Consider the following 131,439-nt stretch of genomic DNA (forward strand, 5'->3'; position numbering starts at 1 on the left):
TCTAATTGCCTATTAATTATGGTCCGCATGTCCAGTGAACCTCATAAATACAAATTCCTCTTCTCCTCATAAAAACTTATACACATAGGTTTCTTTGTGTCCAGTAGCAGGCTGCTGGATACAGGCCTCATCTCATTTATCTCAATCGATTAATAAAATTAGGAAAGTTTCAATATGTTCTTGTTGTAAATAACTAATGCTAGAGTCAGAACTAAACGTTCAAATCAAGACATAGCCCTCTGTAATTGAAGTAATGTTACAGTTGTCTTCCAAGCGCTCTTGTTAATAGTTTTGACTGGTATGTAATTTTCTTTACAACCTATACATTTGTAACTCCAAAATGCCAGTTCGTGATAACCATTCAATGCAAAACAGGGGATCCGTTGTAGCGCTAAATTGTAATAGACCACCGAGGGGTATTTGTGCAACATATGAGTGGATAATCCCTGCGTAGGCACTGCAACTGGTAGCGTTTATAGTAATTTTCGGTTAAAATTGGTAAATGACTCTGGTTCGTGGTGTACGAACATCGGCGAACATTTAAGTACATCCTAAACAGCTGGTGGGTAAAGAGACGTGTGCGGGGCTCACGTTTGAGTGATGGCATAACAAAAAATATCGGCACAAAGCAACCCTGCACCTATAAATGGAATATTTGGATCCCACGGTTACAGTAGCTAGCTGAGTTCAACGCAAGACGGATTAGGAGCTCACAAAGGTAAAATAATTGTTAATTGTGAACGGCGAATTAAGAACCGAGTCACTCGCAAGTTTAACGTCACGCGTACGAATATTTTAGGTACCTTTTAGTCGGTTAAATATTTAATATAGTCACCAAAATAATAAGAATAAAAAAAACCGCACAAGTGCGAGTCGGACTCGCCCACCGAGGGTTCCGTACTTTTTAGTATTTGTTGTTATAGCGGCAACAGAAATACATCATCCGTAAAAATTTCAACTGTCTAGCTATCACGGTTAGTGAGATACAGCCTGGTGACGGACGGACGGACGGACGGACAGCGGAGTCTTAGTAATAGGGTCCAGTTTTACCCTTTGGGTACGGAACGGAAGTGGTCAAATTCTTTTCATTATGAAGTTAATGAAACAATGCAAACAGGAAATAGATAGTGTTCGACATACATACCTACTCATACTTCGCACGTAGCTAACTCATCACGATGGCGCCGCGGCGCGTGAATGAAACAATTGAATCAGTTACAAGATAACACAAAACAGGCATTTATTGTGAATAAATTAACCAATCAATCCTTCAATAACAAAAATACCACAAGTCAAAATGTTCATTTTTAAAATATTAAAAAGTACCTATAATGTCCATATTATTTTCATAATGCGGCAATCTATTTAATAAGGGTTCGTTTTGTACCTTTTTGGTACGGAACCCTAAAAAAGTATTATACCGGGTGTCTCCTGTAACACGAGCAAATAATTAAATCATAAGTTGTACTCCCCAAACGATAAAACGCTAGTTATTAAACTTTTAAAAATTATATTATGAAGTCTACTTTCTTCTTTTTATACACATTATAGTTCGTTTTTTTAGCATTAGAAAGAACTCCACAGAAGCAAGCGTGCAGTTTTTATCAGGCTCTTTAATTGTTAATCATTATTGAATTATCTAATGTAACATGGTCAATACATATAATTTACTTCAAATTATTACCGCTAAAAGTGCTGGATTTGGAACCACACGCTTACTTCTGCGAAGTTCTTTCTAATGCTAAAAAATACGGACTATAATAGTTATTTGTTTTACAAGGGGGCATATAATGATGTTGAAGAAAGCCTAATGTACCTACACTCAATACATTTTTCTTCCTTCCAGATGATACGCTTTCTTTCTTGCATCCTCCTCTGCTGTTCGTTAGCAAGCGGGCAGACACTTTCCTCCCCTCTACCTCTCGGAGCCACCCCCGTGCCCTACGTGCCTCCAGGTCTAACCCCAATACCACCGGTGGCCCCAACTATCTTCCCCTTCGGCCCTACTCCACGAGTTCCAAGACCCTTGGTCCCTGGAGTCGCTGGATACAACAACCCGTATTACAACCCAGCTGCGGGGCCAGCTGTGCCTATTCTGACATATAGCAACGATCATGGCGCTGATGGCAGCTATTCTTACAGGTGACCTTTTACACGATAAAAAACTAAAACAATGCATAGCAATGTTAAAAAAAATCCAACGGGAAAATTCCTCAGTGTTAGATGAATCCTCATATAGCTATAGTAGTCGCATTACTAAGTGGCGACTGACGTTATAATGCCATCCCTTTCAATAGCGCTAGGTCTGATCTTCAGTCGGCAATTGGTATTATGGTTAGTATTAAGTAGATCGTCACACAATTGAGTGGTCATGGCGTATTATGTACCGAAATTGTACTTTTTATTTTTACTTGACTCACAATGATTGCTTCAAATCACAACAAGTGTAAAAATAGTGGGAATCCGTTTAAATATTCGCCATTCGGTATCGTGTTCTGGTAGGAAAAAGTAAAAACAAAACTCATCCAAGTCGGCCAAACCTCTATGCAAAAGCCAAAATTTTTATGCGTCAAACAAATTTTCTTCTACTTTTTCCCAATCAGATAACGATACCGAATATGCCCTTAAACGGATCCCCATTGTTTTTGTTACATTTTGTATTGTATATGTATATTTGTAAAAATTTCTTGATATAATTATTGTTGGTTTGTCTAGTTTTTCCACAGCTGATGGAAAGCAAGTTCAAGAAACAGGGTACCTGAAAGACGCTTACATCGACAACGCAGGGGAACCCCAGGGAACGCAGGTCGGTTGAAACAATTCACATTACGAAACAGCCCTTATACTGCAAGGTACCATTGAAATACGTAAAATATTAACAAATTAAGGGAAAACTAACAAACAATAAAACAAAAAAAAAAGAATGAATGATTTGCTTTATTGTATATATTATGATATCAAAAAAATTTAATCACAAATAAATATAAGTCTCTTTTCATTTACACATATACTATTTAAAGTAATCAATATAAATATGACTAGGTACCTAACATAACAATAACAGTTTGCCAATTTTTCAATAGAATAATTAACAATATTAATCAATTTTAATGCATCGATTAAGAATGCATCCGCCTTCAGATCATTTCGCATTAAGAACCAAGTGAAACCTTTTAAATTCATAATTTTTCAACTTTATTGAAAAATGCTACTCTGTCAGAGTCAATTTACGACCGAAGACTCGATTCAACTATTTTTAATATCAGATCGCGTTATGGCAGCTATCTATCTTTTTTATATTTATGGTAAATCTTACATATCATCCTAGCTCCAAATTAAGTAAAGTTTATGCTATGGGTACTAGGTGACGATATAAATACTAAAATGGATAAATACATACTTTTTTTTTAAATCTAATTTTTATAGAGGCTTTGGACACTCTGGGTAAAAAAAATACATACTTGAAAACGTTCAAAGCTTAGGAAAACATCATCGGAATGACTGGCGTGACGAGCATTCGCGTTTGCGTTATGTCTATTTTTGTATGGGATTTAGCAACAGCGCGTCAATTAGGACGTTTTGGAAACCCTAGGGGTACAGTTTAGTAAGTAGACTAGTGGTTACCGACTATATTCTTTCTTTCTCAGTCGTGCACTCTTGTCAGAGTGGTCGTGGCTGTTTGGATGACGCACATTTTACCAAGATACGACTATATAGGAGGCCGTTAAACCGACTATTGTCAAACATTGCTTTTCGTACTTATACTGCCGTATTCGAACTTCAAGATATTCACAAGAGACGACACGTACTAGATCCATTCTAGATACGTTATAGTTTAGATATCAACTAGTTCTCTTTTGCAGCGCAATTCGGGCAACCAATGTCACTTTTACGTTAGATAGAGTAAGATATCTATTAGATGTGAATTGGATCTCTAAGTCATATTCTGTGGAAATGGTTCAAGAATATCTCCAGAATCGCGCAAATGTCGTATTTGACAGGTTAGATCTTAAACATATCGTAGTCGTATCTTAGTGATGTCTAAAAAATATGTAATAGATGTCTATTTCAAAATCCAAATCGGGCTCATGGAAAGATCAAGTTGATAGGTAGCCAATTTATTGTTATCATTAACATATCATAATATTCATAATATTAGCGATGTCATGAGCTCTCAATATAAAATGTAGTATAGTAACTGGCTACCCAAGGGCTCGTTTTGTAATATACTCGTCAATTAACAGGTAGTGCAAGGCAGCTACGCCTACGTCGCGCCGGACGGCACGCCGATTCAAGTTAGCTACATCGCCGATGAAAATGGTAAATATGCATTCATTCCACATTAATCTCTTTGCGAATATGCGAGGAAATAATGAGCTTATAATATGTTAATATATCAGTGATACTGAAGGCAAGGGTGGTATGTTGTCTGAAGCTTATTACAACTAACTTTAGACACTGAAATTGAAATAAAAGTCAGTGAGACATTTTATGTTTCGATGGCTTTAAGACATTACGGTATTACATTAAATAACTTTTGTACTATTTATAAAAAAAAATGTGTTTTTTTGTATTGATTAGGTTTTTTGCATGAATGATTTTACCCATAGATATACCTGATATAGGCTTAAACGCTAGCATATATGTAGATGTACTTACATATTATAAAATGTAACTGAAATAAAACTAAAAACACCAAACTTTAGGCGACAGAACGTCGTCGTACGGTAGCAACTATTACATATGTTAAAAATAAGTAAGTAATTTGATACTACGAAAAAGGCATTATAAATATTGTATTCTACAGGATTCAGACCTTCAGGAGTTCACATCCCCGCCGATGGAAAAGGCGTATTACCTGCACCCGTGCTAGACAAGGACGGCAAACCAATCATCGCCATCGACCGAGCTTTCAACAATCCCTATAGCCCGTTCAACCGCTTTGACGGCCGCTACAGCGGCTATAATGGGTACAACGGGTACAGCAGATTGAACAGACCCTATGACCCGAGGTACCCGTATGATGCCCGGTACCCCCAGGACCCTCGTAAACCCTACGATTCCAGATCCCCTTATGATCCCAGGTACCCTTACGATCCGGCTACCTACAATCCTTACAATCCCTATCGTCCTTCCTGGTTGAATAACGTAAACAGCAACAATCAGAATAAGAAGGAAGAACCAAAAAAGGACGCATAAAACGATTATATTAATACATGATCTACTAGTTATATTGCGCTAGTTTGAATATAATGAAATTAAAGTACTGTACAAAAGCGGTATTGTTTTTTTTTACGAAATAATATTTGGTTTAAACGCAAGTCTTCCCTACAAGTATTCGTCGTCTTAGATATGAGGTTGATAAATGTTGACAGGAAAGGGTTAAACACCGGCTGCACTTCCTCCCATTGAAAGTGCACCTCACCAACATCAGGGGGTTGCACTCAAATATCGATCCGGTCCACCACCATCTTGAAACCGAAAAACCGCACCTATTCTTTTTGACGGAGACGCAAATCAAAACCCCAGCGGACGCGTCGTACCTCAACTACCCAGGCTACTCACTGGAACATAAGTTCAGAGCACGTGCTGGGGTCTGTGTGTACGTCCGCGATGACATTTGCTGCAAGCGTCTCTGTTGCTTTGAGGCTGCCGGGTTTTCCAATTTGTGGATTATGGTTGACTCAGGCTCAGAGAAAACTCTATATGCCTGTGTCTACCGATCGCACAGCGGAAACCAGGAGACAACTAGGCTCTTTGACCACCTTACTGAGATGGCAGATAAAGCCCAACAGCGGTACCCTGCGGCTCAACTCGTATTCCTTGGGGACTTTAACGCCCACCACGAGGAGTGGCTGTTCCCGTTCAAGAATACCTGCCACGCTGGGAGGGAAGCGCGCAAATTTGTTGTATCCCTAAACCTTACCCAGCTGGTAAATGTTGCGACGCGGATACCGGATGTTACTGACCATACACCCAATTGCCTTGACCTTCTGCTGACAACTGATCCAGACAGGCACTCGGTTTCGGTCTCAGCTCCGCTAGGATCGTCCGATCACTGTCTAGTGAAATCCGTGTCGATCCACTCTCCTCCTGATCTCTGCCCTAGGGGCACGAGGAGAGTATGGCGATACGAGTCAGCGGACTGGGATGAGATGCGGCATTTCTTTGCGTCTTTCCCCTGGCAGCAGGTCTGTTTTTCTTCGGGTGACCCCTCGTGTTCTGCTGAGGCTGTTGCGGATGTGATTCGGCAGGGAATGGAATATTTCATTCCGTTCTCCGACCTATCGCTCGATCACAAGACCCGAGCATGGTACAATTCGGACTGTGCTAGAGCCGAGGCCCTTAAGCAGTCTGCATACCAGGCTTGGGTATTAGCCCGCGATACCAAAGCTGGAGCACAGAGGGTTCGCGCGAGGAAAAAAGCCTTTAACTCAGCTGCCAAGTCCTGCAAACGGGTGCTTCAAAAGGCTCGATTCGACCACGTCAGTCGAATAGGGGCCAAACTCGCCTCCTACCCTCCTGGTAGCAAGCGGTTCTGGTCCCTGTCGAAAGCGGTCGAATCCAACTTCTGCCGACCCACATTGCCACCTCTGCAGAAACCTGATGGGACACTGGCCCACTCCGCGACAGAGAAAGCTAACTTGTTTGCTTCTCTGTTTGCGAGCAATTCACGTCTAGATGCAGGCTCAAAACTTCCACCTACGCTACCTCAATGCAGTTCCTCTATGCAGAGAATTGCTATACATCAAAAAGAGGTACGCCGAGCTCTGCAGAATCTTGACGTGAATAAGGCCAATGGACCAGACGGTATACCTGCACGTGTACTAAAGCAGTGTGCGCCTGAGTTGTCTCCTGTACTGACACGCCTGTACCGCCTCTCTCTCCAAACAAGAACGGTGCCGAAATCCTGGAAGCTTGCAAACGTGCAGCCAGTACCCAAGAAGGGTAGTCGTGCTGATCCCTGCAATTACCGACCAATCGCCATTACCTCCATACTCTGTAAAGTCATGGAAAGGGTACTTAACGGCAAGCTGCTGGCATACCTCGAAGCAAATGATCTGCTCAGTGACCGTCAATATGGCTTTCGCCGAGGTCGGTCTACTGGGGATCTTTTAGCGTATGTCACGCACTGCTGCGGCGAGGCCATCGAGAGGAACGGTGAAGCGCTTGCTGTTTCACTGGACATCTCGAAGGCCTTTGACAGGGTTTGGCACGCAAGTCTCCTTAGCAAGCTTCCTGCATACGGCATCCCTGCTGACATTTGTAGCTGGCTATCTGATTTCTTGAGTGAACGGTCGATCAGAGTAGTTATTGATGGCTGCTCTTCGGACCTCATGGCCATTGACGCCGGTGTTCCTCAGGGGTCTGTTCTCTCCGCAACCCTTTTCCTGCTCCACATTAACGACATGCTGCAACCCAGCATTGTAGGTTATGCAGATGACAGTACGGTTGTTGAGAGATATTTGGCTAGTGCAGGGGACAGCAGGGAGGATATACGTTCACAGAGAGAGGCCATGGTTGAGCGAATGAACTTGACCCTTAGTCTCGTTTCCCAGTGGGGTGATGACAATCTGGTCACGTTCAATGCCTCCAAAACGCAGACGTGTCTATTTTCCGCAAAACGGAGTCCATTCGACCTGACTCCTTCTTTCCGGGGTGCATCTGTCTGTACCTATTGCCGACAGCCTGGAACTCCTCGGCATGGAGCTGAGTTCAGTCCTCAGCTTCGGCAGCTTCATTGAGTCTAAAGCTCAAACTGCGGTCAGAAAGCTGGGCGTCCTAAATAAGGTGATGCGATACTTCACACCTGGACAGCTTCCAACACTTTACAAAGCTCAAGTCCGGTCGTGTATGGAGTATTGCAGCCACCTGTGGGATGGCTCAGCTAAATACCAACTCGCCGCTTTGGACTCAGTGGAGCGCAGAGCCAGGAGGATGATTGGCGACAAGAAGCTAACGGCTAAGCTTCAGTCTTTGGCCCATCGGCGGAAAGTCGCCAGCCTGTCGGTATTCTACAGGCTGCACTTCGGGGAGTGTGCCCAAGAGCTACACGAGCTTATACCACCGTCCCCATTCTACCATCGGACTTTTAGACGCACGGCCGGTTTCCATCCTTACATGGTAGATATTCCACCAATTCGCACGAAACGCTTTGCTTCTACTTTCCTTATGCGCACTGCCAAGGAATGGAATTCCCTGCCGGCGTCTATATTTCCGTGTTCTTATAACCCGGCAACCTTCAAATCAAGAGTGAACAGGCACCTTCTGGGCGAGCTCGCTCCATCGTAGGCCACGTCTACGCCTCGGCTAGTCTGTGGCCATGAGTAAGCCCATTCATAATAAAAAAAAAAAATCTTATTAGCCAGGCTGGCCAAATTTGGTAGTAAAAGTAGAGTACAAAACCGGCCAAGTGCGAGTAGGACTCGGGTTTCTAGGGTTCCGTACATAAGTATGACTCACGCTTTACTGCACATTTCTAATAGGTTTTCCTGTCATCTATAGGTAAAGAACTATTTTTAGAATTTTTCTCAAAATTTTAGTAGTTTCGGAGATAAATTTTTTGGCTATTTTCTTAAATAACTTCGACCCTATGTATTTAAAAATTACAAAAAAATATGTCCAACTTTGTGTCACTATTTTACATATGTGAACTAAATTTGAACTTAATTGGTCCAGTAATTTCCGAGAAAATAGGCTGTGACAGACGGACAGACAGACAGACGCACGAGTGATCCTATAAGGGTTCCGTTTTTTCCTTTTGAGGTACGGAACCCTAAAAACAATACCTACTTACCTACACATCGTTTTTTGTAGTGAAAATATTATCGTAACGTAAGTACCTAAGTAAAAATTGCATGATTATCTTTAAATCTGCTTCCGTGTAAGCAACCCTAGGTCAAACTACATAAAGTTAATCCAATTTATTTTAGCTCCTGAACATAATTTAAAAATGTTTGACAGCAGGTCGCGAAGAGAGGCTGCGCTTGCGCAAGCACCCGTAGGGTCCACATTAATCAATATGGCGCCGGTAAATTACCGAAACGCTTAAACGTCGACGACATGTTCCTCGGAATAAGATTAAAGGAGATTTAATACGAGTTTAATTGAGTTAGCAAAAAACAGTAAATCGTTCCCATATGAGAATAATTGCTGATGATGCTCACTTTGGGCTGGAACTTTTCTTTTAAACTACAATAAAATATAACTACTTATATAGTTAAAGGTTACCTACTGTAAAAGATCTGTAGTGTTATAATATTTTAAACTTTCGCGTTTTGAATTATAGACGGGTCTAACGCGAATTATATTCAATTACCTTTATTTACCGACGTTTCGACACAGGAAACGTCGGTAAATAAAGGTAATTGAATATAATTCGCGTTAGACCCGTCTATAATGTGAGTTAATCTGTAGTGTTTTTAAGAGTTAAAGATATATTATGGTCGAGTTCACTTCTAGCTAGACTTCAGTCTTAAAGCTATTCGAAGTAAAATTTAAGTAGGGTGGCATAAGTAATATGTTCACACAGAATTTTTACATTTTCACAATTTTTTTAAAATTTTGTATCTAAGCTAAAGACGGACGTTTTGAAAAATAATTGTTTTTTAGTTAAATGATTTAGTTTTAGTTTTTAATGCCATTTTGTAAAAGAAGTTTGAGTAAGAAAACATATCCAATGTAATAATATTATTCAACGTACATATTGTGGGCCCTCTGCTGTAGAAAGTGTTCTATAGCAGAGGGTGTTTAGTGAAAAATAGTCAAAAGCTTATAGGTAATTCAATACGAGTACATATAGGTGTTCGTAAAAATATTAAGTAGGCAGGCATGAGGAAAGATAGGATTTACATTCTGTCAAACAATTCATATATTTTGACAAGAAATGATGTACTTCGTGAGCCATTATTCAGAGTCACACTGATAAAAAACCGCTATAGTATATACACCAGCATAAATTCGCCAGTCTTCCATAAAAAACCTCTTGAACTTTAACTTTGTATGAACAATTGCATATTGCAATATGAATGCCATACAGTGAATCCATCAGATCATAAAATTTCATGCACGTACTAATTTGCAGCGCGTTACTGCACAACTGGTCCTGACAGCAATTAAAGTCAATAAGAAAATAATGTTATTTTATATGGAGCCTTGGTGGTGCAATTTCAATAAATGACAAGAAAGATGCTCAGCGCAAGTTGGCGTTACACGCCGAGGGTTCTGTGTGAGTGTAATAATCGAATTTGGAGTTTATAATAACTGTATTATACCAATTTTAGTTAAATTCTTTCAGACAATTGTCAATATCTTCGCAATAGCTGTAATTGCGTTAACTAAAGCCACTAACTTTTGAACTCCCGACCGCAAAGGAAGGTCTTTGCATGAGCATCGTCCGTTAAAGCAAACCGCGTCCTCAGTTTCAGTCCAGGGTGATAGGAATCGATCGATCGGATCGATTTAGCTGCGAGCCCACGCTGGATCAGGTCAAGTATTTGGGACACGATCCAGCGTGGGCTCGTAGCTAAATCGACTATCAGTCTGGCTCTAAGCCATTTCTCCAAGGCGTAGTTTTCGTTTTTGGCTACGGAACCCTAACCGTTAAAGTGCGGGCATGTCACTCGACACATTCGCAATCAAAGCGACTGGTTTGCATCCAGCGATGCTCCATGCTAAGGTTAACTTTGTCCGCGTCTAAAAACGGCGAACGCTCATCATGATATCAACGCGCATGAGCCTTTTCAAGTAAGCTGGCGGAACTACGACGATTTCTTACATAATGTTAAGCATGACACGCGTTTACTTGAAAACGTTTATTTTTCATATTTCTTACTTTATGTTGTGTCTGGATAATAAATGTTTCGCTTCTTCGTATTGGAGTTTGCGCGTCTTTGTACGTCTTTTGTGTACGCATAGTAAGAAGGAAAATGGGTACACTTTGCAAATAATTTATAGACCTACAAGACAGGATGCATAAATAAACACATTTTTTGAAATGATTCCTTGATCTATCAGAATTCTTCTTGTAAGTAATACAGACAGGCACCTAGCCTTTGAAGTGTGAACTATAATTTTATAAGTCTAAAGGTGGATTTTAACGCTGTTTGCAAGCGCCGGTAATATAATTCTAACAAGTTACTTATCTAATCAAAATGACCTATTTTTAGGGTTCCATACCCAAAGGGTAAAAACGGGACCCTATTACTAAGACTCCGCTGCCCGTCTCTCTGTATGTCTATATGTCTGTCACCAGGCTGTATCTCATGAACCGTGATAGCTAGGCAGTTGAAATTTTCCCATGATGTAATTTTGCTGCTGCTATAACAACAAATACAAAATCAGAATAAAATATATATTCCTATACAACAAACGTGATTTTTTTTGCCGTTTTTTGCGTATACGTCCTCAGCAACGAATGTGTTTAATCCCCACAAATACGATCTAAAATTCTATACTTTGAATGACAAAATTACTGTATTAATTAATTTATTTTAGGTACTCGATCTACTAATTTAAGTACTTTATGCTAACTATGAAATAGTTAATAGAATCAGGCGTTACTTTGTTTTGCGGAAATCCATAATAATTAAAACCAAAATATTACTTTTTATTTGCGGATTAGCAAAGTAATATTTTGGTTTTAACTATCAAATAGTATAGCATTTTTAAAGCAACCAAAAACAAAATATTTGAATCATTTATGGCTTCAATTTTCTTTAATAACATGAATTACATTACAACAGTCACAAACACCTAGATAACGTCTTACAGTCGCCATCAGATATATCGGAGCGGCCAAGGTGCTCACAAATATCTGAGCACGCCTTTATTGTCAAGGCGTTAGAGTGCGTGTTCAGATAATGTGAACACCTTGGCCGCTCCGATATATCTGATGGTGACTGCACAATGACTGTTCCTCTGTCGGCAAGTCCTTGAGTGCACCATAAAATATACTAAATTACATGTCGCATCCGCCACGATAAGTAGTTGCAACCAATTTTTACGTATAAATACAGGGGGTGCGTTCTGAGTGCATCATTCCAAGCTTTGTCATCAGACTTGCAACCTGCAGCCAACATACATACAACATGATGCGCTTTGTGAGTATTGCTCTCAACTATTTTTTAAAGTTTTAGTGGTTATGAGCTGAGGTTAACCTATTTAAAGCGTAAGATTTATTTCCTATAACTATTTAAAATTTAGGTACCTAATGAGAAAGGTACTAATTACCTAGGTTAGGTACAAACAGCAAAACTCCTAACTGTACATCGGTGGACCTTATTACAAAAGACATAAGGACCACTGATGTACAGTTAACAGTGTGGTCGATGGTAGGAAGCTAGGTACTACTCTTAAGTCTCTTAGTTTGTAAAATGAGTCTCACAAATATTTGAAACAATAAGTACGAGGTTACATTTCGTATTATTTAATGTTACTTTTTATTGTCTGGATCAAATGAACGCGAAGTGTCTTAGATACCTGTTCTTTTTATATCTACGAATCACGAAAGTTTTACTTTTCAATCAAAAAGTTTATACTTTAGAATAAAATAAAATACGCTGTGGCAGTAAAAGCTCAATTAACCAACAAGAGTATAATATATTAGAGTGTATAGCATTATACTTCCACTAAAAGTTTAATTTCACATTACCGCTATCACCTGGATTCGGTGATTTCATAGCACGGTAAGACTAAACAATTCAAGTTTTTCAAAAATAGACGACATTACTTACACAACGAGGGCGAAAATATTTATAAATCACTAAATGAGAATGAGGATGAGTATGACTTTAGTTTTAATGTGAATATCGACTTCAAAACTCACTTCAGTCTTACCATGCTACATAAGTGCACGATAGCATTTGTTCTCAAAATACGCCATTTTTTGCGTAGTATCAGGTTAGGTTGGACATATTAAGCCAATGAAGCCCCAGAAGCTTTGCAATGATTCAATTGTACAATGACAGTTGTGAGTATGACTACTCGACGGAATAGACCCCTAGTTTATTCACTGGATGGAACTTACGCAAACTAAGACGATTCGTGATAATATCAATTCGTACATATAACTATCAGAACATAATATACTATCACCATCTATCTATTTTGCAATATTTTAATACGTTTATCGCTTTAGGTACCATTATCGTAAACCGTTATTAGCGTTATTGTTTCACGGCTACTTCTGTTAACATATAGACTTTTTAATGTTAAATTCGTGAGTTAATCCGTCCGCACACTTGCGCAAGCCGCGGAGTAAGATCTCTTATTTATGGAAATTCCATAACGACTCGGAGTAATTTTTCGAGCCATATTATGCCTCTTTTGGAACTTTTGGTTATTAGTGAAAAAGTGAGTAATATACATTATTACCCTCAAGATAACTTGTTGACTTAATTTAGTGCGCGTTAAATTGCAAAGCCGGCAGTAATGATATGTTTATTTCTTGAGAAATTTCAATTTATAATATGATAATTGATAAAACATTTGATGCAGACACAGCACACTTTTGTTAATATATTTAATTTTGTTAATAAAATTTAATATGGTAATGTCGGGATGGTGAGGTCCTCGGGGGTAACATATCACAACTTAGCAATATGTTTGGCTGATGTTGCTGGTTTTCATTTGACCGAACGCATTTTTTTCAGAAGCCGTTACATTTCCATTGGGTTAGGTTAGGTTAGGTTAGATAAGTAGGTAACCCTTTTAAAAATTCAACGGTTTTGATAAATTTGATAAATTTTACGCATTCGATCAATTGAAATTTCGGCAAATGAAACCTCTTGAGATAGGTACCTAACCGTAGAGGGGACGGTGATTAACTACCTAAGGTGGTGGTACTAGTTCTCGACATGCTAATACCCAATAGATGACACTCTGCTACCACCTCTATTGACAATGACTTAAGTTTCAAGATGACATGTACTGGGACCGCGTCGAGCACCAGTAATACCACCACCTCATTTGCACCAACCAATGTAACTATGAGTTGCGAGAGATATCCTTATATCACATCTAATTCTACTTCTGAGGACTGTATGTATTCAATTCTTATTTCTAGGTGATCCTCGTCTTGGCTGTGGCCGCAGCCAGCGCTGACGTCAGCAGTTTCCAGACCTACCAAGATCCTCAATACACGACGCCCATCCCTATCATCAGACAGGAACAGGTCATCAACCCCGACGGCTCGTACAAATGGAGGTGAGAGCAAAATACGGATATTGAAAGATCATTAAGCGTAATTACAGAGGAAATATTTGTAGACCTTCGTTGTTCAATTTGACAAAAGCCTCCAAGCCTTCGGTGTAACAAATAGATGAGCACTTTTGGGACTCTTTTTCTACAATGGCAATGCGACGATATTTATTGCAGTGACCATACGGTCACTACGGATACTATTAGAGGTATACGGCAGATTACGTATGTAGTCAGATTTACCTTTGCATCGGTAGTTCAAATAATCAGGCGAGCCGTATGCTTATTTGCAGTGGTACCTATTGAAAAAAATCTTATAATTTAATCATTTTCATTTTCATAGCAGCGAAAGAGTGATTGTTAACAATTTGAAACAGTAATCTGATTATTAATATTCGATGAGTCGGATCGACTCCATCTTGGATAATCTGAAATACGATTAGGCTATTAACATAATCATCGAAAAACAAGGGGCGCATTCACATTCAGAAATATAAAATAGCAGAAGAATTTGTTTATTTAAATCGTCGTTTTTTATACTATTATTTATTATTCTGTCGCTATTATATTATTTAAACCGGTGAACCCACTGCACACATCAAGCCTATGGTCACAAACGTGATCAAATGCGGCCTTTAAAGCTTTTATATTAATGCCTCAAGTATGTCCTTGTTTTTATTTAATCATTCGCCTTGTGTTAACAAACATTTTGTCAATACAAAAAATTACGACAGAATAATAATATAAAAAAGTTTTGACGTCATGCTATATTTTGCTAATTGAATTATTTCAATGACGTTGGAACGCATTTTAATCTCGCAAAATTAACTATGTAAATGTTTAAATAAAAGGCCTAGTAAATTGCTCACATTAGCTTATTTCATTTCGTGAAAATAGTCCCGCTTTGCTGGTTCATTGCCTATTGTTACTCTTTTAATTATCATTTAGTTACGAGACCGGCAACGCAATCGCGGCTGAAGAGCAGGGCTATGTGAAGAACCTGGGCGTACCAGACCAGGAGGCCCAGACAGCGCAAGGACAATACCAGTACACCGCTCCTGATGGCCAGGTAAGTTAAGACAAGGATCTTATACTCCCAAGATTTGTGAAATCCTAATATATAGAAGAAGAAGAGAAATGAGCCACGGTTTGCTTCGGTATGTCTTGGATAATCGAATCAATGCGTTTGTTATTTTTTGAGCTATGCATTTGTGTCTCGTAGTGCGGGACAAAGTTGAAGGCGGATTACGAGGCAGATCACCGATGAGAAGGATGCATTAAACGAATAAAAACTTGCATATTGTATTAATTAGCTAGCTAGCTAGTGTGCGTAGCAGGTGGAAATGTATTTTAATTAAAATTGAATTGATTGTTGTACAATGCCAGCCTACTCGTGTTACCAGGGGGTAACACGAGTAGGCTCTCATTGTACAACAATCGAATTATGTAAATCCTCTCATCTTGATAATATAACAATGGCACAATAGCAAGTCAGCGTCATTCAAAATCAAACTTTCGAGACCACACTATCAATTCAAATAGATGTCATCTTTTTGATTTCTAAAAGTAGGTGGTTCTTAAGTCGTAGGCTTTCAAAATAGCAAACTGGATTTGAACAAAGGATGCTCGCGTAACAATAGCTACTTAGATTTAATTGTCAGGTGCTGCTTAACCGGTTTTATCTAGTGCTGAGATTTTTGACGAGATTTGATTTAACCTGTGACTGTTTAGCCTATTTAGCCAGCGGCCAAAATGCAGGCCATTAAAAATGTAGGAGCGTTACCGCTCCAAGTATTGAATAATGCGAAAATCAGTATAAGGGAGACAAGTGTTATTTTTTCCTTATCAGATATGAGAAATGTGCTTAATTTTATCTACTTACGGAAAAAAATATACTTAGTGGAATTGACACGCTGGGCCGCTAAATGATTCAGTTTAATAAACAATATTGTTAAATTAGAAAACTACATAGTTACAGATCAAATTTCGGTTTTTAGGTTATCCAGGTAACCTACATCGCGGACGAAAATGGCTTCCAACCCCAAGGGGCGCATCTCCCGACCCCTCCCCCGATCCCAGCTGACATCCAGAAGGCTCTGGATTACCTCGCCACGCTGCCGCCTCCGACCCCTGACAACAGGAACTACAGAACTCAATAGGACGTGTGTAATAAACGAATAAGGTGATGATACTAGTGTTCGACATGCTAATGCCCAATAGATGACACCCTGCTGTCATCTCTATTGACAATGACTGTTTCAAGATGATATGTACTGGGACCGCGTCGAGCACCAGTACCGCCACCTTAGTTATCTACAGCCGAGCGATTAAAAATAGCTCTTGCATTCATCAAGATGACAATCATGAATCGACAAACTTCTGACGAAACGTATTAACTAATGTATCGATATGAACATAATGTTATTGGTCTTTGCTACGCCTCGGCCTGGACAGTATTGCAATTTTCCTCTACATCAAGTCTATTTGTGACATTTTATATGAAAAGGGACCTTATTGTCGATGGCGCTTAAGACATTATTAACTATGCTCCGATATAAATACAAAGCCGCGCGACGCTGTGCGGCGTAAGCGCCATCGAAAATAAGGTCCCTTTTCATAGATAATGCCCCATTTTATCATCTACTTCTTTCTCCAAGTACCGTATTCCTATTTTCTTTCTTTCGCTGTGAGCAATTTTTGGGATCCTCTTTCGTAAGTCCGTTTTCGCACTTACTTCAGGATATTTGCTATCGTTTCTATAGGTACTCAAAGGCAACGAAGAAGTGTCACTTTGTATGAAAATTTTGATGAAAAATGCATGTAAAAAGTAAAAAAGTTCGCTTTTTTGATAATTTGACAAGTACATAGACACTAAAAAATTATAGCGACTGAAATTGTAATGTTTTCAATAATATACAATTGTACATAAGCACCTTAAGGCCCAGTTGCACCAATCACATTTAACAGACCGATTAGCATCAAACAACAGTAAAGTATGAAAAATTTCCCATGCAATAAAACGCGAACGCTTTAACGGTGACAGACGGTTTTGGTGCAACCGGCCCTTACATCAGCAGACAGAATGTATAAGAACTGTAAATGTATCTTATAGTGCGTATATTATCGCAGACAGAATGTATAAGAACTGTAAATGTATCGTATAGTGCGTATATTATCGCAGATAGAATGTATAAGAACTGTAAATGTATCTTGTAGTGCGTATATTATCGCAATTACTTGCTTACAGTAAGTCGTCATTGTAGCGTTCTTTTCTTCTCTTTCTACCTCCAATATGAAAATTGCATACCTATTCAAATTTTTAAGATCTTATCCAAGTTCGTTTCCATTCTGAGGCAAATAATATGTAACAAAGTAACTTAAAAGGCTTAGATAATTGTGCTAGTTGTTATAATTATAAATAATTATTATTGTTTTCAAAACAAAAATGTATAAAATAAATAAAAGTGAGTAGTTTTAAGCATTTTATGTTGTTTGTATATTTGTATTTATTAATAACTTAAAATAAAAAGTGTTTCATGTTATGGAATTATTTTATTTAAAAAATATTAATTAGTTAAATATTTATTGTTAGATACCGATTACTTGCTATCGCTAACTAGTTATATCGCTAGTCGAATAAGGAGTAAACTTAAACAAACACTGACGTTGTAGGTAACGTAGGTAAGGTACTATACATATGTAATATATATGAAAATATTATATTTTTAGCATGGTCTTTCGCACACTTTAAGTATAACATATTTTTCCCCAAACACTTGTGTTACCCCGTTCATTTAAATAATGACGACTCAGCTGAAACGTCGGAATTAAAGGTAAAAACAATGAAATTAGGTACATCGCGGTAGACCCGTTTGTGTAGTTAAATATCTGCATCTCTATTCTTGCATATTCGAGTGACAGAGACAAATAGCCAATCGAACGAAGTAGTTCGCGGTAGGCCCTTAGATGAGCGCCATTCGGTTCTCGAACAATCGGATTGGCGTCTGGGTTGCCCAAGAACCGGTCGAATCACTTTCCCCACACGTGTCAAGGTCGCGCGCCATAAACTTCACTCCTAACGACCTCTTGACCCGGTCGGTTGGCAACCAGCGGTCGTGTGCCAAAACGGTGTAAGGCCAATTTTATCTAATATTACATATTTGGGTTTTAAGTTTAAATAATATTGTGGCTCGGGAACACTAATTAGGACAACATTTCCATCTTTGTGTTTCTCTAGAAAGATCCTGGACCGGTACGATATTCAAAAAAAGAGCGTACTCCCACCTTATAGGCCAGCAACGCATTTGCTACCCCTCTGGTGTTGGTGCTACGTCTGATAGTTTGCCTCCTAAATCATAAAAATGGATATGTTATTAAGTATAATATATTAATTATAATATCATTCTTATCTCGGTGTAACTTTCTTGCATAAATAAGTTGGTATGTACCAATAAAATTGAAAGGAAAATGATGTCATAAACTTGAATGAAAAGCTTTTATTATCGCGATTATTCATGGTTTACGGATAACTACTGGAAATCATACGAAGAGCTAACGTAGGTACGCATGACTTGTATGTACTAAAAATATTTATCTTTTAATTACATAGGGTTCTACAGGTTTTCTTAATGAATATTTTTTTTAAAGGAAAGTAGGTATAATTTTTGCAACAAACATACTTACGTTGTTTTTCTTCGTATCGTAATTGTGTAGATTGGAATGTCTAGGTAGGTATGTGTTTTATACAACAAAGTAAAGTCAACCGCTGCACGCTGAGATTACTTATATATATACAGATATATGAATTGTAAATATATAGGTATACAGACTAATAAGAGCAGAAAAATATTTCTTAACATAAATTGCTGTTTCATAATCTTCCAATACCGAATATACACTCAAATTCACCGTGTATAATTCATAATAATCTCTAAAAGTTCAACCTTAATAATCTTGTAATAAAATTAAACTATTTAAGAGTAGGAAGGTATGTTAAATTCGTAATTTAAATTATCTGAAAAAATATACTAAGTGTAGATAGGTACCTTTATATTACGGCCTTTCCGATAATGAGAAGCACACGGCTGACACCACAAAGTGACCTTCACGGGTGTCACATGCTTGTTGCCGATCATATAATTGTCTATGATTATGTACATAAGGCATCCTTCTCCGTTCTTAATTCCATTTATATTCCTTTTAGCCAAATTAATTTTTTGCTTAAAAATTTAAAAGAAGGCATCGAATAAGTTCGAAAATTTTAATTATATTCAAAATGCCAGTATTAATTTCCACTTACACCTTTAATAAAATGCTTGACATATTTATGTTCTGAAAACGACATTATCGAGTAAAGATTCAATCTTAATTGAATAACCTGTAAGGTTGATGTCAGCGTCGCTTAATGATTATATTTAATTTACATGTAAATTAGGTTCGCGCCTGTATTTTTAATAAGTTTTTATTTTAAAGTGAATAAATTGTATGAAGTTTAATAATAATAAGGAAGTTACCATTATTTACATTTTACAGTTCACATGTTTCAGTTCCATACAACTGATTTATTTTATTTTTTGCAAGCGATCATTGGCTACGCTGTCCACTTGCTAACACCTGGGTCATAATCATAACGACCTAAAACGGTTGCTGTACCAGGCGCGGCTCACTCCGCGATTTCGTCGCTTTGCTACGGGTAGCTAAAAGTTCATCCGTTCGACACCAATTTTGGGGTTTGCCATAAGCCGCGCGTGGCGCTGTCGCCACCTAGCGGCCATATCTGTGCTGATCGCTGATCGTGACAGACGCGTTTTTTAGAGAGTGAGTCTTCTGTACCTAGTACTATTATTTATTCTGTGGCTGTACCAAGGACGCAGCCATAATGGCGTACCTGAATCCTGCAATTTGGCCTTCGCACTAGCAAAGGAAATGCCTCAAACTCGGGTGCTTCGAGTCTTCAGCCCTAAGTAAAACTAGGCCGTTGGTTTTCCCCATAGACTAGGAATCCTCTAGACCGAGTTTAGAGCAATTATTTCATGCAACCGATGATGCCAAAAATGCCGGGGTGCGCGGGACATGGTGAGCGAAGTCCCGTGCCGTGATTGGTCCGTTCAAAGACACGGACGTCACACAAAGACACTTTCGACTCGAACATGGAGTAAAATTATCTTATGCGTGGCAGAGGGGGTAGCGCGACTATGCTAAGTCTGGAGGATGTTTTGTCTGTGATTTTCCCATACGATGTGCAAGTTGCGGATAATTTCCAAAATGTTGGAAAACAATAAAGAAATAATACTTTCATTTGGTAAGTGGAATTTCGATCCCCATTTAAAATATGAGAAGTTTCCAATTGTTTTTCATGTAGCAATTTCACAAGTTTGGAAACTTTCCAACGGCACATCAGAACCACAGTTCATGTCGTAATGGGGATAATTACATGTATCATAAATGTGTAATTAAACATATATTTCTTACATTTGGTAATATCGCGAACGAAACTCATTGCAGTATTAAAATGGCGCGTGACTTCACCGAATTATCATAACCATACATCAGTCACTTGGCCACTCCCAACAAATAGAATTAATTCATCTAACGAAATTCGTTTGCAGATATTACGGTGAGTCAAAGAAATTAGGGTTCCGTCATTAGTTTAATAATATTCTTTTAAATGGTTTATCTTTTTTTAAAATAACGGTATATGTCAAAACAAGTTTTTAATTTTTCTTGATCGATATAGGTACCTAACTGGACTTATGGTAAGTATGAATATTAATAGGAATATCATAATTTTAAGTATTTGGGTCCAAAAAAATACAATGATATTATTATAGCTTCTGCCTGCGATGTTGTTTGCGTGGAATGATGATGATAGATAAAACTAACCTAGAGCCCCGATTCGGGTTATGAAAAGACATCTATTAGATATCTTTTAGACATCACCAAGATACGATAACGATGTGTTTAAGATCTAACCTGTTAAATTTGACATTTGCGCGATTCTGGACATACTCTTGAACCATTTCCACAGGATATGACTTAGAGATCTAATTCACATCGAATAGATATCTTACTCTATGTAACGTAAAAGTGACATTGGTTGCCCGAATTACGCTGCAAAAGAGAACTAGTTGATATCTAAACTATAACGTATCTAGAATATATCTAGTACGTGCCGTCTCTTGTGAATATCTTGAAGTTCGAATACGGCAGTAGATCCTTTCTCGGGTCCCAAACTATCTTCATACAAAATTTTGTTCAAATCGGTTCAGCGGTTTAAGCGTGAAGAGTTAACATACAGACACACTTACGCATTTATAATATTAGTATGGATATGGATTTAAGTAGGTACATAGTAGTTAGTAGCGACGGTATATAAAATAGAAACAAATTCGTTCAGATAAATATTGAAATGATAAATTAACAACACGGAACCCAGACAAAACAGACTTCTCGACTGAAGTGTTTTATACTTATGTAATACGGCCCCGACACTATCATGGATACTGACATTACTTTGACGGAATGACGTTTTTAGTGATAGTGTAGGGAGTGTCATGAAGGAATGACGGCAAGTAATGAAGTTTATTTTAATAATTTCCGTCAGTATTGGAGTTATGTCAAAGTAATGATACTAGAAATGACATTATACTGACAGTGAATTGATTAGAATTATGAAATCAGAAATGACAGAAAGAATGATGGACGATAATGAAGTTATTAAACATTTTTAATATTTTTGAAGAAATGTCAAAATAATGACATTATACTGATAGTGAGTGGAGCGCATCACTCTAATCCCTCATTCCGTCATTTAAAGTACTTTAGAAGAAGGTTTTATACTAACAAGAGTCATTACTGGCATTTAAATCAATAAGTGAAGTATACCTACTCTATTATCATTGCTCTAAAGTTTATTTTCACTTGACTTTTAAGAAAAAAGGAAAACATGCAGAATACGATGCACAAAGAAAATCTCTGTCCCTTTCTAAAAGTTTCCATACATGAAATAAAAATTAAAAACCTTTTATTTTATGTTGTTTACAACAATTTCATTATATTTTTACCGGGAAACGCGAAAATCTAAATTTAGTTATCTGCCTCTTTATCGTTCGAATATGCAAAAGTGAGGATGAAGATGATGAAAAGTGATAGAGAGGTTAGATAACGAAACTTCGTGTTTCGCGGTAGACCCCCAGATTGTGATGGATTGTGGTAGTGGCGCCCCCTACGCAGAGTTTCGAGTAATATTCCCTATTCCGGGAAATAGAATAATATTACGCAATACTCTGCGTAGGGGGCGCCTCTAGCACATACTGAGGGCTTACCGCGTAATTTCGTTTTCTGCCTCTTTATCACTCTTGCGTATTCGAGCGTTAGAGACTGATAACGAAATTTCGATTTTCGCATTTCGAAGTAGACCCTCTGAATTTGCTAGTGGACCCTACGCCGACTTTAGCGTAATATTCCCTTTTGCGTTTTATTTCGTGCATAGAGTTCAATATATTTTTTTAAATATGGTCAACATCCCTATTTTGTATATTCTGTATATGGCCTTATATAATAACATGTTGTAAGTATGCATCTATCCTATAAGTAAACTCTCTGGTTTATGGCATTATTTATAAACGCGTTACTGACCTGAATTAGCTATGAATAGTTTTGATCTTCTCGTTTTGGTCTTTATCTCTCATTTTGACTTATGTATTTGTAAGAAAGGGATAAAACATATTTTATTTATTTATTTATTTAATCTTTATTGCACATAAGGAAATACTGCACTGTACAAAAGGCGAACTTAATGCCATAAGGCATTCTCTACCAGTCAACCTTTAGGCAAAGCAGATAAGTTGTAGGCGGTGCAAAAAGTAGGTAGTAGATGATACAATTAGGTACCTGTACGAACACAATACAATCATAATAAATACACTAATATAAACATACATAAATATAAATAATATTGATACAAATACATATACCTACTTACATATACATATACATACATACATACATATGAAATCAGATGAACTTACAAAACAGAAACATTCAAGATTTTCCAGTACTGCCAGCAAAGTGCTCACTTAAGGATATTAACTAAATCAGGCCTGTAAAGCTTAAAAAGTTTTATGACTAATTGAGAATGAATAGTTAGTGTTTATGGTTGAATGTTCCATATAAGACTATCCCGTTCGAACTTGCTTTATGACGGACTCTTTTTTTATACCTCCTTACTTCGAACCTCCACAGATATTGTTTTTACTAAACGTCAGGTCAACCGCAGAAACCCCGACTAGTTTTAATCAGCAAAATCCTAACCACTTTTTTAATAATTAATATAATTATGTACAAGTATTAGTATTTCGGATACCCCTGTGTCTTAAAGTGGACTATAATGGTTTGTACAAAATAAAACGAAAGAACATGTACATTAAATTACAATGAAACTACACAATAAATTGAATATAAACCAATCCAGTACTTACGGTGCACGGAAATCTCAACGCTACGACTACACATATTTCGTCGGCTAGAAGACTGGCGTCAACTAACAAACAAGTTGTTGTGTTGCTGTTTGCGAGCGAGAAAATTCGAATATTGGCGAGAACTTTTAAATTTTAGCAGTGTTTTAAGCTGTTATTTTATATTTTAGCGCTTTGATTCACTTTACCGGATCCGAGACCGAATTCGCTGAATTTTGCCGGATCCGGTATTTTGAAAAATGTGCCGGATCCGGCCGGATTACCGGATCCGCCGGACCGGATTGTAATCCCTACATATCAGGTACCTTTTTTCTTAACCAAATTATACATTCTTACATAACAGAAGAATCCAGTAGGTACAGTCAGCGTCGTATAGTAGGTAGCATCCAAAGTATTCAAATAGTTCGGTACACCATATAATAGCATACCTATTATATGGTGTACCGAACTATTTGAATACTTTGGATGCTACCTACTATATGGCGTACCGAACTATTTGAATAGGTACTTTGGATCCTACCTACTATATGATGCTGATTGTACTTTAAGAATAGTTTGATTCCCGGTTCGTGGTAACAATAAAAAAAATATTTGGATACATTTTTAACTACCAATCTTTCACACAGTCATGGCGCACGCACGCACGAAAAGGTTGAAACAAATAAATATTCTTATTAATTAACTATTTCTTTTTCTAAATTTTTCTGGCTCATCGGGCATAGAGTTGCCACAGTACATAGTATAATTACGACAGGTTAGAAATATTTGTATCGATGATTGAATAATGTCATGGTTTTGTGTTCTTAAAAACGTACACTACAACATAACTAAGAACGGTTAGGAAAATAATAACTTAAAATTCCCCGTGAAAGGTAATGATGAAAATACTGATAGAAATACTGATAAGTGTGTGGGGAGATTTAGGAATGTCATGACCTGACTGGACCAAACGCTGGAGCGTCATGAAATTTCATGTCATTGCTAATGATAGTGTCGGGGCCGTATAAGACATAGGTATATAAAGTCCTTTTGTTATCTAAACGTATTCAAAATGATTAAGCAATACCTACAATTCAATTTAAGATGATGTTTGATTTCATGCAAGATGTCACAGCATTTGTTCATGTGACATTTTATGATGATCATATGATCAATCATTTCAATTGTCTGCGATTATGCAAAAATAAATTAGGGGCTACCATAGTCTAATAACTAATAAAACATGGTCATCTCTTCCCAGAGTGACACAGACCTACGTCACAATAACATGGCCGCTATATATAGCGCTATCGTATATTATCGTATAGCGCTGTCGCATGATGACATAGGCTTGTGTCAGTCACGTGACCACGAAAAGACGGGAAGAGAGTACCAGGCGGAGTATATTGTTACACCATGGGGCTACTAAGCCAGGAGGTCAATTCCAACGTACACTTCGATGTAATTTCGCTCATACTTGTTCGTACGCACGAATGATAACAAAATGACATCAAAATGTAAGTACGAATTGACATCGGGGATGCCAATTCGAAGTAGGTGTGATATGTTGCAATTAAAATAGACAACACAAGGAAAAAACACGAATATTCCAAGAAATCACATAATCCACCCAGAGGCTGCAAAGATTCTAGTAGATATAAAATACAGATGTATAACTCAAATAAGTATAGATACCTACACATGTAACGTACAGATTGGCCGTAGAACAAGATATTTTTTACCGTGCTAGTTGTAATATTAAAATTTGTAATGTTAATCAATTCATGATATTTTTTCATAGAAATGGGCGTCTCATTCTATTCTATTTGACCTATTTGGTTCGTGCAAGATTTGTAAGTACAAAAAGACGGGCATCTCTATAAACTAAGTTAAATGCAAAAAATTATACACTTATATTGATTAATAAAAGTATTTCAAAATACTGTCCGAATCTCTGACTGAATATAAGGAAACTTACAAACCTATTTTAGTAAAAAGGTTACTAGATTTAGATAAAAATCTTTTCCTTTATAACCGCATAAAATTAACGTTTTTTTCAGAAATGCACCGTTTTGCCCATATTGGGGTTATCTTCGCGGAATGCTGACCTTAAGACATCGTGCGTCATATCATCTTGAGTTACCGAGACATCGGTTACAGAAATCTACGCATCACATCTTCAATCTTATAGTTTTACAAATAAAGTTCAATATTGTCTGCTGCCTATGATTGGCAGACACAAGAAGTGCTGATTGCTGACGCGTCGGAATTGAATGAACGCTCATGTAATACATTAACAAAATGATATTGCCATGAATTTACAGTGCGAACTTAACCTACTTAACCGATGCAATGTATGATAAGATACTGGCTATAAATTTAATAGTTATGAAATTTGATTGTTGAATTTTACTCAACAACTCTTATATCTTCGTTCAAGTGTAAGTAATAAGTATTTGAATTTTATAGTTGTAAGGGAAACTATTGTTATAAATGGAAGGAAAAAATCAGAAATAAAAAAATAAAAAGAACATTGTCATTGACACTCATTAGTCTTATTACTTATTGAACTTGTGGACCATAGTTGCAGTAGCTATTGGATTGTGCTCTTAAGAATTTTAATTTGTTGTAAAAAGAAATTTGGCAATAGATACTTGTTAGCCTTCATAGTGCTTTTCTCAATGTCTATAACTGCAAAGTAATCAAGTTACGCAGGATGACCGCGAAACACGCATCTAATTGAGAAATTGAGCACTTAACATTGGCAGGGTTAGAATATTTTTTTATCTCTCTTTAGACATGTACCTACTGAAAGTGACGTCTATTGATAAACTGACTTAAATTTAGACAATATGGTGATACTTAAAATGAAATAGATCAAATAGATCAGAAATACTGAAACAGCAATATAGACATTTACAATTTGGATTAGTTAACGTTTAATGAAACTTGGCCTAGTGTGAATCCATAATAAATGTTTCAATGATATATCCCTAAAAGGGGGACCTTTAGGAGACAAATAAACGCCTTAACACCTCTCTAGTGAATGCAATCGTAAATACCGGCGTGGGCTAAGGCCAAACCTGACCAAATTCGAAATTCCGCTAGATCTGTTGACAGCCATTACGTCGCCCGCTAAGCACATACAAGGCACGCGTTAATGCACCTAATGTTTACTTATTTCGTACAGTGCTAACTAATTGTGCAACTAGAAATGCAAGGAGGTGGTCGCTGACACTTACTATAAATAGCCAAATTGTCAGGATGTATCGGTACCAGTTGAGACACACTCGTCTTCTCCCCAACTACTCTATTGACAAGATGAACTCTATCGTAAGTGTCAAGTGATTCGCATGGATTTTTTGTGCTAGTGATATAATGCAGTAAACAATACGCGTTCAGTTCCGTGATTGCTGATAAAAATGCAAAAAAAGTTTTAAGTGCTAGTGATTTCCGTCGACTTAAACCTTGTGTTTTTCCAGATTTTGGTGTCTATGCTGGTCGCGGTGGCGTTCGCGGCGCCCCAGGGCCCGACGGAGCCCGTCCCGATAGTGCGCCAGGACAGCGAGGTGAACGGAGACGGCTCATACTCGTACTCTTTCGAGACCGGCAACGGAATCAGCGCTGACCAGAAAGGCGACTTGAAGAAGGTCGGTGATGTCGAGGCTCTGGAGGTGCATGGCCAGTTCCAATATCCTGGGGACAACGGAAACATTCAGCTGACTTACACCGCTGACGAGAACGGCTACCAGCCCCAGGGAGCCCACCTCCCCACCGCCCCCCCAGTACCAGAGGCCATCCAGCGCGCCCTGGCCTACATCGCCACCGCCCCCCCACAGCCTGAAAACCAACAATAACTTCAGGCCTGAACATAATACTCATAATTATTAGTGATTTCTCATTTTGTACTTTTATACAGACCATAAATATACCAAATACTTGGAATTTTTAATAGTTGTTTGTTTTGATCCTTGAAATTTTATTTTTTATTATGAAGTAAATAATAGCTAATTTTAAAAGTTAGTAACACTATATACTATCCTCAATATAGGATTTTAAACTAACACAGTCATTTATACTAATATAATCAATAACTATAATTAATAATGGGTTATTTACCCTGTAGGCTTAGCACAGGAGCTCTGCTTCTAACTCTATTAATTAGAGCGGAACGGGTAGTCTATCTGGCGGGCGAGATTCTGTCGCGGCACTCTTGTGGGAAGCCTACTGTCATTGACAATCATAACTAACTGATATTCATTGATAAGCACTCCTGTGCTAAGCCTATTGATTGATAATCTTACCCATTGAACAGCTTACCTAGCAGAGCTGTATTATACCGGGTGTGGCCTGTAATTCGAGCAAAAAATTTAACTGTAGCTTGTACTCCCCATTTGTTCAGCGACTTTTAAAAATAACTTGTGGTTTGATTTTTAATACACTTTAAAGTTTATTCCAAGACGCAATGTATTGCGAATTTTGTTATGTTTCAGGCGTGACAAGCAACGTCAATCAAAATGATATGGCGTGGCGATGGCGTCCATTGAAGATAATATTTATTTTGTATGAAAAATAGGGAGTCTAAATAGGTACTTCATAATTTTTAAAAGTTGTTGAACAAAAGTGTCACCGTTTGAGGAGTACAATCTATGTTTTAATTATTTGCTCGTGTTACAGGCCACACCCGGTATAGCTACTTAAGCATATTTATTATTTTACTTACCTTACTACAGTGAAACTTGCTTAATTGGCACCTGGATAAATGGAAAACCTCAATAATTGCAACCAAAAGTCCGGTCCCGGTCCCTTGAGACCAAAAGGCCTCTATAATTGAAATTTTGGAACCTCTATAATTGCAATTTAGATTTTAGTGCTTTTTCTTAATTTTGCCTCTGTAATTGACCACATCGCAACTTAAGACCTCTATAATTGACACTGTGCTAAAAGAATCCGTTATTTTTGCTCTTGTTTTTACCTCTATTATTGAAACGAGTCTTACTTATTACCTCTGTAATTGAAATAATGTAGTTGTAGACTACAGTATTTTAATAGCCATGATCATTTTATTTAAATCTCCATCCAGAATTCAATTTATTTATTGGGTATATCACAGCCTGTAGTAGGTGAAATAGTTTTGATCAATAAAAAACAAAGTATGCTTTTACATTCTAATAAAACTTTCTTCTACAGTTCAAGGGAATTTTTTAAACCCAAATGATAAGAAAATAAAGTGGTAATTAACCAGAAACCCAGAACATAAGCGTGTAAATCTACTTTAAATGGTTATTTGCACCTCCATAAAAGAAATTTGACAGAACGCAACCTCTATTAATGAAAACCTCGTTAATTGACACGACCTGCTTAAATGAAAAACCTGGTTAATTGACAAAAACTGGCCGGTCCCTTGAGATTGCAATTATCCAGGTTCCACTGTATTTTACTTATTAATTTTGGAAAAAACTACCGCTTCGGTTAATATCGCTCTAACCAACTGAGCTACCAATGATTGCCAGACCAGTTTAAATTCGCTCGCTTGCTTCGGTGGTTAGCTAGATCGGTCCTGTGTTCAAAAACGCTGCGAGTTTTGTTATCTTGTCTAGGCCCCCTGTTCTGAAGGTGTGCCTCTTGCATGTCTTTGTAAAGGTTACATTCGGTTTCAGATTGCACCAGCATGACTGACTGCATGAAATATCAAAATTACGGGTTATACGCAGATGGGCTAGAATGCAAAATGACTAGTGTGTTGTTTGTCCTAAATCGCAATTAGTCTACATCGTAAACGGCCTAGAACGCAAAATACCCACTTTTTATGTCACCACATTTTACATAGGGAGGTTAGGTTCGTTAGGTATCTTCAAATGGCCGAAGGCCAAACAGCAAAGAATAGGAGCCCCGCGGAAGCCGGGCGCCGTCGACATCGCTATAAAGTTAAGATAAAACGGAAAAAATAATTCGGGCATTTTGCGTTCTAGACTAATTGCGATTGGCAAAACAACACACTAGTTATTTTGAGTTCTAGACCATCTGCGGATAACCCAAACCAAGGCGCTTATAAGCAATGTTTAAGTATACATGCTATGTTACACTTACACTATAAAAGTTACATGTCAACGGTACAAAAACAGAAACAAATTCAATTATCAATTAAGTATCAAAATGATATGTCAATAAAGCAATTAAATATTAATTAATCAATTAAATTCAAAAAATTCATACATGCCTTTAATAACTTGGTAAGACGCATGATACAAAATGACAATGTTTTGTATGGATTGACATGGCTATTTGTACGTTACGTACAAATCATGTAGAAATGGCAAAACATTTAAAAACAAAAACCAAAACATTTAGCAAAACATTTTTCATACCTATATTATTCTTATAAGAATAAGAATATACCTATATTATTCTTATAAGAATAAGAATAATATAGGTATGAAAAATGTTATGTTCTTAAAAATGTTTTATTCTTATTTGACGTCCCCTTCAGACTGTTTTGTACAGAAAATGACGTCTCCAGTTACTAAATGCTCATAGTCTAATAAAACCTGGCCTTCTCTCCCCAGAGTGACACAAGCCTACGTCACAATAACATTGCCACTTTATATAGCGCTATCGCATATTATCATACAGCGCTGTCGCATGATGACGTAGGCTTGTGTCAGTCACGTGACCACGAAAAGACGGGAAGAGAGTGCCAGGCGGAGATTATTATTATACCATGCTAAATGCTCTAAGGGTGTCATCATCATCATCATCATCTCAGCCATAAGACGTCCACTGCTGAACATAGGCCTCCCCCTTTGGGGGGTGAATGCCATAATCGCCACGCTTGGCAGGCGGGTTGGCGATCGCAGTCGAGTACACCGAATTTGAGGGACGCTGCTGCCCGTCCACCGGTGGTCTTGGACGTAGTTTTAAGGACATACCCGGGTCCCTAAGGGTGTGACTAGAATCAATCTCCGATCAGTTTAATGGCTCCTCTACACGATGGGCCAACGCCAGCCACTCCAAGCGACGCAGCCATGCGATAGAATGAGATAGCAATATCACTTGCTCCCTCTAACGCATAAATGCGTCCCTTGGAGTGGCCGGCGTTGGCCCATCGTGTACAGGAGCCATAAGGAACTTTCTAAAGGTAGGACTCGTCATGCTTATACTTCATCCTATATTCGGTTATATCATGTGATCCTTGTCCAACCGGTTTGTAATATTAACTATTGTATTTCACTATTTTAGGCAACGTTTTTATGGAAAACGGTGCATAAATTAATACATTTTAATAATCTAACTAACATAACATCGCGTTGACATACATTTAAATAGACGTTATGGAAATTAACGTCGTAAAAGTATTAAAGGTAGAGTTAGACCGTAAAAAGCCTGCAGCGATTTTGATAGTAAACGCAGCGCAAGTGTCATTTTAAACGTCAAACTTGTATGAAATTATGACGTATAAATAACACTTACACTGCGTGGGCTATCAAATCCGCTGCAGACTTTTGTTGGTGCGACTATAAGACCTATTGAAGTCAGAATAAAGTAAGCGGACATATTCTTTATGGTACGGTTTAATCCCTACTTAATCTATATTATTCATACCTACTAATATTATAAATGCGATAGTCATGAAGAATGAAGTTTACCTGTTTTATAGTCAAACAAGCGTATTTATATAAGTGTCTAGTAGACTTAAATTTTGTTCGAAATGGCATACGCAAAATTAATAAAACTGGCCAAGTGCGAGTCGTACTCGCGTTCCAAGGGTTCCGTACATTAAGTCCGACTCACGCTTGACTGCACATTTCTAAAACTATTTTCATCACACTCGCTCAGTAAATGTGGAATTGCACGCAGGTTTAGCGGGAGTTATAGAAAAAGCGTTCTCCCTAGGGAGTTATGAAGTTTCTAGTGTCATAATTAACAGTTTTTTGTCTTTATACTTAATTTTTGTATAGCAAGTGTGATGAAAAACATTGTGTGTATCTCGGGGCGTAATAATATTGCAAACTCGAGTCTATTAATCGCTCCGGCAAGCCGTCGCGATTTAACTTACTCTCGTTCGCAATATTCAACTTACGCCCCATGTTGCACAATGTACTATTGTCTTAAACATATAAAAAAAATATTTGAGATTCTCGCAATTAATTCTTTCAGTTACCCCTCAAGCTTCCACAGTGCCCCCATATTTAAAATTCATTTATTTACGTTACATGGCCGTCTGTGGGTCACAGATTTACATATGTGTACCAAATTTCAACTTAGTTTTAGTAGTTTCGGAGAAAATAGGCTGTGACCGACGGACAGCCAGACACACGAATGATCCTATAAGGGTTCCGTTTTTTCCTTTTGAGGTACGGAACCCTAAAAACCGGCCAAGTGCGAGTCGGACTCGCGCACGAAGGGTTCCGTACTATTACGCAAAAAAACGGCAAAAATATCACGTTTGTTGTATGAGAGCCTCACTTAAGAGCCCTTCAACGTGCACACTAGCGCCACAGATAAATAATAGTGATTATTTAAATTTAACGAAAGATATTGAAAAAAGGGGGCCGCTACGTACTGTATTGTGTATTTAAGTACCTTTTGAATACATCAGACTAGTTTTTATGTTGCTGGATTCGTCAATCTATGCGTCCAAAGTTAAAACGGCCGTTTTTGTTTTGAGTTCCTAGATCGACGAAATCAGCAACAAAAAAACTAGTTTGATGTATTCAAAAGGTACTTAAATACACAATACAGTACGTAGCGGCCCCCTTTTTTCAATATCTTTCGTTAAATTTAAATAACCACGATTATTTAGCTGTGGCGCTAGTGTTCACGTTGAAGGGCTCTTAAAAATATTCATTTTATTTTGTTTTAACGGTAACAGATTTCTGTTCACAGATGAACTAGCTATCACGGTTCATGGATGGATGGACGGATAGACGGACAACGAAGTCTTAGTATATAATAGGGTCCCGTATTTACCCTTTCGATACGGAATCCTAAAAATGGCCCGCTTAGATAATGCCTTTATATTTTCACTCGAATATAACAATGTACATATAAAATAATCTTTGACGCAACATTTCTCATTGAAACACGAATAAAATGAATAAGAAATGAATACCTAATGCAAATCGAGTTAGTTTAGTACAATAAATATAACATAATCATTCATATCAATGTCATTTAGCAAAAACATATAGGTACCTTGAACTCGACGAGTTATATCGTTCGGAAATATCCAAAGAAAGTGACCCTTTATTATTGCTCTTTAGTGTAGTTACTCGTGTGACGTTTTCGTATGGTCTCTTTGAGTTTACCATAATAGCTGACCATTGCTGAAGTGAAAGAATTACGCAGCTTTTAACTTTAATAGGTATTAGAAATACCTATTTACCTGTATACTCTGCAATACACAACTGTAATCAAATTGATTTTTTATTGATAATCTCTTAACGACGTTTCTATTGCTTTTAAATGTAAACAGCCAATGAAATATTTAATCCCATAATTAGGTAGGTATCATTTGTGAACATATAGTCATTAGGTATAATCTTATGTGGATTAATTGTAATGCAAAAAAGCGGCCAAGTGCGAGTCGGACTCGCCCATGAAGGGTTCCGTAGCCGCAAGTAACATAATAAAATTGCGGTTTACGATTTATGACGATTAAAAAAAACTACTTACTAGATCTCGTTCAAACCAAGTTTCGGTGAAAGTTTGCATGGTAATACATCATATATTTATTAGTTTTATCATTTTCTTATTTTAGAAGTTACAGGGGGGGGGGGGGGGCACATTTTACCACTTTGGAAGGTCTCTCGGGCAAACTATTCAGTTTAGAAAAAAATGATATTAGAAACCTCAATATCATTTTTGATACCACCCAATAGATACCCCACACGAATGGGTTTGATGAAAAAAAATTTTTTAAGTTTCAGTTCTAAGTACGAGTATGACCCCCAAAATTTATTGTTTTTTTTTTCTATGTGAGAAAATCTTAATGCCGGTCACAGAATACATCTACTTACCAAGTTTCAACAGTATACTTATAGTTTCGGATAAAAGTGGCTGTGATATACGGACGGACAGATAGACAGACAGACATGACGAATCTATAAGGGTTCCGTTTTTTGCCATTTGGCTACGGAACCCTAAAAATACGGTCAAGTGTGCGCCGAACCAGAAATGATGCGCGATTTTGTACTTTATGCGATAGGTAATATATTTTACGAGTATCTCTGTTTGGCCCTACGGTTGAACCTTGATGTTCATTAGTTTACCTTCCCAGTTGTTTTTTATCTTGACTTTGCCCTTCGAGGGTTTTAATCGGGGCTACCACTCTCCCCCACCGAAGCCCTTTCTAACCAGGGCTTCGCTTCCTGTCCTTTCTATTCTGAGGCTAACCTGATTAAAATGTAACTAAAGTTTTTTTTCAAGATAAGTTACAAATTAAGGCTAAGAGGATAAGAACGCGCAAGCTCACACATGGTTGGCTTCAGCCTCATGATAATGTATCGCCGATTGAAAGGTGGTGCAATACCGCCTGCGGTGGTAGGCGCATCGCCCAGACCACTATATATACCGATGAAGTAGAGTTAGATCATCATTGTCTAGTGCCTTCACCCAGTCACCCACCCAACACAAACATGAAATCTATTGTAAGTGTCAGTGATTGTGCAAATATGCGAATCGATTTGAAATTCGCTTGGAGTTAAAATATTTTTTACAACTTTCTAAAACATCTGTCTAGGCCGTCTAAGATTTTTTAACTTTGCATCGACTTGAAAGAACAAAAGGAAGAGGGTGTCATCTTCATCATTAACGTCATATATTCATCGAAATTTGATATTAATGATGACGTTGCTACACTTTTATATTGCAAATTCCATGCAAACCTTAGCATAATTTGATTCTATCCTGTTAATTTCGATCTTAGTAGAATATATAATTATGTTCTAATCTATTATCTTCTCCATCAACAATTAATTGGAAAAAATTATATATTCCAGGTTCTTTTCGCCCTTGTAGCGGTGGCCGTGGCAGCCCCTCAGGACCAAGCCGCTCAGATCCTTAAGCAGGACAGTCAGATCAACCCTGATGGTTCGTACCAGTGGGAATTCGAGACTTCCAACGGCATCGCGGCCAATGAACGCGGTGCTCTTAAGAACATTGGCGCCGAAGAGCCTGCTCTTGAAGTGCAGGGGCAGTCCTCCTACACTAGCATCGATGGCGTCCCCGTGCAGCTGTCGTACATCGCTAACGAGAATGGCTTCCAGCCACAGGGAGCTCACCTGCCCACCCCGCCGCCAGTCCCTGAGGCTATCCAACGCGCCCTCGCCTATCTCGCCACGGCTCCACCTCAGCCTCAAAACTAATTGAGAACTGATTAGTTAGGTTATCAAAGGCCTTGAAGAACAATATTAAGGTATCTTATGACGAAGCCGTCAGGAATGAGGCGGATTGAGAAATTCAAGGTTTAGTGAGGCTAGTGAGGTGAGGTGAAGAGCTTGAAAATACATATCTGATACGTTAATGATCCTGTAAATAGAACTGTTTCAGATGTTTAAGCGATTTGTCCTACCACATATAGTTAATGTTGGTCAAATATAAAGTGAGTCGATCTTGTTTAAACTTGTTCAAGAGATCGTCTCACTTTATATTTCGTCAACCTTACAAGGACTTCCTGTAAAGGCCCTTGTACATATTGGGCCAGCGTGGGCCAGTTTGGGGGACGCATTTATGCGTTAGAGGGAGCAAGTGATATTGCTATCTCATTCTACCGCATGGCTGCGTCCCTTGGACTGGCCTGCGTTGGCCCAATATATACAGTGGCCTTTACACAGTTTCTTCAGATTGGCCGTTTGTAATGCCTGTTTCGTCATAAAGTATCTAAAGCCAACAGTGCTATATTCCATTGCCTAATGGATCTGATGTTGGTGTTTAGTTAGTAAAATTGCACTGTACAAAGATATTTTTATACTTTTAATACATACTTGAAAATACAAGAAATTTTTGAAATCTTATGTTTCTTTTATTTTCGTTCAGGTTTTTTTTTAATTGTTACTTTGGCATTCCAACAGATATCTAACATTTCACAAACTCATAACTCCTTAAAATAAATTATCTTTTCTAAAATAGTTTAGGATAAAGGTAGTTTAGACTTTAGATTTAGACCAAAATAAGTTTGGAGCGATTTTGATAGCAAACTTCTATGAAATTATGACGTATAAATAACACTTACACAGTTTTTGCTGTCAAAATCGTTGCAGAGAAATCTTGGTCTAACTAGTTTATGAATTATTAAATCTATACGTTTCGCGTTTCCCAATACGTCCAACTAACACAAAAAGTTGATAATTCACTTTTATCGACTTCTATCTTTTCTTATTTATAAGCGACATCTATTAGTACTGCAGTGTTTTGCAACGCCGGTATCAATAGTCATTTGACTTGTTTATTGCGCGATGATCATAAACATTCGTGTTTACGACGTTAGATGGCGCTTTAAGCCTTTCGTAATATTTAAAAGGGTTAGTTAAAAATGAAATTACTTAATTTACTTTTCTTCATTTATATTTATTCATTTTCATCAGAAATAATTTTGATCTCTACCATACATTGAATCAGGAGCACAACAATCATACTGCGTCAAAAGAGTTCCTTAAAAAATCTCCTAATTAATAAGAATTAAGAATGTCTAAAAACTAAAGATAAAATAAGCCAAACAAAAATAGTAGCATTAAAGTAGTCAATTTAAGATAATATGGGACTTGTCCTGAAATATGTATTATTAATTAATCAGTGTCATTTGCTTCCTATGTATATCTTTCAAAAAGCCGTTAAAGAGGCAAGTCTGCTAATAACACAATTATATAAAGAATGTAGGTTTGTGGGATTGCGTGTTATTGTGACCACAGTGACCCATCTGACCCCGCTGACCTGTCCGTGTAATAATAGCCGTTGACATTTACTTTGGAACTAGTTCCGTGGAGGTCGCGACTCGGGAGCCTCTGCTATTTATTGATATTGCCACTAATAAGCTTGTTTTCTAGAACGTTACGATAGCGATACCACAGAATGAGTTATAGTACTACCGTATAGAGAGGACACTTCCTACAAAACCGAAGTTTGACAGCGATTCAGGGTCGAATCATGATATCCCTTTCTGATTTATGGCACTATCCCTTTCGGCTATTTAGGGTTGTCAAAATTCAAGTAATTATCTTATCTGTGGTCGTGCACGTAAAGGGACGTCAAGTTGTGTCAACCCTAATAATTGCTCGGAGCAATGCTGATCCGAACGGAGCCGAGTTTGCCCGAAGTCAGGAGTGTCTCCCCACTGGCGATACATTCATGATTAGGAGGTTGATTCCAATTACAATTTATTATGGTTTTGATACGACCTTGACGATCGTCTTTGTGTCATATCAAAATGAGATCAAAATCGTAACAAATAACGAATCGGGCTATAGATCCTGTTTGTTCGACATAGATAATTTCGTTTTAGTTTTTTGCAATTATGTAATAAAATAAATAAAATTTGGATAACTTGAGGAGCTACACTAGTCATGAATATAATGCATTACCTACTACGTGTTAAATAGTTTGTTATGTTTGTACCGGGTGTCCAGTAATTAATGGATATATAACCTTCTAATTAATACCGACCGGGCCTTTAGGCGTTTAGGCTGGTCAAGAAAATGAACTTATAGGTAGGTAGGTAGGTCTGGTTATTATATATTATGGTATGGTACATATTGTGGTGAATAAACGGAGAACAGAGTGACCATCTTTCTGAAAAGTGTATCTAATACTGATTCTGAAATGGTCAACATACTAAAAAAAGAAAAAAAAACGATTGTCTCGAAAGCAATGAAACTTTTACTAGACCTAAGTCCATTTTGTGGACTAGCCTAAGGGGGCTGTCGTCGGTGGTTAGAAGTTTATCCATTGTTAATTGCTGGACTATTAATAAATATTAACAGGTGTTTTTGTTCTTAACTTTAAAGACTTATAAAGAGCAAATGCATTTGTTGCTATAAAAATACTTAAATCACTATCGGTGTGTCTATAAAATAATTATAGTTAGATATAGGTTGTGAAGACTGAAGAGTTCCCTCGATTATCTCTATCATCAGATTCTGGCCTAAGGATGTATATAGGCCCAACTCTGAACAAAAATTAAAGAATTTTCCTAATGAGTTAGGTCGCAACATATCTTTGATGTCGTCACAGTACTTCACGCACACACCTACTTACTTAGTATTTCGTACAGTCGCATCCGGAAGAGTTCTCAACTAGGTACTTACAGGTCAGTGAGACAGTACGGATTGCAACAGAAATCATATTTTTTAACGTAAGTACCTACATGAGAAAAGCGTAATACAAAGATCCTGACGAATCCCCATCCGGGCCGCGTAAGTATAAAATAAAACTTGTTGACCAAATGACCTTGTAAAGGATCTCTTCAAAAACTGATGAGAAAGTTATATACCTAGTTGAAAAGTTGTGTTGTAAGGTATTTATCTACAAGAGAGGCAAAGTAATTTGATGCAAATTTTGTATTTTGACTTTCAAATGATGAATGAATTTGAATAATACATATTTTATGGAGTTTATTTGTATATGATTTTGGATTTCACTCGGTGACAAAGTTTTTTTAATTCTCGTGTCCTGACTCAGGACTCCTGAGACCTTCGCAAAGCTCAAGATTCCCATTTTCGTACCACTCGTTACGCTCGTGGTGCAATTTGGAATCTTTCGCTTGATCGGGTATCTCACTTTTAAAGCGATCCTTATTTAACGAAGGTACTAATCATTTAAGGTAAGATTTTGATTATTTAAGGTAAGGTAGGTAATAATACCTAGAGATAAGACCTAGCTACATCGATTTATTGCCCCCGAAAACCCCAATATCAAATCAAAATCGTTAGAGCCGTTTCCGAAATCCTCGAAATATAAATAATATATTATTTAAAATAAATTAATAAACATGAATTGCTCGTTTAAATGTATTAGATTATATGCTATGTGTTCTTAGTTTGCTTTTTCTACTTTTCACCTATTTTTCATTTACTTTTTGCATGTACCATGTTTGCCACGAATAAATGGTTTCTATTTCTATCTAAAAGGTCATCTCAGCTCAACAGGTTATATGCATTTAAATCTCACATATGCAGCAGTTTTTTATGCCTTTTGTCTAATATATAAGGCTCTGATTCTGATAGTACCGTACCTGTTTATTTGGATATCTATTCAAAAGCAGATCTCAGCAACATGAAAGTTTTAGTGAGTATAATATTATGTGATAATCTTTTGCCTTGCGAGATTCTATGTCGCAGAAAATTAAAAAAATAAATTCATGGTTGTTCTTGTTATAAGAAATATAGGTAATGTAATGTCTGAATATTATCGCCCAAGCCAACGCACAAGTTAGATTACTCGATAGTATAGTATCGTTTATTATTGCAAACCATGGTATATTACAATAGATGTTGCTAATGATATTTACACGCATCAATGTCGAGGGTTAATTGTTAACTCGTAACTCAAGAAAATAAAAAAATCTGCGGAAATACTCGTAATTCGTGTAGTTTTGAAAATTGGTATAGTTAAACCTTGCGGTGTCCAGAACCACTACCACCAGTTTTGACATTGACAGATACGCTCGCGTCTAAGTAACTTAGTTTCTATGCATCTCGCTCCTACTCGCATCTAGCTCCTAGTGCAAGCGAGATGTATAGAAAGTAATTTACGTAGACGCGAGCGTATCTGTCAATGTCCAAAATGGTGGTAGCCGAACTGATAAGTAAACATACTAAACGGCACCCCACACGGGTTGAAGCGAAAAAAAAATCATCTTTTATGCTATTCGTAAGTAATTATTATGCTAATTATGATGTCTAGATTGAATTATAAAGATACTCACTTTCAATAACGATTAATTAATACCAGGTACTTGCCGCGTGCATTGGGATGGTGGGACTGATAGGAGCTGTGTCCCCAAAATACCAGCGCACGAGCCGCGCTGTCGGCGTTGCTGCCAACGACCAATCTGCCACCGTGCTGCGCTCGGAATCAGAAGTCAAACCTGACGGTTTCCAATATGTGTAAGTAGACCTGGAAATATAAAAAAAACCGTGCAAGTGCGGGTCGCACTCGCGCACGAAGGGTTCCGTACCATAATACAAAAAAAGCCAAAAAAAAACGGTCACCCATCCAAGTATTGACCCCGCCCGACGTTGCTTAACTTCGGTCAAAAATCACGTTTGTTGTATGGGAGCCCCACTTAAATCTTTATTTTATTCTGTTTTTAGTATTTGTTGTTATAGCGGCAACAGAAATACATCATCTGTGAAAATTTCAACTGTCTAGCTATCACGGTTCGTGAGATAAAGCCTGGTGACAGACGGACGGACGGACAGCAGAGTCTTAGTAATAGGGTCCCGTTTTACCCTTTGGGTACGGAACCCTAAAAAGCACAGTTCTATTAAAGAATATTAGTGGATTATAAATTATAATAAGTGACTGACAATAAAATAATCCACAGATTCGAGACCGACAATGCAATTTCCGCGCAAGCTACTGGATCCCTGAAGAAAGGACCCGAAGGCGACTTTTTGGTAAGTATACTACCCCTATTTTCTCTGTCAAGTCGTGTAAACTTCAATTAGCTTAATCGTCAGTTTTCTGTCATTATGACTTATGTTTTTGAAAGAAAAATTGTCAAACATCAACTAAACAAATAATTAAGACTTGTGAATGAGGGGGTTATTATAGTCTAGGTACCGGTCAGGCATAATTTAGACAATTTTTGTTTGATTATAATTATGATAAATTATTATTTAACTTTAACTGTCAATAACAGGATTCTTATATCAAAATACTTAAAGGATAGACGGAAAGAACACGTCTAGTCACTTTTTCCGGAAAATGAGATATTTATCTCAAAATGTAGAGCATTTAATGACCTATTACTTATATGTTTTGTTACCATCGTAAAATATATTTAACACAACTTTTTTTTTGCTTTAATAATGCCTAGTCACGGAGTTAAAATACATTTTGACATTGTTCCTAACTAAAAACGTGATTACTCAAAATGTTACTAATGTGACTAGACATGTTTCCGTGTATCCTTCACTTAAACCTAACTAAGAATGGGCCGCCATGCTAAATATTTTTACTTATATAAAAACAACATTTTATTTCTGCTGCAGGTCATCCAAGGACAGTACCAGTACACGGCGCCTGACGGAACCCCCATCCAAGTAAACTACGAGTCCGATGAATCCGGATTCCGTCCTACTGTGAGCCTTTGAACCATTATTATACTAGAAAATGCTCCTGGGAGTATGGAGCTGAATTTGGAGCCGGAATTTCCTGGTTCCCGGACTGATTTTATCTGACTGACTGATTGATCTGACTATTACCTAAAAACCTTTTAACTCCATATTTTTAAGCCCATACGTTAGCAGTGCAGATGCATAGGAATAATAGGAAGTAAGTTACGCACACGCTAGCGAATATTTATGTTAATGTCAGTGTCAAGCAGCTGGTGGTTTGGTGGCCGTATACTATATACTAAAAATGTTAAATGGTTGCCCGCTAGAAGTTATACCTACCATACTAATGAATTCACCATACAGCTTTTCATATTTGATAGACTTGTATAAGAGTCCAAGAAGAAAATTAAGTTTTAAAGAGCATTTTTTTAATAATGTCCACAGGAATGATGCATAAAGCTAACTCACACTTAAAAAAGCTTTTTACCCAATCCCTGGAAAAACAAAGCTCACCAAAAATAAAATAAGATTCCACAGTCCTCCTTTTAATTAACATTACTTGTATAATATACATGTCTTATTTTCAGGGTGCTCATATCCCCACACCGCCGCCGGTCCCGGAGGCCATCGCTCGCGCCCTGGCGTACATCGCGGCCCACCCTCCCCCTGTAGAGAAGAGGCCTTAAGTAACCTACACGGATCTGACGACCGAGCCTTTTAAGGGCCACCCCCATATTTTGAGCGTCGGCGTCTCAGCGCTATGGAAAATGGCGTGCCTACGCAGTTGCGCCGACGTTGCGTCGAGCAGCAGCCATAGAGTTGACTAGACGCCGATGCTCGGGAAACGCTAGTGTGAGGTGGCCTTAAATACAAACGAACCTTGCTACGGAACCACGAGTACAAATTATAATTAAAGAGTAACACGATGTTATGGAAATAAGAGCAAATGTACAATGTAAATAAAATCACAGTGCCATATTTATTGTATTTTTTATCCTGCTTTAGGTACATAAATCAGATACAAGAAAATATAGATAGACTAATTCTGCTTTAGTACCAAAAGTACATTCCCGGCTAAAAGTATATGACAATAGAGGAGTGTGATTTTTTAAGCGATAGACTTTATACTATTCATTGAAAATTTAAAAACAAAATGGTAAAAATAATAATAGAACATTTTATAAGTAAAATTACTCACATTCTGGCTATGATAGTTGCTAGTTCTACATTTTGTAAGGCAATTAAAAAGGTAATTAAAAATTCAACATTTTCCTAATTTCTTTTACATCTAGAGAAACAACACATTAAAATAAGGCCCGGTCATAAGTAATTATGGATTTGTATTGCGACACGGCCCAGATATGTGTTCGAGAAATCGGGGAACTTACACAAAAACAACTCCTTCGTCGATGTTTACATAAGTAGCTGAAATAAAACCTCCTTGTTTTGAGAACCTACCTTTACTTTTGTTTTTGGAAGCATGTTTTTAAGTTGATGGAAATTAGTAGGTTGAGTAAGGTCATTTAGCAAGCACTTTAGTCTCAGGCGATGCCGCTTGGCACGATTGTTCCTTAGGTCAAACAAAGCTGATTTGCCCCGGTAGCTGGGAGATCGTACCATGCAGATCCCCCCAAAAAAGGGGTGGGGGGAAAGGGTCGGCTCCCCAGGTCCACCTGCAAATCAGCTTTGTTTGACCTAAGGAACAATCGTGCCAAGCGGCATCGCCTGAGACTAAAGTGCATGCTGTCCCATAGATTTGTGTTCCTTACTAAACCTACTAAATATTCCATTTCTAATTATAATTAAATCTACGGTAAGTTAGGGAGTAGGTATATACCTTACTTAGCACCTTAGCGGTCTAAAAGGTCAGGTGGGCTTAGAGATGGGTAGTGAGTAAATACTCACGGGTAAATACCGAGTAAATACTCAGTATTTACTCAATATACCCGTATTTACTCGTTTATACCCAAATTGGTGGGTATAAACTATTTAGAGTGCTGAAAGGGGCATATAAATTTGAAATATAGGTGTATTTTGTAAGCTGCTACTGGATTAAGTACTCAAAATTGTAAGAAATGTATTTTTAAGACGGGCACTCCATACAAGTAACTAATTGTCACAAAAAAAAATTTCAGAAACCACCAACGTGTTGCACATCATTAAATGGGTCTTTAAAAATAACTGGAATGTATCTAAGAACATTTTTGGATAAATTGAATATTTTGGAAAAAAAACCGTTTCGAAGGGCCAAAATAATGTTTATCTCTCTATAACTATAGAACCAAAGTTCAGAAAAAATATGAAAACATATCGGGAGATTAGCCGTATAATAGAGTACAAAAAACAATATTTTGAACATCATCGGTTAAGCCATTTTTGAGTTTTCTTTAAAAAACCCTTAATAAAAGGTCGTAAGTGCCACGTAAACACGCACTTTTTGCGCGACATGCAGTTATCTAGAACATCAATAGAATTTAAGTACCATATTTTAAAGTAAATACCTTCTTATTTAAAACAAAATTGTTAACTTTGCATTATCACAATTTGCATCTCACTAATAATTACCTTTTTTTTCTAAATTAAGCGTCCTATATGCTTTTTATTTTATAGATATTGTTAATACACGTTAGCACTCTTCAATAAAAGACAATTTTGTTCTTAAATCTCACTTTTTGAATATTTTATAAGCAATCGTTTTTACCCACCTAAATGAGTAAATACGGGTATTTATCGGGTGCTTTGAGTAAATATCGAGTAAATACTCAGTATTTACTCACCCCTACCCATCTCTAGCCGTGGGCTAAACTGTAAACAGGTTAGGTTATTTTTTACTTTTTGTCCAGGTATATATACTCGTATATAAGACCAACATTCGGATGATCCTGTATCTGTTGATTTGGATATCTATTCAAAGGCAGATCTCAGCAATATGAAAGTTTTTGTAAGTAAATTAATTTATTTCTCGCTTCTTTTATAACACAAACATTCAAGTAATGCATGTCATCACACAGTGACCACGTGTATCATCGTCATCACTATAGCCTTTATAATCAGAGGTCGGACAGGGTGAGCTATTTACCTTATAATTTGACATGTATTATGTCATATTATAAAGCAAATAGCTCACCCCCGCCGACCTCTGTTTATAATAGTCTATACTATATACATCACGCGGCTGGGTACATGCCTCTACCCCAAAGTTATTAAACAAAAAATAGTACCATTTTATATGGTCCCACTCCTCCCGTTTGGGCCTATTATACTGTATACCTACTGTCAGAAAGTTTATTTATACCTCTCGAGAACCTGTTTCTGGTACATATTAATATTCTACGTTCCAGATCTCTATTTCATATCAGCTTTGCTCGTAAGAATTACTCTCGGCACACTTTTTTCAGACGAGTCCCTAGTTATGTTAATAGGCACTTACATGACATTGATCCTTTTCACTCTTCCTTGTCTAGTCTCAAAATTGAACTTAAGCGTAAATTGTTTTAGTTTTAAGTATTAAAAATCGTTTTAAATGACATAATGTATAAATGTAACTTTCAGATTGTCCTACCTACCAACTAGTAAAATAAATTGATGACAACTTATCCGATAATACTAAAATAGATATTGATCTTGAACTTATTTACCAATTTTCTACTTACCTACCCTACTATAATCTAAAACAATATTGATTTTGTTTGGAAGACTGGTAAATACAGTTTAAGTAGATATGGCTCATAATTACAATTTTATTTTTTCTTTCTGCGGTTATTATGTATGTTAACATTATATACCTACTCATTAATGAACCTCCAGGTCTGTTTCTTAAGTATGTTACGTACACTACATTGTACTAAAAATCCATTTGTATTATGTGACTGTTTGTGTTCTAAATTAAAAAAAAAAAATATTATTGGATTCCTCCCACTCAGAATCAATAGCATTATTTAAAAAATTTTATACATTACGTCCTATCAAAGAGAATTCAGACTAGAGGAATATTGTCAAAGTAAATTATATAGTCAAAAAACGCCGTTTGACTTTGACCCTTTTAAAATTAAAATGGCGTTCTAATAATGTTCATCATTTGTGTCGAAAGATGGCAGTGAATGTACTGACTACATGTACATAATTTAATATAACAATATTCCTCTATTTCAAATTCTCTTTGGTCCTATGGACACAGCAAGTACTTTAGTCTACTAAACTATTTTTCTCCTCTATATTAAGAGGCCCAAAATAGTTTAGATGAGTTTAGGAATTGTGTACTTAAATGTACTGTACGTTACGATTACGATTTCAGACTATGCGATAAATGTTAGCCCTGTAGGCGTATCATAGTTGAGCGGTTTCAATGCTAATCTAGTGCTATTATACATTTAAGGTGCTCGCCGCGTTTATTGCTCTGGTAGGGCTGATAGAAGCTGTACCGGGTAATGTACCAGGGGTACTTATCGCCAGTACCATTGGCAAACACCGTGCTCTGCGGGGATTACCACCAGAAGTACTTGGTACCTTGGTGGCTGGAAAGAAATCCCGTGCCATAGAAGCTGTACCGGGTAATGAACCAGGGGTACTTATCCCCAGTACCATCGGCAAACACCGTGTTTTGCGGGGATTACCACCAGAAGTACTTGGTACCTTGGTGGCTGGAAAGAAATACCGTGCCATAGAAGCTGTACCGGGTAATGAACCAGGGGTACTTATCCCCAGTACCATCGGCAAACATCGTGCTCTGCGGGAATTACCACCACCAGTAATTGGTACCTTGGCCGGCGGAAAGAAATTCCGTTCTATAGAAGCTGTACCGGGTAATGAACCAGGGGTACTTATCCCCAGTACCATCGGCAAACACCGTGCTCTGCGGGAATTACCACCACCAGTAATTGGTACCTTGGCCGGCGGAAAGAAATTCCGTTCTATAGAAGCTGTACCGGGTAATGAACCAGGGGTACTTATCCCCAGTACCATCGGCAAACACCGTGCTCAGCGGGGATTACCACCACCAACAATTGGTACCTTGGCCGGCGGACAGAAATTCCGCCGTGCTGTCGTGGGTGGGCTATTGAAGCGTGCAGGGCGCGCCGTGGCTACCAGCGACAAGGAGGCGGCCGTGGTTCGCTTCGACTCAGACGTCAAACCCGACCATTACCAATATGTGTAAGTTGTTCCTTCCTCTATAATAATAGTTTTGCAATGGTTCAACTCGGTATAGTCGTTCGATTTGTAGCTGGCCCCGAGCGGCTAATCCTTTGTCTAAAACGGCACGTGCTACTATCTGCATAAAAATTCTTCGTCACTTTAACCGGTTATTGAATTACAACTCCTATGGACATTGCAATAAGATCCAAAATGAACAAATGTAAAAATATTTTGCGAGGCTGTGGCCTGTGTATGATCCTGATCCCTCTACGGTTACTGAGTGCCGGCGGCCGATTACAGCACCAGTATAAAATGTGTTATCAAGGTGCGGAACAAAGGCACGTTATCGGAAGGCGCACATTTTTTGAGCGTTGGACTAGCCCGCGCTTTGTTCCAACCCATATAACCATTCCAGTCGCAGAATCATCAAAGTGGTAACTAAATGTCAGATGTGTCGTAACAGAGTCCACACAATGTGTCTAGAATTGTTTCGAAACAAAGTGTCGTCGCCGTGTGTACACTTTTCCGTAACAAGGTGTCGACACATTTGTGTGCACTTTGCGTGCGGTTTGCGACTAAATCTGACAGCAAATTTGTGACAGCAAATGTCAATATAAAATACCTCTTGAAAACCAAGGTTTGTCAAACTACTATTAGTGTCTCGTGTGCTCGTAAGTAATTCTAGTAAGTCATCATGGGCGATGCAAATGATAATAATCGACCAAAACCATATAAACACCCAACACCCGTCAACCTTTTACAGAAAAGTTTTTAAAGAAATGCAATAAGCTACTTAGGTCAGCCAACGAATGCTCCAAAAAGTTGTAGAGGGAAATGCTCGGAACACAATTTTTGACTCTGTAACTTGGTTTGGACAAGTTAGGAGGTGAACATATCAAAAGTCCCCGGCCGTAGCCCTTGAGCGGGGGAAGAGAGGGGGCTTTGAAGGTCCCATTTTCCGGTTTTTCGATTATATCTCGGAAACTATGCATCTTAGCGACATGGCCACTTATACAAATGTGCGTGGAAATTTGTACGGGAAATCAATAACCGCTGAACTGATTTATATTAAATTTGGGATGGTCTACATCTTTTATTTAGTTAAAAATGATAAAAAAAACATGACTTCAAACCTAAACTTAAACAGTATTAACTTCAAGAAGTCAATTCTGAATTCCCCCCTACACCTCATTTCACACCTTTAAAGGATGATTTTTGAGATAACTTATTATGTCCTGTCTCGGGACTCAATATATATGTGTACTAAATTTAAATTAAAACTGTTCAGCAGTTTAAGCGTGAAGAGGAGTTTTTAAAGAAAGAATATGTTTCTTTTAAGAAAGTATATGTTTTTACTTTGGAATGGTGTCAATGTGATACCATAACTAAATTTGGTACTGCGAATTTATACGAAAACGATACCAAACATGGCCTCGTAGCTTTAATGTTGTAGAAGTCAAAATAAAATTGAGAGCCCTAAATTCTTATTACTTGACCAAACTTGTGTAGAAGGAAAAGGAAAAATAAAAGTCTTCGGCAGGAATATAAGACACAGATATATTTTTTTTTGCGTTACTATTTCAATCATCAAATATAAACATACCTTGATTATATTATTCTAGTGAGATCCTCACAGATAAACAAAAACATTTACTTAAAAAATTACAAGGTCGAAATGTCACGGAACTTGTGAGAGTAATATGTGAAAAATAAAAACTTTTATGACAAAAAATCTGGACACAATTTAAGAAGCATCCCATTGCGTCGAGGAATCATCTGTATTTTTGCTTGTTTCATTACCTCCTCGCTTCTTTTTTTGTCCTTTGTATTCTGTAGCAATTTGTTAGATCTGAAAATAAAGATAACTTGCGTCGTCATGGATATCGTTTTATAGGTTTTAGGGAGTGCAGAATTCGAAAATGATGACCATTTTGGATTCCAAGATGTCTGCCGTGCACTTTGTCATATAAGCCGTCATAGATGTTGATTTATAGGTGTTAGGAAGAGCAGATTTCGAAAATGATGACCATGACCAACAAAACGACATCCATGTCGACTTTTAACATAGTGCATGGCCGCCATTTTGGATTCCAAAATGGTCATCATTTTCGAAATCAGGGCCCCCTAAAACCTATAAAACGACACCCATGACAACTTTTATGACATAGTGCATGGCCGCCATTTTGGATTCCAAAATGGCCATCATTTTCGAAATCTGCGTCCCCTAAAACCTATAAAACGACATCCATGACGACTTTTATGACATAGTGCATGGCCGCCATCTTGGAATCCAAAATGGTCATTGTTTTCTAAATCTGCGCCCCCTCAAAAACCTATAAAACGACACCCATGACGACTTTTATGACATAGTGCATGGCCACCATTTTGGAATCCAAAATGGTCATCATTTACTAAATCTGCGCCCCCCAAAACCTATAAAACGATAGCCATGACAACTTTTATGACAGTGCATGGCCGCCATTTCAGATTTCAAAATGGTCATCATTTTCTAAATCGGGGCCCCCTAAAACCTATAAAACGATATCCATGACGACTTTTATGACATAGTGCATGGCCGCCATTTTGGAATCGAAAATGGTTATCGTTTTCGAAATCTGCGCCCCCCAAAACCTATAAAACGACACCCATGATGACTTTCATGATATAGTGCATGGCCGCCATTCTGGATTCCAAAATGGTCATCATTTTCGAAAGCGGGGCCCCCTAAAACCTATAAAACGACATCCATGACGATTTTTATGACATAGTGCATGGCCGCCATCTTGGAATCCAAAATGGTCATCGTTTTCGAAATCTGCGCCCCCTAAAACCTATAAAACGACACCCATGACGACTTTTATGACATAGTGCATGGCCGCCATCTTGGAATCCAAAATGGTCATCGTTTTCGAAATCTGCGCCCCCTAAAACCTATAAAACGACATCCATGACGACTTTTATGACATAGTGCATGGCCACCATTTTGGAATCCAAAATGGTCATCATTTTCGAAATCGGCACTCCCTAAAACCTATAAATCGACACCCATCTCGACTTTTATGACAAAGTGTTTGGCTACCATCTGCATGCAAGACATTTCTATTATTTTTACGTACAAAAATGGCCCCCTGTCAACTTCCAACCGAGATTTAATCGATAATTTATTCGATTAATGTTCAGATTCATTCAAATTCATTCTATGTTAGGTCGACTAACCTAATCGTGATTAAAATTTGAGGATTAACTTTTTTTATTCCATTAATTAGCGCCACTTGCACCATTCCACTAACCCGGGGTTAACTGGTTAAACCTGGAGTTACCATGGTTACCAGTACAATTTGATACTGGGTTAACGGTTTAACCGCTTAACCCAGGGTTAGTGGGACGGTGCAAGTGGGCCTTAGTCGAATAAACAGTTAATCTATTAAGTCCCATCTCTGACCACGTCATTTTTACACTTTGAGAATATCTGAAAACAAATGAACACAAGGAGCCATTTTGCAAATCGAGTAACTTTGTTATTACTTTTGACAGCGCGTGTCATGTGTCTACACAGAGTCGACACAAAGTCGAAACATTTGCGACTACTTTGTGACTGCAATATTTCTCAGCCTTAAACCATATTTATACATCATAATTAACAAGTTTCGTAGTATGTAAAGCGTTATTTCTGTTATCTAAGTATAGTATACGCATCGAAGTACTAAAAATGCATCAAATAATATATTTATGAACACAAGCACTGAGAAGTAACCAATTTCATTTCCGGCTAAACTAAAACAATGTGGTGGCGCGTTGATTATATTACACTTAGTTTATCAAATCACTCGAGCAGTTTAATTCCCCATAATAATTTAAGTCCTATTGTAATATAAATGCAAACAATATATAATTACGTCTTGTAATCCGTTTTAGAGATGGCGTATTAATGTCACTTATTTTTATTTAACTATTTTTCCATCTGACAGTTTCCATTTGACAGGAACAAAATGAACGAATGAACGAATGATTTTGGCATAAAGTAGTCGCAAACTAGTAACAATGTGTGCACACGGCGACCACACTTTATGTCACTTTGTGTCATGTGTCGACCCTTCCCCATTTCTGGTAACTGTGTCGACACGGCGACGACTCTGCGACTGGAATTGTGACCGAAACAGACGGTGTCGACACAAGATGTGTCTACACCGCGTCGTAACGGCGACTGGAAATGGTTGTATGGGAAGTTTCACAACAGGGTTCCTATAAAAAGTGTTATCCCTTTAGTCCGTAGCGGAAACATACTTACCATCATACTTAAAACAAAACGGATCTCTACATTAAGAATTACGGTTTTCGAAATCGAATGACTAGAAAGGAATGTCAAATGGTTAAAGGGTTTATTGTCTTCGATATGTTCTTTTTAATACTTATGGATTAGGTATATTAATGAATGACAATGAAAATTAAAAACAACTCTATTATAGATACGAGACCAACAACGGAATTTCCGGGCAGGCATCTGGAGCCCTCAAGAAGGGACCGGAAGGCGATGCCATTGTAAGTAAAATTACCACCAAATTGGACAATTACGAATTCATTGTCAACTTCTTTGGTAAGTTGCGTTAATAAATATAACCTTTGTTATTTTGAAGCCTTCGAGCCTTTCGATAAACTAATTACTTTACCATCCTACAGTGAGCCTTAATTAGTTATTACTTAAGTACTTCACAGGCTCAGTGACCCACCAGTCTCTTGGCCTCTAAAGTGTATTCATCCTTATAGTAGACTGGCCATCGAAAGAAAAGTCTTCTAGAAATCGATTTTCGCTCATGTCGTCTCGAATATGGGTGAATATGATATCGATGCATTCACTGTAATGCCCTGAATCCAAATATATGAGATGACAAGCGCGAAAGTGGTGGGGTACCAATGGAAGGACTTTGTGAGTAGATCGCAAATATATAACTAATATAACATACTGTAACTGTTTTCAATACTTGATCTAACATATTATTAGAAAACGTTCAAATATTTTACAATCCTCTGGTGACTTTCAAGTGCTCTAAATTGAAAATGGCTGAATGGATTAGTCCAAAATACATGCCAAGTGACTGTTAATTATCCTCTATATAAAGTTAAAAAAATAATTAACCAGAGATATCAAAAAAAAAGAGAAAAGTACATCATGTTGAAAAAAGTATAATTTTCTGTTACATTAAACTACAACTATGTATTATTACCTATAAAACAAACAAAAAACCCGACTGTTGACACATATTTTTGTAGTGGTCTAAGTTCTAACTTATTAGTTAGCATCTTGTTCGTCAGTTTCATTGTAGGTACATAAAACATAGTGCTTTACATTTATATAAATGTTTTACTTTCAGGGTGCTCATATCCCCACACCCCCGCCGGTTCCGGAGGCCATCCCCCGCGCTCTGGCGTACATCGCGGCCCACCCTCCCCCTATTGAGAAGAGGCCTTAAATACACGGATCTGAAGACCTTAATGGCCATCCCAAATAGCGTCTTTTGTGCGTCGGCTTTGGCGTCTAGTCAGCGATATGGAAAATGACTTTGCGACGCAGTTGTGTCGAGCAGCCATAGAGTTGACTAAACATCGATACTCGGAAGACGCTAGTGTGGGGTCCTAAATACAACAAACTTTGCTACGGAACCATGAGTACAAATTATATTTAGAGAGTAACACAATGTTATGAAAATAAGAGCAAATGTACAATGTAAATAAAATCACAATACATTATGTATTTTTTAGAGTTATACCAAGAAAAGTCTTCTTTAAGTCATAATTTCATATAAGATTGACGTTTTAAATAACACTTGTGCTGCGTGGGCTATCAAAATCGCTGCACATTTTTCTTGCCCCAACTCTATCCTGCTTTACTTAAACCAGAATGTCAAACCAGAGATTTGTGCAACTACCCGACAAAAAGTCAACAACAAGTTTGACAAGTTTGAGGGAGACATCACATTAAGTGGGTGGTTTGATTAATTAATTAAGTCAATAGTCCGACACGCAACACTCAGAATATCCACGCACACATCCGAAGATACCACGCACACATCTTGGCTTTACCTTCTGTATCACTGGTTCTCAAAGTTGGCAATAAAAGCTCCTTGTTTTGAACGGTAGGTACCGTTTTATATGTATACTAAAACTTTTATTTTTGGCAGCATGTTTTTTCCTTGATGGAAATATTCCATTAAATCTACGAGGGTGTAGGTACCTAATTAGCACCTTAGAGGTCTAAAAGGTCAGCTGAGCTAAACAGTAAACAGGTTAGGTTATTTTTTAACTTTTTTCTAGGTAATATACTTTTATATTGGTCTTTACCAAGATTCGGATGATGAAGGGATAGAAGATAGAAGGGCGCGTCTCATAGATAATTTGAATTATCCGCCTTTTTCTATGACAAGAATAGCTTGACCATCTATATAAGAGAGATGATATACCGGTTAGTCCATGTATGATACCAAAAAGAATAGATAGTATAGAGGGGTCCTGTCATTGTCAATTTTGTAGTCACGGTACATTTACTGCCATCTATCGACACACGATTAAAACTTAAAATAAAATTGAAAATGTATAAAATAATCAAAATATGTTTACGGCTAAATGATTCTTAATTTTTATTGTTCCCTACTGGCCCATGTTCTTTCACTGATATGTGTTAAAATTGTTAAATACCAAACGGTGTCGTTAACGCCATCTAGCCGAGAATAGTAAAAAGGTAATGGCGCCATCTATTCGAGAACGACTTTTCCTTGGCCGTCCGGGGCACGTTTTTTTCTTAGACTTTATTTATCTTATACGGAGTTATATATATCTCTGATGATACTAATAAGAGTCATAAAATTATAAACGCCTGTACATAAAAGTTTTGCAAACATATACCTACTTCTGAATTATTACGCACCATCGATGATCAGGCGTTTTTAAATAAACGATAGTTTAAATACCTCATATTTTTTACAGTACATATATTGCTACTTTACCGCCCTAGTGTGGTAATTAGTAAAATACGTGCCAATGTCGAAAATTTATAGGGCCATATGTACTGTAAACCGTTGTAACATGGGCGAAAAGGTAATTCGTAACGATCGTGTCGATTTAAAACACTCCCTTCAATATATCGCCACTCGTTGTGAATTTCCCACTTTTCGCTCTTGGATCGAAATGTATTATTTACAATTTGTTTAAATGTATGACTACTTTAATTTGTTAAATAATTCAGCCACTTCAGGGGAGTAATTTGACTCAAAATTAACGGCTGTATGTAAGTAATATATTGTTGCTTATTACTTATTGCCTTTTTGACAGATGGCGATATCACATCGAAGCTGCCAAATAGGAAAGACAAAAGCATGTGTGCTTGACTTGTTCAGTTGCTAAATTTAACAGCACGGCCGCGAAATCGCCCTTAATCACAAAATTAGGCTGGTAGAGTCCGTCTAAGCTAACTCTGCACCGACTTTGACGGAACAACTTGTAGTACTTGAATGAGAATAATTTATTAAATCTTTTCTTCTTCTTCTCTTCTTCCTGGCGTTATCCCGGCATTTTGCCACGGCTCATGGGAGCCTGGGGTCCGCTTGACAACTAATCCCATGATTTGACGTAGGCACTACTTTTTACGAAAGCGACTGCCGTCTGACCTTCCAACCCAGAGGGTAAACTAGGCATTATTGGGATAAGTCCGGTTTCCTCACGATGTTTTCCTTCACCGAAAAGCGACTGGCAAATATCAAATGATATTTCGTACATAAGCTCCGAAAAACTCATTGCTTCCGGGGTTTGAACCCGCGACCTCCGGATTGAAAGTCGCACGCTCTTACCGCTAGGCCACCAGCGCTTCATAGGTAAGTAATATATTGTTGCTTATTACTTATTGCCTTTTTGACAGATGGCGATATCACATCGAAGCTGCCAAATTAGGAAAGACGAAAGCACACAACTTGACTTGTTCAGTTGCTAAATTTGACAGTACGGCCGCGAAATCGCCCTTAATCACAAAATTAGGCTGGTAGAGTCCGTCTAAGCTAACTCTGCACCGACTTTGACGGAACAACTTGTGGCACTTGAATGAGAATAATTTATTAAATCTTTTCTTCTTCTTCTCTTCTTCCTGGCGTTATCCCGGTATTTTGCCACGGCTCATGGGAGCCTGGGGTCCGCTTGACAACTAATCCCATGATTTGACGTAGGCACTAGTTTTTACGAAAGCGACTGCCATCTGACCTTCCAACCCAGAGGGTAAACTAGGCATTATTGGGATAAGTCCGGTTTCCTCACGATGTTTTCCTTCACCGAAAAGCGACTGGCAAATATCAAATGATATTTCGTACATAAGCTCCGAAAAACTCATTGCTTCCGGGGTTTGAACCCGCGACCTCCGGATTGAAAGTCGCACGCTCTTACCGCTAGGCCACCAGCGCTTCATAGGTAAGTAATATATTGTTGCTTATTACTTATTGCCTTTTTGACAGATGGCGATATCACATCGAAGCTGCCAAATTAGGAAAGACGAAAGCACACAACTTGACTTGTTCAGTTGCTAAATTTGACAGTACGGCCGCGAAATCGCCCTTAACCACAAAATTAGGCTGGTAGAGTCCGCCTAAGCTAACTCTGCACCGACTTTGACAGAACAACTTGTGGTACTTGAGTGTGAATAATTTATTAAATAAAAAAAAATATCTATAGTTTTGTAAGTTTTATTATGTTTGTTTATTTCTTTCTTTGTTTTTATCAATAAAGAATCAAATAAAAAATTAACTGTAAGACTGTAACAATTTAATGACGGGAACATTTGTTTGTATTTAAAACAAAAACCAATGACCTTATATCCTAAACGAATACTTATACCGCCTTTATACCGGCGTATGGTCGCACCATCATATTCCGTGATTGTTGCGCCATTTAGAGTCCTAGCTTAAGGTGACAGTCCATTTCCAACGACAGCTGCAATACTGTTCATTTTACTATGGAAATTGACAATGACAGCGACGCGTTCAGTACCGGTAGTGCAGCTGCGGTTAGAAATGGAATGTTACCATTAAGTTGGTTGGTCAATACTTACGCTATAGAATTTTAAATTTTGCAAGAGCCCAAATGTCATAACAATCCCGTGTGGACTGAACGTACCTAAATAGAAAATCTGCAAAAACTACTGCTTAAGCTAAAGCAACATTGATGATGACAATAGAAGATAGGATCCTATACACGGTGTAACATGAGTAAACCGAATAATTTTAACAGCGTATTCCTGATCATATTTAGAGACAAAAATGTCCTATAAACTTTTTTTTTAAAACGCCTAGTTTCAGAGATAATTACTAATTTAAAAATAAACAAGTTTTTGTTGTTACATAATGTAAAAGGCTTTTTTGATGATAATGTTGCTGCTATGGGACGTAGTCTAAATATCCTTATTGATAGGTGTCAAAAAGTGACAAATAACACTTTGCAAAAAGAAGGTTTTACAAAAAAAATGAAAAAAATCAATTTTAAATAACAAGTTTACCAATAACATTTATTATTTATGTACAAATACATTCAAAAAATTGAAAAAACAAAACAAAAAAAATTTTTTTTGGCGAAATTGACCTAAACTCATGTTACATTTTTTCCTTCTTTTGACCTCAGAAATGCGTGGTTAAAATTATTCGGTTTCCTCATGTTACACCGTGTAGAAGTGGTATACGCATGCCTCCGTGAGGGACAAAACCGAATCGAATTTATTTGTTGCCCACCATATAAGGTACAAGTACTAGTGCTCGACGCTGCAGTAGTATTCGACATGGGCACTTTATGTTAAAGTAATATAGGTTAAATTTGAACGGCGAAGATTTTTCTGTACTCAAATGTATTCCTTGTCACTTTGACATAAAGTGCCCATGTCGAATACTAGTGCAGCGTCGAGCACTAGTAGGTACTTCTAACTTATATGGTGGGCAACAAATAAATTCGACCAATCGTACCCATACCCATACTAATTTAACCTTACCTTTACCTTTACCTTTGTACTTCTACCTTAGCCCATACTAATTTAAGGCAGGGAATAAAAAAAAATTTGAGACTGTGACAAGGACAAACAATAATAGCGCTTTCGCTGCTACTCCTACTGAAAGATACATAAGACTATCCCGTTCGCTCATTTCCCCCACCCATCATGCCTTATCCAGTTAAAATACTAGATTCACGATGATGACAAAGAATATGGAATTCATAGTTCCGTCTTAGAATACAAATCTATATTTAAAATTCATGAAGATGACACAGATTGTTCTGTTTTAGCATTATATGAAGTTATAAAGAACATTTCAATGCCCACATCGAGGATATCTAGAGTTACACTAATAAAATGCTATGATTATTTGTTTGTCGTCTACAAATCCCCAGTAAGTCTACAAGTTAGAAATATTAGCAAGCAACAAGTTGAAGACTGAGTAATTAAATAGTAGTTTTATGTTTGATTAGTAATTCAAATAGAAATGTCAAAGCAGCGGATGATATTTACAAAGTAATACTTAGTTTACATGAATAATGTATCATAGGCATGTACAAGAGTAGAATCCCAGTGACACTGGAATATATTCTACTTCTATGATTCACTTCATCAAAAATATTTAAATTATGGTTTTGTTAATGAGCATTGGCAACTAGGCCATCAGCTCAAACACAAAACAAAAATAATTACAATGGACAGCTTATACCTAGTAAAAGACGAGTAAAATCTAACTACCTACTACTACACAATACCTACAATATGATATGAATCTAAAAGTATTTATTAGTGCATACGAACATAATTAAATAACTAACTTTTGTTAATTACATCGATGTGAGTTATAATTCAATTACACATTTTGAGTGTTAGGTAGTCGAGATATATTTATATGGAGATAAGTAAAAATTTGGGTCAAGGTCGAAAAATGAGGAGGATCGATTTTATTAATCTGCAGTTAATAATTAATTTGTATGAAGATGGAAGCTCGAGGAGCAGAAAGAATATGGAGCTAGAAGAGCTGGTTGCGGTGCCCATTATAAATGGCGAGATTAAGGGTAACATTCCATTTTTGACCGCACCTGCACTACTAGTACGAACGCGTCGGTGTTACTGTCAATTTCCATAGTAAAATGAATGGTATTGCTGTCGTTGAAAATGGACTGTCACCACGACTCCGCTGGCTCAGATACCTGGAGAGGATCGAACTGTGAGAAGAGAGTATATGGGGTACCAGCGTGGAAAACGGCAGTCCGGGCTTCCGACATACTGCTGGAGTGACGAAGCTCTAACATACCTTTGTACCCGGAATACTCTACTGGCGTGAAGTGGCGCAGATGCCCTCTTCATCCTTTTTTGGTCCGGAGCCAATGAAGTTAACCGTACTACTATTATGTTGTAATGTAACACTTAAATTTTAATGAGGTTTTGATATAGTTTTCAATGTTTTCATATATAATAAAAAACTGTTGGAGCATAACTACCCCACGGGGAGCAAAGTTGACAAATTTTAAGGTAAATAACTAATTTACCACACCTAGGTCGTGGCATAAACAATGATGTTGATTCATCACAATATTTAAAAAACAAAAAAATCTTAGGTGCTTAATTCACAAATTATGTCATTTCCAAGCAAAAACTCCCACATTGTCGCTTGCCATAAGGACGCTTTGACATGTTATTCGTATGAAGATACACGCAAATCTCGTCCCTATGTGGGACCTTTGACTAGACTTTGACAAAATTGTTTCTCACTTAAGTGTGAATTACCATATTCTAGAAAAGGATTTTATATTCGATCTAAGTAAATGAAAATTTTATTAGCATTCTAAATCAATACTTACACAAAATTTAAAACTAACAACTAAAACTAAATACTAGGTAAATCCAAAATCGAAATATTGACATTTAAAATTAATTAGCATTGTATGTGATTTGATAATGGTCTATTTCATAATAATACATTTTTTATTGATTGTTAAATTTTATTGAAATTTGTAACTAGAGCTTTGTGACGTATAAAAATAAATTTCAATCTTAGCCGCATTAAAGTAAAACACAATGTTGTGATAGCCCAAAATTTAACTGATAGCTTAGCGACACCTTTAAATATGAAGAATTTCAAGGCTATCCTCATCAAACACATAATGAAATCGATTTTAAAAATAACAAACATAATAAAACGACTAACTATAACAACATTAATAAGTTAATCACAACCAGAACTATAAAATTAAATTTTACTATGCAAAGCGACTATTGGTTATAGTTATTCGTTAAAATTTATTTATAAGTATCCGAACGAAGAAATATTTTCGTAAAAAATATATGGGTTTGAAAGTGATGTAGGAATGAATAAACGATGATAATGACTCCCATCAACGAACACATTCAAAATTTGTAGGATTAGATATACTTAATGACTGGCGCAGAGGTTAGCAAAAAGAACTCTATATATCTTTTGTAAAGCGCCTTGTCTTGAAGTTCCATGACGTTCTACAGGTCATAATTGTAAAAAAAATCCATGATTTGCGGTGTAAAGTTCAACTTCAGGGTGCCTAGCCAAGGTGACAATCACTTGCACTACGACAGCGAAGCTCTTTGTGTCTCTCCATCACTCTTCTATATAAGTGCGACAGTGACAGTTGCGTTTCGTTCGCTACGGAGCGTAGATGATTGGCATGTTGGTTGCGTAGCTAGGAAGCCAATGACAGTCGTTTACTGGAAACGCTAATCGAAACTTACTACTTACTTACGATTTTTCGTTAGCATCTGTCATAACGATACTAATTCTACTTTTGTCGATACTTAAACTAATGTAATTTTGGCTACACGACCTAGCCTAGTTGCCTTAGTTAAAGCTTAAAATTAAGTAGATAATTATGTTCCGGTATGTGACTAACGAGTCAACGTCAAATCCATCAATCCTAATAGGAGTGAACAGATTTAGTATTCAAATTTATGCCTCATTTAAAAATGGCTGCGAAGTTTATTTAAGATTAATAACAATAAATAAAAAATTAAATCACATTTCGGCACTTAATAACTTTGCAATGTAAATGGACGGTGCAGTTTAAATATATACTTACGATTTAGGCCACGGATAAATAATATTATTATTGTAAACTAACAAATATCTATGAGACATGTTACTTGAAATAAATAATATATGTATTGAGTTGAATAGGCAATAAACTTTTGATTTTTTATTAAATTTATACTAACCCAAGCCAACCCCCCAAGCCAAGTCCAAACCAAGCGCCAAGCCAATGCCCAAGCAAACCCCAGCGGACTCCAGACTCCCGTGGCAAAAATGCCGGGACAACGCGAGGAAGATGATGATGATTAAATGTAAACTAAGTCAACTAAGTAAGTGAATGTTAGGCATATCTTGGACCGAACATTGGAGCTACGCCTCAATACTCAAGGAGCTCGGAGTAATCATTAGACTTTCAACCACATGTCTCCATGGCCCATGACACATAGCCAGGAAGGCTGGAGACAACCTGGAAAAGCCAATGGTCACTAGTTCGGTGGAAGGAAGTGAGGAAGGGAACGCAGTGCATCGCGATGGTCCGACCAGGTCAGTAAATCGCTAGGTATCCAACAAGGGCCATGATGAGAGCCATGAGAGAGAGGCCATGAGATCAAAAGACCTGGAAATCTGCCACTCGGAATCACGTGGTCCAAGTAAGAGTTCACAACCTTCAGTACTGAGGAGAACGAAGTAAGGAGAAAGCAAAATATAAACAAATGGCTTTATTTTCTTTACAAAACTTTTTTATTGATCTTGAATGTAACATGTAACCCAAGTCATGAAATTCAAAACAAATTACCTATAAGGGAAAATTAAAAACATTTAACTAGCCAATATCGAGCGCTACCGCTAAATATTTAAATTAGGTACCTTATTTATTTGTACATTCTCTGCAGTAATATAAACTGAATTCATGCTTCATAGGCAGGGTCACTAACCACTAGGCCAGACAGGTCGTCATTCAATTCATAAAAAGTCAATTTATAAAAAGTGCCTATATGATTCATTTTGATTAATTCCCCAATCCAATCGTTGGAAACGTTCAAGTTGATAATTCGAATAGGTACTGGAAAAACTACATTTCAAAATAAATCAGAAATTATAGAATCAAAGATTATTTAATATTAATATTATTAATCTTACCTGATTCGGTTACCTCACAATGGCATTTCGATTTTAAAATTTATTATCTCGATTTGATAACACATATAAGTGATATTCTAGTTTCATCTCGCTCTCAGATACGTATATTAGTAAGAGCGAGATATACTGCGTTAATATCATCTCGATTATAATTAAAACAATATCTTTTTAATCTGAATGTCGCTAAATGTGTTTGCAACAATGAAGAATTTGCGTGGGCCGTTGAATAACGATTTTTGTCTCAAGATACGGTTTTGAGATAAGAGTTTACAGCGAAATGGTGTAACTGAGGACCGAAGTCAAATGTCATTTAAAACCGATTTTAATTTTGTTGACGACTTTTTGTTAGATTTGAATAAAATTTGGCTGGTTTGAAGAGCTACTCATTCTGGGTGGAATAATCCCAATTTGGGACATAAAATGTACTGTGTAATTTTCCGTTGAAATAGAATACTTTTCGTCGCTAAGTGGAAGATTATTAAAGACATACGATGAAATAGTGCTTATTATTATGTACAGAATAGGAATCTCTATAGTCGCACCAATAAAAGTCCCCACGCAGTGTAAGTGTTATTTATACCTCATAATTTCATAGAAGTTTGACGTTTAAAATGACACTTGCACTGCGTGGGCTATCAAAATCCCTGCAGACTTTTTACGGTCTAACTCTATCTAACTACCAAATGTTATCGAAAACTGATGAAAAAAAAAACAAAATAAAAGGCCCTTAATGCTTACTGATTTGTATTATCGGTTACATCTGTTATTTCAAATAATCATTTCACTCTACAAGTGGCCTCGCTTACTAACAGTCGTACATATTGCAGGTAGATAAGTAAAGACATATACATATTTTACGTGTATCATATACTTAAGTGTTAACATATATATTATAGTCATTTTGTTGAGTTTATTATCCAATTTTATTTCGTTTATAATAAACAAATTAACCCTTTAACCGCCAGAGTCTTATATATAAGACATTACATATCCAGCTCATTTCGCCACAGTCTGATAAATAAGACAAAGATCTGATTTGGTTTTTACAGCACATTTATAACTCCCGTAATTATGCCAACCTTACTCTGCGTGGTACAATTACTGTCGGTGGCGACACGAGCACGCTCGATCATAAATTGCTTCATTATAATATACCTGTAGGGATCAGTTGTTATTTTCATCACCTACACTTATTTTTTGTTATGCTGTAACTTAAATATTATGTAACTCTAACTTGTTTACAAAAAAAAATTATATATAGGCACCGGTTTGACACGGCCATAATGGAAAAGACGAGCTTTGATGTTATTGAACCCATTTTTCAATAACCACTGCCGTATTCGAACTTCAAGATATTCACAAGAGACGACACGTACTAGATCCATTCTAGGTACGTTATAGTTTAGATATCAACTAGTTCTCTTTTGCAGCGCAATTCGGGCAACCAATGTCACTTTTACGTTAGATAGAGTTAGATATCTATTAGATGTGAATTGGATCTCTAAGTCATATCTTGTGGAAATCGATCAAGAGTATCACCAGAATCGCGCAAAATGTCAAATTTGACAGGTTAGATCTTAAACATATCGTTATCGTATCTTGGTGATGTCTAAAAAATATCTAATAGATTTCTATTTCAAAATCCGAATCGGGCCCCCAGTCAAAGTTCGTGAGCAGGATGTGTAGATAGCCAGCCAGCCTCACCAATATCATTTCTGTTGCCCGTAAATCAAGTTTCCAGCATTATTGTATCACAACATCTGACCCATTATAATCATTATCATAAAATAGCCATCAATTAACTTTTGTGGAAGTATTGGCCTTGGTGACAAGACGAGTAGATAAAGTTACGGTTCTATCATCTGCTTTGGTGAGTTTGGTGGAACGTGTCTTATGGATGGTAATTAATTAATAGTTTAGCAACGATGCTCAAACTTCACGCTGCATTGAAGTATAATTTGCTTAATTATATATCGCCTAGACAATAGATAGTGAAATGACTCACTTTCAGGGCTTTTCCTGCTACTTAAAGTAATGCGATGGGAAGATCTATTTACGGCCCAAATAAAACTTATTTATTATTCCATATTCCATAAAAAATATGCATTTCACGGAGCATGTCTAGTAAACATATGGCTAGGTTTACTCGAGAGTTAAAATCGAAAGAAGTCTGTCAAATATTACACAATCATGCAGTATGTAAAGGTTATCAGGCTATCACTTATCCCCATGGACGCGTATTTGTCATCGAAGCGTCATTTTGTTACATTATACAAAAACCTTTGAAAAGAATGATTATAAATAAGCAATGCCAAGCCACAATAAAAACTACGATTAATCGACTGACGCGGCAATCAAATTAATCAATTCAACAGTGTGCAAGTTTTAGAAACGTTGCCTATGTATAAACGGCAATGGACACATAGCAGATGAGACGAACTAGACAAGAGGATCGTCTTTAAAATAATATAAGATAAAATGGTATAAATAGGCTTTCGTCTTTGAAATAGCACATTCAGGGAGTTAAACCCCGTGTGTAACAACGAAAATGCGCGGATTCTTCGTAAGTGCATTTTTTTGGATTATTCTGACCTTAATTTAGAAAATTGTGTGAAATCATTAAAAAAAAACGTTGGATAATTATGTGTGCTTAGTGACTCATTATCAATTTATTGTTTTAGGTTGTTTGTTTGTGCTTGGGCGTGGCCCTCGCCGCTGAGTTCCCTGGAAAGTAAGTTATTATATTTCAAATTAGTATTTTTATATAATTAAAAGTGTAATAAATAAGTAATGTTTTTTTACTCTCTAAATGAGGACATTATTTTAATAGTAATTTAGCTACTTACTGACATTAAAATAAAATCAAAGTATTTTAAAACGCTTACTTTGAAAACAGAACTTAACCTACCACTTAGATTAGGTTCACATTTCAGTTTACCCAACTATAGTTTCCTATGAAATATTTTTGACCTTTCTAGGTTTAAATAAGCCTAGGATAGTTAGATCTGACTAAGCTCATTTTTCCCATCGCAGGTTCCAGTTCAACTCAAATGCCCGCCGTTTTAACAGCGGCGTGAGCGCCTCGGCGTCGGCCAGTTACAACGCTGGTGCCTACAATGACAATTCCGGGCGCTACCGTGGCGACGTCAACTCTGGACGCTACGTCGATAATTCTGGACGCTACAACCCCGCGGCCGACAACTCGGGCCGTTACATACCCGATGATCTCGGCAAATACAAGTAAGTTTTAGTTTGTATGGTCGATTGATAGACAGAAATTTAGTCAGCTGTCATGTCCAAATTATAGTCTGGCAAATCTGTCAGTAGAAAAAGGCGACACGTTTGAAAATTGTAGGTGCAAAAGGTCAATGTCTCATACCAATTTAAAATTTTGCGCATTTTCGCGTTTTATTTAATTTCTATCCGATTTTTACGGAAACGGATAACGTGTCTACTATTTAGTAAATTTCAAACAGTCTCGGTACCTACAAAAAGTATTGAGGTTCACTGAAGTAGCATGACAAATACGAACGTTTCCGAGAAAGTACGATGGAGAACAATTATGCACTACTTCTGTAAATGCCATCAATTTATGGCTTTATAAATGGTCAAAAATACTTAAGTACATGAAAATAACGGTCATCAATTGAAATATAAATTGGGTAGGACGTGACATCGTTTAAACTTTAATATAATACCAATATTACCAATAAAATATCACTGTTCAGTATTAAACGATAAACGATACAATGAGTAATAAAATACTTACAAGACACGTCCTCGCCCAGTAACCCCGTGCGTTAAGCATTACAAATATGGTCTGATAATACTCCAAATAATAATTTAACTTGTCAGTGAGACGGTAATATTCGTTTTATTTGCTTTTTAATACTCTCTGCACGATACGTGACTTATTATTGGAAGTGTCCATTAAAACTCTTCCTTTCATTCCTGCATTTGCATAGTGAAACTAGAGGAAGTAAGTGTAGGATTGTAGAACTGAAATAAAGTGATACTATACTGAGTGATATTTTTAGGTGATACAGGACATGTGTATGCGATTGTACTCACTTCTATGATCAACTTTTATTATAGCAACAACTCTGAAATAATAGACAAAACCGACTAAGTGCGAATCGGACTCGCGGACGCGTAAATTCTGGAAGGTGTGGACTATTCTACCCAGAAATTTGACAAACGATAATTTCCAGCGGCGACCGAGGAGACCGCGGTGGCGCCGGAGGTTTCTACAGCGGCTCCAGCGACCGCGGCGGTCCCGGGGGCTTCTACAAGGGCTCGAGCGACCGTGGCGACCGCGGCGGTCCCGGTGGCCAATACACAGGCGACAACAACAAGTGAGTACTATGGCACATGGATACCTGTGGATCTAAATACAAGTGCTCGATGAAGGCCGGGGCGATGCGAGTGTTTTGACTTAACAACATCGGTTATAGTTCGTTTTTTTAACATTAGAAAGAAGATAAGCGATCTTGATTGAGCCCTTTAATTGAAAAACGCTTTTTAAAAATCAGAAACTATTACTTATATGAAAGCAGAAGAATATAAATGGTCGTATTAGATTCATAGTTGTTACATATTTGCCGTGACTTATTTTTAAAACGTGTTTTTCAATTAAAAGACACATGAAGATTGTTTACTTTATTTCTAATGCTAAAAAAAGCGAACTAAGTATAGACAGTATATTAATTTTAACTTACCCCGTAGGGCTAAGATGGTCAGTTTTTTATCATCTGTTATCATGCATGTTGCATTCTAATCAGTACGTAAGTGCGAAAGTGACGCATGACATAACAAGTGATAAAAATGTGACCATGATACCGCCGCAGGTTTCTATTTATGAATTTGATTTTAAATGATTCTTCGCTTGTCAAAATAATTCTAGATTATCAATTGGTGGATGTACTTAAAAAAATGTTTCTTCATTTTAGGGGCTTCGGTGCTGGTGGTGCCGGTGGTGCTGGAAACGCCGGTGGCGCCAACAGCGCTAGCGCCTCAGCGTCTGCTGGCGTCGGCGGTTCCGCCAAGGCCTCCGCGTCCAGCGGCGTCGGCGCTGGCCGGTTCGGCTCCGGTGTCGGCGTGAGCGGCAAGACTGGCTCCACCTTCGGTTCCGGTGTTGGTGTAAGCGGCGTTGGTGTTAGCGGTGTATCCAGCAGCGCTAGTGTCGGAAAGGTTTACAGCAGCGGCAACGCCGGCAACTACGATTACAAATACGGCATCATCCGTCAAGAAGGAGAGGTCGAACCCGATGGCTACCACTACCTGTACGAGACCGAGAACAAGATCCTTGCCGAAGAAGCCGGTAAACTTGAGAAGGTCGACAGCGAAAACGATGCTATAAGAGTCAAGGGATTCTATGAGTTCGTCGCCCCCGATGGCATCACCTACAGAGTCGACTACACCGCTGATGAGAACGGCTTCCATCCCTCTGGCGCCCACATTCCCAAGTAAAGAGTCAAAATATTTATTCGAAGAAACGTACGTGACAAATATTATGTCAGACAAGGCTCAAACTGTGTTCATTAAATTATACTAGGCATTGATTGTACAATGGCTTGTTATAATAAATATTCATAAAAAGTCGTACCATCGTTTAGATCCCTTAACTGTAAACAGACCCAAGCAGTGACTTGAAAAATTAATAATAATATGATACATAAGTAAGTTCTAGACAAATTAGGTAAAATAACAGATATTCCAGTAGTGGAAGCAACGATTGTTACTGTTGTGAGGTTAACGCTCGCTTTCCACTGAGGTGGAAATGAGCGGAGATTAGAGAAAAAAAAGGAAGATCAGTAAAAAGGCAGCCTAATTGACAAGCTGATACAGGCGCTTGATTGCAAAAGTAGTCCTAATCCTAATAATATTATATTATAGTACCTGAGTATAAATAAGCTCAAATTATAATTTACAGCTCAGAGTACAGAAAATGTAGAATCTGAAATGTACCGCAAAAAGTGTTTATCTAATGGTAACATTCCATTTCTAACCGCAGCTGCACTACCGGTACTGAAAGCGTCGCTGTCATTGTCAATTTCCATAGTAAAATGAACAGTAGTGCAGCTGTCGTTGGAAATGGACTGTCACCTTAAAGGTGATATTCATACGTCGACTGCAGCGTTGTCGTCGCCGCTGTATCTGCGGTGGCATTAACGCAGTCGTAGTAATGTCGCAACATTAATGCAGCTATAGTTAGTACACGAATGTTACCTTAAGGGCCACTTGCACCATTCACTAACCCGGGGTTAGCCGGTTAAACCTGGAGTTACCATGTTACTAGTACAATTTTACAATGGGGTAACGGTTTAACCGGTTAACCCCGGGTTAGTGGGATGGTGCAAGTGGCGCTAAGAGTTACATTCGGATTGCAACAGCAGCGTACTTTTAGTACGCTTAGCACCACTTGCATCATTCCCCTCATCACCCATCATTTCCGGTTAAACCGGTTAACCGGTTAAACCTGGAGTTACTATGTTTACCAGTATAATTTGTCACTAGGTTAACGGTTTAATCGCTTAACCCCCTTAATCGGTTAGTGGGATAGTGATGGTGATTGCTACAGCGTTATTGCTCCAGCGTTGCAGAAGTAGGAGATTAGTGATGTCAGTGTCAATATAGCCTCCTAGTCTAGTCGCTAAAGACTTAACATACGAAGCTGAAAGTCCTAGGTTGGAATCCCGCTTTTATTTGGTTTGTTGGGATTTGTTTGGTTTGGTTGTACCTATTTCACGAACTATTACTGCGTCATGGTTGTTTTATGCGATTTTAAGTATTTATCTGTACAGTCAGCATTAATAGTAGCGGATAAAAGCCAAAAGTATTTGCCATCTGGAAATACTTTTCCAAATACATATACTTACAGATAAAGAAAAGCTTTATTGAGTCTATCTGGAGATTATCCCTATAATTTTTATTTAATCCTTTGATAAAATGAGTGACGCATAGAATGTTCTAAAGTCAGACCAAGAATAGTCTGCAGCGGATTGATAGCCCACGCAGTGCAAGTGTCATTTTAAACGACAAACTTCTATGAAATTATGACGTATAAATAACACTTGTACTGCGTGGGATATCAAATCCGCTGCAGACTCTTTATGGTCCGACTCTAATCACAACAGTAATACGGCAACAATAAAGACGTAAATCTGTTGAGAAAATTGACCGTGAAATCTGAAGTGACACGGAAATCTAACGTGACAGTGACATAAAGTATTAAGGTGACAGTCCATTTCCAACGACAGCTGCGTGCATTACTGTTCATTTTACTATGGAAATTGACAATAACACCGACGCGTTCAGTACCGGTAGTGGAGCTGCGGTCAGAAATGGAATGTTACCATTATGCTGCACTAGCTAACGCCGCTGTATCGAAAACGTATTGTGCGATTGTATTAGGCCTGAGTTACACTTGTAAGTTTTACTTACGTAAGTAGGGACACGGCTATACTACAGAATGAGAGATGAATATCGTTATCTCATTCTAACAAATAGCTTTGTCCCTACTTACGTAAGTAAAACTTACAAGTGTAACTCAGGCCTTAAATAACTGTGTCAATAAGTAGCAACTGGACGTGGTTGTTTATGTGCGTAAAGATGCAGATAAAACAAAAAATGTCACGGCGGATCCTTTTGACCCACATTCAACACGGATGACCGACCCATCACGCAAGCGTCTACAAAAACATAGTATATTAAATGATAGTCAACATGGTTTCCAAAAAAATAAAAGCACCGCCACTCTCCTATCCAAATTCACTAACGAAATAAACACTTACTTAGGAGATAAAAAAATAGTTGTAGCGATATTTTATGATTTTAAAAAAGCATTCGACACCTTAGAAATAGATACCCTTTTAAATGGAATGGACGAGTGTGGTGTGGGGCAGCCACTGAACTGTTGGTTCCGTGACTACCTCACATCACGATCATATCGCGTCAAAATTGGTGACGACCTAAGCGATGAAACACAGGTGCAATGCGGAGTACCTCAAGGCTCGGTATGTGGGCCTGTGTGCTATCTCATGCATGTTAACAGTTTGTGTGGAGCTATACAAAATTGTTCTGCATATATGTTCGCTGACGATCTTTGCACCTTACGTGCCGGAACCAATGTCACTGATATATGTCATCTGGTTCAACAGGACATAGATTCAATAGTTAAATGGTCACACGATAATGGCATTATATTGAATTCCGATAAGACAAAACTACTCATTATACAATCACCTTATATATGCACCGTAGAAACTCCTTTGCCTATGTATACCCACAGTTTTACTTGTTTCCACGATAAATTAAAAGCTTGTCATTGCAAACCTATAGAAAAAGTTGATTGTGTAACATATCTGGGAGTCAAAATAGATACCGCATTCTCTTGGCAACAACATATAGACCATATCTGTAGTAAATTAAGAATTCTTTTAGGTAGATTTTATCACTTAAGCTATAAAGTACCTAATAACATACTGAAATGTTTATATTTTGCAATAGTGGAATCTGTATTGAGCTATGCACTTCATTGCTATGGTCTTACTTTTAAATCATACATAGATAAATTAGAAGCACTACAAATTAGATTCCTAAAACTACTCGTAAATAAGAAAACCAGAAACAGCTGTAAAAACGATTATTATAAACTATTCAAAATTTGCAAAATACTACCAGTTAGTTTAAAGCACAAATTCCTTCTAGCAGTTAACAACCATGGCAATGAAGAGCACAACTCAATACTAATAGAACATAAGCATAAAACAAGGGCAGTAACTGCGCGAAAATTTGAAGTCCCCCGGGTTAGCAACTATTTTGGTGATAGAACTCTTAGGAAAAGAGTTCCGTATCTCCTGAATAGTCTACCCGAGAACATTCGGCATGAGCCAAATAAAAATAAATTTAAAAGTGCCCTAAAACTGTACCTATTGCAAACACTTAAGTGACAGTTGCACATGTGCAAGTGCCACTAAGTGTTTAGATTTAATAATAATTTAAAATTAGTACTCACTTAAATACATGTGTATGTAGAGACTCTTACCTGCAGGCAAACTGTAAATACAGTTTTGCAGGGACCTGTTCAATTATATGTTCTGTACTGTGTGTTAATAATAATAAATAATAAAATAAATAATAATAAATAAGTCAGCAGCAGAAGTTCCTAAGAGGGCCAGGTGTTCAAAATGATCTTGACGCGACTGTATCGCTAAGAGAATAGGAGCGTGTCAAGGTAATTACGAACACCTCGCCCACGTGCCATGCTACTTTTTATGAGATGCATCGATTCTATATCTTGTTTTGGATAATAGGTCAGTAGGTCAATAATATAGTATTTGGTATTTAAAATCTAGCTATCTGCCGTATTCGAACTTCAAGATATTCACAAGAGACGTCACACACTATCAGATCCATTCTAGATACGTTATAGTTTAGATATCAACTAGTTCTCTTTTGCAGCGTAATTCGGGCAACCAATGTCACTTTTACGTTACATAGAGTAAGATATCTATTAGATGTGATTTAGATCTCTAAGTCATAGGCGTCATAGCCTGTGGAAATCGTTCAAAAGTATGTCCAGAATTACGCAAATGTCATATTTGACAGGTTAGATCTTCAACATATCGTTATCGTATCTTGGTGATGTCTAATAGATGTCTAATAGATGTCTATTTCAAAATCCGAATCGGGTCCTATGTTGCTATTATATTTTGAATTATTTTTAGGGTTCAGTACCTGAAAAGCCTTACTTACGCCTCAATGCGTCACATATTAAAGGCTACAAATATAATGACCACCAAAAAATACTTTGGTACCCTAAATAAAAAAATCATGCTTACCAAAAAAAATTACTGAACGCCAAAAAAATAAGCCCTAAAAATACAAAAGTACCACCATTTTAATTACGACTGCACTTCAAATTGTATTCAAATACCAAATATATTGAATGATCACCAAAAATCATTAATGATCACCAAATCTTGAAGACCAAATTAATGCGATATTTTCACCTAAATAAACCACTATGATTACCAAAAAATTTATACATATTACCAAATAAAGTAAACGGATGCCAAAATTACTAGCCCCTCCCGCTCAACCCCCCGTAGCCCGCACCGCATACCTGATCCTAATCTACTTTTCTAGTAGCATGTCGTAAGTTAAATTGCTATCAGTTAAGTGGGTTAGGTTAGGTTAGCACTGCGACCCTTACAGAAACGAAATGCTACTAGAAAAGTGGGTTAGGTTAGGTTTGAACTGCGACCCTTGCAGAAAAGAAATGTTACTAGAAAAGTGGGTTAGGTTAGGTTTGAACTGCGACCCTTACAGATACGAAATGCTACTAGAAAAGTGGGTTAGGTTAGGTTTGAACTGCGACCTTTACAGAAACGAAATGCTACTAGAAAAGTGGGTTAGGTTAGGTTTGAACTGCGACCCTTGCAGAAAAGAAATGCTACTAGAAAAGTGGGTTAGGTTAGGTTTGAACTGCGACCCTTACAGAAAAGAAATGTTACTAGAAAAGTGGGTTAGGTTAGGTTTGAACTGTGACCTTTACAGACACGAAATGCTACTAGAAAGGTGGGTTAGGTTAGGTTTGAACTGCGACCCTTGCAGAAAAGAAATGCTACTAGAAAAGTGGGTTAGGTTAGGTTTGAACTGCGGCCCTTACAGAAACGAAATGCTACTAGAAAAGTGGGTTAGGTTAGGTTAGAACTGCGAATGTTACAGAAATAAAATGCTACTAGAAAAAGGTGACGAAGTGGATTAATTAATTTAATAGGATAACGATATATTAAATATTTTTAATTAAAATGTGGTTACAATTATGGTGGTCATTTACTATTTTTGGGTTTACAGTGATTATTTTGGAGTCATTTAGACATAAGACGACCGGTCTGGCCTAGTGGGTAGTGACCCTGCCTGCGAAGCCGATGGTCCTGGGTTCGAATCCCAGTAAGGGCATTTATTTGTATGATGATACAGATATTTGTTCCTGGGTCATGGGTGTTTTCTATGTATTTAAGTATTTGTCTATTATATATATCGTTGTCTGAGTACCCACAACACAAGCCTTCTTGAGCTTACTGTGGGACTTAGTCAATCTGTGTAAGAATGTTCTATAATATTTATTTATGTTCTATAATATTTATTTGCTTTAATAGGATAGCAAGATTTAAAAATTTGGTTATCATTTTACATTAAAATGGAGTTCAAATTTTGGTGGTCATTTACTATTTTTGGGTTTACAATGATTATTTTGGTGTCATTTTCTTTAATAGGATAGCAAGATGTAAAAATTTGGTTATCATTTCACATTAAAATGGGGTTTGAAATTTGGTAATCATTTACTATTTTTGGGTTAATAATGATTAGTTTGGTGTCATTTCCTTTAAAAGGATAGTAAAATGTAATAAAATTGGTAATCATTTCACATTAAAATGGTGTTATAATTTTGGTGATCATTCATTATTTTAGGGTGGTAAAATAGATTTTTTTGGTATTAAATTTTATTAAATCTGGTGATCAATTAAATAGCAGCCCATATTAAATGCCGTACTGTAGCAGGAATGATTAACAATAATTAGACTCGCCAGAATAAATACAACACATTTTGATTAGCTCAATAGGTATAGAATGGTTAAGCTTTTACAGTCTGTCATGTAAATAAAGTATCGCTTTTGCACATATAGGTAGGTAGATACTTGTGAAAACCTGACGAAAAACGATAAAACCGCGACCATCATAAGACCCGTTTAACTAGTTAGGTACATCTTACCTTGAACTACCCTTTTGAACCAGTTTTAGATTTGTCATGACAAATATTAGAGCAAACTATTTAGTTCGATCTAACAGAAAAAAATAACGGATATTCGATAGATATTTATTCAATGTTACACCTTTGACCTAATAAATAAAACAGAATTGATTATGTGCAAAAATTAGAAGTATATTCTATTATACGACGACGCTAATAGGTATTTTCGAGATCACATATCATGAATTTAAATATCTCCATATTTTGTTAGCCAATCGTATAATTATGAATTAGTCATTCAAAATAAACCAATATAGGATAAAGGTCTTATTGCGGTGACTAAAAGCATAATATTCTACATTTTATGTACCTATAATAGCATTATTTATAAGGTATGCGAAAAGTTTAGACGCAGATGGAGTCATCGTTTTGCTATTTCGATGCGCAAGGGAAATCCGTATTAGTGTCACCGATTGGCGTCAGGGATCTGAGCGCATCTTAATAAAATTGGGTCTTTGGAATGCAGAAGGTACACTGTCGTTCTCGACGCGCTGGCATCTTTATGTGTCTCCGTGTAAAGTGGGTTCACGCCAGTACATCCCATGTAAGAGTAACTCTCACGTAGGCCGGTCGACTCGAAAGTGCAAATATTGTTGTGATTTTTAATTATATATTTTTTTGTGTTGACGCTTGAGACATTGATATCTAGTGCAGTTAATCCCTGTGTGAGTGATTTATGATTAACGGATTGAAAAATCTTTGACGGAAATCAAATGATCTAACCTATGTTAATACCACTGACCGACCTCAGCGCACCCTGAAGAAGCTCTAATTTTCGGTAAGTTTTGAACAAAATTTATAGCGCATCTAAATGTTAATTAAATTAGAATGAAAACTATATGTATAGAAAATTAAAGATCAATGTCATTCAAAATATTTCCCCGTGTGATATAATGGCTAGTCTAGTTTCAGATAGAAGGCGAAGTCAGCCGAACGAGCTCCGATCGCGGGAGCGTAAATAAATCTACTAGATAAAATATCCAGGACTTGATTCAGTGAAAATCAAAATGATGCAATATGTAAGTGAATAATTGATTTTAGTTACGGTTGAAGATGAAGCCATTTGAATGCTGCGCATGTTGAGTTATATACGGTATTTTGTATAAAATATTTTAATTAATTAATTAATTGATAACTGGACTTCCTGTTTCATAGACATATCCATTAATGAATTATTTAGCTGTTCATATTTTTAAACAAATGTAGTTTTTATTTAGTTGTGTCGATAATGTTCAATGTCCATATCTAATTCACATCGGTTTTCCAGATTTTACTGCTGTCGTTATTATCAATCATTCGAGGTTCCCCGTATGACGATGGGAAATACAATCCGAGAAAATACCGAGTTTACGACGACGGACGGTATTATCGGCCTTTAGGCGAAGGAAAATACGTCAGAGGCGATGAGGGCAAATACACGTATGTGTACAGACAAGGTCTATATCCCGAACATGACGGAGACTACAGATATATACACCAGGAGGGTCCAAACGGAGGGTTTGGGGGCAATGGTGGATTCGGAGGGAACGGGGGCTTTGGAGGCAACGGCGGGTTTGGAGGCAATGGAGGATTTGGAGGAAATGGATACGGAGGAGGAGACGGAAATGGAGATGGGTATGGAAATGGAGATAGGTACGGCGACGGAAGCGGTCAAGATGATTCGTCATATAAGCCAAATAAAATCGATTACGGGAGAAAGATCTACGCAGAGCGATACCCTCATCTCCACAAGTTCATTAAGGCGCTGGTTAACCAGTACGTGTCCCCGGACTACATCGGCTTCGGCGACGAGTCGCAGGGCAGCTCGGCACACTACAACAAGGCGTATGCCGATAAGGAGGTGGCTGTAAAGTGTCATTACCTGTCGCCGACGCAGGAGAATGCTTCGGAGTTTGTTACGCAGTAAGTACCAATACCCTTATCTCCACAAGATCATTATGGCGCTGGTTAACCAGTACGTGTCTCCGGACTACATAGGCTTCGGCGACGAGTCGCAGGGCAGCTCGGCACACTACAACAAGGCGTATGCCGATAAGGAGGTGGCTGTAAAGTGTCATTACCTGTCGCCGACGCAGGAGAATGCTTCGGAGTTCGTTACGCAGTAAGTACCAATACCCTTATCTCCACAAGATCATTATGGCGCTGGTTAACCAGTACGTGTCCCCGGACTACATCGGCTTCGGCGACGAGTCGCAGGGCAGCTCGGCACACTACAACAAGGCGTACGCCGATAAGGAGGTGGCTGTAAAGTGTCATTACCTGTCGCCGACGCAGGAGAATGCTTCGGAGTTCGTTACGCAGTAAGTACCAATACCCTTATCTCCACAAGATCATTATGGCGCTGGTTAACCAGTACGTGTCCCCGGACTACATCGGCTTCGGCGACGAGTAGCAGGGCAGCTCGGCACACTACAACAAGGCGTACGCCGATAAGGAGGTGGCTGTCAAGTGCCATTACCTGTCGCCGACGCAGGAGAATGCTTCGGAGTTCGTTACGCAGTAAGTACCAATACCCTTATCTCCACAGGATCATTATGGCGCTGGTTAACCAGTACGTGTCCCCGGACTACATCGGCTTCGGCGACGAGTAGCAGGGCAGCTCGACACACTACAACAAGGCGTACGCCGATAAGGAGGTGGCTGTCAAGTGCCATTACCTGTCGCCGACGCAGGAGAATGCTTCGGAGTTCGTTACGCAGTAAGTACTTATGGTGTTATTCATAAACAAGGGCCGATTTAAGGTGACAGTTCATTTCCAACGACAGCTGCACTACTGTTCATTTTACTATGGAAATTGACAATGACAGCGACGCGTTCAGTACCGGTAGTGCAGCTGCGGTTAGAAATGGAATGTTACCAAAATTAGACGACGCGCGAAATCGCATGCGATTTTAGTTACACTGCGGACTGTTGATTACGTACAATTCAATCGACCAATCAAAACCCGCAATGGTAAGAAACTCGCATGCGAGTTCTCGCATCGTCTAAATCAGCCCTAAATAGCTTAATCGCATCTGTCATTTTCAGTCACGTATTTGTAAAGAAAGGGTAAGTTAAGAAATTAACCCTTGGAGCGCCCTACTGTCACACGTGTGCTGGTAACTAGTATAGCTGGTAACTAGTATAGGAGTTCCATACTACGGTAATTTTGGGGCGCTCCACGGGTTAATTATCTGAAATGTCAAATAAAAACAGGTATATTCTTATATCTCTAACTTTTCAGATGACAGAAAAATGCATTAGTTCAATATTTTATGCAAAATGTTTATTTTGATAGCTTATTATTGCTATCTGTATTTACTTTTCTTTATACATTCCCCAACTTTGCAGACCTTAGGCCCAAAATTCGTAATACAATGTACTTAATAAATGAAACATTTATTAAGTACAAAGGATAACCTTTATGACGTTGATTTCGGCTTTGCGTGCGTTTATTGGCTATAAAAACGAAATTTCTGGGGCCGATTCTGTTCTGTTTTGATACGACCCCAGGGTCTACCAATCACCAGAGCTGCAGAGCTGCACCAATTATCGTGAGCCTATAGCACTTATTGGTGTTCACGCAATGCAATCAAGTGTCGTCTCATAAGACATCCCGCTCGCACTTAGCGGTGCGCGTGAGATGACTGATGACATGACTTAAGGACGTATCAAAATAAGAAAAAAACATATCAAATGGATAACACAGAATCGGCCTCCAGCGGTCATCGTCCCGAGGAGTTTTGTAAAATACCGCGACTAAATAACCACTTTTTATTTCCAAATGAATCACTTTATTATATCTTAAATCGTAAATAACTGTTTTAAGAACATAATTAAAAAGGGCAGGTTCTTTATCGCTTAGGAATTGCTTCGGTTAAAATTAAAGAAAAGTAACAAAATCTCGTATAATGTTTTTCATAAATTTAAAATTGTACAACCTAAAGTTTGGTTTACAAGACATATCTATCTATTTGTATGTGTACTACTTATAAGTTCATGATAAACCTCAACTTAGCTAGAATCGATCACTAAATAAATGTAGGTACCTACCTTATAATTATTGGTCACTAATATAATAATAGGACTATCACCAAACTGATAGAAAAAAGTTTTTGGCAATAATTTCATTTTCGGTACAAGCTTTTATCGCTTCGAGACAATTCTAAAAACCCCAAACACATGGTTATGTTGTTTTATCACAGAGTTCCTATGGCCACCTCTGGTCTCCATCATCAGATCAGCTCGATGACACCATAATATTGCATTGTCACCCGACTTACGTATGTATGCAAAATTTCAGCTCAATCGGAAACCGGGAAGTGGATCAAATTTAACTTGCAAGATTTGATTACAGACAATGGTCGGGTGAAACTAAATAAAAGCTTGTAATAAAATCAAAAACATTTTACCTTAGTTTAGTTTTATTATATTTTTAACGACTCCGGCATAGTCAAGAAATCCCGCTCCACCGCGCTCTCGAAAACCTATGCAAAAACACTCTAGGGGTAGGCCAAACAAAATTACGTGTGTAATCGTGTATAATTCATGTCAAAATTATACATGATATTACAGCTATAGAGCTGACTAATATTATTATCTAAGTGTTAAAGAGCGTTTTATATATTAAATTAAACTTTGGCAACATAAATCAGTATTATAACCTAGACGAAAGTGGAGGCCCTTGCGAAATCGCCTTTTCATACAAACGTAGTCCTCATTTTCCTTTCTGGATATTAACATTATTGAAAATATTTTTATACAATGTGTTGTATATCGGCTACAGCTATGCCCCTACGTTTAATTTTATCGAATTTTTAATTATTATAAGAGTTAAAAGCATTTAAGTATGATATCTGTTTTTCGGTCCTAATTTTTACAATAATCAAAAAATCTATATAAGTCAAGGTGCATTCTTGTGAAGTTTCGTGACCTCTCTGACCGTGACACGGTGTGGTATGCCAAAACTGCACTGAAGGGAACGGGTATTACACTATCTGAATTCCTAACGAAGCCCCGGCATGATGTGTTTATGGCGGCCCGGGATCGTTTTGGAGTGCGTGGCTGCTTCACTCGTGATGGAAGTGTTTTTGTCATCGCTGCGAACGGTGAACGCCGCTGCGTGGCATCTCTCGAGGACGTGAATAAAATCCAAGTGGACGCTGATGCTAAGGAGGCAGAGCCCGGGACTTCTTCGAACCAGTCGGACAAAGAGGCTAAGAGGCCCCGAAGGCAAGCAGCGAAGTTGCGCACTTAGTACCTATTACAGAATCATATTACTTTCTTCCTTCCATATTTATTACTCCGGACAAGTTTTCTTTTGATTCGTTTTTGTATTACTTTCATCCTTAGCCGTATAATGTGTTATTTTTCGTACCCACTTTTCACTATTGTAATTACTTGCATATCACTCATTTTGTTGTTAAATTAAATTAAGGTATTTTGTGGTTATATATCTGACACTTGACAGTGACAGTACTGACATTTCTTTTTAATTTTTATATTGTTGCCAGTGTTTAAAGTAACGTTACGTTACTAATAACGTTTTTTAGATCGTTTTTTTTTTCTGTATTTTTATTTTTTCAGACGAAACGTTTTAATTGCAGTACTGCTGGCGGGTAGTAGAATGAAATTTAGTCGTATATTTTAATCATTTTATATTTTAATCATACACATATATTTTTTATATATATATATAATACTTATACCTATATCATTTAATTTTTATGACACAACATAGTTTAGCTTGCGACAGTGATAGTGGTGATGAGTTTACTTCTTTATCGTCCGGCGGAGATGACGACAGCTTCCACAGCCTTCCGCCCTCCCTTCATGACATACTTAACGAACAACTAGTCGACGTGCCTAAAAATTTTAATATTGTACATATCAACGCCCAGAGTATTCCCGCCCACTATAATGACCTTTTATTAACCTTTGATTTAAATAACATACATGCCATTCTTGTTTCTGAATCCTGGCTCAAACCTTGCTTACCGTCCACTTCATACTCCCTGCCTGGATTCCAGTTGGTGCGGAATGACCGCTCCGGTAGAGGCGGTGGTGGGGTTGCCATCTATATTCGATCTCACATTCCTTTTTCTATTATTAGTATGTCACCCTCTTGTTCCAACGAAGCAGAGTACCTATTTCTTGACATTTGCTTATCCCATTCAAAGGTTCTTCTTGGTGTTTTTTATTCTCCTTCTATGCACATAAGTTACTTTTCTTCACTTGAAAAACTCCTCGAAGACCTTAAGCCTTCATTCAATCATCATATTATTATGGGTGATTTCAATACATGTTTATTAAAAAATGATTTCCGATCCAAATCATTAAATTCCTTAGCTAGCGCTTGCGACTTAGCCATTCTCCCTTCTGGTCCTACTCACCACTTTCCCAATTGTTCTCCATCTTTACTGGATCTGACTCTTGTTTCCTCTTCAAGTCATGTTGCTAAATACAAGCAATACCCGGCAGTAGAATTCTCTTACCACGATTTGCTTCTCTTATCATATAAAATTCGACCACCTAAATCTAAACCCAGAATCCTATTACAGCGTAGTTTTGGTAGAATGAGCGTTGAGCACTTGTGCGATGATGCTCTTCAGATTGATTGGAGCGTGATTTCTAAGGCTAGTGATGTCAATGACAAGCTTCTTTTATTTAACTCTCTTCTATCACAGCTTTATGATACCCATGCTCCAATCCGTCCTGTTAAAATTAAGCATCTTCCGGCTCCATGGCTAACCGACAACATACGGTCTTTGATTGCTAAGAAAAACGTAGCTAAAGCAAAATACAGGTTAAATCCATCAGACAGAAATAAGGAAAAGTACCATACTTTGCGTAACAAATGCAGCACCGTCTGCCGTGATGCCCAGAGACGTCACATCCACGGTTCCATTGAAAATGGTGATCCTACTAAGACATGGAAATTCCTTAAAACATTAGGAGTAGGTAAATCTCAGCAATCCCCTGTGAATAAGGATGTAGATCTTGATTTGCTCAACCAGCATTTCTCCGCTTCTGCCACTTTCAGTGGACCGGTCAAGACTCAGACTCTCAACGATCTCTCTAATTTCACAACGTCTGTCTCCTCTCAATTTGCTTTCTCAAATTTTTCCGAATGTGATGTTAAGAAGAACATACTATCAGTATCCTCCAATGCTGTCGGAGTAGACAATGTGAGCCGTAATATGATCCTCCCACTCCTTGATCTCCTTGTTCCTATCATTACCCACATCCTTAATAGTTCTATTTCTTCTAGTATTTTCCCAACGCTTTGGAAAGAAGCTCACATAATCCCTTTACCTAAAAAGTCTAAACCTTCTTCCTTTTCTGACTACCGCCCCATATCCATTCTTCCTTTTCTTTCCAAGGTTCTTGAGCGCTTAGTCCATCAACAATTAACTTCTTATTTAAATAGATATAACCTCATGAACCCTTTCCAATCCGGTTTCCGTTCCGGTTATAGCACGGTCACATCGCTTATCAAAATCACTGATGACATCAGAGAGGGAATGGATAAAAGGATGGTGACGGTATTAACGTTGTTGGATTTTAGTAACGCGTTTAATACCGTCGATTTTGATATTCTCATCTCAGTATTATGTTCCCTTAATATATCACCTCCAGTTATTCAATGGTTTAGAAGTTACCTTGTCGGTCGTCGGCAGAGAATTAAGGTAGAAGGTTCTCATTCCTCTTGGTCCAACACTCTGGCCGGCGTTCCGCAGGGTGGTGTTCTATCTCCACTACTCTTCTCGATATTTATTAATTCCATCACCAGTAACATTGTCTCTTCTTATCACTTGTATGCTGATGATTTACAGATTTATTCTCAGGGTGTGCTTGACGATCTTCCATCCGTTATTAATACTACAAATAATGATTTAGAAAACATTTTAGACTGGAGTCATCGCTATGGTCTCATTGTCAATCCATCTAAAACGCAAGCAATAATTATAGGTAGTTCAAAATTAATCTCCCGATTAGATTTTTCTAATTTACCTACGATTTTATTTAACGGCACACAGATTCCTTATTCTTTTCAAGTTAAAAATTTAGGCTTAATTATGGACCGTACTCTATCTTGGATTCCCCAGATCAATGAGGTTAGTAGGAAAATGTTTGCAGCTGTAGGATCCCTACGGCGGCTTCGTAATTTTCTACCGCTCGCTACTAAAATTGCGCTTGCTCATGCTCTGCTTCTCCCCATTTTAGATTATGCGGATATCAGCTATCCCGATCTTTCTGTAGAGCAACTAAATAAACTCGAACGGCTTCAAAATCTATGCATCCGGTTCATTTATGGCTTGCGAAAATATGACCACGTCTCCTATTACCGTTCGGAGCTCAAGTTGCTCCCCATACGTTTGCGACGCAATTTTCACATTCTTGCTCACCTGTACGGTATTCTCTTCAACCCCTCCACCCCTATCTACTTGAAGGAGCGATTCAGATACCTCTCTTCTTTAAGATGCTCCCAGAACTATCTGCTTGCCCAAATTTCCTCTTCTTCTAAATTCTATAACGATTCTTTTACTTTCCAAGCGATTCGGTTGTGGAATGCTCTGCCGTCTGAGCTAAGACATGCTAAATCGCTTCCCATGTTTAAGGCTCAACTCAAAATTCACTATCTGTCACTTCCTCAAACTCGTTAATAATTAGATTATGTCTGTCTGTCTGATTCTGTGTTGTGTGATATATTTATGTATATATGTATTTATTTATATATTTATTTATTTAGCTATATATCTTATTAATGTATGTATTCATATTGTTATATATTTAGTTGTGCTGGTTTTATTTTTTTCCTGTTCTTGCACTTCATTTATTTTTTGCTACCCTTATACTTATTTCTTCCCTTCGATAATTTCTACTACCCGAAGGTTGTCTGGAAGAGATCGCTCTTTAGCGATAAGACCGCCTGTTGTTGCTTAGTTTTTTTTTTATGTTTGTTAATTTGCTGTATTCAATCATTGTGCACAATAAAGAATATTATTATTATTTGTATCTCCTTTCTGAATTTCACGGGCCTATAAATCCCGGTCTTTTGATAGGCTTGCGTGGGGATACAGATCCAACACGTAGAGGCCCTTTGGAGAGCTTTAATGTCATGTAGAACGCCTGCTGGAACCCGTTCACAGGCGCAACAATAGACACCCATGAACCGGTCGCAGCAGGCATTGGGACTATTGTAGAAAAAGTGAACAGTGTTCCGGTCTATAGATTGAAGTTTGGGTGGACAATGAAACTGGTCTATTGCAAAGAGGTCCGGGCACCTGCCATAACAATGTTAACACCGTCATCGAGGCAGGTGGTGACTCGCCGCTGACTAGATGGGCCCCTGAAACTGCCGTCGTAAAGACGACCAGGAGCAACATCGGTGTGAGCGGCTCAGGGGTGTCGAGAGGTGTGCGCCGCTTTCTACCCAGTGGCTGTTACCAGCCACTGTGCCAACTCGCGTCTTATGCATCTTTCACTTCCACCCCTGGAGCATATAGCTCTAGCGACTCCTCTCTGGACGGCCAATGAAGGCAAGCCAGAGCTGAGAGTCCTGCGGGTCCCCTTGGGGTCCACTCCGACCGACGAAGACACGCCGGAGACGGAGACCCTGACCGACTCTCGGGAGCACTCGGGTCCGTGGGGTCGTTACTCCCCAACAGCTCGCCACAAGCTGCCCTGCGGGCTTATTATTATTATTATTATCAAACGTAAGGGTATAGCTATGGTTGATATACATCAAATTATGTTAAAATATTTTCCATAATGTTAATATCCAGAGAGGAAAATGGGGACTACTGTTGTATGGGAAGGTGGCCGTCCCCTTTCCTCTCAAGAAAGTTTTAGATAATTGTACCACAGCCACATTAGATTGAATGGAATTTAAGTGCAAATGTAAATAATTTTTAAGAAAAAAAAACCGACTTCTATGGGGGCCGGTGAAAGATTATTGTAGATGGTATACCTACTATGTAGAAAAGGAGGTAAAACCACCCACTTTTCTACTAGCATTTCGCTTCTGTAAGGGTCGTAGTTCTAGCCTAACCTAACCCACTTCTCTGATAGCAGTTCGGTTCTGTGAGGATCGCAGTTCAAACCTAACCTAACCCACTTAACGGCGCATGCGTTGCGGTGTACGGGGGTTTAAGCGGGAGGGGCTAGTAAGATTGGCATCATCATACTTATATACTTACACATTTTATGGTAGGTAATCATAGTGGTTTATTTAGTTAAGGTATCATAGTGGTTTTCCGGGTCAAGGTCCGGGTCCGAGTCCGGGTCCGAGTCCGGGTCTGAGTCCGGGTCCGAGTCCGGGTCCGAGCCCGGGTCCGAGTCCAGGTCCGGGTCCGGGTCCGAACCGGATCCGGGTATGAGTCCGGTTCTGGGTCCGAGTCCGGGACCCAGTCCAAGTCAAAATCGAAATTCGTAATCACCAAATGTGTACTATGCGTTGTTGAAGAGTTCTATTCTGGTCATCATCAGCAGTTCCATTTCATCAAATGTGACAGTTTTTAAAGTAAATGCTTGATTTTATGATGAAAATACAAAAAAATCTATGCGTATGCCTTTAATATTTGAGGAGTTCCCTCGATTCCTTATGGTTCCCATCATGAGAACTCGAGCTTGACAAAAATGTGGCTTAAAAACTTAACTTGCTTAACAAACATAACGAAGAGGAAAAATCGCCAAACGTGAACTATGCGTCGTTGAAGAGTTCTGTTCTGATCATCATCAGCAGTTCCACTTCATCAAATGCGACAGTTTTTAATGAAAATGCTTAATTTCCTGATGTAAACACAAAAATCTCTATACGCATGCCTTCAATATTTGAGGAGTTCCCTCGATTTCTTATGGATCCCATCATCAGAACTCGAGCTTGACAAAAATGTGCATTAAAAACTTAACTTGCTTAACAAACATAACGAAGAGGAAAAATCTCGAAACGTGGACTATGCGTCGTTGAAGAGTTCTGTTCTGATCATCATCAGCAGTTCCACTTCATCAAATGCGACAGTTTTTAATGAAAATGCTTAATTTTCTGATGTAAATACAAAAATCTCTATACGCATGCCTTTAAGATTTGAGGAGTTCTCTCGATTCCTCATGGATCCCATCATCAGAACTCGAGCTTGACAAAAATGTAGCTTAAAAACTGAACTTGCTTAACAAACATAACGAAGAGGACACATCGCCAACCGTGAACTATGCTTCGTTGAGGAGTTCCGTTCTGGTCATCATCAGCAGTTCCACTTCATCAAATGTCACTTTTTTGGATGTATATGCTTGATTTGATGATAAAAACCCAAAAATCACTATATGTATGCCTTTAAGATTTGAGGAGTTCCCTCGATTCCTCATGGAACCCATCATCAGAACTGGGTTTTGATAGAAACGGGACCAATCTGTATGCATATACATTCAATCAAAAAAAGAATTTTCAAAATCGGTCCAGTAATGACGGAGATATGGAGTAACAAACATAAAAAATAAAAAAAAGAATAAAAAAATAAAAAAAATAAAAAAAATAAAAAACATACAACCGAATTGATAACCTCCTCCTTTGGGATTTGGAAGTCGGTTAAAAATAGCAGCAACTTTTGAGCCTACCCGTGCAAAATTCGGCACAAATACTGTTCGACTGAGATGACCATTGCAGTTATTTATAGATATGTATTTACACTGATATCAGTAGACATACTCTTGTTGACAATATCACCTACACGCTTGTCAGCCCACGCATTGTAATAAATTTGAAGCTCAAGTAAATTAGGGCTTTTAATACCATTAGATAATCTTAGCCGCTTAAAATACTTACTTACAGTGAATGGCTATAAAATAATAGTCATTTGCTAAATAAATGGAGTTTCTAGAGACCGCTGAGCATCTAAACGTATTTGTAAAAACAGAAAATGTTACTTTGGGTAACTTAGTGGTAATGTATACTTGTGTAGTTGCGTTTCGTCCGTTAGGGAGTGTGAATGATTGGCATTTTGGCTACGCACTCTATACATCACAATATTCACAATGCGCACGTGCACGCGTAAATATAGACACAGGCTTTAAAATAATTATCAATACTAAGTAATAAAAATTAAAGACGCTAAGCACTCACCGAATTCAATGCAAAAAATGTTGCAATATGCATAAATTAAATAGCAACATCTGGAAAACCAAGCTTTGCTCGGAAAACATATAAAATCTTAAAAATGCGCATTTTCCCAGAGATAAGACCTAGCTAGATCAAAAGAGCCGTTTCCGAGATCCCCGAAATATACAACATATAAACAAATATACAAGAATTATAAGATATGTATTATCATCAGACATCGTACATTTTCCAGCATTTTTTGTGCAGCGGAGTGGTGTTAACGGAATTGGTATAAATAATTTCAACCCTAATGATTAATTAGCGTTAATTACGTTAATATCAACCTTAATTTATCATTTCAGTTGAAATTATCTATACTATTTCCGTTAACACCACTCTGCTGCACCAAAAATGCTGGAAAATGTACGATGTCTGATTATCATATGATGTCATATGATTTTTTTAAAGATATTTATCATCCAGGTCAACAAGAAGTATTGACGCGTAAGTTTATAAAACACACGCTTCTTCTACATTTAAACAAATCAGAGCACTAATTGCGTTTTGTGGAAAAAATGTGTTTGTGTCTTAACAAACCAATATTATAATGGTGCGATCGAACTCCCTTGATGACGGAACCTCATCAAAATTAATCTCGTTAAAATAAGAACAGAATAAAAGTTTGTATCAAAACATTTATATTAAACTAATTTCGTTTCCAGGTACCCACCACGTTTGAATTCCCTGCATGGGGATAAACAGGGGTCCTTCTACAGCTTCAAAGGCACAAAGGTCTTCAGCACAGTCGCCAACTCTCGTCCGACCAAGCTTAATCTGGAGTATGAAGTGTTCGTCAGGGTGGTCGATGTTACTGATTAAATATTCAATTGTTTATTTATTAACTTAAAAGTCGTCGGTCGTAAAAGTATGTTACTAAACTGAAATAAAGAGGCATTTTTTAGAGATGTTTTTTTATTTGGTTAATTAATAGTGAATGTGAAACAGTATTTTTAATTCTAAAATAAAAACAGTAACAAATAAAGTCTATAAACACATAATATCGTCGGGTGACAAGCAAAAGTCACTAACTAACACCATTAAAATTATTGGACAGTAAACCGTGTTACAAGTGTAATAAAGTGCATTGTTACTTAAATTTTTTGATAGTACTTAGTGACTTTTGCTTGTCACCCGACGATATTATAATGCTTATTAAAAGAACACTTATATTATCACTCGTGCGTCTGTCTGTCTGTCCGACCATTTATCCCCCCCTCCCTTTATCACCGAAACTACTGGGTCTAAAATAAAAATAAAAATTGGTAAGTACCTTCACAAAATAATTCTTTACCTATAGATGACAGGAAAATCTATTAGAAATGTCCAGTCAAGCGTGAGTCGGACTTAATTACTTAGTTTTTGATCCGACCACTACAGGGTTTTTAAAGACATTTCATTCACGTTCCACATAAAAAAATACATTGCCAAAAATTGGGTAATGTATGGAGCCCTTGGCACGCGAGTCCGACTCGCACTTGACCGGTTTTTTTTGTATACAAGACGCGATCATAAAATACTTCTTATGTTTGGTCGTAAAATTTGTTAGTGGCGTTAGTGTTAATAAACGGTTGGAAAAAGTATGTATTATTTTGTATTCTTTTTACTTTTAAAATGTAGAATATTTATATATTCTTAATATACCTATTGTAACTAGTGTCACGGTTTTTGAACACAATATAACCGATGAAGTGAAGTTGTAATATGTACGAGTAATAAATAAATTAAGGACCTGTAATTAGTCTTAAGGTGAGGTATGCCTGGGGAAAATTTTCAGATTCTGTCAAATTACCCCATTTCACACACAAGCACACGTCACGCACACTACCTCACTTTACCGGGACAGGTCAGTGACCCATCCTATTTTTTTTAAGATGCAAATGAGAGTATTTTGAGTTTCGTCTTAACAACTAGCCTCCTTTGAGGAAGAGAAACTCTAAAAAAGTTCCATTGAAAGAAGGAAGACAAAACAATATATTTTATGTTGCTCTCCTTGTCTGTTCATGTCACATGTGACGTACTTAAATATAAATTAACTAAATAATCGAATTCATTAGATACTCGAACTAAATAAACCGAATAAATACAGAAGTCGTCAAATGAAAAAAGTTATTTGGGTACTACTCTAATTAATAGGGCTTTCGATAAGGCACAAATCAATTCAATGACAATTTCATTAAAATCATATGTGTATTCCGATGATATTATTATTATATAACTTACCTTAGCTTAGCTTCAATTTGTATATATTTAGTTATACTACCTAGCTACTAAGCAAAATTTGCATGCTTCTTCAAGTGAAATATAGGGGAGAGCGGGGACAAAGGTAACTGCGGGTGGAAAGTAACTATTGCTCTGTAGGTTTATCTAATAGACAAAATACCACTCCGCTGCTATTAAGCGATAGACAGTGGTGCCCCCTTCACTCAGTCAGCGCATTCAGTCGAAACGAGCGCCACGTGCTATTAGGTTGTGTGAGAGGACGCAACGTGACGCAAAATTTTTCGAATCAAAAGTACGTTTTTTGACTTTTAGTTCTTTGATATTTATGTTGTATTAAAATTCATACATTTTCTGAATATTTGCATATCCCCTAGAGTGGCATTGTCTGGCTAGGTCTCTATGGTGGCGGGGAGCCGGGAGATGGACAGATATATAACAAGCCGTTGAATGGCGGCGCCTCAGATTTAACGGTGGCTTGAGGTTGAGTGGTGCGGCAAATTTAGAAAAATATACGTCAAGTGGCGGCGCCTCCATGGGTGGTCATCGCGAATTTGACGTGTGCTAGAAATTTGACCAATTCTTAAAAAATATGTATGATTGAATTGAATTCAGCATAAAATAGCTTTTTTGATTGTATAGGTACCAATGAATTTCATTATATTTATTTGAATTATGCTGGACTTGATCAAATCTCATATTACCAATTATTTTTTCTTTCATGTATAAAAATATGTATAATTAGGAAATAAAACAATTGATTGAAAAAAAGCAGTCTTTATGACAAAACATTACATTTAACACGATTCACACAGTTTATTTCACTTTTTATCACTGCGTATTCCATTTGTGTACCTTTGTAAGGACAATGTTGTTAGCAAATAAATTTCTGGTTTCTGAATATTCGCGGCTCGACGGTCGGTGCGTACGAGGTCTGGTGGGGCGTGAACATCACGCCATTTCTAAAAAACATTATTTTACGCGGGAATTCAACCTTTAAGGAATACCATCCTTGTTTAATGAAGAATGCATCTTGCAAAAGTGAGCAAGCAAGGCATAGTTTTAATGGTTTTATTTTAGGCGCAAAATACGGCGTCGCACAGAGGCCGGGAGACGGTCTCTGCCACACACGGGCTTGTTGTGACGGAACCGTCTCCCGGTTCACCGCTAATTGGGGAGTGTCTGGCTCCCGGCCTCTGCCACGCAGGGGCATGTTTTAAAAATGGCCGCGCCATTTTTCCTACCGTTCAACCGGAGGCCCTGCCACCCGAAGGGATATTGATTAGATTGATTGCAATTTATTTTTCTCGCACACGTTGCGTTTCAAATTCAAAGACATCTTTCATGTTTTCAGAAAAATGCGGTCGGGTACAAAAGTAACAAAGCCATACAAAAGTAACATTTACATCCCATACAATATACCTATTGGATCTATGCCATATTAGTAAACGATGTATGCCATATTTGTAAGTGAAAAAACTCTGACCCCTGAATTATCTGATTAGATAACATGTTTATAAGACAATAATTGATCTCATCACTTGAAATAAAAACAATTTCTAACGAGGAATTAATATTGATTTGTTTTCTTAAAATACTAATGTTTATGTAGTTGAAATGCAAATATTAAAGTGTGTTATCAATAATAATTTACATGATTAGTAGGTACTTTTAGGGTTCCGTAACTCAAAAAGAAAAAACGGAACCCTTATAGGATCACTCGTGCGTAGGGGTCACAAAACCGTGCGTATTTTATAAAACCGGTTTTTCGGTTTTTGTGAGATTGCAAAACCGGGTTTTCGGTTTTTTCGGTGATTTCGATCTTACGTATAATTTGTAAAATAAGCAATTATTTTTAGGTTCAATGTTTTGATATTACGTCTTCCACGACATTTCTATTTACTTTACCAAGACCATATCAATAAATTAATCCAAATCCATCAATAAAGTTTTTAACTAAGCAGTAATTCTAAACCGGTTTGCCTAAGCAACCTATTATATGACAACGGTGTTGACATAGTCCTCCTTCTGGAAATACACCGCTGATGATGCCCAACTCGCTAAACGAGATAAAATACCGGGATTTGATTTGGTAGCGGCATTATAATACCATAAACAATTAATATAGAACTTCGACATGCGGCCGGTCTTCTCTTACTGCCCTGGTCAACGTGATTTCAAATAACATCGATGGCAACAATATCGCCACCACGATTATTCAAATCGGCGGAACGCGGATATGCAGCATACATAATCCTCCACGTAGCTGCTGGCATACTCCACGCCTTCCTTACTTGGAACACCCATCCCTTTACATTTGAATAGCCACCATACCGGCTGGGGATAAAGGAAATCTGACGCCAACGAGAAGGCGATCATGGACTGGGCAGATAGGAACAAAACAACACTGTTTTAGTCGTTTCTCACAAAGGCAAAGGAACTTTCAAATCAGCTCGATGGAGAAGTGAACCCGGACCTAGTCTTCACAACAAGAGCAATAGACGGTACCCCAGTGGCTGCCGAGCTGTACGCGCTAGCGGATTTTCCACACTCTCAACACAGCCTAGTATTAGTTGTCATAGGTCTGAAAAGGTCTGAGTCGTATCCTGCCTAACACCACATCGCGGAAGTTTGCTTATGCTGATGATGCCCTTGTGACACAAAAAGACAGCTTGAAAATTGAACTAAATATCCTGGAAAAGGACCTGGATCTATTAGATGACTATTTCTCTCAGTGGCGTTTGTGCCCCTGCCCTTCCAAGACCGAGGTGTTCTGCGTTCACCAGTGCAACAAACTAGCCAACACGGAGCTGATATTAAAATTCAGAGGCAATCTTCTCCGACACAACTTTCTTCCTAAATATCTCCGAAGCATCCTGGATTGAAGCCTTAACTTCAAGGACCATCAAAGCAGTCTATCTGCAAAACTGGGAAAATAGATATAACGTTGGAGACTAAAAAGCTGTTCATTTATACAATTAGTGCGTATAATGTATTGTTTTTTTAATTTGCTCTTCAAAATAATGAAACTATGTTTACAAAAGTGTAAAATCGAAAAACTCGAAAAAGCCGGTTTTATTAAAGTAAAAACCCGGTTTTGACAATTGGCTGTAAACCCGGTTTTTCCGGTTTTTTCGATTTCGGTGAAACCGGGTTTGTGACGCCTACTCGTGCGTCTGTCTATACGTCTGTCACAGCCAATTTGCTCCAAAACTATTGGACAAATTAAGTTGAAATTTGGTACACATATGGAAGTCTGCTACCCAAAGACGGACATGTAATATAAACAAATGAATTTTAAGTATAGGGGGCTATTTTAAGGGGAATATGAGAAAATTAGAAAACCAAGTTTTGCAAACCATATCGTGTTACATATTAAAAGGGCTTATTTTGAGGATCTCAAATATATATTTTTTTATAATTTTATATAAAACAGTTTAGAAATTATTTAAGAAAATAGGCAAAAAATGACCGCCCCCCCCCCTTATCTCCGATAATATAGGGTCTAAAATTTTGAAAAAAAAAAATACACAACCTTCTACCTCTAGATGACAGGAAAACCTATTAGAAATCTAGAGTCAAGCGTGAGCCGGACTTAAGAAAGAAAACGCGGTTGGGCTGTTTTAAGGACACAGCCGTAATGGTTTACGTGAAACTAGCTGTGGACAGCTTTTTCGAAAGCCGATGGCCGAGCTACGCGTAGGGCCGTAGGCCCAAGCATCCCTCAGAGGCTTTTTAAAACGCACGGCCGAAGGCCGAGTTGCGGGAGGTTAGTGCTCAAACACAGAACAATTATAGTTCAATTGTCTGAATGCGAAGGTCGAAAGCCCTGAAGGCCCGGAGCCTCCGACAAGTGCATGCTCCCCTGAAAGGAGATTGTCGATTTTGTTCTATCTTTTGCTAAGGGGTCATCCATTAATTACATTACACGTTTAGGGGGAGGGAGGGGTCAAGAAAATGTGACATATTGTGACATGGGGGAGGGGGGAGACACAAACTTTGTGACGTCACTTTAACTTCATCAGTAACCGAAAATTTATTTAAATTATTTTATTCGCTGTACATTTAAATAACAAGTTTTTAAAACGATAATCGTTTTTATTCGTTTAATTTTCTTTCCTTAACAGTGTTGGGTTATAAAATTACTAATATTTCATCATCTCAGCCATAAGACGTCCACTGCTGAACATAGGCCTCCCCCTTGGACCTCCATACGTGCCGGTTGGAAGCGACCCGCATCCAGCGTCTTCCGGCGACCTTAACAAGATCGTCTGTCCATCTTGTGGGTGGACGTCCTACGCTGCGCTTGCTAGTCCGTGGTCTCCACTCGAGCACTTTTCAACCCCATCGGCCATCTTCTCTGCGTGCAATGTGGCCTGCCCATTGCCACTTCAGCTTGCTAATCCGGTGGGCTATGTCGGTGACTTTAGTTCGTCTACGGATCTCCTCATTTCTGATTCGATCACGTAGAGAAACTCCGAGCATAGCCCTCTCCATAGCTCGTTGAGCGACTTTGAGTTTTGAGATGAGGCCGATAGTGAAAGACCACGTTTCGGAGCCGTAAGTCATCATTTCTAATATTTATATCGTCAAAAATATTTTGATAAAATATTTATAATACTTAGGTGCTTACTTAATTCGATTTGGCGATTTCGTAGAAAAAATGTGACGTCACACTAGGGGGAGGGGTTTGCCAAATGTGACCAAGTTTAGCCTTACTCATGGCCACAGACTAGCCGAGGCGTAGACGTGGCCTACGATGGAGCGAGCTCGCCCAGAAGGTGCCTGTTCACTCTTGATTTGAAGGTTGCCGGGTTATAAGAACACGGAAATATAGACGCCGGCAAGGAATTCCATTCCTTGGCAGTGCGCATAAGGAAAGTAGAAGCAAAGCGCTTCGTGCGAATTGGTGGAATATCTACCAAGTAAGGATGGAAACCGGCCGTGCGTCTGAAATGTGACAAGGAGGGGGGGAGGGGTCAAAAAACCTAGAAATTCGTGTGACGTAATTAATGGATGACCCCTAAGCGATTGGGCCCAATACCTATACATTACTGGAAAAACGCGTAAGAAGTCTGCAACTAAGCGTGAGCAGGTCTTGATAATAAGAATTGTGGATAAGCTCTGTCAGGGCCACAACCGCAATTGTTTACGTGAAACGTGGTGCGGACAGCTAGTGCGAAGGTTGATGGCCAAGCTCTGCGTTGGGCCGAAGGCCTGACGCATCCGAGAGAGGTGCACCTCCACGCAAGGTCGAAGCATGACCTTTAGGAGGTTAGTGCTCAAACAGAACAAATAATTGGTTTAAGTACGAGTAGCTAAGTGAGAAGGCTGAACTGCCGTATATCGCGACCATCGAATTTCGCAAATTGCGGGGATTTTTCTATTACACCAATGAAACCGTAGGTAATTAGAGTGACAGAGAGAAATGCCAGCAATTTGCGAACTTCGAGCTTCGATTTCTGCGGTTATAGCCCTGTTATCTTGAATTAACAGAGATACACCTAACAATGAAAAAAAAATGTAGGCACTATGCTTAACATAATACTTGAACAAAAAAAATGGGTAACTAACTATCCTAAGATAGCCAGCTGTGTGTGGACAAATTGAATAAACAGTTGAATGTACTTAAGAACTTCGCTTTGCTCGCTCGTTCAAAAATGTGTGCAGTACGGAACCCTTGGGACGTGAGTTCGACTCGCACTTGACCGGTTTTTATTTTGATTTGATATGTCATATTATATTAAATTACAGCCCACTGTGTCTTGTTACTTTTGACCCACAACGTGTTACTTTCTGCACGCCAACGGGGTGATTAGTAACAAAAAAGGATTTTTTTAAAACAAAATACACAATTATAATGTTAGTCAAGACGTTAATGTACAGATCATGCACTGACGTTATATATGATACATTAAACTCATCAAAATAATAAGGGTTAACCAGAAACTAAGGTCAAAGTACAAAGTGTTACGTTTCTCCCCGCTCTACCCTACGCATCCAAAATTACTGTCCACCTATGTTCATCACTATATGTATTTTTTGCAAATAAATATATGGTTATCTTTATCAATAAATTAAGTCCTGGCAGGGTGGAACTTTCATTTTGGCGGATTCTTTCTCTCTGCATCTGACTGTACCTATAGCTGTTACGGCAATTTTTTGGTAAACTTACGGTTATATGTTCAGACTCTGAATCTCTATAGTAATTTAAGACGAAAATATTTAAAATATATGGACATACCTCTGGTCCTTGAACTACGTCCAAAGAGAGGTATGGGAATGGGAACTGAGAATGACACCTCGCTTCGTGTGGTAGGGCACAGCACAGCGGATGTCATTCCAGATCTAGAGCAGAGCTCAACCTTACAGAAATCTGCAGCCAAATAACACTAGCACTAGACTCTACTCATAGTGTCCTTCCTGCCGGTGAGTATGGTTGCCAGTTATCAACGAGGGGTGCGGAGTGTTAGACTCGGCAACGCGCATGGAGTTGCAGGCGTCCAAAGGCTACGAAGATTGCTTATCATCAGACGGGCCGGGCCGTATGCTTGTTCGTTAGCGACGAGGTATAAAAATAAAATTAAATATGCACAGAATATCATTGAATTAAAAACTTTGTTTTATTTTATAGTAAATGAGTATAACACTCGATACACAGGCAATCACAATCCAGGCCGCAGCGATTTTGGGCTGTAAGCCTCGTAGGCCAGTAGGTATATATCGGCCTCACAAGCCGCAAAAACTCGCTAGGACTGAGTCTAGACCGTAGCCGTTTATTTATTCTTGATTTCATGAAGGTTTGCAGAACAGTACGTAACCGCATTATACATCTATCTTAGACGGACCTCACAGCAACAAAACAGGTTTACCACTGCACGATTTTCAAGTAGTACACGAAATATTTACATAATGTTCCGTATTAATAGGTAATATTTGAAGATCAAAAGTTCTGTAACATAAATACAAGATCACAACATTGTCTTCACAGTTCATTGACGTTGACGTACAAAAGTACGTCAAATAGGTATGCAATATTAATACCAGCATAATGAAAATTAATTCCAATCAGTAAGTATGAGTCTTCAAACTTTTTTCATTCTAAGCCGGGTTTCAAGGAGCAAATTACTTAAATGATATTGGAATCGTATTGTTTTAAGATAGTTTACTGCCTTTTTCAACCATTATGCCCCAACAAATCAAATCTAAGATGAGACTCGAGCTCCATCTGATGATAATTATTTACCCTGTTTTTTTAAATAGTATTTGTCTACTGGTATACTTTTTCGTATATGTATATGATTTAATGTCGAAATAAATGCCAAAATCAACTGTCATTTTAATTAAATTTACGATACGTGTGCTTTGATCCGAGCCCAGCGGGCATCTGATCAAAGAAGTTGCGTGCACGGAACTGCTGATATCATATTTTGGAACTTATTTATTGAATGTGAAATTAAAAAAAAAAGTAATCCTGGTAGTCGCTCAAGCATACAAACGTTATTAGAAGCAGTTTTCATATTTTTATCTTTTGTGCACAAATTGTTACGAATCTTGAAAGTCCGTTTTAGACCTATGTTCGTGATCGTTTTCTATCGAGCAAAAGTCAAAAACTTAGGATTCTAATCACTCTAATCAGTAGAAAAAGCCCTCAAGTTTGCTAATTGAATGTATGGCAGCTGTATCGTGATCCAAAAAAGAGCTACGGCTTTTAAAAAACTCCGTTTTCTGAACTCACTGCACCTTAAGTTTTTTACGTATCCTATAGACTTATATGTGTATGTATTAAGTACAATAAAATATACAATACAATACAATGTCCATAGTTAATTTTCGTAACATAAATGAATCAATTAACTTAAGACTAATCACAGCTTCTTAATTACGTCTAGTAATTTTTTTGCAATTAATGCTAATAATAGGTAATCATAACGTTAACTTTAAATTATGTAAGAAAAATAATATTAAGATAAGTAGGCTCGCTAATAACAAGGAATCACCATTATAGCCATTTAAGCTTCACAAACATTTCGATAACAATTTTTGAAGGACGACAAGGTCCCAACTTGATCTAGTTTTCGGCCATAGGCGTGGTTAATATATCACGCATCAACCCAAATTCGTCGCGCCGAATGCCAGCAAAACAAATAAAATTACCATTTTTGCAAGTTGGACATATATCTTCGGCTATCCATTATCGAGTTTGGTCTATGTATAAAAGAACCGATGGTCGTTTAAACTGTATCATTCGAGTTATTTCGTTCGGTTCAGGCGTTCTTTTGATAACATGAAGCTGATTTTGGTAAGTAAAATGTGATGGAAAAAAAGTGGCGTCGAAAATATACTTAGGTAATAAAAAAAATTAAGAACTTTGGAAATTTGTACGTGAAAGTGAAAATAAAGAAATATTAATAACTTCGTGTTGTGATGCCTACTAGTACCTATAAGATGGGTAATACATAAATTTTGTACAGTCAAGTTTTAATGAATGACCCATTTTGTACCTTGTTACAGTGATCATAGTACCTATGAAGTCTCTAGCGACTTTCATATTGATTTTCACTGTGAAAAGGTAAGAAATAGATCATAAATTAATACTTTCGACCGTACGTACTACGCCAGCAAAGATAATCGGCGCGATTCGGGACATGGATTAGAGATTCAATTCACTAGATATGAAATAGTAAAGATATGTGACGTTCCATGGCAAAGGATACCTTATGGCGGCTGGCGCTTACGCTATTATTAACGCCGCTCCAATATTCAGCTGGGGCAATGGTACCTTTTGCCGTGGAACGTCACATATGATTACCATTTCATATCTAGTGCATCTCTAATTAATTTCCCGAATCGCGCCGTGTGTGAATAACATTTTTCCCTTAGTCCCTCGTGGTGATAGCTGTACTCGGCCTCAGTGTAGCTGAGGACGATGGTCAGTACAAGCCAGGGCTATACGGGGATGACGGCAAGTACCGCCCGGGCGACGAGGGACGGTACTACGGATCCCCTGACTCCAAGTACCGTGTGTACACAGCTTTAGATAATCGGTAAGTAGGGTCTCTACTGTTTCCTATAAAGTTTTATGTCATAATGTATTGTTTGTCCGCATTTTCGTTAGTCATAATTTGGTTTTTCTCAGAAACGGATAACTTTTCAGGATTGCCATAAAACAAACCTAACCTAACCGGTCGATAGGATAACCTTACGAAAATGCTGAAAAGTTAACGGTTTCAAAATTATGGCTAATGATAATCTGAAAATCATTAGGTATATTATGACTTTCAATAATTATGTCAAACAAAGGGATCCATAAGTGGGTATCGTGATTGTATTTTAAGTACTTCCTGATTTAAATAAGCAGTAGCAACGTTCTTCAAGTACTTTGTATTAAGTATAGGCTTAGCAACTTGTTGAGATTACCTATCATTAAATTGGCATGTGATTTCAGTCAAATGGAAATGATATAAACTTGAAAATGTTTGCTTTACTATTCATTATGATATATCAACTCATTTAAAGGGCTATTTTTATTGCGTTTCTATAATTAATGGATACCTTTGTTTAGATAAGAAATTTCAATTGTATGTAGGCGTTGATACTATTATGTAAACGACAACAATGTTTTAGACTTTTCGATACATTGTTAAAAATAGAATCAGAATTAAACTAAAGTATTTTGACTAGCAGAGGGTGAGATACAATTTATTTGGCAACTTTTAAAACACTGAAACATAATTTAGGTACCGGAGCCTGATCGGACGAAATGGCAAATACAATTCGATCTACGCTGCGTACCAGCCAGTTTATGTGAAGGCGTACAACCCATACTACCAACCGCTGCTCTCATCTTACGGGCTAAATGGGTTAGTATCTTTGTTATTTTTTTAAATTACTAGCGACCCGCTCTGGCTTTGCACGGGTATACCTAAACTAATTATATACTTAAACCTTCCTCAAGAATCTCTCTATTGATAGATGAAAACCGCATGAAAATCCGTTCAGTAACAGTATAACCTACTACATTCCTTGAAACGAGTGAACAGTTACTTTTTTGCACCTTTATACTTTTAACGTTTTATTGACTTTGTAATAGGTGGTCATACTGAAAGTGTCTGCATTCTGATATACCGGGTGTGGCCTGTAATATGAGCAAAAAATTTTACTGTAGAACATTTGTTTAACGACTTTTAAAAATAACTTGTGGTTTGATTTTTAATACACTTTAAAGTTTATTCTAAGACGCAATGTATTGCGAATTTTGTTATGTTTAAGGCGTGACAAGGAGGTAACAAGGCGTGACAAGCAACGTCAATCACAATGATATGGCGTGGCGATGGCGTCTATTGAAGATAATATTTATTTTGTATGAAAAATAGGGAGTCTAAATACTTCATAATTTCACCGTTTGAGGAGTACAGAGTATGTTTTAATTATTTGCTCGTGTTACAGGCCACACCCGGTATGAGACGACTAATTTTTTCTAAGTGGCCAGTCCAGGAATTTTCAGTATGCCCTAAGTACTAATTTTGAAAAATTACCTCTGCCGTCCTACGGAAAACATTATCCTCGTCGTTTCGTTCTGTAAACTAATAAAGATAATATTTTCCAGACTCGAAGTAGAACCCTTCGCTTCAGCCCTAGCAACGGTGACCGCCCGCCCATCAGTCGTCTCCGTTGTACCATCAGCTCGGCCCTTCGTCTACTCAGTGAAACCCAGGCCTATAGCTTCCTACGCACCCGTGGTCTATTCACGATCAGGCTATGAGCCCAGCGCAAAAATCCTCAGGCAAGAAAGTGAAGTCGATGTGGACGGATACCATTATCTCTACGAAACAGAAAACGGTATCGCGGCTGAAGAAGCAGGGAATATCGAGCCAGTTGTAAATGGTGGAGGCACTAGAGCTAAGGGATTCTATGAATATATTGGGGACGACGGCGTCAAGTACCGCGTGGATTATACGGCTGATGAAAATGGCTTCCAACCGACTGGTGCTCATTTGCCTAAACCTTGAATGTTCTCTGACAATGTTCCCATTTTTCATTAACATCATTTACATCATAGTAAAATAAATTGTTGACGTGGAAGTAATGACATTTTTTTTAATGCCGTTAACTTCGGCGTTTGGCTAACTAGGTACATTTGGAAAATAGCAGAGTAGATAGACCTGATAAAATATTAAATTACCTAATTAATCAAGTCGATTCAGTAACTGTATGCATAAAACAGCATGATTCTTTCTGATTAAGTGTGATATAAAAGGTATAAAATAGACATAATGAAGTAAAGTAAATAAACTGTAATTATAAGTGAAAATCACACGATTTACAGTGTACTTATCTGGCAATAATTACGAGTAAATAATTGAAGGGATGTTTACAAAAACAACATAACTGCTTAGAGCGGTTGACACTTTTTTAAGAACATTGTTAATCGTTTCAGGTGTCACCCAGTGTAGTCAGTTACGTTGTTTTTGTAAACATCCCTTCAATGACTAATTATGAAAATTAATTACTTAAAGTAAGATATATTATATTTAAGACGATCTATTATCAAAATATATAATTAATCTATACGACATTTTTATAGTTATTAAATCGAACTTTAATTCAGTAAAATGTAAAAGTAAACTAAGACAGTCAATATTCAAATACGTATCGGTAATAAAACATACTAACTATAAAACTACTATAAAACAAAGGTGCTTGTTCTAAACTGGGGAGTGGGGCGCTATCAGATCAAAGTTATTCAAACTCCATATATAGGTAGTAGACGAATAAACATCTAGGAATGGCAATTTGAATGCTAATAGGACAATAATGTAACGACAGAAGACGGATCACATTAGAACCTGATCGCCCTTGGTTTTTATCGGAGTCGAGGAGAGCCCACGCTTAGCTGATGTTTTCATGTCGATGATGCAATGGCACTGATTTATGTGGTTAACTAGTTTCTGAACGTTTTTGGTCTCAAAGGAGTGTTCTACGCTTAGAGAATATAACAAAACGGAGACGCCTTGTCTGTAGTTTTCGGTACAAAACAGTCTGCCGAATTTTGCGAGGAGGGGCTCGTCAAATGTATACGTAACGTAAAAAAATAGCCATGTCAGATAAACGTCAGTCTATATAATATTGTGTACGACCATTTGCCGCCTACTATCTACAGAGGGGAACGCCGGTTAATCGCTACTCAGTTTGGTTATATGTTATATCCTCTAAGGTTTTGAGGACTAATCAATTTGGCTTTAGTCGTGGCACTGGGACGTGACTCGTATACGAACCTAGCCAACGCAATAAAAGTTACCATTTATAAACGACCTTCTGAAATAACATGAAAATTAACACGAGAATTCAAGTAACACATACTTATGTCGGGTATATCGTAAGCGCCTGTCATAAAATAATAGCAACACAGTAGAAAAGAAAATAGTGCTGGTGGCCTAGCGGTAAGAGCGTGTGACTTTTAATCCGGAGGTCGCGGGTTCAAACCTTGGCTCGTACCAACGGCAATGAGTTTTTCGGAACTTACGAGTATGTACGAAATATGATTTGATATTTACCAGTCGCTTTTCGGTGAAGGAAAACATCGTGAGGAAACCGGACTAATAATGCTTAGTTTACCCTCTAGATTGGAAGGTCAGATGTCAGTCACTTTCATAAAAACTAGTGCTTACGACAATTCTGGGGATTAGTTGTCAAGCGGACCCCAGGCTCCCATGATTGAGCCGTAGCAAAATGTCGGGACAAAGTGAGAAAGATTCAGTAGAATAAAATAGGGGCAGTATCTCTCCCGCGAGATAGACTACCTAGGGCCCGATTCGGATTTTAAAATAGATATCTATTAGATATCTTTTAGACATCACCAAGATACGATAACGACATGTTTAAGATCTAACCTGTCAAATTTGACATTTGCGCGATTCTGGAAATACTCTTGAACGATTTCCACAGGATATGACTTAGAGATCCAATTCACATCTAATAGATATCTTACTCTATCTAACGTAAAAGTGACATTGGTTGCTCGAATTGCGCTGCAAAAGAGAACTAGTTGATATCTAAACCATAACGTATCTAGAATGGATCTAGTACGTGTCGTCTCTTGTGAATATCTTGAAGTCCGAATACAGCTACTCATCTTTTTCTAACTGTATTTATTAATTACTGTCGCGGCGCTCCTTTGCTAAGCCTACTGGTACATCCTATTGTTTCATTTGAGTGACGTGACAGCGCTCTTCACCTCTCGACGTCGCTATGCTATGCAGTCCATTGCGACCTTAGCATTTGCGACTCAGAACAACATTAATATATCGGCGTACAGTCGCTCTGTGATTAATACCGAGAAGAACCTGTACTCCAATCAACAGAGGCATTGGGCTGCTAAAGCCGCATAAAGTAGGTCGAACATTATGATGCTCCGTAAGATACACCCCTCAAGGTTATCATCAGCACACAAGCTCGAGATAAAATAAAAGCATTTTTTATCACAACAACGGCATATGTTACAAACTTCAATAATTATCATAAGCACGTTGCTGAATCGTTAAACCAATTTTAATTGAACTTCACAATGTAGTCTTTTGAAAAAACTGCAGTTACTTAAGGTGGTTCTCCTTGCTCGATTTTCATACAACTTTCTTGGCACCCTAGCTCCTATTATATAGGGTTTCTTCACTTGTATATGTAATGTTTGGGTAGTATATACATTTCTGTCTTCGCTTAACGTAAAAAATACTAGATTTTGATTAAAATTATTAAGAAAAAAGCCTTTGAATATTGGTAAAATTTTGCCTCATTGCTTGTTTGTGTGAGTGATGCTTATAGTATCGGTGTAATTCTAACATGGCGACTTCATTTGACAAGTAATCATTTTTAATTTGTCAAAGGTGTAACAGATGGCACTTTAAAACCGTAACACAGATTACCTGTGTATTTTGTTTTATTTTCACTCAATAGAGGGAGGTATATTTAATGCACAAAGCATGTTACGAGTATACCTACTCATTTAAGAATCTCCTTTCTGATATAATTTCATTCCCAGATTTAATATAACTTAATAATTATTATGATTATTACACAATAAAATACATTTATATATTTATAGAAAGGTCAGTCCAAACAATCATTCGCGTTACGGTCGTCCACCGAAAACCCTTGTGAATTCTGCTTTCTTTTCGGTAAATGTTCTCTGGAAAAGCCTATATTTATTGTAACAATGATTTTTAAACTAAAATACCTAGCTATATTTTTCTCAAAAATATATAGGTATGTGGAGAAAAATGTCATCTTCTTGTAAATAAACAAGATTCTATAATATCTTCTGCTTGTGCATAACAATAACATTAGTAGATGATATTTTTAGGGTTCCGTACCCAAAGGGTAAAATGGGACCCTATTACTAAGACTTCGCTGTCCGTCCGTCTGTCCGTCTGTCTGTCACCAGGCTGTATCTCACGAACCGTGATAGCTAGACAGTTGAAATTTTCACAGATGATGTATTTCTGTTGCCGCCATAACAACAAATACTAAAAACAGAATAAAATAAAGATTTAAATGGGGCTCCCATACAACAAACGTGATTTTTGACCAAAGTTAAGCAACGTCGGGAGTGGTCAGTACTTGGATGGATGACCGTTTTTTTTTTTTTGCTTTTTTTTGTTTTTTTTTTGCATTATGGTACGGAACCCTTCGTGCGCGAGTCCGACTCGCACTTGCCTGGTTTTTTTTTCAAAAATGCTGCCTTTCACCCGAGTTAAAACACTCTACTTTTCATTTCGCATACGAGGAAAGTAAAATGCATGTGTTTTTTTAAATACATTTTTATAGTAGGTATTTTTGAGAGTAGGTATTTTCAATTAACAATTTGGCCAAAAGTAATTTATGGAATGGGGAGTCAAATATCAGAATGGAAATTGTATAACAAATCCATTTATACCCAAATTTCAATTGCTTATTGTAAAAAGAATAATAAAATCGTACTTGGAATTGGAACCTAAACTGCTCTAGTGCAGAAACGTATCATTTCCTGCACACCTTTTACAACAACAATGACCCTCTTTCATATATTCGGTCAAATTGTGCTTTTTGAAAAACTAATTATAGCCAGCCTTTTATGAATGTAGTATGATACCTTAGGGTATGGTGCTTTACGCACACTAGCGTCCCTTCCCCTCCCCCTGACGCAACCCACCCTTTTTGCATGAAATATGTCCCGGTTCACAGTTTTTTACATTTTTTGAGGAAAGTATACATTTTAGGAAAAAAGTGTCAATGAAAGAAATAATCCTTAATAAACTCTTAATAAAAAAGGTCATATTCATTTTTTTTATATGATGCACCTAATTCATGTATTAGCTTGTCAAAATTCGAAATAAAATAGTTTTTACTTAGGGTTCGAAACTCATTTATTATACACGGTGTAACATGAGGAAACCGAATAATTTTAACAGCGTATTCCTGATCACATTTAGAGACAAAAATGTCCTATAAACTTTTTTGAAATTCGCCTAGTTTCAGAGTTAATACCAATAAAAAAAAACAAGTTTCTATTGTTACATAGTTCAAAACGCCTTTTTGATGGCGATGTTGCTACTATGGGATTTAGTCTAAATATCCTTATCGATATGTCAAAAAGTGACAAGTAACACTTTGCAAAAACTAAGTTTTACGAAAAAAAAACATTTTAAGTGACAAGTTTACCAATAGCATTTAATTTTTATATACAAATTCATTCATAAAATTAAAAAAAAAAACCAAACAAAATTTTTTTTTGGCGAAATTGACCTAAACACATATTACATCTTTTCCTTTTTTTTGACCTCATGTATACATTTTAGGATAAAAGTGTCAATGAAAGAAATAGTTCCTTATTAAATTCTTAGTCAAAAAGGTTATATTCATTTTATAACACTTATTATACAAGGTGTCCTCAAGAAATGCGAAAGATTTTATTTCTGAGGTCAAATTAAAAGAAGGAAATATGTTTGTATGACTTTAGGTCAATTTCGCCGAAAACAATTTTTTTTATTGTTTTTAGGGTTCCGTACCTCAAAAGGAAAAAACGGAACCCTTACCCTGTCTGTCACAGCCGATTTTCTCCGGAACTACAGGACCAATCAAGTTGAAATCTGGTACACATATGTAAGTTTGTAAACAAATGAATTTTAAACATGGGGGCCACTTTTGGGGGGTAAATGAAAAAATTAAAAAATAAAAATTTTCAAACTATATCATGTTACATATCAAATGAAAGAGCTTATTGTAAGGGTCTCAAATATATATTTTTTATAATTTTCGAATAAACAGTTTAGAAGTTATTCAAGAAAATAGGCAAAAAATGACTATTCCCCCCTCCCCCTTTATCTCCGAAACTACTAGGTTTAAAATTTTGAAAGAATACATAAAATAGGTCTATACCTATAGATGACAGGAAAACCTATTAGAAATGTACAGTCAAGCGTGAGTCGGACTTAATTACAGTTTTTGATCCGACTCCTACGGATTTTTTAAAGATTTCACTCACGTTTCGCATAAATAATGTTTAGTTTTAAGTTTATAAAATACATATGTATGTTAGTCTGTAAGGTATTTGTAATATGGGCCTTGTTCCCTGAATTAAATATCTAAATAAATAAATAAATAAAATAAAAAATACATTGTTAAAAATTGTGTAATATACGGAATCCTTGGAACGCGAGTCCGACTCGCACTTGGCCGCCATTTTTTAATTTTTTGAATATATAATATATGTATGTACATAAAAAGTAAATGTTATTGGTAAACTTGTCAGTTAACATGGATTTTTACTTTTTTTTCGTAAAACATAGTTTTTGCAACGTGTTACTTAACTGTCACTTTTTGACATATCAATAAGGATATTTAGACTAAATCCCATAGTAACAACATCGCCATCAAAAAGGCGTTTTGAACTATGTAACAATAAAAACTTGTTTTATTTTTTTAAATTGGTATTAACTCTGAAACTAGCCGCATTTCAAAAAAGTTTATAGGACATTTTTGTCTCTAAATATGAAAGGATTATTTCTTTCATTGACACTTTTTTCCTAAAATATATTCTTTCCTCAAAAAATGTAAAAAACTGTGAACCGGGACATATTTCATGCAAAAAGGAGGGGTTGCGTCAGGGGGAGGGGAAGGGACGCTAGTGTGCGTAAAGCACCATACCCTATGGTATCATACTACATTCATAAAAGGCTGGCTATAATTAGTTTGTCTTCCCCATACATTAGAACACAATTTAACCGAATCAATAGCATGAGAAATGAAACGGATATTTCTTGTTTTCTTTGCATTAGCATTTTTCTCTCGATAATTTAATCAATTTGCAACATAAGTAGAAGAATCCTCATATATCCATAAATATCAAAATATAAAAGGACATACATTTTCAGAAGATTTCCCCGCGTGCGACGTTGCCAAATGGTTTAAAGTACAACATGCTCGCAACGTTTGGATGTCAATAAGTCGACAATGAAAAATTATATTTCAAATCAATTTAAACTTGATATTTTTGACAGTAATGGGTTACTTAAATAAGAAGGCATTTTTCGCCCGGTCTACTATGGTCAAATGGTCTAGTGGCTTTTAGCTACTGAGTATAAGTTTAACAAGTTGAACAGCATGACAGGGTTCAAACCACGAACAAAGACTCATTTCTTTTTGTATTTATTTATTTATTTTGTTTCATCTTTTTGGTAATTTTATATGCCTTATTTTAAAAGTTATTTTAAGTAAATGTGTTGTATTTGATTATTTCATGTAGGTATATCATTTCAATAAAATTTTGGAAACTTTTATTTTATACCTGGTCAAGCAAATCTTGTCAGTAAAAAAACCGGGCAAGTGCGAGTCGGACTCGCGCACGAAGGGTTCCGTACCATAATGCAAAAAAAAACGGTCACCCATCCAAGTACTGACCACTCCCGACGTTGCTTAACTTTGGTCAAAAATCACGTTTGTTGTATGGGAGCCCCATTTAAATCTTTATTTTATTCTGTTTTTAGTATTTGTTGTTATAGCGGCAACAGAAATACATCATCTGTGAAAATTTCAACTGTCTAGCTATCACGGTTCGTGAGATACAGCCTGGTGACAGACGGACGGACGGACGGACAGCGAAGTCTTAGTAATAGGGTCCCGTTTTACCCTTTGGGTACGGAACCCTAAAAAGGCGCGAAATCCAAATGTTCTATGAACGATATCCCTTCGCGCCTACATTTTTCAAATTTGCCGCCTTTTTCTACTGACAAGATCTGCTTGACCAGCTATACTTCGTCGATAGTTGACTTCTTATGTACCTATTCTGCGATCCTAATTAGCCTCATGCATGACTTTTTTTTAATTATTTTAATCATTATTTATATCCTTTGAAAACCGGAAAATAAAAATACTTTTATAAATCTTCCCATAATATTATTAAAAAATAATTAAAATACTGAAAATATTTTACTCACGTAAGTTTAGTTTCGAAGAATAACATACGCTTAAAATAATTCAAAAGAGAATGCTAAAATTATAAAATAAAAAAAAACTGGCATTGTCGGGGTTTGAACCATGTATCTTAGCTACAATCAGATTTTTTTCAAAATAGAGGCTACGGGTGCCACTAAGTAGCACATGACAGTTGATGGTCGAAAACATTAGTTGCTTCTGAATGCCTTGTAATTCTTAATCGTTGCTCAAACAAGAATTTATTATTTAATTTCCAATCTTTTTTCAACAATAAACATTTCATCCGCTGCGCCCTCTAGGTTACTTTACTGTAACATTACGAATCTGCTGACATTTGACACTGACTTTAAGGTGACTTTAAGTACGTAAGTGTGCGTGAATGCAAGAAATTGCAATATTTTGCAGTTGGATTCCGGTAATAACGAAATGAGACAATGTTGAGTTGAACATGTCTCGATTTGGATGTAGTATTTTTTATAGTTTTCGCACATATCAACACATCTTATGAAACTTTGTATTTTGGGAGAAATAGTGAAAATCCACAATTCGTGCACAGTGACGCCATCTTTTGGCTGATAATCGGCATCCCATCCCTAGACATCCACCTTAAGTTAGAGATTCATCTGACAGCATTTACACCATTTATTTTGACATTAAAATTACCTTCTCCTTGTATCGTCGTTAATTAAATATATTACATATATTCTATATTTTATATACAGTCAACAACCCTATTGGACTTTAACCTTATTATATAACCTGTAACCTTTTTTGTTTTCTCTTTGTTCGATTTGTTCAAATTTGTTGCTGTAAGTTTTGTTGCGACAATAAATGACTTTTTTTTATATTCTAGCATGTGAGAATGGACATGTTAACGTCTTTTCTGAGGGCATTCAAATTTTATAATTGTGTTGTGACTTTGGTACAAAATAAAACAAATAACCTGTAAGAGTACCTACGAACCTTTGTTAAAACTTTTCCATGATGATAAATTTAGCTTTAGGTCCATAATATTTTTTAAGAATATTTTTATTTATTATGGACAGTACCTACCACGTGATCACCGATCAGCCATCATAGAAAATGACGTGTCCGATGCCTCGGCCCGGGCTCGGGTCGGTCTAGCGTGAGTCATCCTTTATACCGTTACCGTTAAGTGACTGCGCCAGCCAGCAGTTCTGCTGCAAGGACGCAGAAGCGTTGGTCACACCGGAGAGGGAGGGACGGAGAGGCTCGTCGAGCTTGCTCAAATACACGCGCTGGCACGATCCAGGCAGTCGGTCAGAGACGTATGCTACGGTACGCTAACAATCTCCGTCCAGACAAACCTGTTCCGAGCCAGGGCGTGTATTCGGGCCTACTCGCGTATTCCTCCCATCATCAGCCGCCCCGGCATGCTCAACTGGAGGGTCCTGCCCGAGACACCGGCGAGCCAATAATACAGGTGGGGAGTGTGGGGCGTGTGCAGTCGAGGATAGGACTTGACGGGAGTAGAAGAACCAGACCGAATACCAGCATCGTGCCCAGTGTAAGGAAGATATGTAGATAAATACTAGTGTAAATATATAGGTAGGTAAGAAGGGATGGTGACTGCGATTAAGTAGCGTTCGTTGTTCTTAGGTTTGTTGTGAAGCCGATTGTAATTTTCCCGTGAGTTGTTCAATCACTGGTCTGTCGTTCTCATCAGGCTGGGACTTCGGTATTAACAGTTTTCATGAATTCGTGATTGACTTTCTTTAAGGTCTTTTTCTAATATATGGCTTTCGTATTTTCTTAAGTTTCTTACCCACTGTCCGTTGTCACTTGCGAGAGCCAAAACTTTGAGCCTTGCTAGTCTCCAGACAATGTTTCTTCTGTACAGTAGGGGTTTTGTATGATAGCGGAATGGATGATGGCGGTAATGGCGATGCCGCGCTATGTAAATATTCGAGTTTGCGTGGAGATTGTCCTTAGCGTTTCGTGAGCTCGTGATCGTCCGGTTCGGTTTCAATCCGTAACATTTGTCTCAGTGTGTTGACTGCTTGTTCCATAATATCCTGGATATACGCCGTAGCGCGCTGTAAATGCACTCCCATTGGAGGGTTAACTAATCTTAGATAAATACGAAATTTTCAACTTTACCCACCCATTTTTGCTATCTCAGGCGCGATCACTATGTTTAACTCCGCTTCCATGTATTATGTGCATATTAAGGTTGTACCTAACGGACGACGTTCAGTGTCTCTCTTGTCCTAAAATAATTGTCTCAAGGTTCTTTTCTTCAGATAGCCAATATACGGTGTGTGCGAATTAATACAACTAGGTACATACTACAATACTAAGAATTAATCACGCTTATCAATCAACACTGCAAGAACGCGACAAAACACTAAGCAATACTCGAACACCTATGTTTTAAGCTAACAAAATAGAATCACCACCAAATATTATTCATACGTATGCACTAAATACTGTCATCGGTAGGTATGTTCTCTTTTGTTGCATTCATGTGCATAAATATCCGTATCGTTCATTAATATCCGACGCGCCAAGGATGGATGGATGCGCCAAGACTTAGTACTTAGGTACTACTGGGATTTGTAAGTTGTCAGGTCACGCTTAGAAAAGTGATCATTTATTTCTGTTCTTGTGCTAATACAGTTTTTCACGTAGCACCTAGAAATGATTTGCAAGTCCAAAATAACACTTCGATGATTGTTTATGTTTGATTACACTCGGATCTGGTTGCTCAACGGACATTCAAATTAATTTGGCACTGCATATAGCCTGCAGACACTGCTAGCACAAATAAAAATACATAGACACTGTCACTTTAATAAACAAGTCACTAATTTAAGAATGTAAGAAATATTATGGGTCCAAAGATTGTACAGATATTACACTTAAACAAACATTAGGCTTGGTTGCCTTTGTCCGGGAATGCTAACAAAAAACCTTTTGGCTCGTTTGTGCAATTTAGCGGCCTGTACTTTTTATGGTTATTTGGTCAACAGATGCGTTAAAGGGAAGCGTATTTGTTTTTTCTAAACTCCATTTTCTAAACTATTGCACCATTGTTTCCCGTAATTCAAAGCCCCCCGAGCTACGTCTGAGCACCAGATGGCCGAAGCTATAGGCTGCTTTCTCCTGGTTTTATTGACTTGATATTCTCAGGATCGTAGATAAAAAGAAACTTACGATAAAAAACACTCTGAACACTCCTAATGTACAGTAAATTAGCAATTAGGTTTACCTTAGTACGGTGCGTACTGCGTATACGAGATACTTGTTTGATACGTACATCGCTGGAGAAATTTAGGTGTATCCGTGAACGTGTTCACTTTTAGTGCAGCCCGTGTAGCCGATACATTATATTCACATTATAGATGCCAGTTGTGTATATTCAGTATTTTGAAACATTTGTCTAATCTAATGACCTGCTATTTGCTGCCAGTGTCGATTGCAAGTTATTGGCCCTTAAATTTATGTAATACCTAATATTTACGTGTAACTAGACGCAAATGACGCAATGAGGTAATCTTTGCAGAACACGGTGCGTATGCGCAAAACATCTCGCATCGGACCCTAAGGGTGATTCGGTTGGGAAATTGTATATAGAACGCGAGTGCGGCGATCCTTAAACTCAAGTAAAGAGCACTGCTGCCTCAACCCTTAAGCAATATTCATGCATGGTTATAGTAGGTATATGCAAATCGGAACAATCTCACCGGAGTCACTAGACTAGCCCAGTTATACGGCGCATGTTGTTGATGTCAGCTTATGTCGCACGCACTGTTGATAGGTACACACACACTGCATACACACACACACACAGACACACGTGGAAAAATATCTATCTATATATGTAAAAACACTGCACAGTACACACTCGTCAAGATTGATATCAATCGCGAAAATGAGTAGCTATAAAGCGGCTAGGTCACGTCAGGGAACATAGATCGTCGCGTCGGTGTGAGTTGGTCAGTTGCATCACATCTGCGCGATCTATTGTTTCGTCTCGGCGTTTAAGAATTTTAAGGGATGAATAGGCTTGCACAGATGCGTCCGTCTTCCACGGCGTGTCAAACGAGACTCCGGTCTAGCGTGAGTCATCCTTTATATCAAAAACTAAGACCAGACGTGACTAAATACAAAAGAGAATATAACCGAAATTAGATCTTCATTGACTGGGCTACAATGGGCCTGTAAACCTGACATGTGACCGATAACGAAGCGGTGCGTCTGGCCCGACCTTTACCATGCCCTGCTTTATTATGTTCCCTGTTTGGAAAATCACTTACTGCCGTATTCGAACTTCAAGATATTCACAAGAGACGACACGTACTAGATCCATTCTAGATACGTTATAGTTTAGATATCAACTAGTTCTCTTTTGCAGCGCAATGCGGGCAACCAATGTCACTTTTACGTTAGATAGAGTAAGATATCTATTAGATGTGAATTGGATCTCTAAGTCATATCCTGTGGAAATCGTTTAAGAGTATCTCCAGAATCGCGCAAATGTCAAATTTGACAGGTTAGATAAACATATCGTTATCGTATCTTGATGATATCTAAAAGATGTCTAATAGATGTCTATTTCAAAATCCGAATCGGGCCCTTAGTCATTGATCATTTATCTTAAAATATAATTGGATCACTTGTTAGGACTTAATGTTATTGGATTATAAAATTTATAAATATTATATGTAATTGTAATACTCGCTGTTTCCCCTCTGGGTTGGAAGGTCAGATGGCAGTCGCTTTCGTAAAAACAGTGCCTACGTCAATTCTCGGGATTCGTTGTCAAGTGGAACCCAGGCTCCCATGAGCCGTGGCAAAATGCCGGGATAGCGCGAGGAAGAAGAAGATTTGTAATACTCGTGATAAGTAATACTGGTAGTAAAGTATATAGGTAAGGTCAACTGGAGTAAATGCAAATATGGGATTATTGCGTCTATTATTATTTATTATTTCTCGAATACGATTGGTCGGAACGCTATCTAATTATGTTACGTTTTTTATTGTTTTCTTATCTTCTTCTTCCAGTGCCATCCTACCAAAGGTCAGCTATCATGAGGGCTATACGGACTTAAGACACAGCCAAGAGGAATATGACTGGCTTATTTCTATAATACACTACATTATTAAAAATGTGAAGTTACTATGTCTGCCTGTATTTTGAAATTTTGGATATACTTAGGATATGTTTTGCCCCGGTAATCATCCTTTGATTGAGGGGATGAAAATGGGGGACTCTATTTGCTTTAAAATAGGGACATGGATGTTCTTATTCTATTTACGCAGAAGAGGTCGAAGCTACATAGTTCCTAAATAATCGCTAAAAAAATAAAGTGCATATAGTTTTATAGCAATCTTGATAGTGGAGGTAAGATTTAAATGCTAACCGAGTTCACGGGAAGGTAATTGAGCGGGGAAGTGAGCCAATACCCGCGGACCCGCCCAGATGACACCGTTGCACTCGCAGATGTATAGCCCGTTGAAGACGCAACCAGGCGTGGCTCACTCCGCGATTTCGTCGCTTTGCTACAGGTAGCTAAAAGTACATCCGTTCCACACAAATTTTGGTGGCTAGCCATAAGCCGCGCGTGGCGCTGTCGCCACCTAGCGGCCTTATCTGTCCTGCCGGCCTAGCCAAGGTTACAATCGCTATCGCTTCGACAACGAAAAGCATTATGTCTCTCTATCACTCTTCCGTATTAGTGTGACAGTGACAGTTGCGTTTCGATCGCTACGGAGCGTAAGCGATTGGCATCTTGGCTACGCGGCCTGATCGTAACAGACGCGTTTTGTTAGATAGTTAGTCTTCTGCATCTAGTACTATTATTTTATTCTCTGACGCAACACGCAAAACACGGTCAAGGAGCATTCCATCATTTTCAATAAAAACTTTGGATCGGACATCGGACTCCCTCTCTCTCTATCCATCTATCTATCTGTCTTTTAGTGCCTATCCGAATAGTAAAGGTGGCAGTCAACTCCACATAATTCTCGTAATTTTCGGCATGAAAAGCTCATCTGATTCTCGGATGGTACGCAGCCGTGATGTCTTTCTACGACCGGAATATCTTTTTCCAGTCACTTTGCCAGTTACTGTCAGAAGTTCATAATTACCTATATGAAAAAAAATATGAGTGCTAACCTATTTACATCCCATTACGTTTTTAACCGACTTCATTCAAATTGAGAATATAAGGATGGTAATCGTAGAGTTGGTTTTTTCTTAGCTAAGCCAATACCACAGTATAATAATAGTAGTTTATGTGACTGCTACATAATGAAGGGCATTAAAACACGAGTGTTTTAATGCCTAATTATGTACAGTTACATACACTACTTTATCTACACACATATAATTACCTTCTTTTATACATTCACTAACCTCATATTTCAGCCGACATCCATCGTTGCTCTCTGGCGGAACTCGCAGATTTGAGAGGTGCCGTCTCCTTAAATATCTTTTTATCACTAATTTTACATGAAAATTGCTTAAAATTTGTTTAAAAACAACAAAACAAATTAATTTTATACCTAAAACTAATTAAAAGATAAACTGTACGTCAAATGGCGGTAAATGAAAACTTTTTTCACACATGTCACGCATCCGTAGTTTTTTTTTAATTCATAGACAAACGAATGAAGTCCTTATTCTCATGTCACTCGAGACAAAATGTCGTACGGTTTATATTAAAAAAATATACTAAATTAACGTTTCGTATCGATAATTGTTTTAATATCTATGGATACTAGAATAGACACCCACTTGAGTTTTGACAGCTGTTCCAAATTTAAACACATAACCTTACAAAAATCTATAAAGTTATAACTTTAAAGTACACATTTTACCTACTACCACAGATAGGAAAGTACTCATAGTAAAATTGGTTGTCATAATGCTGGTCATTTCCTATGGTTTCTGAATGCATTTTAGAGCATTAATGATATGTGCGTAGATAAAGAGTAGTAACGTACAGTATGGACACTCCCTGCCTCCCGTTGAAAGTGCCGCCCACCCGCTCTCGGTTACCTCACAGTTACCGGCTGGCAAGGACGCGACGACGCGGTGCGCAGAGCGGAGGCCACGTAAAATATTCAAATATTTAAAAAACCTATCAGTTCACACTGAAAACAACACAATATCTATATGAACAAAAAATCATGTTTTCAACTTACGTAATATTTTTATAGGGACATTTGCCAAGTCAGCTCATATTCAAGTGCGCGTGTACCGCGATATGAGCTGACTAGGCAGTGCCCGCGGCTACAGTGCGGGCCCCCCCGCTATATGTAAGTTAGTCTCGCCTTAACCATCAGTCATGTAACACCTGACAATTTTCCATGTACTTATAATATAATCGTGTTAGTAAATTTAGTGTTTCAATTAACCTCGCTACCCCACCTTCAGGAACTATCTTGAATACCCTAAATTTTGGTGGCCTGATTTCCTTACAAAAATTTTGTTACTTCGTTTATACTGATTCAAAATAGGTAGGAAACTATTGTATAAATCGAGCTTAGATACCCACCTTACAGCATAATACGATTCTTATTTATTCCTAATTCGTGCAATGAGCTTTGAGTCACTGAGGTCATCGAACTTGACAACAAAATGGCGAGAACCCTCGCGCGTCTTATCTCACTCACACAAGCATAGTACGCGTTCACCTACACGAGCTTAGCTGTGCGCGTAGGGACGCGTTTGTTTCATACATTTGATCGCCAGTGTCCGGGGTGTGCCAATACCGAAGCTAAGTTGAGGGGAGTTGGGCTACCTACATTGGGCTACCTAAGTCGACTTATGCACTTTTGCGACTATTAACTTTTTGATAGGTATAATTAATTTCAATCCTATACTAAGAGTTCACTTCCATTTTCTATAAATTCATGCTCAAAGTTGCATCCGACGAGCTGTACCTACGATGCGCCATAGGACTAAATATAACCGCCTATGTGTCAAAGTTCAGTGGTTTTCTTTGCCGTGGCACTCCTCAAAGCAGGTCTATCATTTGTGGCGTCTTAAAATAATAACAGTCTTGTTATGATCGTAACCGTCGAGAGTTTTGAGATAAATATGATAAATTTTATCTAAAGATTGGCGTTTATTATGAATAAAAATTCGTCAAGGGTAAGAATAATTTAGATCTCGTAACGTGGTGTAAGAGTTAGGCTTTTGAACTACATATATCCCAAGTCTACATAGAGCTAGACCAAGAAAAGTCTGCAGCGGTTTTGATAGCCCACGCAGTGTAAGTGTTACTCTAAACGTCAAACTTCTATGAAATTATGACGTATAAATAACAGTTGCACTGCGTGGGCTATCAAAAACGCTGTAGGGGGCCGATTTTAATTTCGACCACTCGATTTCGTGTATTTCGTTAAATAATATCTCCACTACTAGGCATTTAAATTCTGCTAATAGAATTGAAATCGAGTGGCCAATACCAATAGATTCCAAATTTCGATCGCTCGTATTTCAAAAATTAGCATTTCGCCGTTTTCCACCGATTTTCGAGTGACGAAATCGAGCTATCGAAATTCAAAAATCGGCCCCCAGACTTCTTTGGTCTAACTCTATTCGTATAAATGTACAAAGTGTCCTTTATAAATAATAAATAAATATTTATAAAAAAATAATTAAATATATAAAAATACCCACGGGTGAACCAGAAACAAATATCCGTACTCATCACACAAATAAATGCCCATACTAGGATTTTAACCTGGGACCATCCGCTTCATAGGCAGAATCACTATCGACTAGGCCAGACAGTTCGTCAAACGAAGCGAGACATATAGGTCACTAGGTCTTTCTCCTAGAGTTGGTTGAACAGGCAAATGTGACACACAATATGTAATTATCACAAGTAACACTAAGGCCTGAGTTACACTTGTAAGTTTTACTTGCGTAAGTAGGGACACGGCTATACTACAGAATGAGAGATGAATATCGTTATCTCATTCTAACAAATAGCTTTGTCCCTACTTACGTAAGTAAAACTTACAAGTGTAACTCAGGCCTAATCTTAAGTCTCGTAAATAAGGGCTATTTTGTTTCTAAGCTATTGAACCGCGAAGGCTAAAGCTAGGCCCAGCAATTATTTATGCTCCGTGCTCCGAGTATGTCGCTTCGTCTTCAAATGTAGGTAAACTTAATGCCGCACAATCGCATTGCTGAGGTCTAAGTCCTAAGTCAAAAGGGCGTATGTTACTATAGAACTCTTACGCCAATGGTACTTTTTGACTTGCCTCGATAGATTTGCGTCAAAATGTCAGCATTCTTCGTCATATTATGCGTCAACGAAGGTTCTTCAATGCAAACATCACGGTAAATTTAAATTAATTATTCTGCCCGCCCTGTCTAACCAGTTATCTTAGAGGCATTACATATTTTCATTTTTTAATACAATACTCTTTTTGAATCCGATGCTATTTCATTCGCACTAATTAGTTTTTGCAAAATTTTCTCAGATTGGTATGATATAAATATAATGTTTTTTAAAATTAAATATGGCTTGTAAGTAACGAACGCCACGCGTTGCACGTGGCCACCATACTTCACAAATTTTCACTCTCATTCGAGTGGGCCCTTTATCAATGTGAAAATATATGAGCGCCAAAACGCCGTTACCACAAACCCTACTATGTTTAACAATTACGAAAATAAATATATAATCATTGGGTAAAACATAATGTCGTTAAATCTTCAAAACAATGTCTAATTGCTTAGTAAAATGAAGGTTTAGCTTAGGTCAATGCAAGAACGATTATTTGTCGAAACGGCTAAAGGTAGCTATGTATTTATTATTAATATATTGAATTGTGTGTCTCCATTTGACTTGAGTGACACCTAAATAATATATATATTATGCTTTAGCATCCATTTGCTTTATGCTATTTATTTTAACAAGTTACATTGTTAAAGTTGAATACCTTACTTTTAAATAAATTTAGAAAAAATGTGGACGTTTATATGTCGAACCCATGGTCGGTCGTAGCAATTAACTATTTAATCTTCTTCAATCTTCTTCTTCTATGTTGCCTACCAAACATTAGCATGGTGCGCATTTGGGCAATGTTGTAGAAGTTTACGGTGCCAATTTCACACTTGTCACAGTGACGAGCAAAAGTTTCTAGACACTATAAAAAGATACGAAGACTACCAAGTGGCACACATAGGTAATACAAAGAGGGTTTCAGGGGTTGAAGTTCCCGTACTGACCCATTTTCCATGTTCAGGGTCGTTTTGTACCTATAGTATATAGTTGCAATGCAAAACCTATGTCTTTTTCAGTCTTCAAGGTGATCACTATAAGATTGTAGCTACCCAAACGGTCAGTAATTTACTTATTTACAACCCTCATAGCACAGTAATATTACATAGTAACTTCTTTGAAGTAATGGATGCCGTAAGGTAAGCAAATAATATTATTAACCTTTCTATGAGGTTTGCCCTCTAGCACTTGCATAGTGAATGGCACTGACGCATCCGAATGAGCACATATAGTGACCATTTGAGTCGGTAACTGGCACTAATACCTGGTTTCTAGAAAATTCATAGTTACATATCAATCCTTTTTAAACGGTTTTATGTAGACCCCGTATCTTCTTTGTACATATATGTGCTTCAAATCTTGCAATCGATTTTTCGACCACTTCTACTTAACCGATTTCGATGAAATTTGGCATCCGTATCAAGTCCCCGCGACAATGACTTTTTATAATATTTTTTTATATACGTAAATGCCAAATCGTACATTTTGATCTATAAATGATAATAAAATTATCATTTTGTTATCATTGCATGCGTACATTTCGCTCGCAAGTAATTACCTCCGAGCAATTGCCCGTGCATGTAATCGTGCGTGCATTTAGATACCAAAATGTATATTTGGATTGATGTGATAATAAATATGAAAATGGGATCTTAGTCCTACGAGTACATACGTCACCGACAAAATAATTGAGTTCTATCGAGAAGATGAGCGATAAAATGCGAAAGTATAAAACTATTGTTTTCAGTCATTCGAAATACCGAAAGCATTCGATTCCAATATTTTATCAGGCACATTCAGCTACTAATAGTAGAAGAGCCGGCCGCAAGTTTTCTAACCGACTTGATACCACGATGAAATGCACAATGGGAAACCATAAAAGTGATGCTAAGTCCGAATTCGATAGTCTGCCACGGCGGAACTTGCCGAAAGTACGAAAAAGAAGGCCACTTCCGGTGCCAAAAAAGGGGGTTGATTTAACCCATCTGATACCGAAATAATAGTTATGGCAGCAGTTAGAAATTTACATGTAGACACATAAAAGCGAAGTCTGCCAGTATTTTTTTTGCCGGAAGTGCTTGGCAGACGCTCTCAAAGGTGGCCACCGGGACCCCTAATTTAACCCATCTGATACCACCATGAAACCAATTCCAGTCGGTAGGTATGAACCCTCATATCACGAATATATAAGTCTGCCAAGGCTTTTCCTGCCGAAACACCTTGGCAGACGAGATTATGTAAGCAAGGTCGGCATCGGTTACCCTACACTAACCCATCTGATACCACCATGAAACCAATTCCAGTCGGTAGGTACGAACCCCCATTTTAGGAATATATAAGTCTGCCAAGGTTTTTCCTGCCGAAACACCTTGGCAGACGAGATTATAAGCAATATGACCATCGGTTACCGTACACTAACCCATCTGATACCGCCATGAAACCAATTCCAGTCGGTAGGTATGAACCCTCATTTCAGGAATATATAAGTCTGCCAAGGCTTTTCCTGCCGTAACACCATGGCAGACGCGATTATGTAAGCAAGGTCGGCATCGGTTACCCTACACTAACCCATCTGATACCACCATGAAACCAATTCCAGTCGGTAGGTATGAACCCCCATTTTAGAAATATATAAGTCTGCCAAGGTTTTTCCTGCCGCAACACCTTGACAGACAAGATTATGTAAGCAGCATCCGCATCCGAGGGATCCGTATTTTGGAATTATACAGATTACGGACATTATTAATAGCTGTAGGCTTATTTATTACTTTATGCTTATACATATTTGTATATTATTATGTTATTAATAAAATATATTTATAATTTATTAAACCTAAACTTAATACATTGGGAATTCATTACCTGCTTACGGCAGTAGGGATTAGTGGGTGAGTTCTGGCTCACTGAGCCAGGCCAACAATCCCTCCCCCTTTTTTCCCCTGTTGAGTAGGGTGGAGCGAAATTCAAAATTCTTGAATATAGCAATGGAACTCATCTAAAAGGATGTCTAATTTTATATTATTTAAGGGAAAAAAAAAATTGGTATATACTTTTAGCCCTCTACTCTTCGATTATATATAGCAATATATGTATATTTTTAATAAATTTAATTTATGCTTATTTTTTTTAAATAAGTTTTGTTCATTAAATAACATCTTTTTTTTACAGATATACTCGATTCCTATACTTATTTTTGTTTACAACGTATATTTTTATGACAAGGCAAAACCACGTAAATAGGGATTTTATGGAAAATGCCATTTAACCCGGATATTGTGCACCAATTGGATTTTACAACCCATAACAGAATCGTGAAAACTATTTTGAACATGATAAGATAATAAAAAGAATACTAGTATAAGTATATATATGCCTAACATACACGTGAACATGACCCAAAAAGGGCGTAAGCGACGCCGAAGGGCGAAATTTGAGGCTTATTTAAACATATAAGTAACCCTTTTTTGTAGTAAAATGATACTTTACGTATTCAATAACATCGTTACTTTGACACAAGAACGTCTAAAAAAATATCTCAATATATTTTTTTTACACTGTAGCATTTTCCTTGTTTTGCATGAAATTGCTGTTTAATATGAAATCTTGAAAATATATTTTTTCATAAATATTGAAAAATACACTAAACTTTTGGTAATAACTTATTAAACGCTTATTAAGTATTATATAATTTCAATAAAATGTACACATATTAGTGAAATAGTATATTTTAATAATCGATGAAAATTTACCTTTATTAATTTCTTTAGCGGCTGAGTAGAGGGCTAATAGTAGTGTTGATTTTGAAACTTGATATAATCACTATAATCTACATGACAAACTGCAACTTTTGGTACCGGTTCCACATTGATAATCATATTTTTATTTTATTCCATACAACGACACTCCACCCTACTGTTGAGGCCCTGCAACCTTGCCTTGAACCCAAACTAAAGTCATTGTAGCTCGAATCTAACCTAATCTAATTTTATTGCTTTTAGAATATTTCAATTATCTACTTTTGCAAAGTTAAATGTTGAAATCTCTATTTCGCAAAATGGAATTTTAATGTGACTTTAATGTATGTGCAGTCTACTTAGTAATTGGTTTTAAAGATATAAAAACACACATTTTATTTTCTATCCTAAGTATCCTATCCTAAGTTTATTCAAATAATATTCTGAACATATATAGTAACATCATTACTTATTCTGTGTACAGTGGAGAAAAAGAATGAAATCATGCAATTTGATTTTGCTATTTTTAAATAAAGAGTAACTAAACAGTATTTTCCACAGTTGTTGGTGATGATACCATCTCTTACAATTTCTCTCTATGAACATTTTATAATACCTAACCTTCCACTTTTCGCCCGAATTAATCAAAAAATTCACCAACACCATTTACACCAACTAAATAGAAAACGGGTCCGTGTCCGAATTCGCGATCTCGAGTCCGGGTCCGCGTCCGGGTCCAGGTTCAGGTAGAAGTCGAATTCAAAATCTTGCTTGTTTTGCCAGTGGGGTAACTTGCTTAACAATCAATTAGAAAAAGACAAATCGTTGAGGAATTCCGTTCTGATCACCATCAGCAATACCACTTCATCATATCGTCGTTGCGCTTACCAAATCTTATATGTGCGAGATCTTAATCATATGAATTAATACCTTATGTATTTTGTTGCTAGGTAACTATTTGTCAATCAAAAATCGAACACATATCAGCTTTGGAAAGCGCAACGACGATATGCCACTGTTCTTAATGTAAATCCTTGTTTGCCTGATAAAAATACAAAAGTCACTATACATTCTATACAATGCCATTAAGATTTGTAGAGTTCCGTCGATTCCTTATGGATCCCATCATCAGAACTTGAGCTTGACGAAAATGTGACTTAAAAACCTAACGTGCTTAATAAACATAACAAAGAGGACAAATCCCCAAACATGAGCTATGCGTCGTTGATATATAAGAGTTCCATTCTGATAATCATCAGCAGTTTCACTTCGTAGAGTATTTGTTATACTCTTTGGTCTTCTGTATAACTTGCCGCAGCGTGTGGATGTGGTCTATGCCTAGCGGGTACTATAGCCTTTTCGGAAACCGGGAGGCTGGAAGTCATCAAGTCTGTGTTCGAGATGATTCGTGATGACCCTTGAAAACAGCTTTTAGACATGGCTCAGAAGCGTGATGGGTCTGTAGTTCTTCAATAGGCTGTTATCACCTTCTTTGAAAAACAGCACCACCTCGCCTCTATTCCATGTTTCAGGCGTTTTGCCCTCGGACAAGACGAAATTAAAGAGCTTCTGGAGGACTTTAAGTACCGGTGTTCCACCCGCTCTCAGAAGCTCTGAACTGATTCCGTCTTTGCCCGGCGCCTTGTTGTTCTTAAGCTGCTTCAGGGCCGTCCTAATCTCGTACAGACTGATGTCCGGGATATCTTCAGTATAATGTCAGGACAGCTTGGCTCTTGGATCTCCTACCAGGCTGTCAACGGGCTTTGCGATCGAAGTGTATAACTGTCCATAGAACCTCTCGATCTCGCCTAAAATCTCCGCTTTGCTCGACGCTATGCTGCCATCTTCACGTTTCAGCTTCGTCAGCTGGCTTTGCCCAATAGACTTGTCCTTTGCGAACACTTTGGAGCCTTGGTTTCGCTCAATAGTCTCTTCAATACGGTTAGTATTAAAGAGACGCAGATCATGTCGCAAGGACTTAGATATACGTCTGTTGAGCTGCCTATATGACTTCGCGTCATCGGGAGACTGCAACTGTAGCGAGCGTCGTTCAGCCATGAGGTTTAAGGTTTGCTCGGTCAATTTCTGAGGTCTATCTTTACGGCGGGGTCTAAAAAACTTTGACCCTACTGTGTGGACAGTTTCCACTAGCCCGTCGTTGATTTCGTCCACTGAAGCCAAGTTCTCTAGGCAAGCAAAGCGGTTAGAGAGCTCGAGTTTAAAGCTTTCGGGGTTTTGAACATGGGCTCGAGTAGGTCGGAGCGTAGACTTCATCAGGCTGGACCTTTCAAGTTTAATATCCTCTTACGATTCGGTGATCACTACCGGTCATTACCCTGTTGATCACAGAGACATCACTGAATATCCATTTCTTGTCGGTCATGATGAAGTCTATCTCGTTTCTCGTCGAACCGTCAGGACTCATCCAGGTCCATTTCCTGTGAGGTGGCTTCTGGAAGAAAGAGTTCATCATGAAGAGTTCCTCTCTCTCCAGAAAGTCGGCCAGTCTCTGACCCCTAGGGTTCCGTTGCCCATACCCAAATTGCCCCACTCTGAACTCATCACCGCTTCTCTTGTCCAACTTTGCGATGAAGTCCCCCATAATAACAGTAAAGTAGGTTTTAGAAGTATGTATGGCCCTACTTACATCCTCATACATAGCCTCTAATACTTCATCATCGGAGTGTGACGAGGTCGGTGCGTATACCTGAATGACCTTCAGCGAATATCTTTTGGATTATTCTGAGTATTAGGTATACAACCCTGCTCCACACACTGTCGATGGTTATTATGTTGTTTACGAGGGACTTGTGAACGAGAAACCCGACACCACCTTGGGGCTGTTGGTCGCCCTCCCGGTGGTAGAGCAAGTTACCAGACTTCAGGGTTGTCGTGTCCTCCCCCACTGTACGGACTTCGCATAACCCTACAATGTCCTAGTGTAACCTGGTCAGTTCCTCTTCCAGCTCGCAGATCTTTTCGTCAGCCCTCATAGTGCGTACGTTGTGTGTTACCAGGGCCAGTTGTCGTCGGGGCGGGTAGCCGGATATCTGCCGGAGATTCTTAGCACCCCTGACCCCGCTAATGCTCTGACCGCTACCATAGCCATAGCACCGGGGGTCGCCGGAACCTCGGGGCCGTGGTTTTATTGTACTCTGCATGATGGGGGGTGAATGCCATAATCGCCACGCTTGGCAGGCGGGTTGGCGATCGCAGACGAGTACAACGAATTTGAGGGACGCTGCTGCCCGTCCACCGGTGGTCTTGGACGTAGTTTAAGGACATACCCGGGTCAATGTTATTCACCAAAAAACTTTAGTCATAACGTATCATAATCAGGTCAATTATTTAAAAGTGGACTTTTATATTAAGCAATAAAGCTCAATGTTCTAATCTTGTACGGGCTGAAATACGAGGATCTAACAGTTACGTTCTAACTTTATATCACTCCAATATAATTCAATAAAGCTACGTCTTGATGAAATCGCTAATAAAATTGAGCTCTAGTACTGGTGAATAAAATTCAAAATATCATGACCAAATATATTTAGATGCGAGGTCTGCAATGCAACTTTATAATTTCTATTCGAATTTTAAACAACGCTAAATTCACAGACTTGAATATACCCTAGATGACGCAAATGCATCTACTTCGTGTGTCCGAACTCTGACCAAGCGTCGAGGTTGGCCGTCGCTATTGACAGTCCACGCACGTCAGTTGTAGCAGCCGATAGTCCGTAAAAAAATAAAAAATGCCTCGTTGCGTGATAATTAACTGCAACAGCCCAAAAATTGCAAGCACCCAAGGGCAAGGACATATTTCCTATTACAGGTAAGTAATTTTAAAATGATATTATGCGTGAATTCATTTTAAACAATTGTTTTAGTATTTCAGGTTATGTTTGCAATAATGTACCTAAGTAACTACAGATTAACGTTACAAAACTATATTTACATTACATTGCGCGTTTGCTTTGAGCGTTTGATCTGACGTTGTGTGTTAAAGAGTCCATGAATATCGGAACAGCGATACTGTCGCGCATAGCTACGACTTCGTGGTACAGCCCATTTATCATTCGTCTGTCAAATTTAGCGACTAGTGTTGTTCGTTCTACCGATCGCTTCTAATAAACGATTTTAATCGATATCGGACAGATGAATGATAACTATTATAAAAAATGTTTCAGTAGTTATTGATTTAAAAAAAACATGTCCTAACTTTACACGACACCTTTAAAAATGAGGGCAATTTGAACATACCTATACGATTACATGTTTATACGTTTAGTATGTTTATAAATTTCTATTGTGTTAAAAAAAAATTCATTATTTTTGTTTTCCACGTGATCCAGTCATAGATTTTGAAAATACTAGTTTTATTGAAGGGAAAAGTTGGGAAGAAGCTTTTCGTCTGTTTTTATCATTCGTCCGTCTTATCATTCGTCTGTGACAAAATCGATGTCATTCATGACAATCGATTTGTGATTTTTGGCGTGGTTCGCGGGGGAGCGTGGAGTGAGCGAGCGAGACCGCAGATATAAAATCTATGAGTATGAGCAAGACAGTTGAATCGTAGCGGGGCAGAGGGGCATTGGTGTCTTTGAATCGGTTAGGATTTCCCATCACTAAATTGCGGCTGTGACGTCACAGTAGGTGGTAAAAAGTCGGCACGCTTGGTTTCAATACAAATCGTGACATTTGCTTCATCTAGGGTATATTTAAGTCTGAAGTCTGTGGCTAAATTTAAGCTCACTGGCCAGCAATTTCGGAACTAAAGTTTTTCAATAGAAAGGAGGATGGGTCAATAAAATAATACATAGTGCTGCAGACATTTAATAATAAATAAATAATAAATAAATATTATAGGACATTCTTACACAGATTGACTAAGCCCCACAGTAAGCTCAAGAAGGCTTGTGTTGTGGGTACTCAGACAACGATATATATAATATATACAAATACTTAAATACATAGAAAACACCCATGACTCAGGAACAAATATCTGTATCACTATCATCATACAAATAAATGCCCTTACTGGGATTCGAACCCAGAACCATCGGCTTCGCAGGCAGGGTCACTACCCACTAGGCCAGACCGGTCGTCATTTTGGACTAGTCTTTGAGTTTTCACTTCTGTCGGCACTCCCGGAGTGCAACCCGTTGTTTTTTTTTTTTTACTTTTTAGTGGTAGTTGTTTTTTATTTCATCTTTTTATAACCTTTTTTATTTACTTTATTTTATTTTTTACTTTTTATGTGATCGGTACTTTATTTATTTTAGAGTTTGAGCTAAAATATTAGTTTGTTTATAGTTAGGCTCTCTATTTAGTTTTGGGCTAGTAGGTAGGTAATAGTGTTGGCGGTGGCCAACCTCGATGATATTCGCGACGCCACGAAACTTTGACGTTTCGGTTAGGTATATGTAGTATGTTTCGTCGTATCGTATAATTGTAACTTATTAGACACTCCGACTCCGACCGACTTCGGCTCCGACACTCCGACCGACTCCAACTCCGACCGGCTCCGACTCCGTCCGACTCCCATTTTAAAATCGTTATAATTGCTAGATTATGATGATAAAAACAGAATCACGAAATATAATGGGAATTTTGAGAAATACTGCAATAAAAACTTGAACATGACAAGAAAAACTTTTATATACAAAAGCGTATACTACTCACACTATTCTATAAAAGTGTTTTGGTTTTTTAAAAGAAACTAGACAAAGTCTGACATGTAAATGAAACTGAAATCGTATCTTCGTTCAATAAAAAGTTATATTTTCATCTTGTTCGGATGTTCATTGTTACTTCTACGAAGAGTGAACAGATCCATTTTAAATCTTCTTTCAATGAAGTAAGAAGGTTTATTTAAGGTTGGCGTTACTTGAAAATATTTGACACGCTATGTCTATAATTTTCGGTACAAAATAGTCTGCCGTTTTTTGCGGGGGAGGGGCACATCAAATGTATACATAACGTCAACATAGCCATGTCAGATAAACGTCAGTCCATACATGTGGTTGACCATTGGCCGCCTTTTTTCAACAGAGGGGAACGCCTGTTAATGACCACTCCGTTGGTTATATTCTCTAAGTAAAAATGGTTTCGTTTCGTTAAATAAAAGTAGCATGATATCGTCGTAATCTGTACTCGTTTAAATCTCCAAACTATGTAACTAAATAAAAAGTCAAATTACTATATTTCTTAATTACTTATTTTAGGTATTTTTACAGTCGATTTAGAATTTAAAATTAGGTATATATTAAATAAATAATGAATGACACTAGTGATATTTTGAATAGTATCGAAACGCACTTATGTCAACTATGACTTGTCTTATGGCTACCCACCTTATAGTTTAATGCTATAAGGCCCACTTGCACCATCCCACTAACCCGGGGTTAAGCGGTTTAACTGTCAAACCAGTGTCAAATTGTACTAGTAACCATGGTAACTACATGTTTAACCGGTTAACACCGGGTTAGTGGAATGGTGCAAGTGGGCCTAAGATTTTATACCTCCTTAGTAAAAACACCTCATGGTTGTGTGAAGTTGAGCGTTATGTCAATGCTAATAAAGATGTTGACGACGGCAAGGCTTTTGTTAATATATACATTGATTTACGGAAACGAATAATATAATTTCTTTTAACGATAGGTATGTATACCGATAGCAGCGCAACCTACTGGGTCCAATTGGTTTTTCAAACCATCCATGTATTCTAAAACCTTCTCCAGAATAACAAATACCTACCCTTCTAAAAACCGCATCAAAATCGGTTCAGTCAAACGCGAGATAATCGTGAACAAACATACATATATTATATACATACACACAAACATACGGGTCAAACTGAGAACCTCATTTTTTTAAGGCGATTAAAAAAAAGTTGATCTACCCACCTAGTGGAATAGTAGGTGCCTATGCTTTACCAAACTTGAGTTTCACTACTTGAGTTACGCTACTTGATCTCTATCTTGGATACTGCTCTCCCAAGTGCTCATCAAGACGTGACGGATGACCAAATAGCGTGTGCCTGTGTTGCACCAAACCTGAGTTCCACTAGGTACAGCCAGGGTTCAGCATCAGGTCTCTCTTGGGTACTGCTCTTCCGTGTGCCCACCAAGACGTGACGGATGACCAAAATAGCGTGTGCCTATGTTGCCCCAAACCTGAGTGCCACCAGGTACAGCCAGGGTTCAGCATCAGATCTCTCTTGGGTACTGCTCTTCCGTGTGCCCACCAAGACGTGACGGATGACCAAAATAGCGTGTGCCTATGTTGCACCAAACCTGAGTGCCACCAGGTACAGCCAGGGTTCAGCATCAGGTCTCTCTTGGGTACTGCTCTTCCGTGTGCCCACCAAGACGTGACGGATGACCAAAATAGCGTGTGCCTATGTTGCACCAAACCTGAGTACCTTTGTAAAATAGATATGTCAAATTTGACATTTCCGCGATTCTGGAGGTCCTCTTGAACGATTTCGACAAGTTATGACTTAGATATCCAAGTCACATCTAGTCGATATATTATTTAATGTAGATCTAGTTGATCTCTAAATCGTCTCAAGATCTTGAGATTATCTCGAAATACAAATAGGCCTGAGTGTCGATTTCGCGACTACAATGAAATGTACACCTTGGCAAAAAAGAGTAGGAATTAAAAAGTGGCAACACTGTAGTGTCGTACCGTTTTCTTATACATATTGGTTTGAAAGGGACGACACTACAGTGTTGTCACTTTTTAATTTCTACTCTTTTTTGCCAAGCTGTAGCATACAAAGTCAATAATATGTCGAGTTCCTAACTTTTTTTGAAGTTCAAAATTAAATGGCCATAATTTATCCAATGAAATTATTATAGGTCCATTAAACTGCCAAACAGATGCTCGGTACTTATTATTATAATGTCGGTACCGCGACTATTTAGCTGTCTCAAATAGGTTGGAATATTTTCGGCAGAAAAATACACTTCTATTTTTTTATTAAAATAAAAAGGCGGTAGAACTAATATTTTAGACGTAGACCTAAATAAATGTGTTGTGTTTTGTGCGCTGTGTGTGGACAAGTGAACTATTTTGATACAATGAAAGAATGCTTTTTATGTAGAAAAAAAGGTAAAACAAAACCTTTTACAGATGAATTGTTTGAAAAATGTGTGTTGGTTTTGGCATTACGTAAAAGCAAAAGTTTCAAATATAATGACTTAAATTTGCCGATTCAAGCCAAAACAGAGTTGGGTTATCATCCTGATTGTTATAGAAAATTTGTTGCCGTGAAGAGGAAGTACACAGAAGCATTTGAAGGAAGCTCGGTAAGTGATTTCTTTTAATATTTTTTTAATGTTTATAGGCATAATAGCTCAGTAGAACCGCGATAAGTGAAAGACCAAGGGTAATATAAGGTTTTTCCATACTCTGCAGGTCGCCGTATTAACAAAACAAACAAATTCGTCTACACTAGAATATAAACTTACATCATAATTATTTTAAATCGCTCAACACTTACACTATCACGGTTGCATTGGTATGGATTTATTATTTGTCTAGTTTGGACTCAAGTACCTACCTGGTTTTTTTGCACTATGTGCCATCTACAGTGTGTTTATTTGTAATGCATGGTAAATGTTATTATTAATAAGTGAAGGGGTAGGTAAGGTTTCTTTTTTTAAGGTAAGTACGTAAATAGGTTGAGCCAAAGTGAATAGATAGTATAGAGGGTTATGGTCATAGTAAACTTTGTAGTCACAGTAAATTTACTGCCAATACTGCCATCTAGCGACACAGAATTAAAACTAAAAATAAACATGTACTAAAATATCAAAAAATGTACCGTCAAACGGGGTGAATAGGGTCAATTTTGAACTTTGAGAGAGATTATAAAGGAATTTTTCCTCGAGGGCCACAAATGTTAAGGTTTATAAACTTTTGGCTTAAGTTTGAGAATCGATTTATAATAAAATATTTCTTAACAATTTAGTTTTAACGTCCTTTTTTGAAACAAAAGAAGCCATTTTGATTCATACTGGATCCGGGGAGAATAGGGACAGCTAAAGTACGAATAGGGACAAGTGACCAGGGTTGTCGAAAATATAATAAGTTGTCAGATAAGTACGTGGTCTAGACCACGTACCATAGTTATTGTACATAGGCACTTTAAAATGATTAGGTAAATTTTATAAGTTAAAACACGAATGAAACTATGTACCTATGATTAAAACAAATTTTCAATTATTTGTTGCAGGTAATCATAAAAAAATATACCTATATAAAAAAATACCACACTCAGAAAGGCAAAATAATCATAATAATATAAATAAAATTTACAAATAAAAATTAAAACTATAAATTAAAAAAAAAAACCGCTCCCTGCCGTTCCCATAGTCAGAATGATGAATCTTAACTCTTATTTTATTGCTGCCCGCCTGTTGTTATCTAGTCTTAAGGTTGTATTTCGGTTTTTGTATTTTTTTTATCTTTATGGTGCAATAATAGTTATTTGTTTTACAAGGGGGCAAAGTTGTTGTTTAACCGCTCGTGCTAATATTGATACCCGAGCAAGCGAAAGATCCCAAAATTGAACCACGAGCATAGCGAGTGGTTCGAAAAATGGAATCTTGTGCGTTGCGAGGCTTTCAAAGCACGAGGGTTAAACAAAATTTGCCCCCGAGTGAAACACAAAATTTTTCACCACACCAACCCAAAGCAAATATTAAATGTAAAATACCAAACCAAATCAAACCAAATCAAATCCAAATGAATGTTATTAAATATTCATTTAAAAGACAATTCTACCAGCAAACATAAGAAAACAACTCAACATTTGCATTTGATTATTTTGCCTCACATGTGAACAAAATGCAACTTTGCTATCAGTTTTTGAAGTGCAAAGTAAGCCTTTCCGAGCTAGTGTGGTGAAAAGGGTATTTACTTACTTACTTATTACTAAGCGGGGCTTATTATACGGACGAAAGTAACAAAAGTCAGAATAATCAGAAAAAGTTACTACAGTTATACCTACCTACCTATATCTCATTAAGAAATTCCGCCTGTTTTAGTTGGTGTAAGTGCTCAGTACTAATTTACCAAAAAGGGCTCACCCATTAACAGGGGGGAGAGGGGAGTCACAAACATTGTGACGTCACACTGTGGAATGAAATTCGGCTCTCATTGACATAGAAACCGACGTTGTTATTTTTATGTTTTTTTTTTATTGAAATAGGTTTTGCTAGGCATTGTTATGGTAACCTATGAATTTTAGACGATTTGGAATGAAAATTGTCGAGTTACGATTTTTTTTCAAAAACAATGTATGGAGCAGGAACAAGAAGTCATTATTACTCAAGAACCGCAAAACAAACCGTAATATCCTCGCAGGTGGTTATACTACAAATTATTTGTGATTTTTTGGCATACTACATATATCCGTCACGGGTGCGGTTTTTTTTAAATCAATAATTGATTTTATGGACAAAACACAAAAACCAAAGTCAACATATTAAGATTTTTTTTGATTGAAATGGGTTTCGCCCAGTATGTTTATGCTAAGTTATAAGTTTCAGACGATTTGAGTTGAAAATAGTAGTTAAGTTTTTTTTTTTCAAAAAAGTGTATGGAGCCGGATCAAAAAATCTAAATATCTCAAGAACCGCAACAAATACGGTAATATCCTCGCAGATGGTTATCCTACGAATTATTTGTGATTTTTTGGCACTCTACACATTTCCGTCTCGGGTGCGGTTTTTTTTAAATCTTTTATTTTTAAATATTTTAATTTTATTGCTACGATTTTTTTTATATATTAGATTACAACTAATCTGAAATTCATAAGTTAGCAAAAAAATGCTGAGCAAACCCCATTTCAATCAAAACAACCTTAAAATATATCAAGGTCGATTTCCGTGTCATTTCCAAAGAAAAAATAAAAGATTTTTAAAAAATTTTTTGTTTGGTGTCAAAAAATCACAAATAATTCATAGGATAATCGTCTGCGAGGATATTACCGTATTTTTTGCGGTTCTTGATATATTTAGATTTTTTGTTCTAGCTCCATACATTTTTTTTGAAAAAAAAAAAACATTACTCTACTATTTTCAACTCAAATCATCTGAAACTTATAACTTAGCATAAACATACTGGGCGAAACCCATTTCAATCAAAAAAATCTTAATTTGTTGGCTTTTGTGTTTTTTTCATAAAATATATTATTGATTTTAAAAAAACCACACCCGTGACGGATATATGTAGTATGCCAAAAAATCACAAATAATTCGTAATATAACCACCTGCGAGGATATTACGGTTTGTTTTGCGGTTCTTTAGTAATAATGATTTCTTGTTACTGCTCCATACATTGTTTTTGAAAAAAATCGTAACTCAACAATTTTCATTCCAAATCGTCTAAAATTCATAGGTTACCATAACAATGCCTAGCAAAACTTAATTCAATAAAAAAACATAAAAATAACAACTTCGGTTTCTATGTCAATGAGAGCCGAATTTCGTCCCACAGTGCGTCACTCTAAATTATTTAATTCGCTGTATACCAAATTAAATAACAAGGTTATGGATCGATAATCATTTTTATTCGTTTAATTTTCTTTCCTAATCAGTTTTGGGGTATAAAATTACTGAAATTATTTTTTTCAAAAATATTTTGATAAAATATTAAAAATAGGTACAATCTACTTAATTCGATTTGCCGACTTCGTTGAAAAAAGGGTCAGAAAATTTAGAAAATCGTGTGATGTAATTACAGATTGAGCCGCAACCCTCGGCTTTGCTTACCGGCTCCGTAGCCCCTGCAGATGTGGAGGTACAACTGGTACAAGTAGCTGGACCTTCTGCATTAATGAACATCGGACGAGAACAACAAGTATGGTTCATAAATATTTAGTTGCCAAATAACTATTTTTTTATTTTTTTCTAACTGTAACTGATATTATCTTGCAGAGTGTTTCTGAACATGGTGAATATCTCAGTGACACTTCAGCGCCGGGCTTAGCTGGACCAGAAATTTTTCCTGAAGAACAAATTACCATTGAGACAGAAAAACAAGTATGATTTATAACTTTATATTGAATGAAAGTACTTCTAAAATAATATTAATGATTCTCACATATTAAATAACCGTATGTTTTTGTTTTACAGATTGAGCTGCAACCCTCGGCTTTGCTTACTGGCTCCGTAGCCCCTGCATATGTGGAGGTACAAGTAGCTGGACCTTCTGCATTAATGAACATCGGACCAGAACAACAAGTATAGTTCATAAATATTTAGTTGCCAAATAACTATTTTTTTATTATTTTCTAACTGTAACTGATATTATCTTGCAGACTGTTTCTGAACATGGTGAATATCTTAGTGACACTTCAGTGCCGGGCTTAGCTGGACCAGAAATTTTTCCTGAAGAACAAATTACCATTGAGACAGAAAAACAAGTATGATTTATAACTTTATATTGAATGAAAGTACTTCTAAAATAATATGTGACGTTCCACGGCAAAAGGTACCTTATGGCGGCTGGCGTTTACGTCCTATAGCACCGCAATAATATTGGAGCGGCGTTAATAATAGCGTAAGCGCCAACCGCCATAAGGTACCTTTACTCGTAGGACGTCACATATTAATGATTCTCACATATTAAATAACCGTATGTTTTTGTTTTACAGATTGAGCTGCAACCCTCGGCTTTGCTTACTGGCTCCGTAGCCCCTGCATATGTGGAGGTACAAGTAGCTGGACCTTCTGCATTAATGAACATCGGACGAGAACAACAAGTATGGTTGAAAAATATTTACTTGCCAAATAACTATTTTTTTATTATTTTCTAACTGTAACTGATATTATCTTGCAGACTGTTTCTGAACATGTTGAATATCTCAGTGACACTTCAGTGCCGGGCTTAGCTGGACCAGAAATTTGTCCTAAAGAACAAATTACCATTGAGACAGAAAAACAAGTATGATTTATAACTTTATATTGAATGAAAGTACTTCTAAAATAATATTAATGATTCTCACATAATAAATAACCATATGTTTTTGTTTTACAGATTGAGCTGCAACCCTCGGCTTTGCTTACTGGCTCCGTAGCCCCTGCATATGTGGAGGTACAAGTAGCTGGACCTTCTGTATTAATGAACATCGGACGAGAACAACAAGTATGGTTCACTAAGATTTACTTGCCAAATAACTATTTTTGTCTAATTATTTTCTAACTGTTCATAAATATTTAGTTGCCAAATAACTATTTTTTTATTATTTTCTAACTGTAACTGATATTATCTTACAGATTGTTTCTGAAAGTGGTGAATATCTTAGTGACACTTCAGTGCCGGGCTTAGCTGGACCTAAAATTTGTCCTGAAGAACAAATTACAATTGAAACAGAAAAACAAGTAAGTATGATTTATAACTTTATATTGAATGGAAGTATTTCTAAACTAATATGAATGATTCTCACATAATAAATAACCGTATGTTCTTGTTTTACAGATTGAAATGCAACCCTCGGCTTTGCTTACTGGCTCCGTAGCCCCTGC

At 37.5% G+C, this 131,439-nt stretch overlaps 7 protein-coding genes across 8 annotated transcripts; all 7 read left to right on the plus strand.

Moving 5' to 3' along the window:
* Window positions 1-430: 430 nt before the first annotated feature.
* LOC134666238 (uncharacterized) lies at window positions 431-16,362 on the plus strand. Its single transcript, XM_063523390.1, has 9 exons — window positions 431-718; window positions 1,847-2,142; window positions 2,716-2,806; window positions 4,245-4,320; window positions 4,808-5,084; window positions 12,047-12,101; window positions 14,066-14,205; window positions 15,148-15,268; window positions 16,197-16,362. Exons 2-9 carry the CDS (start codon window positions 1,847-1,849, stop codon window positions 16,356-16,358), a joined length of 1,218 nt encoding a protein of 405 aa, XP_063379460.1. The 5' UTR covers window positions 431-718; the 3' UTR covers window positions 16,359-16,362.
* A 10,541-nt stretch (window positions 16,363-26,903) lies between these two features.
* Window positions 26,904-27,604, plus strand: LOC134666057 (endocuticle structural glycoprotein SgAbd-3-like). The gene is made up of 2 exons (XM_063523170.1): window positions 26,904-26,987; window positions 27,137-27,604. The coding sequence occupies exons 1-2, from the start codon at window positions 26,919-26,921 to the stop codon at window positions 27,509-27,511; spliced, it is 444 nt and encodes a 147-aa protein (XP_063379240.1). The 5' UTR covers window positions 26,904-26,918; the 3' UTR covers window positions 27,512-27,604.
* A 3,949-nt stretch (window positions 27,605-31,553) lies between these two features.
* On the plus strand, window positions 31,554-35,064 carry LOC134666045 (larval cuticle protein LCP-17-like). Of its 2 annotated transcripts, none has more exons than XM_063523151.1 (2): window positions 31,554-31,565; window positions 34,655-35,064. In XM_063523151.1, exons 1-2 carry the CDS (start codon window positions 31,554-31,556, stop codon window positions 35,018-35,020), a joined length of 378 nt encoding a protein of 125 aa, XP_063379221.1. In that variant the 3' UTR covers window positions 35,021-35,064. The 2 variants fall into 2 exon arrangements, with proteins under 2 accessions (XP_063379221.1, XP_063379220.1); XM_063523150.1 differs by lacking the exon at window positions 31,554-31,565 and adding an exon at window positions 34,279-34,303.
* Window positions 35,065-38,857: 3,793 nt separating this feature from the next.
* LOC134666044 (endocuticle structural glycoprotein ABD-4-like) lies at window positions 38,858-41,634 on the plus strand. The gene is made up of 5 exons (XM_063523149.1): window positions 38,858-38,933; window positions 39,600-39,754; window positions 40,195-40,267; window positions 40,865-40,954; window positions 41,518-41,634. Exons 1-5 carry the CDS (start codon window positions 38,922-38,924, stop codon window positions 41,614-41,616), a joined length of 429 nt encoding a protein of 142 aa, XP_063379219.1. The 5' UTR covers window positions 38,858-38,921; the 3' UTR covers window positions 41,617-41,634.
* Window positions 41,635-62,685: 21,051 nt separating this feature from the next.
* LOC134666054 (larval cuticle protein LCP-30-like) lies at window positions 62,686-65,838 on the plus strand. The gene is made up of 6 exons (XM_063523166.1): window positions 62,686-62,815; window positions 62,934-62,983; window positions 63,286-63,492; window positions 64,464-64,607; window positions 65,202-65,406; window positions 65,443-65,838. Exons 1-6 carry the CDS (start codon window positions 62,801-62,803, stop codon window positions 65,719-65,721), a joined length of 900 nt encoding a protein of 299 aa, XP_063379236.1. The 5' UTR covers window positions 62,686-62,800; the 3' UTR covers window positions 65,722-65,838.
* Window positions 65,839-73,331: 7,493 nt separating this feature from the next.
* On the plus strand, window positions 73,332-85,040 carry LOC134666239 (ATP-dependent RNA helicase A-like; the record flags this gene model as incomplete). Its single annotated transcript, XM_063523391.1, has 2 exons — window positions 73,332-73,972; window positions 84,869-85,040. Coding segments are annotated over 2 exons (798 nt in total), but the record flags the coding sequence as incomplete, so codon positions are not given.
* A 9,630-nt stretch (window positions 85,041-94,670) lies between these two features.
* Window positions 94,671-97,454, plus strand: LOC134666240 (larval cuticle protein LCP-30-like). Its single transcript, XM_063523392.1, has 4 exons — window positions 94,671-94,725; window positions 95,307-95,470; window positions 96,164-96,286; window positions 97,033-97,454. The coding sequence occupies exons 1-4, from the start codon at window positions 94,711-94,713 to the stop codon at window positions 97,433-97,435; spliced, it is 705 nt and encodes a 234-aa protein (XP_063379462.1). The 5' UTR covers window positions 94,671-94,710; the 3' UTR covers window positions 97,436-97,454.
* Window positions 97,455-131,439: the final 33,985 nt, after the last annotated feature.

Source organism: Cydia fagiglandana, chromosome 7 (assembly GCF_963556715.1).
Source record: "Cydia fagiglandana chromosome 7, ilCydFagi1.1, whole genome shotgun sequence".
Classification (NCBI taxonomy): domain Eukaryota; kingdom Metazoa; phylum Arthropoda; class Insecta; order Lepidoptera; family Tortricidae; genus Cydia; species Cydia fagiglandana.

What these genes read in the sequence shown, in the direction of transcription:
- LOC134666238 (XM_063523390.1), top strand. Translation starts at nt 1,847, where the DNA reads ATGATACGCTTTCTTTCTTGCATCCTCCTCTGCTGTTCGTTAGCAAGC. An exon ending in GATGGCAGCTATTCTTACAG is followed by an intron (nt 2,143 to 2,715) that starts GTGACCTTTTAC and finishes TGGTTTGTCTAG; the next exon opens with TTTTTCCACAGCTGATGGAA. An exon ending in GGGAACCCCAGGGAACGCAG is followed by an intron (nt 2,807 to 4,244) that starts GTCGGTTGAAAC and finishes GTCAATTAACAG; the next exon opens with GTAGTGCAAGGCAGCTACGC.
- LOC134666057 (XM_063523170.1), top strand. Translation starts at nt 26,919, where the DNA reads ATGTATCGGTACCAGTTGAGACACACTCGTCTTCTCCCCAACTACTCT. An exon ending in TTGACAAGATGAACTCTATC is followed by an intron (nt 26,988 to 27,136) that starts GTAAGTGTCAAG and finishes GTGTTTTTCCAG; the next exon opens with ATTTTGGTGTCTATGCTGGT.
- LOC134666044 (XM_063523149.1), top strand. An exon ending in GACCCGAAGGCGACTTTTTG is followed by an intron (nt 40,268 to 40,864) that starts GTAAGTATACTA and finishes TTTCTGCTGCAG; the next exon opens with GTCATCCAAGGACAGTACCA. An exon ending in AATCCGGATTCCGTCCTACT is followed by an intron (nt 40,955 to 41,517) that starts GTGAGCCTTTGA and finishes TCTTATTTTCAG; the next exon opens with GGTGCTCATATCCCCACACC.
- LOC134666054 (XM_063523166.1), top strand. An exon ending in GCCGCTGAGTTCCCTGGAAA is followed by an intron (nt 62,984 to 63,285) that starts GTAAGTTATTAT and finishes TTCCCATCGCAG; the next exon opens with GTTCCAGTTCAACTCAAATG. An exon ending in GATGATCTCGGCAAATACAA is followed by an intron (nt 63,493 to 64,463) that starts GTAAGTTTTAGT and finishes GATAATTTCCAG; the next exon opens with CGGCGACCGAGGAGACCGCG.
- LOC134666240 (XM_063523392.1), top strand. An exon ending in TACACAGCTTTAGATAATCG is followed by an intron (nt 95,471 to 96,163) that starts GTAAGTAGGGTC and finishes AACATAATTTAG; the next exon opens with GTACCGGAGCCTGATCGGAC. An exon ending in TCATCTTACGGGCTAAATGG is followed by an intron (nt 96,287 to 97,032) that starts GTTAGTATCTTT and finishes AATATTTTCCAG; the next exon opens with ACTCGAAGTAGAACCCTTCG.